At 34.0% G+C, this 127,502-nt stretch overlaps 2 protein-coding genes and 1 pseudogene across 3 annotated transcripts; 1 reads left to right on the forward strand and 2 right to left on the reverse strand.

Annotated features, from left to right (window-relative positions):
• Nucleotides 1-6,447: 6,447 nt before the first annotated feature.
• Nucleotides 6,448-65,528, reverse strand: WASF1 (WASP family member 1). The gene is made up of 10 exons (XM_081296184.1): nt 65,455-65,528; nt 65,012-65,163; nt 22,433-22,593; nt 17,571-17,705; nt 15,679-15,832; nt 14,547-14,664; nt 12,180-12,352; nt 10,256-10,435; nt 8,159-8,787; nt 6,448-7,228 (listed from the first exon to the last, which is right to left on the reverse strand). The coding sequence occupies exons 3-10, from the start codon at nt 22,563-22,565 to the stop codon at nt 7,071-7,073; spliced, it is 1,680 nt and encodes a 559-aa protein (XP_081152310.1). The 5' UTR covers nt 22,566-22,593; nt 65,012-65,163; nt 65,455-65,528; the 3' UTR covers nt 6,448-7,070.
• Nucleotides 65,529-65,678: 150 nt separating this feature from the next.
• On the forward strand, nt 65,679-112,770 carry CDC40 (cell division cycle 40). Its single transcript, XM_081294023.1, has 16 exons — nt 65,679-65,731; nt 65,932-66,181; nt 77,920-78,006; nt 85,728-85,857; nt 90,566-90,649; nt 93,137-93,276; nt 94,414-94,510; nt 95,805-95,944; nt 96,851-96,925; nt 99,057-99,102; nt 101,177-101,278; nt 102,818-102,933; nt 103,168-103,301; nt 108,259-108,335; nt 109,682-109,826; nt 110,901-112,770. Exons 2-16 carry the CDS (start codon nt 65,993-65,995, stop codon nt 111,076-111,078), a joined length of 1,740 nt encoding a protein of 579 aa, XP_081150149.1. The 5' UTR covers nt 65,679-65,731; nt 65,932-65,992; the 3' UTR covers nt 111,079-112,770.
• On the reverse strand, nt 91,921-92,778 carry LOC308650414 (ATP synthase F(0) complex subunit B1, mitochondrial-like; annotated as a pseudogene). Its single transcript has 2 exons — nt 92,749-92,778; nt 91,921-92,683 (listed from the first exon to the last, which is right to left on the reverse strand). The product of its transcript is annotated as an ATP synthase F(0) complex subunit B1, mitochondrial-like (transcript).
• Nucleotides 112,771-127,502: the final 14,732 nt, after the last annotated feature.

Raw genomic sequence — 127,502 nt, forward strand, 5'->3', positions numbered from 1 at the left:
CTTTATAAATAATGATAAGCAGTTTACATTGAATTATCCATATTCTTTTGCTGAGACCCTCTGCCAGACATTTCTGAGAAGGCTTGCTAAGGGTAAAGAGTTTACTGCCAAAGAACTGTGGAAAGTTAACCAATCCAAGAATTAAACTTTACAATTTGGGCTCATCTTAATATGCTCTAAAACCCAAAAGTAATTGACTATAGTATAAATATTTATTATTGGAGTTGAGGGATATATTGTCAAAAGAAAAAGGATTCCTGCTGATGGAGTACAATTAAGCAGATGAGATAACTCAGACATGAAAGAGAGAGGCAGGATATCAAAATTCCAAATAGCCTCTTTTTGCTTCTCCTTTGTTTCAAATTACATAATCTTCATTCACAGAAGAATATTTAGAAGATTTGTAAGATAACCGAATAAAGGGTAGTTATGCACTTTAAAATGAGAAGATATAAGTAATGCAGGTTTAACAGTGGGATAAAAAGGGGACTTCATAATGAACCTAAGTAGAAAGAAAACCAAGATGATGTTGAGTTTAAGGGAGGTAGAACAAAGTATTGCAAAGACAGAAAGATTATTTGCAGATTGACAATCCAGGAGAACCTGTAAATGTACTTGACAAGAAAAAGAGATCAAACTTGCATTACAGCTATTTAGATGAGAAAAACTTCAATATGGAAGTTCAATCATGGGATTGACACATTAAAATCAGTCAATGTTCCCTAGAGATCATCCTTGCATCCCACTCAAAATCCTAGCTTGATGAATTCTGTTGCCCGACCATTGTCTTCAGAGTGCTGAAAACAAAGTTCCACATGTTGTTTATTGGAGCCAATATAAATACATGGTCACCAACCTCAAAATTGGTTCAATAATTTCCTATGTCCCTAGAGAGCTTTCTCATTTTTCATAACTATTTCAGATCATCTCTATTTTTCTTAAAACCGTTGACACGCCTCCTGTTCCTCAATCATCCTGAGCAGTGTTGTCATCTACAGAGGAAACAGATGCCATTGTCTCAATTTTGGGGACCAGACCTTCAAACTTAACTATTCACAACTACCCTCTGTCCTGCAAAAGTTTCATTCCACAAATAAAAGTTTAATCATTTCAACCATGCCAGTGATCCTCTTCCTGTCTTAAGTCCCAACCTACATCACCCATCCTCATACACCTGCTCCTCCTCTAACATTCCTTGTATCATTAATTCAGGACCTAAGGCGTCATCTTTGACTCCCATTTCCAATGACCAAGTCTAATTTATTCTAATTATCACTTGGATCTCCTTATCTAACTCCTCTGCCATCACCCTAACTATCCCTATTATCTGTCACCTATTCTAACAGCTTGACTGGTCTCCAAGATGACTTCTAATTCATTTACCATTTCATAGCCATTCTAATATGTCACTTCTCCAATTTTATTGCCCGTGGAATAAAACAAAACTTTTTAACTTGATTCTGAAGAGCCTCTCATGATTTGCTCCTGCTTAACCTTCCTGATCTACTGGGCGTTCCACTCCCTGCATTCTCTGCACCAAGTCTTTTTAGACATCAACAGACTAGAAGAGACTCCTCAACATTTGTCTGTTTAAGTGAATCTCAAAACCACAATATCATTTCCCTTAGAAGGCCTTTCCTGACTTTGACTACACTTCCCTAACATAACACCCATTGTTTTTTGTTAACTTATCTGTATACTCAGAAAGGAGGGCTCTGTCTATTGACTGTTGTGGCCCCAATACACAGTGCCAGCAGTCTCAAGATTCTGTAGGCATCCAAAAATGTTCCTGAATATATGGAAAGAAATATAATAACATATAATAAAAATAAACCCTTAATAAGAGATGTTCCTTTATCAAAAATTGTCTAGACAAATTGTTGCTATATACTTTGAAGTTAAAAGTACACTTCATGGCTTTCCTAGATAGGAATGAAATAGATGCTTTAAGTAATATTGGAAGATGTTATAATAGAAGACATATTTTGACATAATGGCTTCTGTGTCTTTTAATACTGTTTCCAGGTCAGAGAGGTGATTGAGGAGTTTTATTACTCCTGAAGACATCTGTGTTTTTATTAAGAGTTGTATTGAAAAATCTAGCCTAAAGCCAGGATGGATAAATAAGGAATTTATCAAAAGGTCTTTTTGAATATAATATACAAATGGCCCACAAGGATCACATTTATATAGATATTCAAGATCATTACCAAATTTACAGAAAAGAAACTATAAATATCTTTAAAAAAAGATGACTTCAATACATGCTGTTGTTTTTTTTTTTTTTTTCTCTAAAGGAAAAAAAAAAAAGTCAGGCCAGCTGGCCTTACAATAATGAGAAAAAGGTATTGATAACTAGCCCTTAAAAAAAAGTGTCTGAAATGTTCATTCAAGGCTGGTATTCATTCTTTATTCAGAGCCTGTTTGTCAGGCTTGAAAAGCAACAGAGATTGAATTTTATAGCCAATTCAAACAGAACATAAATAAACTATTCTCAATACATCAATGAATAAAGGAAGGAAAAAACTTATTCTTTGTATTACAAGGCCCTATACATTTCATCCATTTATAGTTATAACTTTAACTAGTCAAATGAGAAAACCTAGAAATTCCTATTCCATTTCATTAATTCAATACAGAAAAGCTATCTTTAAATCCTGATTTTTACATGAGCATCTTGCATCAATTTAGTTGCATTTAAAATTTTAAATATATATCTTTTTAGTTGTAGATGGACATATGCCTTTATTTTATTTTTATGTGATGCTGAGGATGAAACTCAGTGCCTCAGATTTGCCAGGTGAATGCTCAACCACTGAGTCAATTCCAGCCCCGATTTACTTGTATTTTTATTGTGAATATTAAAGAGATAATGGATTCCAAAAGAAATTTCTTGAACTATTTAGAAGTTTTAAATAATTTATTTTACACTTGCTTCAGTTTAGGGAGTCGAAGTGTTATTTTTTTGTTTTGTTTTTAAAAGCTGGTATCAAGAAAACGAGAAAAATAAAGAGCAGTGGTTTGTTTACTAAGGGCAAAGTTAAAGTTGTGGATTGAAAGTAATTGATGAGAATTCCCATAAACTAAAACACAGTCAATTTTGACCTCTCCTTAAGAGATGCTTCAGAGATATAAATGGTTTTAACTTTTGGGCCAGAAGATTCATTCCTACACTTTCCACTTATTAAAATATATATTCAAATACACCCACATAGCTCTAATGAAATTGGGACTAATTTAACATCAACGGTGTTACTGAGTTTGGTGGAGAATGAAATTTAAAACAAGAGCAATGCCTAGGAAGGAAGCAGCAAGAAGGCCCTCCACCAGATGCTGAACAGATACTGGGATCATCTTCTGGAAATTCCCAGCCTCCAGAGGAGGAGTAAGCCACATAAACTTCTATTCTTTATAAATTAAAAAAAAAAAAAAAAGAGCCCACAGGAGAGAATGAAAAAGGGCATATTTCTGAGCTATTTATAAGAGATATTTTGGGTTGCCTATTTAAAACAACACTCCAGCTGTCTTGTGAGTAATCTATTTGGCAATTTCAAGTAGGTAATAACTATGATGAAAAATAGTATAAGAGTATCATCTGAGGAAAGATTACAATAAAATAATTAGAAAAATTCAAAAGGAATATGAATGTCAGTTATAGTTATCAGAGAAAACTTTGTGGAAATATGGATGTGAAGTAGGTTGGGTAGAGAAAGGGTAAGATTTTCTAAAAGTGGAAATAGAGTTGTTCCATAATTTACAAAGCAAAACCCAAAGGAAACTTATTCTTATTTAAATGTCTTTTAATAAATATTTATAATCTGAAAATGTTTTTGAAGTCATCTAATCTGCCCAAATTGATGTGTCACAAATCTGAAGCTTATGGGTATCCCTTACTTAGGAAAAGATGTAGAGACTTTCCCTCAACAATGACTACATTTCATCCCACACACCACAGCTGCTAGGTACTGCCCTCTCTCCCTTCTGTCTCTGTTATTGGGAAGGAGAAATGGAAGAAACAGTGTCACAAATGTCAAAGGACTGAAAGTCTCAAGGAGGTAGAATAAACACAAAATAAAGATTAAATAAGTTAAGAACTAAAATGTGTTCACTGGATTTAATAATATGGGCATAAATGGATAACCTCAATCAAAACAAGTGAGGCCAATTATTACCTCAGAGTATACAATTTATTTTTTTTCTAGGTTTATGTGTAACCTCCTGAATACTAAAATATTTCAATGATAAACAGCCACTATCCAGTAATGTTCTTTCTTCTTATAGTAATAAAACTGACTCTTAAATGATTTGTTCCAAAATTATTTCAGCAGGCTAAGTTGAAAATCTAGATGAAAAGGTTATTCTGATTTTAAAGTAAATACTACATGTGTGACCTCTTCAGCCTGCAAGCACTTTCTTATTTTCCAGAAATGTTCTAAAAACAACAAAAAAAATCTATCATGAACTATTTAGGATACATATTGCTAGGCTTTAGTGATTAATGCATCTACTTTTACTATTAGAAAATCTTTGGCAATTTCCTTTTTATTACCCTTAACTGCTCCAACACCAGTAACAATGTTTTGTTTATGTGGCCATGGTTGAGCTTTATTAAAAAAGCGTTAAGTTTTTAGTTTTTAACCATGGGAACACTTAGGAAGACAGACTTTAAATTGTGTCATATTTTCTATGGTTAAATTTGAACTGCATTTTTGTAAAGCCGGAAACAAACCTTGACTGACTATCTAGGCTCTTGGTGTAAGCTAAGCTACCCAAAAGAACAAGTCAAATCCTGTTTATTGAAGCCATCAAGACATGTTTTTTATATCCAAATTGAATTGCTACATTTGAATTTGGTTCATTATTTCTGTTCTATAAAGATTATAGGTCATTAGTTTTTTTTTTTTTCTCTAAATAACCAAGTGATAATGTTGACCATGTAACAAATATTTATTTATTTATTTATTTGGTACTAGGGACTGAACCCAGGGGTGCTTAATCACTGAGCCAAATCCCTCATCCTTTTATTAAATCTAATTTAAAAAAAAAAAGGTTTTGCTAAGTTGCTTGGGGCCTCAGTAAGTTGCTGAGGCTGGCTTGAACTTGTGATCTTCCTGCCTCAGCCTCCTGAGACATTGGGATTATAGGCATGCACCACTGTATCCAGCTCAACTATTTATTGTCACAATAATCTTACATGAAATAACTCACCTCAAAACTCAGGTGAAAGAAAATAAGCCTTTATTTTTGTACATGAGTTGATGGGTCAGTGGCTAGGCTAGGCTAGGCTTGTCTTGGCTGGGCTTGCTCACCTCTATAGTCAGTCAGCAGGAAAGCTTGGGCTTGGCTGGTTTTACCTGGTACAATTCTCTTCCATGAGGTTTCTGATATTCAGCAGGGGAGCCTGGGCTTATTCTCAGGGCAGACAAAGAGATCTGAGAAGAGAGTAAGTGAAGCTTGGAAGGTCTCTTCAGGCCCAGGTTTAGTATTGGCATAATATCAATTTTGCCACATGCTAATGCAAAATTTAGGAATACCTAGATTTAAGGGAGTGGGAACAATACTCAACTTTTTAAAAAAAATTTTTTTTTAGTTGCAAATAGACATGATATCTTATTTACTTATTTTTCTGTGGTGCTGAGGATCAAATCCAGTGCCTCACATGTGCTAGGCAAGTGCTCTACCACTGAGCTACAACCCCATCCTGTACTCACCTCTTGTTGGGAAGAATTAGATTCTGCAAAAGTGGTAGATACAGGCAAAGGTGGAATACTGAAGTCGCCTTTAAAATCAACTTACTCAAACCTCATTTAGTCTTTTCAAACTAGGTAATCTAATAATAATGCTGCTTCCCTTTGAACCCTAAATCTGCTTGTTTAAACATTAATAACTCATTATCATTGTAAATTATAACATCAAGAATGCAGTTAAAATGAAGACAAGATATGCTGAAATTAGATGGCAAATTCAGTTTTAATTTAAGATCTCAAGGAGTGGAAAATATAAATTTTTTAACCTTTGAAAAAAAAATGACATAAAAGCTACCATATTAAACAATATGAATACGTACAACTAAGAGAAAATTATATTGCTGAAATTGATTTTAAATTTTCATTTACTATTTATTTATTAATAAAGGGGATTGAATCCAGGGGCATTCTACCACTAACATAAATCCCTAGCTTTTTTAAAATTTTATTTTGAGGCAGGGTCTTGCTAATTTGCTAAGATTGGCCTCAAATTTCGCTTTGGTCTCCTCAACTGCTGGGATTTTAGGTATGTTGCCATCATGTCCAGCTTTGTAGTATTTAAAGCTACTTTGGAGTATTCGATAAGTGATCAGAAACAGTTTTATTCAAAGAGCAACACCCAGGAACCTTTAAAATGAACCATTTATTAAATCAGACTGTTATTTCTAACAGTTATGTAAGTTACATGTATGTTTAATTCAGAGTATTTCACATGGAAAATTTTTAAACTCCTATAGGCAAGCAAAATTGTATCACACAATATATAAGTGGGAAAGGAGTACTGCTAAACATTCAAATAAGGCAAGTATTTAAAACAATAAAATAATAATAAAAAATTTAAGCATTCCTTTAAGAGAATTCAACACTACAAGCTAAATGTACTTTCTGAGTGTATTCATATATCAAGGCAGTGTTTCTTCTTTTAAAACATCAGGAAGTAGAATAAGGCTCATTAATATTACAGCTGCCCTCAAGATTTCAATCTCATTCGCTTTCTTTAAATTAAAATTCACGAAGTGCACAATTAAGATATATCAAAAAACTGAATCTGCTACTCTAACAACAGCTGTCCATGCTTAATACTTAGTGGTTTGTTGGACCGAATTATGTCTTTTCAGGGAAAAAAAAATATAAGCCACTGTAAAACATTTAGTTTGAAATGTATGCTAATACTTTTCTTCAAAATCAAAAATTATGGAGGAAAAGGGTTATTTATTATAAGGAATAGAAAGCAAAACACTAGAATGACCAAACATTTTCAAAGAACAAGCACCACAAAGGACATTTGCATTCAGTTTTGTAATGTTTATCAATGCATTTTTCTTATTCCAACCAATCTACTTCATCAAATTCTGAATCATCTTCTGAATCACTATATTCCACAGCAATACGGCGAGACAGGATGGTGGCAACATCATTTTCAATGCGTTCATGCTTAGCTTCCTGTTCACGCTGCTCTTCTACTTTGCGTAGTTGAATACCTGATATAGTAAATCCAAACCATTCATTTTAAATCAAAATGCTAAACACTAGATAGTATTATTTCTAGCATAAGATCAAATAAATATGAGAAATACTAATAGGAAAATAAGCAAGACCGATTAAAAATAATTTGAAGTAATTATAATCAGAAGCATTAAATCTTTTATTACATCATCATTTATGAGTTAATTAGTAAAACCTACCCAATGGATATCTACAGTTTATATTTATCTATCATGGTCTACTGTACCTCCTGTTTACTATCCTTTAAAAAGTTAACCAGATAATACATTTCTTCTATTATCATTATAGTCAGATAAATTATACACAGTTGAATATATTTTCTGTCACTTTATTATCCTCTGTACTTGAAGGAAAATCACTATTATTCATTTTATACTTCTGATTCCTGGCATTTAATAGCTGCTTAAGAAACGCTAACTGGGGAAAAAAAAAAGAAATGCTAAATGAATAACCATCTTATCAAGAAGTCTTTCTTGGTAACTAAGGGAAGAACCTTAACCCTTACTTAGCTTTACAGGCATCTAGAAGAACAAATGTCAATGCTATCCCAAATGAAAAGCTTTGACACTGAAGAAAAAAAACATTTTAAAATTCTGTAATTTGTAAAACATTTTACATAAACACTAAACATAGAGAATTTAAATTTTCTATAATATTTACATCTGATGTTTTAAGTTTCTCATTAACTCAATAAACATTCTAAGAATCCCTAAGTATGAAAATAAAATGATTAAACGTTTTGTATTTTCTTAAGAATAATTTAAAATATAAGTTGGACATGCCTTTACTTTTGTACAAAAACAAAATCATCTAAAATTTTATAAATGAGGACTGCATTGTTGTCTTAAATTTTTAGAAAATTTTCAATGCTATCACAATGCTTTTCAAGGTCCTGAAAAAATTACCTTTTCGTATTGCTTCCAGTAGTACACTCCTTGCGTCACTGATTACAGGTAGGGTTGATGGATGACGCTTTGGCTCAGAAGCAGGTATAACTTGTGATGGAGGAGATGGAGGCATTAATGGAACATGGGGACCTGGGGCAGTAGATGGTGTTGGATGTAGCCCAGAGGGAGGATGAGCAAGAGCTGCAACTGTGACAGGTGATGATGGTCGAATGCCAGGTGGAGGCAGAGGAGGCGGTGGTGGGGGTGGAGGCAGCCCCTGGACTTCACCTTGTGGGAGTGGATGAACTGGTACAGTCTCACATACTGGGGCAGCTCTAGCTACTGGTGGAGAGGGTTGTACTAGAGGAGGTGCAATTGGAGGAGGAGCTGGGTGAAGAACTCCAGGGGCAATCTGAAGAGGAGCTGGAGGTGGTGGTACAGCTGGAGCTTGCAAAGCAGTGGTTGGAGGTGGAGGTGGGGGAGGTACTGGAGGGGGAGGAGTGGAAGTCATTGAAGCTCTTAATGAAGAAGTTGACAAGGCAGATGGAAGAGGTGGTGGAGGAGGTGGGGGAGTGGGGCTCACAAACACAGGTGTTCTGCCTGTGGCTGGTGACTGAGGGCGATTTTCTATCAAACCTGTGGCAGAACTGAAATGATAAAGAAATCCTAGCAAGTTATTAAAGCTGAAAAAAAAATCTATAGAAACTATAATTAAAATTAATTCTATAAAAATAGATACATAAACATGTTCCTATAGAAATTTTAAATTTTTTAACACTATTTCAGAAGAAGTAAGAATTAAAAGTACATCAATGAGAAAATTAGTGGGTGGTACTTTGGTTTGTAATATTCTATATCTATTTTTTTATAACGGGATTGTACCCTATGGGCAATTAACCACTGAATCACATTGCCAGTAGTTTTTTCCTTTTCTTTTTTGAGATAGGGTCCTATTAAGTTGCTGAGGTTGGCCTCAAAACTACAGTCCTACTGCCTCAGCCTTCTGAGTCGCTGGGATTACAGTCATGTGCCACCACGCCTTGCTTGGTCTGTAATATTCTTTTTTTTTAATATTTATTTTTTAGTTATAGTTGGACATAGTACTTTTATTTTATTTATTTATTTTTATGTGGTGCTGAAGATCGAACCCAAGGCCTCACACTTGCCAGGCAAGCACTCTACCGCTGAGCCACAACCCCAACCCTGGTTTGTAATATTCTAAACAGTCTCATCCTGTCATGCAAATTTCATATTCACTCAAGCATTTTATGCTAACTTTGTTGATAAATAAATGAAATTCTCAATTATACACTGATGAGTCTCTGTAATGATTTAATATTTATCATAATGCAATATTTGTAGCAATATCTGTGGCTAATACAATGCTGTATTTATATTGCACCTATTAAAAACTCATCATATGCTATTTCAGTGAAGTCAACGACAGCTAATTAAAACCACAAAAGCAAATTTACAGCCCTCTTTCTTCTTGAGGCTGGAACAACAAATGAACCAGTAATAAAAGGTTAGTTTAACAGAAAATTGTAAAGCTGATAGCTAAGTTTCTTTAATACCTATTAAAAACGTACACTTTAGATAACTGAAGAAGATTTAACTTCAGAATAGCTTTACTAAAAGAGTATTACAAGCAAAACTGCTAATTGTCTTTGATGTTCTGAAACTATTTAAGTATTCATAGCTATATTTCTTACAGCCTAATGACAGTCCAAAAAGTTCTTATTTTTTCTTAATACAACTGTACATGACATGCTTGATAACAAAGCTATAATAAAACAAAACATACTTTCTTTAAAGTAAATTGTTATTAAGTAAAATTTTCCTGGAGAATGTATCAGGTCTAATCAGAGAACGGCAAATTATATCCCATAGGCCAAATGTGACCAGTTCCTTGTTTCCATTAATGTAGTTTTACTGAGACACAGACACATTTATTTGGATATATACTGTGCATAGCTATTTTCTTACAATGAAAAAATTGATTACTTGTGACAGAAATCATATCCCCATTAATCCTAAAACATTTAGAATTTGTTCCTTTAAAGAAAAAGCTTACCAAACCTTAACATAAAACATCACATGCTTGTCCCAACATACCTGATACAGGTGGGTATGGGTTTTGCATCTCCTGTTCCATGCATGGGTGGAGGCGGAGGTGGTTCATGTGGTCTGACTAAGACCCTTTCCTCAGCTCTAGTCAGAAGCTCACTCATCTGACTAAATGGCAAGGCAGAAAGTGAATAAGATCCATCCATATGATCCACGTAAGTCTGAGGTCTAAAAGAAATACACAGTATCAGTGCACCTTCTTGAATTACTGGTGAAATAAAGTGTTCTAAATGAAATAATTTATCTTTGAATACCAGTAGTTTAGTTATTTTTAAAAAACTTCTTACAGAAATGTATTAATAAAACCTACTTTAAAAACAAAAAATGCTGTTCATAAAGCAATCTTTACTTACTAATTTAGTCTTATTATTGTGACCACCAGTTACTTTATTATTTTATAATGAAATATTAATTTAATTTTTAAAGATTAAAAACATTACATATATAATCCTGTAATTTATATATAATTTTTCTGTTTGTTTGTTTTGGTCCCAGGGATTGAACTCAGGGGTACTCAACCACTGAGCCACATCCCCAGCCCTTTTTCTGTATTTTCTTTAGAGACAGGGTCTCACTGAGTTGCTTAGTGCCTTGCTGTTGCTGAGGATGGCTTTGAACTGCAATCCTCCTGCCTGAGCCTCCCAAGCTGCTGAGATTACAGGTGTGCACCACTGTGCCCAACAACATGAAAATAATTAACTTTGGCAAATAGTGTTTAAAATTACCTGTCTATATTTCATTTTTTCTTCATAAGAAGCTTCCAATGACAGAATATGAAAACTGAAAATTTTTACCACACTCTTTTTATGAGAACTTGTTGTTCTCTTAAACTTACAGCTCTCAAAAGATCTCCCTGATTCTAGCACCACAGAGATGCCTAGCTCAATTCGTTGTGTCCTTTAAGTGTTCAAAAAGTGGGAAAGCACTCAGAAAATAGCTGAGTGACATAGCAACATGTGATCCAGATCAGATTTAAGCAAAATTTCAGCTTGAACATGTAAAGTTTTATATTTATAGATTGTAGTTCCATATGGGGACAAAGTTGGATTTAACAGATGTACACAGAGCAAGTCAGAAATATCTTATATAGTTGTAATAAAAATGTCTGTCAACAGATAATTATTATTTTAAAATCTCAATTCTTTCAGTTTCTTTCAATAATGCAGATAAATATTATCTCTCAGATGTATATTTCTCTTAAAATAGGCCAAAATATTTCACAGTAATGGCCCAATAATTTACCTGTGTTATTCAAAAGAAAACATTCATCTCTTTTCCATTAAAAGGTCAACATGACAACACACAAATTTCTTCAGAGGCATGCCAGTGTAATGTGTTTGCTATGGTAGCTTGTTACTTAGAAAGGGCCTCTGGCGACTGATAATGGAAAAGGACCAATTCTATATTTCTGCAAAAGAGGTTGAGTAAATTTGTTTGAAAGTCCTGATATGTCTGAGGTGAGGAATGTGGCACAGAAAGGAAGTCAGTTCAGTGGACAGAAAAAGGACAAAAAAGAACCCCTCTTCAACTCCCATTTTATATATATATATATATATATATATATATATAAAAATTCCAGACCCTACTCTACTGTGAAACTCTAGTAAACCTGAAATATTGAAGAGGTGAGACTTCAGATAAAAGTTAAAATAACAGTGAGAATCGTTTACTCCAATCACCTCTTTCCACAGATGACAAGAATAAAGTCCAAATATAAGAATGACCTTGCCCAAGGTCAGATCTCAGAAGGCTCAACGGTCAGGATTTTGATATAATCTTTATAATTACAACAGGGTCTTCCAGTTCAACAGTTTAGGACTCAAAATTTAGCAGTACAGATATTGCAAATAAAGCCAATGTTTTATGATTAATTTTAAAATAACAACAAATAAAAGAAACAAAGAAAAGAAACCTTGTTTCAAAATGAGAGGCTGGGCCATTAGCAACTTCAATATGCTTATGTAAGAGATTAGCATCATCTTCAGCCAGCTCTGGACCTTGGGCCAGCTTCTGCCATTCTCTCCTCCTGTCATGAGGTGCTCTTGGCACTTTTTCTGGTTCATGAGGACGATCTAGATTTTTCTGCTATAACAGATGTATTGAAACAAAGCCAAATGCTGAAATGCTAATTTTTAAAAAGAGGTTACAACTATCATAAAATTTGAAAAGTTGAAATATTGAAAGACAATACCATAATACGATAAAAGTAACACAGGGACAGTTCACTTATACATTCAGAGTTCAATTTTAGCTAGTCTGCAGTTATCCAAGTTTCTTGCCTTTTTTAAAACAATACAGGAATGAACCCAGGACCTCCCACACGCTAGGTAGGCAAGCACTCTATCACAGAGCTACATCCCCAACCCTTTCTGTTCTCTTATTTTCAGATGAGAGTCTCATTAAACTGCTAAAGCTGGTTTCAAACTTATCATCCTCCTGCTTTAACCACCTGAGTAGTGGGGATTATAGGTGTGGTGTTGTGCATGTGCCATATTTTGTAACCACAATTTTGAATTGATGTGCTGAACACATTGGAATATGCTATGGTGGGTTGAATATGAGGTATCCCCAAAAGCTCAGGAGACAATGTGGCAATGATTAGAGGTGAAACAATTCAGTTACGAGTGACATAGCAACATGTGATCCATCTATAAACTAATTGGTAGATTAATCCATTTATAAACTAATTGGTAGATTAATCTATTTGATGATTAATAATTTGAAAGGATTCCTGTATTGGGTCTAACTATAGATCTGGTGTGAATGGAGGAAGTAGACCAATGGGGGCGTGCCATTGAGGTTACATTTTGTCCCCAGCACCTTACTGTCTTTCTCTGCTTTGTGACTGTCAGGAAATGAGCAGTTTTCCTTTCTACACCCTCCTGTTATGATGTTCCACCATCACCTCAGGCCCAGAGCAATGGAGTGGGCCAACCATGGGCTAAGTCTCTGAAACCATGAGCTGAAAAATAAACTTTTCCTCCTCTAAGTTATTCTTGCCAGGTGTTTTAGTCACAGTGATGTAAAAGTGACTAACAAATATGTCTAAGTAATAAATGGGGAGGTCAGAAATTCCTTTCAGATGAAAATAAAAACAAAACATCCCCCCCCCAAAAAATCCCCAAACAAAAAACCCCTCTCTCTCTCCAAGATCTATTAGCTTGAAATTTCTGCCATAAATTATACATTGTTTGCTTCTAACCAATATGAAAATTTACCAAGATTATGCTAACTGGGAAGCGACCAATTAGCTGGCTGACACATGGGAAAAAGATTCTGTTATCCAACTAATCCATAATAATTGTTATCACTCAACAGAACACTGGGTTTTTAAACAATAGAATACAAAGTGATTCAAATTAGGGGAGAAAAGTCTAGAATAGGTATAACAAATATCGAATGCCTAAAGAAGCCAAGCAGATAACATACATGAATGAAGCTAGTCAGTATATGATGGGGTAGGCTGTGAACTAGACAGACATATCTCATCTAAGAAATTCCAGTTCAAAAACTTTAAGACCCCTCTTTTTGGCAAATGAAACCTGCCTAATGGCGTAATCTGGTTTGCCAGTCACCAGTGTGCAAACTGGTTAGAACACAGGGACACTGTCTAGCACAGAAGATGACAAAAGGGCATTACAGAGATTGGGAAAAGTAGAAATAGCTACAAGACAAACAAGAATGATAAAGACAGATTTTGCCTCCTTCATAAATGCCTAAATCCAAGTTACTTCTTCCATATTTTCTGTTATCATTAATATAAAAGAAAGCAGATCCAAGTGAACGCATTAAAGTAGAAATTGACAACACAAGAGACAGATAACAGGAGTTTAGTAAGAATCTAACTTCTTTAAAACATTTGGAAAACTTTAGGATGTGCTCTTTGGCAAGAAAATATTAGCTTAATTTACTTACTTTACCAATATCTGCATATAATATTCCTTTATTTCTCCATACTAGAATGCCCTTCTCTTCCACGGTCCAATTTATTTTCATTTGTTCTTCACGATTGTTTAATAAAAGCTTTGTCTGCTGGCTAAAGCATATGCTATTTTGTGTTGCCCAAACCTCTAAACAAACCTCATTATGGCACTACCATACCGTAATAATCTAATTGCTCATCTGCTTCCCTAGGAGACTCAGCTGTATAGATATAAAGACTTCAGTATGGATCCAAGTAAAATAAAACCATCAAAGTACAGGATTAATAAAGTTCCATAAATGCAATAAACATAAACATACAAAAAATAACTTCAATTTTTAAAATCTCTTTTAATACCTTCTGTTTCCTCTTTTCCTTCCTCTTATCCTCTGTATCTTGCAACATTTTTTCTTTCCATAGATCAAAGAAATATGAAGGATTAGTATAAAACTTCAAACCTTCTTTACCATCATCTCTGAAATACATAAATTGAAATGTATACTAGTAAGGCAAAGAGGCAATCAAATAGAAATAATTTTACTGAAATGTTTTTTCTTCTCACATTAGTAAAATATAACATGTTAAAATATTGCCAAAATAGAATATTGCAGCAATATAAAATTTCTTACAAATGAGTAAGGAAATAAAAAACCAGATACTTTCCAGAGTTAGTACTAAAAAATTAAAAGTATAGCTGGGCAACTCTCATCTCTAACTTCATTGAATGTCAAATTTTTCTGAAAGTCCTTTGAGAAATTTCAATAATTACAAAGAGTTCTGCCAAAAATAAAAGCCTGAAAAGATAATAACATTATTTAGAATAAAAAGTTTTTACTGTTACTTCCAGTAGTATAATTTATTTATGAATTTAATTTACTAAACTAAAAGATGTCACCCAATAGTCATTTTAATAGCAACATTTATATCCAATAGCTTACATATTGATTTACAGTTTTAAATAATTACTTTAATACCATTTTATGTGCTGTGCATCTTAAATTACCCATTTAATAATTCGTGAGAAAACTCCAAAGAAAGGCTGAATAATTCCAGATTTTAAGTGGTAAAAAAGCATTTTTAAAACAAATACTATATAGTCATTATGCAAAAAGTTAATGTATATATAGATATATATACTTAGAGTAAATAGAACAAGCAAAAATAAAATACTTATTTTGTTAGTATGGTGGAATTTTGGGATCTTTATTTTTCATTTGAGTAAAAATTAAGTTAAAAGGACAATAACATTTCCTTGACCTTCATATTAACAGGTTTGCCAGTGCTTTTTCTAGTAATATTTGTTTAAACAACCCCTTGAATATGTCTTTTTCTTTTGTATGTCAGAACCTTAGGAACTCATTTAGTGACAGAAAGAAAGGTTCTCTGTGTTGGCCAGAAGCACAATCAAATTAAGAATGTGTGGGGATTTCACATTTAAATCTGCAGTCTGATATAAATAACAAGGTTTCTTACTTATTAACCTACTGACCTATAAGGAGTAAGTATGTTGAGAGGTGGAGGTTGTTCACAAACATCATATGTCTCTTGTAATGGAATAGGCAAAGTCTTGCGGTCGAAAAGCTGCTGATCTTGAATTGTAGAACTTCGGAAGGCTTTTCTCATTGTTATGTCTTGCAAAGACACTAAAACAAACAAAATACCAAGAATTCATTTTTTTTTTTTTTAAAGAGAGAGTGAGAGAGAGAATTTTTTTTTAAAGGGCTTTTTTTTTTTTTTTTTTAAAGAGAGAGTGAGAGAGGAGAGAGAGATTTTTTAATATTTATTTATTTTTTTAGTTCTCGGCGGACACAACATCTTTGTTTGTATGTGGTGCTGAGGATCGAACCCGGGCCGTGCACATGCCAGGCGAGCGCACTACCACTTGAGCCACATCCCCAGCCCAAGAATTCATTTTATTTTCCTAAAATGATTTGACCATTGAACAAATTCATATTCTGTAATTGTTTAAAAGCCAGAATGACTCAAAAGGTTATGACCCTAGTGGCTTATCAATCATGAATAATTTTAAATGCTTTATCATTATATTTATCATTATTATTCTGTGCCTAGTTTTCCAAACAACATGGATTTTAACTCAACTCTTGATTTTAAGGCTCAGAAGGTCCTAATGATTCCTGAAGTGCACCTACACTTTCCATCAAAATATATCTTTTTTTAATCTTCCACTTTTAGTCTGCAACAACTTCTATCTTCCTCTATAATCTTCTTTCCTATCTCCCTTTATTCCTTCTTTTTTGCTGATAGCCAGAAATAACTGTGAAAGAAATACACTATTGACTTCTTACTAAAATTACTATAAATATTACAAATGTATCAATATTACAAAGGTAAAACAAACTTTACAATCATGAAAATTATTTTTAAGTATCAGGTGATCTACATTAGTCTTAGTCTCTATTTCTTTTATATGTACTATAAAGATTTCTATCTACTCAGCTACAGCTTCTTGAAGACTGAGACTATCTTGTTTAGCAGAATCCTCAGGAACAAGCACAAAGTCCCATCAATTGTGATAATTTAAAATAATTTCATTTACTCATTTTCTTTTGAATTAACATGTGTAGCATGGTAAAATAAAGAATATATTGAAATGCTACGTTATTAACACTCAGAGTGACTTCCTTATATTAAAAAAGTAGGTTATTTCATATATTTAATATGGCTTTAAGTATACAAATGCTTTATACCATAGCAGTAGATAAGTGAAAATTATATTCTTAGTAGTTCCATTTCTTTTTAAGAATAAAAAATACAGAGATATTCTGTCAAGGCATGAAATGTGCTTTTACCACTACAGTTTCTTCCATAATTTTATCCAGTAGTGTGTTTTTTTTTTTTTTTTCCAACCTGATATCCCTGATTTAATCTTGGCATAGAACACTTCCACCCTACATACTGGCAATTTGTTTTTGAAATGTTCATTTAAAGTGGTAGTAATATTTAATTAAAATAAGCAGACAAGACTAGCCATAAGCACACAAAAGCATATTAAAAGGCTCCACATTCTTACAGAATCAAACCTTAGGATTTCAGATACTTTTCAAATAAGACAAAAGTACACAAATAAATTATAAGGAAGGAAACAGAAAGAATGGAAGAAAAGGTCTGGTTAAAATGTCTTCTTCATGTCAAAAAGTTAAGAGCTAAGTAGTATACGAAATAAAGAGATTAAAACAAAAACATGTAGAAATAAAACGCCAGGAGATTCACATTGATGGCATTTATAGATAATATCCTGATTGACTATAAAATGTATTAAAACAGGTAAAAAGATTTATAATAAATTCATGTTTAATACCATTCTTAAATATACTCATCTAACTAAAATATACACATGGAAGAAGATATGAATAAACTTACATTCTTCTTCTTTAGGATCAAGCTGTGTAACACTAACAGATAAACGGTCCACACGTTCTTGCAGTGAGTTAACTCTGAAGGAAAAACTATGTGCTTCATTGAATAATTCTCCAAATATATCTTCAGCATATTTACCTAAGCAAAAAATGAAACATATTTCATAAGATTTAATGTGATCACGATCATGGAGATAAATACTGAACAAATAAAGTACCGTCCTGTTAAATTTGTCATTTATTTGGAAATATTTTAAACTTTAATCCTACCCTACAGGCACTAAGTCATGACAGAGTGGAAAAATAAACACACAAACTCTGGGAAATCTGATTTTAAATCCTGCTCTACCACCTTTTGCTCAATGACTTGTGCCTAAAGTGGAAATATTCAACTTACTTTACCGATATCTAGCTATCTAATGAGGGTCAGGGGAGATTATGATGTAAAAGTACATACAAACAATATTTCTTCTGTTTTAAAAATTTTGTTTGTAGTTGAAGATGGACAGAATGCCTTTATTTTGTTTATTTTTATGTGGTGCTGAGGATCGAACCCAATGCCTCATGCATGCTAGGCAAACGCTCTGCCACTTAGCTACAGCCCCAGCCCCAAACAATATTTCTTTTAATCCCAAATCAGCATTTATACATAGACTCCACACTAGTCTCAACTGAATTTCAGGCCAGGTGAAAAGCCATAGGAAGAACAGTAAAAACTTTCTGATATACAGTCCAAATGGTTAAGATAACAATAAAATGGGGAAGAGGAAATTTACATTAAGTGGATTTTAGGTTTTCAATAATCATCTGTTAAAAAGCAAAATTATGTTCTAATAGGAAAAATCTCATAAAATACTGGGATGTACACTTTTACGAAGTGACAAGAATATCTGGCTGAGAGTGTCTTGCCCTAAACCATATGAAAGCCTATAGTTTATTTTCATTACTGTATTCTGAAGAACTTTTGGTGCAAACAGTGGTACTGAAGTGAATACTTCAATTACTCACAATCATTTTAGATTGCTAATTTTTCTAAGTAATTCAGAGATTATTAAATTCATTAATTATTATAACTACTTTGGATTAAAATTGTTATGAAATGTATTGAGTTTCCTTGTTTTCTTAAATGGATACAAAATGAAATTTCCCCCTTTGTTGAGGACTCATGGCCATGAATTAATTATAAAAATCAATTATTTTTAATTATTTTTAAACCCAGGCCAGAAAACAGCCTTGAAATGAAGAAGAATATTTGCTTTTACATTAAGTGGCCTTTTTCCAGTTTTTATATTGCTTTTTTGGTCAATTCCTCCCTTGCTGTAAACTACCATTTTTGGTTGGCTTCTGTGATGCCTTATTCTATTATTATGTGCTGCTCCCTCTACCTCCTCTTTTAATTTTCTGAAGCATAAATATTTGGAAATAACATCATCAAATCTGTCTGAACTATCAAAGCAAAAGTAAACATACTCTGAGAGTGGGATCAATTAGTTATTTTTATCTTTACTGTGTGGGCTTATTTATTCTGGCTATATAGAGGCCTTTTAGATTTAATTCCAGGTTCTCAACTATGTCAAGTGGAAAAACTGCCAGAAAAATTAATTTCAGAGTAATAAAAAAAAATACTGTTACACCTTGCTACAATACCTTATAGGTTTATTTTGTTTTCGAATTTTTATAAACTGTTAGAAAACATCTATATGGCCTCTAATTACAAATATGAATATTCCCAAATGTAACTTATGTTTATTTTTACAATATGTTTATTTTTCCAGATTTGGTTAGCTTACTGACAGATGTTGCTTATATGGACTCCATTAGGCTTGAAAATTCCTTATGTTGTCTTGTCATCTTTAGATTATATGATAAATGTTAATTATTGCAAATTAACACACAGTCACATTAATTCTAGATTCTATATTAGGTATATACATAAAGCAAGATACCTACCTGTGTTGGACTGAAAATTCATTTCAATTTTGTTTAAAAAATGTTTTGTCTAAAGTTACTTAGGTTGTTTTTATGCTCTTAACATGTATCTAACAAGCTGATGCACTCACATACACATTAACACATATTTTATATAAAGTCACGTTATAGTTATATTATTAGATCAATCAATGCTAGGCCACAAAAAAGTCAGCAAAATATCTTTAAACAATATGGTTAATTATAATGTTAATGTAATATCTGAGTCAACAGAAGACTTTATTTTGATTAGTCTCAAAAGTAACAACCACATTATATGCATGTATAAATACACCCACAATGAAATCTATTATTTGTATAACTAAAATGTACTAGTCAAAAAAAAAAAAAAAAGAAAGAAAGAAAGAAAAAAGAAAAGAAAAAGAGGTATACTACATATTGGCTTTCCTGGTAAAGAAACACACAATACAATATCTTAGTGATTCACTGCCAATAACTAACCTGAAAAAATAACCACCAACAGGAACAAGGAATATAATTAAAACAAATTAAAAAAAATAGCCTGTTATTTATTCTTACAAGTATTTCACAGGCAATGCAAAAATTTGGTATTCTCACAAAAAACATTCAAATACAGAATTCTCCAGGTTATGATAGTTTAACTTAACAATTTTTCAACTTTACAAAGTGACATGTATTCAATAGAAATCGTAGTTGGAAATTTGAAGTGTGATCTTTTCTTGGGCTAGTGATATGTGGTACAATACTTTCTCGTACTTCTGGGCAGTGGCAGTGAGCCACAGCTCCCAGTCACATGCTGATGAGCCATGTGATGCTCTATAGTGTACTATGTTGCTAAGCTATAATGTTGGATAGGATAGGTAAGTTAAATATTTTTTTTTTGTTGTTGTTGTTCCAGGGATTGAACCCAAGGGTGCTTAACCACTGAGCCATATCCTCAGCCCTTTATATTTTATTTACACTTAGGGTCTTGCTGGGTTGCTCAGGACCTCACTAAGTTGCTGAGGCTGGGTCTAAACTCGAGATCCTCCTGCCTCAGCCTCCCAAGCTACTGGGATTATAGGCCTGCACCACCACAGATGGCAGTTAAATACATTTTTGTAAAGGCATTTTCAACTTATGATGGGTTTACTGGAACATAACCTCATCATAAGATGAGGAGTATTTTCATAATGTTTTATGATGTTTTAGCTACAAGGATATATGACCAAACTCTCTCACCTGAAACAAATTAGATTAACCATCTCTCTTTATCTTGTGCTAAGTACATTTGGCCCTGCAGATTCTGTGTTCAATTCGCAGATTCAACAAATTTTGGAAAGAAAATATTTGGGAAAAAACCTCCATCTGTATTGAACATTAGATCAATCAATGCTAGGCCAAAAAAAAGCCACATACAGACTTTTTTCTTTTCATTTTATTCTAAATAATACAGTATAACAAATATTTATTTAAATAAGCATTTACAGTCCTGTTAAGTAATCTAAAGATGATTTAAAGTGCAACATATAGGAGGATATGTGTAGGTTCCATGCAAACATAAAGGACTTGGGCATCTATGGATTTTGGTATCCGAGGGGGGTTCTGGAACCAATCTCCCAGAAATACCAAGGGATGACACTACTCAAGTTATATAAAGGGAAGACAAAAGTTAAAAGAAATAGAAAATACAGACCAACCCTTATTATTAGAAGAGTCTATGCTGATGGGTATGACAGACATGATAAATCTAGGACTCCTTGTAGAATGTTTAGGTCAAGAATATCTTGTTATGTATTTGAAATGAAGTATAGGTGTCTTATTAAAAAGCTAATTCTTTAATTAAAAAATAAATTTGTTTTAGCTTTAAATTTTTCTACCTGATTAAATTTAGAATGGGAAATAATCCCTTAAACTAGCTCTGTTCTATAATATTTTTCTCTTGCTCTTTGCTTTTTTTTTTTTTTTTTTTTGGTACTAGGGATTGAAACCAAGGGTGCTATACCACATTCCTAGTCCTTTTTATTTATTTATTTTATTTTTTTAATGATCTAACTCCTTATTTATTTATTTTTTATTTGTTTGTTTATTTATGTGGTGCTGGGGATCGAATCCAGGGCTTCGTATGTGCTAGGCGAACACTCTTCCACTACCCCAGCCCCAGTCCTTTTTATTTTTTGAGACAAGGTCTCACTAAGTTGCTCAGGAACTTGTTAAGTTGCTGAGGATGGCCTCAAACTTGGATTCTCCTGCTTCAACCTCCAGAGTTCCTAGGATTATAGGCTTGTGCCATCATGTCCAGTTTCTGTTCTATAATCTTAAAATGGGAACATACTGCATGTCTCCTTTTCCACTACCTACTCTTTGTATAGGCCTTTCTCTGGCTAATCGGTTTGCCTTCTATCTGCCAGCAGCCAAATTACTTGCTGTTTTCACATTTTTCTGTATATCAGATTCTTGACTCTCATTTTAATGTCCCTTAGACAAAACTCATTTGATTAGTCTAATCCTTTCACTTTAGATCTTTGATAATATGAAAACATTTTAGGAAAGAAAGAGATACTGGTGTCCCCAAACACAGACAGCTGAAACTTCTAAAACTAATATAGGTAACAATCAAGCAAGAGTACTACTCTGGTCTTACACTGAATCATATTTTTAAGAGATTTTAATAATTCTCATCCATCATGTGATTGTGTTCCAGAGATTCTGCCCTTATTTCCCTTTCTTGGGGGGCGGGATGGTGGGGGGACATGCAGGGGAAGAAGAAATGATTCTAAAGCTCATTAATTTTACTTAAAATGACTATGTTTTTCAGTATAACTATATACTCTATCAAATATCCTCCCCAAAATTAACTGCAAGCATATCTTCTTAATAGTCTAAAGCATAAAATTATGGTTTGCAAGTAATTTTTTTAATAGATATAAAACTTACTTAGGCTACTTAGCTGTCTAATTATATTTGCCAAAGAAATATTGGTTACACATTCCAGTTCATTCTTAATGCCTCTAGGCAGTGCTGTGTGGCACAAGTGCCTAGGATCGATGTTTCTTTTCACTAACGGCATCTTGAGATAAACCTCTGTGCTAGTTCACCTGTAGGAAATCAAAAAAAGAAATTAACATTATTCAACTTCAACCAACACAGAATAAGACTCTGTCATAATTAAGAATAAAGTTATATGCTTGTATGAAGACAATGAAAATAGTCATCTGATTAAAAGAATCTAACTTATTATTAGCTTTGGTTTATTTTCAATTATTAGAACATCAATATGACATAAAACATTTTTTAAAAACTTACTTTCAATATCAGATGCTACATCATGGTGAATTTACAATCGCCATCCCTATTATTCTACTAAAACCATTGTTTCTATTTACTATATATACTGGTTTTGTTTTACAAAGTTTGTTTCCAGAGAGCCTTTCTAAGAAATTACCTAAGAATCGTAAAAAGCTAGGAGAGTACTATCAAATTTATAATTTCATATAAAACACATTAGGTGTTCATCAAGTCAGAGATCAAATAGTTCAAGCAGCCTAGCACCAAAAATCTCATCAAACTTGCCAAAATTTTAACTGACCAAAAATCCATCTTCGAATTAGAGGTTGTCTTCACTTTGTATGCTTCTCATGCGCACCAATTTCAGCAACCAAAGTTAATTTAAACAGCAATCTCCCAGCAACATGGTTCAAATTTCACTATCACATCTATTAACTATAACTGCATAAATACAAACTTCATTGCTAACATTCTAGTCAACAAATCACTGTTAATATGAGATGTGCATCACAATCAGTAGTCATCTTTCCAAGTCAGTTGACTTGGTAAGACTCCATGTGTTGTTACTCAATTCCACAGACAGCAAAGCCAATACCTGTGTTGACTTCTTGCTTCCCACTGCTAAACCAATATGAAATTTTACAAAATGAATAGTAGAAAGTGGGAATTTGCTAATAGAGACAAAAGAGCAGCAAACAACCAAAAATTGATAACACTGGAAATGAAATTCAAATCCAATGTAAGTGGAAGAGCTGACTGTGGAAATGTTGCTACTACAACATACAACATTTAGTATGAAAATCCAGATACACAGCCATAGGAACTTAGGGAAGGCAAACTTACAAGTGAGGAATGTAGTTTTGACAAAAATAAGAAATATGTCCTAGGAAGGGATGCTGGGAAAAATTAAAGGGACTCTGAGAGTTATTTCACTGCACTGAAAGTACAAAAGATAAAATGCTGGAAGTGGATCCAAATTTAGTAGAAAGGGAGTGTTATAATTTGCCAAGGCACAGAAAAGATGTTTGAGCTCTGTTAGCTGTGGCTCTTTTAAGTTACACAAGACAAACACTGTTCAAAGTGTTCTTTTTTGTTTTTAAACAACAAAAACCCAATATTGTTTCTAAAGTTGTAAATTACATTGTACTAAATAATCATTTTATTTTTTTAACACTGTCCTTATACATCTTACCAAGAGTTTTTAATGTTTTGATAAAAAGATTTAAAGAGCATGAACAATCATAGTTTTCTCACAAATAAAGACAGTTTTCAGTCTTGCATGGTCATATTTACAGTCCAGCCTAACTGTTGAAAGTGAGGCTGACTGCCCAAAATTACCTACTGATAAATACTGGTTACTTTATAAAGGAAGAGATTTACTATTTCCTGAGCTTTAATGACTAACAAAGACGTTAGTCATTAAACACTCAAGTGTTACTTATACATACAATACTTTGCAAGTATGTCAATTAACATACTTTAAAAAAAACAAATGAAATTTGTCTCCTTTGACCTTTTTGCACAAAATTCTATGTACATTTTTAAATATTTTTAAAATTGTGTAATATTAAGCATACAGAAAAAAAAGGTATGCACAAAACTGTATAACTTAGTAATTTAAACAGTCATATAACTCCATAAAAGAAATAAAACATGCCTGCACCTCAGGACTCTTCCACTTTGGACTCTTGTCCTTGTTTACCTCCTCCTCAAAGATAAACTTTTCTTTAAAAAAAAAAATTAAAAATTAAATAAAGGCATGCTGTCCATCTACAACTACAATTTAAAAAAATATATATAATATTATATATTATATTGTGTGTATGTATATAAAATAAGCATTTCCTTGTTTTCTTTATATTTTCACCACTGAGGTAGGAAACTCTAAATATGAGTATTATGATGGCTTTTTGAAGTGAAGGGAATAATATATATTGTGAATATACATTACGAAGAGAACAGTCTGATTAATGACAGTTTCAGCTTTAGAAGATGATGCCAAACTGTTCCAAGTAACTATACCAATGTATGCTCTTTTTAGCAGTGTAAGAGGCTACTGCTACCCCATTCTTACAATACCTCATACTGTCAGTTTTTAAATTCTAGCTGTTTTGGAGAATATGTGGTAGCAACGTACTTTAGTGTTTTCTTAATTATTAATGAGTTTAGCATCTTCTCATATGTTCAATGAACTTTTGGATTTCTCTCAAGAAGTACATATTTTTTCTATAAGGGCTCATGGGATATGAGCCACTTAAAAATTATATATGAGAAAATATCTTCTGTCACTAGTTCTCTCTCTCAATGATATTTTTAAATAAACAGACATTTCTAGTCAGTATGGTGAAATTTATCATTCTTTTTCTTTTAGCTTTAGTATGAAAGCCTAATTTTTAAAATCTTTTTATACCAAGATCATAAATATGACCATCTACATTTTTTTCACTTAGTGTTGTTGCTCTTGTCTTGCACTTTAAATCAACAACTGATATGGAATTAATTTAAAAAAACTTTTTAGTTGTAGATGACATAATACCTTTATTTTATTTTTATGTGGTGCTTCACACATGGAAGGCGAGCACTCTACCACTGAGCCACAACCCCAGCCCCTGGAATTAATTTTTTGAGTGGCATAACATTGCAGTCAAGTTTCCTATAATTCTTTTATAACTTTTATCATAGAGCAAGTTTCTATATTATAATTTCTAAATTATATCTATCTAATTTTGGACTCTATACTAACTATTCCACTGATGTGTCTTACCTAGAGCTAATGATAATTAATTAATTAATGGGACTTTGTGTTGGGAAAACATATAACAGCAGCAGCACCCCAGAGAAAAACCCCAGCATGGCGTCTAACGACCCTCTTTCTCCTCTTTCTTTCATTGGCGTGAAACGTTCTGCCAGCGCCAATGTTCAAACCCTGCTGGTGGGAAGCCTTAGCCCCAATTAGAATTAACTTCTTGGGCTCCAGAACTGACATATGGGAGAGCTTGCCAATAAACGGGCGACCTGTTATCTACCTCAGCCCTGGACCTCTCCTTAGACCTATATAAACACACAGCCTTTTGTAATAAAGGGGAAAACCTCTTTGGTAATCTGTGTTGTGTGGTGCGGTGTGGTGCGGCGTTTCCCAGTCTTACACTTTGTATAAGTCTTGATATACAACAGGGCAAGCTCTACCTTGTCTTGTTTGATCTTGGTCCTTTATATTTCCCTGTAAATTTTTAGAGTAAGATTATTAACTCACATATACATACATACTGGGAATTGATTGGAACTATACTAAATCTATAGCTCACTTTGGGGAGTACTAATATTAATACATTTCTTCCTATGCATGAATATAACATAACCCTCCAATTATTTCAGGATTTTTAAATGTCTCTCAATGTTTTATAGTTTTCTGAAAAGATTACACATCCTTAGATTTGTATGTACATGATATTTTATTATACTGAAAATGGTATGTTTTTTCATTTTATTTTCTTTATTGTATATACAGAAAATAAATCTCTGAATAAAAATTGGTCCTATATCCAGGCCTTTCTAATATCTAATTATTCTGGATTTTAAAAGTATATGCAATCATATCATAAATAGTAACTGTTTATTCCTCCTTTTCAAGTATCTTACATCTTTTCTTTCTTTTTCCTGCCTTATCATACTAACTAGAACTTTTAATACAATGTGAAGTAACATCAAACAAACTTGTCTTTTTCCTGAACTCAAAGGAAAAGGCTTCAACATTCACAAGAGTAGGGTTTTTGTTAAATTGTGCTTTTTTTTTGGGGGGGGAGGGAGTACTGGGATTAACTTGGGGCGCTCGACCACTGAGCCACATCCCCAGCCCTATTTTATGTAGACACGGGGTCTCACTGAGTTGCTTAGCACCTCACCGTTGCTAAGGCTAGCTTTGAACTCTTGATTCTACTGCCTCAGCTTCCCAAGCCACTGGGATTACAGGCATGTATTGCCTGTTAAGTTGTTTTGTAGACACCATTTAATAGATTAAGGAAGTTCCTTTCTTAGCAAAGTTTAAAAGGTTTTTAAAATTATGAATGATGTTGATTTTACCAAATGTTTTTCCTACATTTATGATGATGATCATATGACTCTCTTATTCTGTTAATGTAATGAACTATATTGATGTTTTTCTTTTGTTGTTAAACAACTTTGCATTCTTGCAATACCAAACTTACGGAAGCCTTACTGAATTTTTGTCTACTGGTTCTATCAGAGAGATATGTTAAGATCGCCTATGATGACGGTAAATTTGTTAAATTCTTGGTATGATTTATTATTTTGAGACTATGGTATTAGGTACATTTAACATTATGAAGTTTTCTTATTATCACTAATAATATGGTCCTTTGCATAAAAGTCTACTCTGATATTAACATAGCTATACCAGTTTTCTTCTGGCTTGTTTTGAATCATATAGCTTTCCCAATCTTTTCCATTTTCCTTTATCTTTATGTTTTAGACCTATCTCTTTTTTTAATATTTTTTTTTTTTAGTTTTAGGTTGACATAATATCTTTATTTATATGTGGTGCTGAGAATCGAACCCAGTGCCTCACACATGCTAGGTGAGCGTGCTACCACTTGAGCCACATCCCCAGCCCCTAGACCTGTCTCTTGATAGACAGAGTTAGGTGTTTCTTTTTCATTTACTTTTAACTCAGATTAATAACTTTAAACACTTATTTGTATGATGCCAATAATATTCCTGCTGCCCAGGATACTCTTCGTCCACAGGCTGTTTTTTCCCTACTCCTACTTTTCTTAAATATTCAGCTAAGATGAGGGCATTCCTTGATCCTCTAGCCCTGACCAGATGTGGTCCCTCTTTTAAAATTCTCTCATAGCAATCTATCATTTTTCATTAAAACACTTGTCTCAGTTTGTAATTAAACATATCCATGATTGATTTGTCTCCTTTATTAATCAAAATGCAAGGTTTTTAAAAAAATGTTTTTTAGTTGTTATTGGTCATAGTACCCTTGTTTTATTTATTTATTTTTATGTGGTGCTGAGGATTGAACCCAGTGTCTCACACGTGCTAGGCAAGTGCTCTACCACTGAGCGACAACTCCAGCGCCCAAAGGCAGGTTTTGTGTAGTTTTTTTTCTCACAATATATTGGATACCTAGTACATTAAAAAAAAAAAAAAGTTCAACATGTATTTATTGAGTAACTAAAAAAGAAAAAAAACACTTAACTATAATTCAAACTTCTCTTACTAAGCTATAGATGTGCCTATGCAATTGCTTCCTGGACATTCATACTTTCTGGACATCCATATGTTCCATAAAACATATCAAATTCAGCATGTCCAAAATTAAACTCCCTATATTTCCTTTTCAAATCTAGGCATCACCTTTAATTCTGCCCTACCTGCTAGAGTCCCCATCTGTATCCAATAAGAGATCAGCCTTACTAATTCAGTCTCATTAACATATCTCACATTCTGACCTTCCTCTTCTATACTACTTATGACATCTTTAATTCAAACCCTCACTTGGTTGGACTTCACTAGCCTATAAGTTTCTCCTGCCATTCCATGTATATCACCATTCCCACCAATCCATCCTATACCTCATCTTAAGAATATTATCAAATTCTTAAGTTTGGTAATGTCCTTCTGCAAAAATAAACCCTTCCACGGTGTCTCTTTGTCATAACAAAGTCCAAACATGATATACAAGATTCTTCAGAATTGAGTTCCCACTTCTTCCTCTAGCCTCATTTCTCACTATACTCCTACGTTTAACCACTCTTTACAGTCCTGCCTTTTCTCATGCTTCTCTCTGCAGAGGTCTCTCCCTTTCTTATCCTCAACAAAGAGCACTTAATTGTTTCACACTAGACTCAAGCATCTGAAGCCTAACTGAATCCTCTAGGCAGATGTGGCAATCTACTTTTTGGTGCCCTCAACACAGATCCACATTTGCATCCACCTCAGTTCTCTCAATTACACTGTACTTATTTGTTTACATATCTATGCTTAAGTGATAGACCCTATAGGGCAAAACCTTGCCTTATTCAGCTTGTATATCCAAGATCTAAAAAACAGGAGATAATTGATAAGATAAATATGTAAGTAAAAGAGAAAACAAAACCATGAAGTATAAACAGACACACACACACAGAGGGGAAAAAAAAAACAAAAAAACCCCTTAGGTAACTGAGGAGCACACACATACACTTTTCTAAAGCAACTACTTAATCATGGTCTAAGGAATTACTTGCTTTATTTGTATAGAAAAGGAATATATTTGAGAAAATTGATACCTTACAATTGCATTGAAGAATCATAGGCTTGCTTATTTCACTCATAAGAGAAAGTTTGAACAATATCTTATTCATTTCTGCATCTTTAGGGTCTCAGAGCTAAACTACCATAGTCTAAAGTATTATTCCAATCTTAAAAGAAAAATGAATTTTGTTGGGACTAAAACAGTGTCTTTAGGCACAATGCAAAAGCTTTCTGGAGAGAGAAGTCTTTCCTTATCTTTTTCTTTTATTTCAGTTATAATACCATATTCATTTTCATATTTTTCTGTCCTAACTCAAAAACCTTAGTGGAAAAATGTTAAATAAAACAAAAAAAATTTAAATAAAATGTAACAACTTCATCTTCTAAATCCTGAAAAAACCTGATCATTTGTCACATTAAGAGTAAAAATTAAATCCAAAATTTAAAGGTTTTGTAAGGATCTGGCGAACGTCGGAGGAAGAGACCACCAAGAGACCGGCTCATGCAACAGCAAAAGGGGATTTATTGAGGATCCAATCCAGTGGGCTGGGGCTCCAGGCTCACTCAAGAAGGGAGAGCGGCCAAGAGCCCGGAGCAGGGGTTGAGCAGTGCTTAAGTACACTTTTTGGGGAGGGCGGGGGCTTTGCATACATCAGAGCAAATCATCATGAAGCGCGGAAAAATTGAACAACAACTCTCATTGGCAAGAACAGGTCGGGTGGGAGTGATAGGTCACTCCTAAAGAGGGGGATACATTTAAACTGATTGGTTTGGGCCCTGAATGCCTACGTGCCAAACTGCACAGGGTCCAGGTTATTTAACAACTAATGGTCAGTACCGGGCATTGTCTTAACTGCCTCAGGAATTTCAGGTTCTGTGTGCAGTTCAGAAACTTTACAATACTTAGTCCTTTACATTTTAACTCAGGCTTAAAAACTTTACCCTTTCGGTATAAATTAATTATCAAGTAAATATAAGATCAAATTTATTTTTTAATACTTTTTAATACTGCAGATAATACATTTTGTTTAAAAGCAATTTAAAAATTGCATAGAAAAAAAGTGCATCAATCACCTATAATTTAACATCTTTTAGTCTATCAATGCCTAACTTACTTACTCAGGAGAAATTTGTTTATCTATAAGAAAGCTAAAATATATCATGCTAATATATAAAATAATTTTTGAAATGATTAATCTGTTCCTTAAGGTGATGGTTAAAGATACTTACCACAGCAACCAAAAATTTCTCAATTAATTTATAACCCATTTGGTTCTAAAAGTAATTGAGTTCACTGGAGATGTAAAAAGCTAAACCAATTCTCAGGTTCTTTCATGTATTTTCAGCAACTAAACTGTCAATTACTAAAGCAAAAATCAAGAGATTGTTAGTATATTCAAAAAGAATATCTCATGTAAAAGAGATTTTTAGAATAAAAAATTTCAGCTATAATCTCTACATTTTTAATCAGAATAACTTTTCATGGGGAAAACTTTAATTCCTGATACAGATTTTAAAATTAAAAATAAATTGGCTACAATAGTGTTTAAGACTTCATGTTCATTAAATTAGTAAATTGAAAGTCCTCTTTTAGGAGAACAAGGAAAATGAAACTACTAAAATCTAACCACAGCATTCTAAATTAAAACTTTATTTTGGTGACTATTGCTAATAACAATTTGTTTTTTAAGTTATTTTACGAATGCCTTCTGTTGAGCCAAAATGAGGCATATATATGTATAAAAGTATACGGGCTGGGGTTGTGGCTCAGCAGTAGAGCGCTCCCCTCAAATGTGCAAGACCCTGGGTTCGATCCTCAGAACCACATAAAAATAAATAAAATAAAGGTATTGTGTCCAACTACAACTAAAAACTAACTAAATAAATAAAAGTATAAAGAAATACGTAAATGCTAAAAATATCTCAGGGTCAGACATTATAATGATGTTACAACTTTAGAAAAATCAGAAAAACAAGTTATCAAATTCTCATTTTCAGAACCCCCAAATATTACCTGTAAAATTTATTTTAAATTTTTAAAGGATTCCTTATAGTTACTAATGTTGACAAAAAATAAAATGCCAGAAAATTATTATAGTTAATCACTGCTTTATGGAGTATATAAGAAATTCATGTATAATTAAAAAGAAGTTTAAAAATTATTTTATTATGTCATTAATGAATGACAAGTGATGACAAGCGACTAATTCTTTAAACTAAAGTCAATGAAATAGTCTATGCTCATTTAAGGGTATTTCTGAATTTTAAAGGCGACAGTGATATTAAATTTAAAAATTTATGTGAAATCACAGAAATATAATATTCAATTTTCAAAATTCAAAATAAATGATTCAATTATATGATTGACAGAACCATTTAGTATAAAATAACTTTCAAATACAAACTAATTTCAATATTTTAAATACTTCTAAGAATTTTTGAGAGAGTAAATACATTTTAAAAAATGAATGATCTTCCCGCAATTAGAAGCTGCTTAATTATGCTAACAGACCAACTACATAATTTTGGGCATCTGAATATTTAAAAGAAATATTTAATATTTAAATGAATATTTAATATTTAAATGAAATAATTTCATTAATCTACAATCAAATGACAATGATGTATAATTCTGACAGACTACTAATTAAAGTAATATAAAAAGCTTTAAAAGAATACATGAAATAAGAAAGAACTCCATATTAACAAACAGACTAAATCTATTTTTAAAACAATAATATAAAATCATAGGTCTTTGAACAGTATTATAAAACATATTTTAAAAGATATTGTTCTAAAGTATATCAAAACAGAATTTTATAACTTAACTTCCCTCTAAATCTATAACGTACATGTTCCAAACTTTTATTATTGTGAATAAGTAACTGAACTTACCAGTGAAATAACAGAAGCTTATGTAATACAACCTCAGGAAAAATACAAATTTCCCCTTCACAGGAAGCAGTAAACTTCAAAATACTTAACTATTCATGATTCTTTAAAATTCTTTACACAGGAGATGACAAAGTCAACTGAAGTACTTGCAGGTCTAAAGAATTATCAATCATGCTGAATACCTCCAGTAACTTGATTGCTTTGATATGCTGGGGCCTTTGCTTAAAGAACCTGCCCTAAGAACAATACTATCATTACAAACAATAAATAGATAATTACATTTTGCATGGCAAGCCTTGAGAGCAAAATGTTAAATTTTGATAGGTTGAGGTTGAAAAGAACACACTGATATATAAACTTAAGTAAAAGAAAATGAAATAAGCTACATACTCAGCAATTCATGACACTGAAAATGCTGACAGATTTAAGAAAACTGGATGCTAATAAAATAATAAATAGTATTAGATACTTATAGAGTGGAAATGAGACTCAATATAAGGAAGTTGTAATAAGATCCACTAGGTTAGTAGTTTATTATATGATTCCATGTACTCGCAAAGAAAATACGTATTTCTTTCAAGTTAATGCACCCACTACTGAAACCTGACAAGTTCATTATGTAAGCATAATACTGCATCAAGATTATTTTAAGAGATGTTAATCTGAAATCTGAAATATCTACACCACAAATTCAGAATTAAATCATTTGAAAAACAAGATCAAGTGTTTTTTATATTAAAAGTAATATCTCTAAAAACAATATTTACCTATTAAATATTGTACTTTATATGAAAAATGGCAACACTGATACACTGCTATCCATCTATTGAATACTAGTGATTCAATTACTGTGCTAAGTGCTAAAAATAAAGGGGTGAGCAGAAACAAACAGCTCTACATGGATCGGCCAGAATCTAGTATCTAATTACATAAGACCTAGTTCCATGACATTTTGAAATTCAGACCACAAAATTATTAGGAATCAGTTATGTTGAGGGAACTATGTGTGTGTGTACGCGCATGTGTGTGTGCACACTTTCACTATAACTTAGAAGGTATATCATATGCTAAAAGGCTCCAAATTGAGAAAGGCTTTGTAAGTTTGAAGAACTGGCAGATAAAAGAGCAGGCCAATGTGTATGAAGTGTAGTGAGAAGACTGCAAGGCTAGTAAGGGGTCAGATTAAGTAGAATCTGGAAGGTCACGGGGCAGATTTTCAATGTTATCCTAATGGGCAGCCTTTGAAGGATTTTTAAAGCCAGGCAGTCCCAAGATCAGGAATGACAGTTCATTCTCTCTATGGAGACCTGGGTAGTGGGGGATGGCAGACTAAAAGGAGGTAGACTGGTTAGTAATCCAAGTAACAGTGATGGTAGTCACCAGGACTTGGTAATACAAAAGTATGTCAACTGAAGATAAATCCTATAAGTAGAAGGAAACAGGATGATGATTGATGAGATGTGAGTGAGGCCCAGTTCTTGGCATAAGAAACCTTCTACAGATAGCTAATTGAGATCATAGAAAAAGTGAGATGGTAATTAATGGTATTTGGAGCATGTGATAGTAGAATAATGATGAGTTTTAAAGCCAAAATCAATTGGGAAGGCATAACTATATTTAGTAGTTTTATTTCCTTTACTTCCCTTTCATTTTTTCCTTATATTTCATCATTCTAGGCCCATTTAACTCTTTTGTCTCTACATTGTTCCTATTTTCTATACCTTGTAACTTGAGTCCACTAGACTTCTAGACAACACAGCCAGGGTGAATACAATATTCCTAGAATTCACCTTCAATGCCACCTCAACCTATATGACATGTCTAGTAAGTCATCTTTCTGTAGGGAACAGCATGGCAGAATACTATTTGCATTACTAACAATTTCTCCATTGTTTAACTATATATAGCTTTCTCTTCACTTATATGTGAAGAAAATTCAATGAAATAGTGAAAACATAATAGATAGTGACCATGTCAACAGCAATACCTATACTATTCTGTGAAACTATTCATCCACAATAGCACAAAATTTCATTTATCTTTTGTTGAAATTTAGTATCCAAAGTAGAGAGTTCAAAGACTTCCCTGAATATCTACTAGTGCAGTGACACACAGTATAGGGAAACTTTTAATGTTTATATATTTATAAAAATCTTTCAAGATTTCTGTATTTACCTAAATTGTTTTTAACAGGTTAATTAAAATATACAAATATAAAACCAGTATAAAATCCTTGTAACCCTTATATAACCATAAAACCAAAATAAATACACCAAAACTACAAAACCAACAAAATTCAAAATAGTAGCATTTAGTTAATATGAGGAAATTCTTTTCCTCTAAACGACTGTTTGCTATATGAATCTTGTACTACTTCAAAAATCTGCTTTACTGTGTTTATAACTGTCCTGCTATATTTAATCATAGCTTTTTCTCTGCTTGAAGAAATTTTACTCCTACATTACCTGGCTGACACTAGTTAGGCTTACTATGTACAAATACAACTATTATATAGCAAAATGCTTGTACATAGTCAGTAGACTGAAACAATTCAAGTTATACTATTTGACACCAGAGCTATGCTAAACATAAACAAAAACAGATACAGAAACAAATATTAAGATCACTTGACAAACTTTTGAAAGAACAGAAATCCTTCAAAAATCAAATTTAAATTTTCACAGAAAACTCACAAACAGGAATGGGGCTGTAGCTCAGGTGGCAGAGCGCTTGCCTAGCATGCGTGAGGCACTAGGTTTGATCCTCAGTACCACATAAAAATAAATAAAATAAAAGCATTCTGTTCACCTACAATTACCAAAAACAAACAAACAAACAAACAAACAAAAACCCCTCCAAATATATGCTCAGGATGAGAACTACTCTAGGCCAAGCTAAAGACATTACTCAAAGGAGGAGAAATGTGTTGCTGAAGAGGTAGGGCTAGGAGTAGAACCTGTTTTTTTTCCTTATTCACATTCTATTGCTTCTTTCATATTAAGCTGAATTTTATACAATGTACACTTTATGAAAACATTTTAATAGCTAATTATTCAGGGAATGAGGAAAATTTCACTGAAGAGAAAAAACACAATTATTCTTTTCATCAACTAAAACAGAGGAACATGTATTTTTTAAAAGGTAGCAATGTACATCAGTATGCATCATAGATGAGAACAAGCCCGCCCACAGACTCCTTCTACACATGATTTTGGCCAAGAAATGGGAAAATTTATACCTCCTCCCATCCAATGGTCTTTTTCTCATCCTCAAGCAAGGCATCCACTTTTCAGTGGATATATATTTCCAAATATTGGCTGGTTGTCCCTTTCTCATACCTCTAATGGGGTGGGGGAACACCTCAAAAATCAACAAGCCCTAAAGTTATATTTTTCCCAGCAAAAAACTGGCTCTTTATTTCTTATATTAGCTAACAGTTCTATCAAACAATAGCCAAGTCAGAAATAATGTAATCCTTTTTTTCTTCCAACTTTCAATTGTACAAAAAGATCCATTAAATAAGTTCCTAGCAGAAGAACGGTAGGCATCAAACTATTGACATATGCCTTCACATTTTTTAAAATGGTTGACAAATACTCAAAATTGTTCTACAAATTTATATTTTCCATCCTCAGAAGAATGCAGGGAGGGGCTAGGATTGTGGCTCAGTGGTAGAGCGCTCGCCTAGCATGTTTGAGGCCCTGGGTTCGATCCTCAGCACCACATAAAAATAAATAAAATAAAGGTATTGTGTCCAACTATAATTAAAAAATAAATTTTAAAAAAAGCATGCAGGGAAACCACTTTTTAATCTCTGAATTATAGGTCTGTGAGATGTGCTATAATTTATTTAACATTTTCCTAATGCTGGACATTTTCTTGATTTTCAGAAATTTATTCTTTACTAGAATAAGCTTTCATTATATAAACCTGTGCTCAAGTTTCTGGTCACTCTTCTTAGAATATAAAAAACTCAAGGCTTCTGAAACATTTCCAAATTACTTCCCTAAGAGTACACAATTTTGATTCTCCCTGATTTCTCGGCTCTATGAAACTCTGGAAAATTAACTTCTCTGTGCGTCAATTTCCTCATCTTTGAAACAAGGATAATAATCACCACCTACTTTAAGTGGGTTGTGGGTTTTTTTTTTTGTTGTTTTTTTGGTACCTGGGATTGAACACGTGGGCACTCGGCTACGTCCCCATCCCTATTCTGTATTTTATTTAGAGACAGGGTCTGAGTTGCTTAGCGCTTTGCAGTTGCTGAGGCTGGGGCTAAATTCATGATCCGCCTGCCTCAGCTTCCCAAGCTGCTGGGATTATAGGCATGTGCCACCGCCCAGCTTCAAGTGGTTTAATGTGAAGATTAAAATGGTTAATACATGTACAGCTTTTAGAAAAATCCCAGATACACAGGAGGTACACAATAAATACTGCAGCTATTATAATTTATCACCAACACTGAACATTAGGAGATAAAACTGGTAGAACTCAGACTCACCTTAAAGTGGGAACAATGTTTGGAAGCAGCATTTGGGAACAAAGATCTTTTCCAAAATAAATATATGAGGGATGCAGATAACATATGTAATAATAATATATGTGGGCACAGTTAACACATAAGAGGGTATATATGAAACTGATTTTAGGTCAGGTTGTAGACAAGGAGATAGGAAGTTTAAGCTTGGAGAAAAGAATGAAAATAATTACATGTAGGGATGTTTGCAGGTTATAGAAGCAGAAACTCTCTGGAACACAGTGGAAGGAAGTAAAGAAATGAGTCAAATGAGGAGTGCTGAAAGCACTGTGAATTTGTGAGTTAGAAGATTAAAAAAAACAAAGGTAGATTATCCTGCCACTTGACTGAAATGAACTGATATGAGGCATAATAGAATTATTTCTAGGTCTTTTGAAAGCATATGAACACTCTCTTCAGTTTATTTTTTTTAACCCGTTTTATTTATTTATGTATTTTTAATGTGGTGCTGAGGATAGAACCCAGTGCCTCACATGTGCTAGGTAAGCATTCTACCACTGAGCCACAACCCCAGCCCCTCTTCAGTTTATTTTATAGTCTGAGAATGCATGCTATGGTACAAAGAAATAAGTATTCTTTGTACTTTACTGCATGTGAACAATACAACTAATTATTGGCCCTGTAGGAATTGTGATCTCAGTTGTGATCTCCAATTCAGCATTTCCTTCACTATAACTACTGACATTTACTCCTAAATCTTATTTCTGAATTTGCTAATTAATTACTTGGAATACACAATCATTTAAATTTGGTTTTATAATTCCTTAATTTTATTCACTGATTGCTACAAAGAAGCTCATTTGCTATTCTCCTGCCCACTCATAAGTCTTCTTAGATCACATAATTTGTCATCTTGGAATTTCCCTACACAGAAGAGTGTCTTGTCATTTCAAACCTGGGCATTTTAATGCGTACTTTTCCTTCCTGAACATTTCAAAATATAAAATAAAAGCAATGCCAATATTAATTTTTATTATTAATAGTTTTCAATTCAGAAAAGACTACCATTTTTAAGACTAGAGGAGACATTAAAAACTAAATGATTCCTCTCTTATTTTGTAGCTAAGCAAACTTACTTGATAAAGTTAAGAAACCTTTTTAAATTCACAAGATTAACAGCAGATCTGAGACCAGATTTTAGGTTTGCAGATTTAAATCTACTGCTTGATCAATTCTTTATTTGTTATTATTTTTAAATCCATTTTATATTCTTAACAAATCAGCCTACCAAATTTCACAATCTCCTAAAAGACTTTCCAAGGTATTCTGAAGCTACAAATAAGGTTTCCCAAATCCCAAATGACTACTTTGTTCAATAATAATTTGCAGATTATATGCTAGCCTTAAAACACAAACAATGAAGAAGATATAAAAGAAGTAAAATAGCTTCATCACCCAGAAGCTTACAAAATAATAAGCAAACATATGCACCAAAAATTTAGAAACAATGAAAATTTAGTATTTTAAGTCTAAAATAGAGTAATACTATTAAGTAAGCAGAGAAAATGAAATCAAAACAACCTAAAGAGATTACAGAGGAAAATACTAACACAGACCTGTGCTATCTAATACAGTAATTATTAGCTGTGTATGACTAAATTAAAACTTGAAAAGTCCCCTTTTCCTGCTGTTTGGCAGAATCACAGCCTTTGGATCAGAAGTCCCCTGAGTTTCTCCTTTGCTAGCAAAGGAATAAACCTTCTTTTTCCTTTTTCTCAAAAAACAAACAAACAAACAAACAAACAAAAAACCTTAAAAGTAATTTAAAAATTAGTTCCTTAGTCATATTAACCACACTTCAAGTTCTCAAAAACCACATGTGGCTTTTGGCCACCATAGTGAACAGGGTAGTTACAGAACACTATCATCACTGCATAAAGTTCTACTGGATAGCATGATTTTAAGATGACACCATGATCCTCAGTCCCTAATGCTACTCCTATAATGAATAAACTGTCAGGGATTGAGGATATTTTAAGAATGAGAGGAAACATGTGCCTAATGGCATACAACCAATCCCAGTGGTTTGAGAGGCTGAGGCAGAAGGATCAGGAGATCAAAGTCAGCCTCAGCAATTCAGTGGGGCCATGAGCATTCAGTGAGACCCTTTTCTTTAAATAAAATATAAAAAAGGGCTAAGGATGTGGCTCAGTGGTTAAGTCCCTCTGGGTTCAATACCCAGTATCTCCTCCATCACCAAAGGAAAAAATAGGTAGAGGAAAAATAAGAAAACTTGCTTGAAAGGAACTCAGAGGTAGGAATAAAAGATAAACAAAAAATGCAGACTGAAGACTGTGAACTTTGATGTTCAATGAAAAACAAATAATTCTCTTAAAAAAGAGTAAAAGATGACAAACATTTGATCTTAAAAAAGAGATTTAGTGCACATTATGAGGTAACTAAATCATAGGGTATATAAACACAAACATATGTACAAGTTTTGTAAATATTGCCAGTTTTTCTAAGCACTTATATCCTTACCAGCAACTTAGGAGAGTTTCATAATGAAAGTTACAGTTGTTTGATACCCTTGGTAACATGTGGCATTGTACATTAATAATCTTGTCATTCTCCTAAAGTTTTATCTAATCAATCAGAGCTTTTAAATTTCTAAAATCTTTGGCCATTAAATAATAATTATAATAAAATATTAAATATATAATTCTTGATTAATCATTTCTGGAAAATAAATAAGGAGTTGATAAAACTTTTAAAATGCCATAAACACAGTACTCCCTGCATTCTGTAAATTAAGAATTCTATAAAATTGGCTGGGCATGGTGGTCCACACCTATAATCTTAGCAATTTGGGAGGCTAAGACAGAAGAATCACAAATTCAAGGCCAGCCTCAGCAACTTAGCAAGACCCTATTTCAAAATAAAAAATAAAGGGACTGAGGTGTTAGTGGGTAAAGCACCCCTGGATTTGATCCCTAGCAAAAAGGAAAAAAATAAAAACCTTGAGAATTTCAAGATTGGTCTAAACAATAACAGGATCAACAAAATGCATACCTGCACTAGATCATCTATTGTAAAAGTTTAAAAAATAAATAGGGATTTTTAAATATTAAATTTATGTTCACAGATATACATTAACTCACAGTATGCATAATCACAATTTTGAGTCAAGAATTTAAAGAACAAAATCATCTCTGTTTGACTTTTAGATATATCCTCCTCACCTTTCTATTGTTCATTCTCATCACAGATAAAAGAAAATACAAACATAGAAAGGATACTAGGCATATTATTATCTTAAGTTTTATACCATGATCTGTCCACGGAAATGTGGTGCTGAATCAAATCGGAAAATGATCAACTTACATCTTGAGTCTCACAACCATCCCTCTGAAAACAAAGATTATCACATCTTTTTGTCCTGTTTTTTTTTTAAATATATACTTTATTGATATAACACTGAAGAACAATGTAAGTCATTTGGTAGGCAAAATTTTAAGATGTCCCTGTGATCTCTAGCCCCTAGTGCTACTCCTATGATTATGTTATATTACAAGTTAAGAGCAATTAATAGTTGTGAATCAGTTGGCCTTAAAATAGGGAGGTTATCTAATGGGGCTTAACAGAATCTATTACATACATGCTTTAAAAGCAGTGTTTTCTCTTGCTTGAAGTAGAAGAGGAAGTCAAAGATTTGAAGCATGAGGGAGATTCAGGATACAAGCTGCTGGCTGAACTATAATGGTTCCACTTGGAAAGGACCTCAAAGTGGATCTGGTTGCTAAAAGCAACCTTTGGCTAACACTTGAGGGAAGAAAAGGAACCTCAACCATAAGCCTATAAGCTGATTTCCCCCTTCTCAGTCAGTCTACAGAAATTAATGCAGCTCACTCAATGCTATGATTTTGGACTTGTGAGTTCCTAAGCAGAGAATCCAGCCAAGGGCATTGAGACTTCTGACCTATAAAACTGTGAGATAATTAAAAGGGGTGTTTTAAAACTATGGCTAAATTTGTGGTCATTCATTAAGCAGCACTAGAAAATTAGTACATTGCACATACTTGTGTACAGTTGATCATAATTAAAACAGTTTTGACAGAGTTTAATACTGTGAAATCACAAACATTCCCCAAATTTTATTTCCTTTTGAAAGATCTCCCTTTACTCATGTCCTCAAGTATCACCGTCGCCTTCCGTCATTATAGCTTCTCCAGAAATTTACTTTTGGAGCTTAGAAAAATTCCTCTCGTTTTTCACTCCAAGGTTACCCTCAATACTTCCCTTCCTACAAGCAATCTTAGTGTATATTTGCATATTTAAATTAGATAATTCATTTTATCAAAAATTTTAAATATTCCATTAGATTTAATGAAATATTTATAAATCAAGCTTATGAAATCAAGTCTTATAAAAAATTTTAGATACAATGAGATTCTACAAATTCTCTCAATGAAAGTAGCAAAGACAATCGACTGAGGAGAGACCTGTTTCTTTTCGTAAAGTTTATTTTTTTCTGACATATTTTTCAATGTGCTTTATAGTTGTCTATATTTCTAATAGAACATCAAACCGATCACATTGATGGGAATGAAAGGTCCTAAAAAATGAACACTCCATGTGTTAAAGTCCTTAATGTCTATATATATGAACACAGGACATAAAAACAGCTTTTAGTATTGAAGCGGAAGAAAATAATTAATCATTTTCTTTTAGAAAAGAATGCTAAAGACAATATCAAAAATATACTGATAGAATGTTCCCAGTGTAGTAACTATGCATTATAAAAAAATGCCTTTAAATAAATATATAAATAGAAAGTTCAAAAAAACTTCACTTAATTTTCATGTAGAAGCAATAAGGATAAAAATTAAAGAGTGTTTTGTTCCAAGTTATCCATTAGTCATTATTCAAATAACAAACACTTTCTTCTGATTCACTATTCAAATGCTACATATATCAATGGCAAATAAATATGACATCTTTATATATATTTGATATATACATTTATGATAAATGATAAATATCTAAACATATCTCCATCAAAGGTAGATGTAATTTACTGTAAACAGAGGCAATCAAGCATTTTATAAATTTATAAATGTTGCAAGGGATCCTCTTCTTCTATCTCAAAGATGTCAAAAGATTTTTCAGTTATTGCTTCTAACTTAGCTGAGCTAGGAAAAAACAAAAACAAAACACAGAATTTGGATAAAAATTTAAATGCAAAAAAAAACTAAAGAGACCCAAAGCTTGAATCTCATGTAAATTTGTCCTTGGTGAAAGTCAGGCATATGTAAAAAAATTCTGCTAAGAACATCCTAATATCTAATAAGGAATAAAAGGACATAATATGCTGTAATTACAAATGGGTAGTATAGTAGGTAGTATACTAGGTAGTACTGATGAAACAGATAGTTCTCACCTTCATGGTAGATGACTTCTTGCCAAGATACTCAAAAACTATCAACTGGGCAAAAGACTCTACAAATTCCCAATTAGATATAATTCTCAACTTCACCTTTAGTGAAATCAACATAATTGATTCAATCTAAAGCTCTTCTTCAATATTTGTATTCAATACATTATCAAAATGAATATTTAAATATTCTTTGTATCTGATATTAGGTCAAACTGGAACAAAAACTAAGAGGGCAAATTTGGTTAAACTCTTTTGTCATTACTGTTTCCTGATTTGGAATGAGGTTGAAAGTTCTAATAAAACAAATATAGACCAAAAGACTAAGTGATGAGGAGACATTTAAGCTGGATATAAGAAAAATTTTAATATTACACATGTCCAAAAAGAAACAGGTTGCTTCTGAAGGGGATGCTTTTAGAAGATGAGAAGTTGGACTACATTATTTCTAAGATGTCTTCTTGTTTAAAATCTCCTGTAATATAAAAGGGAAATTTTAGAGGATGAATAGAGAAACCCTCACCTGAATTTCACTGACTCCCAAGATAAAATAAGTGAACAATTCCCTCAGATGGGTTATTTGACTCACCTCAGCAAATTTTCTTAAAATGATCTAATTCATGTTGGAATTAGTCATGAAAATTATAACCAGTTATTTTTCTCTTGAGAAAGGATATCTTTCCTCCTCATGTAGCTCAAGCCAATTCATTCTTCAATGTCCTGAACAAATCCTTCCTGAACAAATCCTGAAAACTTTCTCAATATACCTAGTTCACGAGTTATTGTTTACTTAACCTAATTTATAGTTCTGTTCTCTATGCCACTTATTATTACTGCTAACCAAATAAAGACTTACTGCCTTATAACCTTTCTCAAATTGTTTCTTACATTATTTCAATTTTCCAAGCTTATGTTTTATCTATTCAGTTACAAAATAAGCTCCCTAAAGATAGTGATCATATCTAAGTATTTCTTTTATGTCCTACAGCAACTAATAGCATTTTGATTTTGACTATTTAGAATTGGTTCAATAAGAACAGGAAATTACAGATTACTTTAAAAACTAGAAAATAAAAATTTGGTAGAAGAAAGCACAGATAAAGAGAAAAGAGCATATAAGTAATAATTATGTACAGGTTAGAAGTAGAGTCAACATTGCTTTTAAAAGAGGGGTTGGGGAAGGAGGGAGGGAGAGAGGGAGAGGGAGGGAAAGAGGAAGACAGGAGGGAGAGGGGGGACTGTGTTATATTGTCTGTTGAGTTGAAGAAAGCAGAATTCTAACCAAGTTCCATGTGATCCTGTCACATCATTTGGTAAAGAACATAGTAAAACTGAGAACAACTGATGGGGGGTAACTATAAGATACTTCCAGATTCTGAGAAATGTTATTGGTGAATTGGAATGACATTACAAGATTCTTTCCATATCTTTATTCCATCTTTTGGCATTTAATAGGAGTCTTCAGGTATCAACTCCCACCAACACCAGAGGGTACCTGGTTAAGCCTAATATTGGGCCATGAACAGCAAATTGACTAAGTGGCATTACTCATAAAACCACAATCACTTTGGGGAAAACTTATTTCTCTAAATGGTTCTAAAATAACCATGGCTTCAGCAGTTTTTTACTTGTATTTAGTATTATAATGATAATCTTCAAGAATACCATCTTGAATATTTTATTTAGTTAGAATACTGTCTAATTTTCTAATATTTATGAGAAAATTGTATTTAAAATTAAATGTTATACTGGTTTAAAACAGTATAAATATAGTAATAAATAGTAACAGTAAAACTAGTAGTATAGTAAGAATAGTTGATTCAAAATCAAGTGTCTAGTGAAAATTATGAACATAGAAAGAATAAATGTTACCTAATTACAGGGCAAAGTAATCGAAAAACTGGATATAGGACCTTTCGGGGTGGGGCAATTATATTTTACAACTCATGAATTGATGAAAATTTGGACTTAAAACTGCTGCAAGTTGAAAAGAAGGGGGAAAAAAAACATTAGATACAGAAAAGGAAGACTTGAGCCTGAAAGACTAGTGCAACCTTTATAAGAAATGGAGAAAATGGAGAAATTAGTTTCAAATCTATTTTAAAAACCACTAACATTCTGTCACCACACACTTTATTTTTAAAAGCAGACGTTTTCAAGACTATTCTACTTTTATTAATACATAACTTCTGAAGTAGAAGTTTGAAGTAATTTTAAAATAACACCTGCTATCTGGAGTTGCTATTGAGATAGAGTACTTTTTAATTTATCTTAAAGATTCTGAATTTTTTTTCAGTCACAGCTATCATAAATAGCTGTTTTAACATGTTGATTTCTCCAATTTTGAATAAAAATGAGAATTAAAAGTCTAATATTATTTCTTTTTCCTCATACTCAACGAAGCTTTTTTAACTTTTAGTAATAAAATAGATGAGGCCTAAGGAGTAATTTATGCTTAATCAATTATTTTTAGTTACAATAGAAAACTGGAAGATCAATATAGTAAAATCATAATTAATAATATTCTACCAATTATGAATTTGAAACTATCTAGAGGAGAGAGATGGAATTTGTGCTTAACTGGAAGTTTAAAATATGTTTTGCTTGGAAAACCTTTAGCTATTACTATTAACGAATTATCCGACTAAAAACCATTAGCTCTGAAAATCAAAGCTCCAAAAAATCAAAGAATCCTTTCACTGAGTCTTTTGCCAGGTTCTAAGTTGAGAAGACAAACTGCAGTATTCTAAATCCGTTCATTTAACAAATACTTAAGTGTCTTTTATTTCTTGTTTATAAGTAGGTTTTTTTTTTAATTCATGACACGCTGTGGAATACAAGTAAATTGTGTATTGTATTTTCAACCCTCTAACCTCATTTTATCTATCAATGTCATCTTATTTATGAAAAATATATTTATCTAGAAGAAAGGTACTAGTTTAATGTTTCAGTTAACTGACAATCTAGAAATTTAGCCTAGAAACCCTACCAACAGTTGGATGAATTTGGGTGTCTTCCCTGTGTTGGTCCCTAGAATATGTTCATCATGCTCAAGTAAGTTTGTTAGATCATTAGAATTGTTCGAAGAGGATCATTCCCCTGTCAAGAGTACCTTAGCTTACTAGATTTTTTTTTACTTGCCCTGATATTTTTACATGCTCAAGATTTGAAAAATGTTCCTACTTATCTATAGCATTGCATTTATGTTTATCATGAAGAAAATCAAGATATTTTCCATATCTTCATTAATTTTGTTTAGTCAAGAAAAACTTTTAAAAACTCATACAAATGTATTCCCTTGCCATTTAGTAAAAAAATAAAAAAAACTAGGAAGCAATCATACCTTTTTGCATTATTATAATGATGTCTGCAGTCCAGATTTCTCACTTACTATGATGAACAATGCAATTTTGTCTTCTAAAAACTGGCTACATAACAGGAAGAACCATGTCTCAATTTGACCTCTATGAAACGACCACATTTCAGCTGAAATCTAATATGTGGGGAGTCTGCAATTATTATGCATTATACACATAAGCCAATAAAAACAAAATATAGTAAAATCATAATTAATAATATTCTACCAATTATGAATTTGAAACTATCTAGAGGAGAGAGATGGAATTTGTGCTTAACTGGACCTCAAACAAAATACACAATAGGGGAAACTATGTTATCACCAATGAGCTTAAAAAAATCTAAAAGGGCTGGGATTGTGGCTCAGCGATGGAGCGCTCGCCCAGCATGTGTGAGGCCCTGGGTTCGATCCTCAGCACCACAGAAAAATAAATAAATAAAATAAAGATATTGTGTCCAACTACAACTAAAAATAATATATTTTTTAAAAATCTAAAGCTTGTTACCAAACAAGTTTTTAAAGAGCTACAAGAATGGTACAATGCAGAATTCTATCTCATTGATATATTGGGTACTTCAGAGAATATATTTAAGAAAATACAGTCAATGTGTTTTGTTTTCAAAGAGTAAAAATAATATAAACATATCACATACTACTTATGAAAAAATTCTGGTTTATTAACAGGTCCTCAAACAATTTTCTGTGTGGGTTTACTCAGACTTGATCACAATTTAACTCCTTCATTGTTCAGAATTCTTAAAACAAGAAGACATAAAACAAGATATATCACACAAGCAGCATATCTCTTGCTTCAAAAGTCATAAAACAAAAGACAGAGGCAGAGGGAATGCTTCCTAACTCATTCTATAAGGCCAGCAGTACCCTAAAACTAAAACCAGACAAATACAAGAAAGTACATCTCTTTTTAACAGATGCAAAAATCCTCAACAAAATATTAACAAATTGATTCTAATAATGTATAAAAAGAATTATACACTAGAACCACCTGGGTACATTACAGGTATGCTAGGCTGGTTCTACATTTGATAATCAATTAACATATTTCATTTTATCAACACGTTATAGAAGAAAAACTACATGATCACAACAAGAGATACAGAAAAAAGTATTTTAATAAAACCAATGCCCATTCATTACAAAAACTCAGCAAACTAGGAATAGAAAACACCTACAACAAACCTACAACTAATCATACATAATGATGAGAAACTAGAAACTTTTCTGCCAAGGAACAAAAAGAATATGCCCTCTTACCACATTGTACCAGAAATCCTAGTATATGGATTGGGAAAGAAAAATAAATTATTTGTTCACAGATAACATGACTGTCTACCCCGCAAAAAAAAAAAAAAATCAACAAAAATATTCCTGTAACAAATAAGCAATTATATGGCAAGGTTGCAGATTACAAAGTTACTATACAAAAGTCAATTGCCTTCCTACATACTAACAATAATCAAGTGAATTTCTTTTTCACTTTTTAATTAAAATTGAAAACACAATACCATTCACATTGTACTCCCACCAAATTAAATACTTACACAGAAATCTAACAAAATATGTATAAGGTTTATATGGAGAAAACTAAAAAATTATAAAATAAATCAAAGAACTAAATAAATGGAAAGATCTTTCACGTTTGTGGATAGTGTCTTATTTTGGATACTATAACAAAGTATCATAGACTAGGTATCTTGCAACAACAGAAATTTATTTATTACAGTTCTAAGACTGGAAGCTAGAGATCAAGGTGCCACCATGTTTAGTATCTAAGGAGGGCCCTGTAGGTTGCAGACTGTTTAGTGAACACGTTATTGAAGCAAAAGAACAAAGTTGGAGGATTGACACTATTCAACTTCAATACAATATGGAGCTACAGAATTCAAGACAGTGTTGTATTGGATTCACATAAGTACAGTCAAGTGATCTTTGGCAAAACAGCAAAGGAAATACAATGGAGAAAAGACAGTCTTCAACACACAAAGGTGGAACTGGACATCCACACATAAAAAAAAAAAAAAAACTAATCTAGGCACAGACCTTCACAAAAATTAACATAAAATTTATTATAGCTCTAAATGTAAAATGCAAAACTATAAAACTCCTAGAAGGTAACAAAGGAGAAAAATCAAGAATACTTTGCACTTGGTGATGACTTTTTAGACAAAACACCAAAGGCACAATCTATGAAAAAATAACTGATAAGTTGGAATTCATTAAAATTTTTAAATTTCTGTTTTGTGAATAGATTAGAAAAATATTTGCAAAAGAATATTAATTGGCAGTACTAATTTAAAATGTGGTCCTTGTATCAGTCACTTCAGTATCACCTGGAAACTTTAAAGAACTGAAGAATTCTGGCCCTACCCCTGAACTTCTGAATCAAAATTTGCTTTTTAACAAGATTCCCAGGTAATTAGAATGCATGATAAAATCTGATAACAACTGACTAGAAGACTGAGATTTAGAAATAAAGCAAAATGCAACAAAAGTTAAATAGGTCAAATTTTTTAATAAATAGAGAAGAGGTAGGTATGCAAAATTAAATTTAAAAGGTTATGCAGGGGAGGGGAGAAAATCGAGGGTGGGAACGTTACTAAGGGTGTTGTTGGGAAAAGAGAAACGATCATGAGAAAATCACTGATAAACCAAATCTAAATGGAACAAGCCATGTATCCTACATTCCCTATGGAATAGGGAAAACAGGAAAGCAGATGAATACTTACAAAAAAGAAACATTCTAATGGATAAAGAAACTAGGGGCAAAGAAGACTGGGAAAATGGATTACTAACAAGAAGAGAAAAATGATGTTAGTTTCTCCTAATCTTGAGTTCTCATTTTGACCAGAATATTTCTGAACTCTTTTACTCTCTACAGATTATAATATTTTAAAAATATCAAGTGTTTTCACCAAACTATATTCACACAACAAAAGTATAGTCTTAATATGTCATCTTCAGACTACAGTGAAAACTGTGTTCTCTTTTTATGGAAAGCAGGACTCAAAAAATGACCAGACACACTAAAAAGATACCATGAAATGAAACCTCTTTCAGGTTTGGTGTCACTTGCATTGTTAAAATAATAAACTAATTTTACCACTTTATACTTGAGCAAAAATTAAAACATTTTAATTTACTTTGTTCTCTAGCAAAAATATGGTTAGTTGGGGCTGGAATTGTGGCTCGGCGGTAGAGGGCTTGCCTAGCACGGGCGGGATCCGGGTTCGATCCTCAGCACCACATAAAAATAAAGGCATTGTGTTATGTCCATCTACACCCAAAAAATAAATATTAAAAAAATTCTTAATTTATAAAATGTAAAAGGCAGTGCTCTATAGATGTCAGGAGTACAGAGTCTGAAACACAGGGTTTGAATCCTGGCTCCATTTACCACTTGAGTTAAGGACCTTAACTTCTTTATGCCTCCAGAGTCAATCCTACCTACTTCATCTGGTCACTTATGAGGATTAAATAAAATAAAGTGACTAGCATAAAGCCTGGCCCATAGCACATAAGGACTCAAATATATATATATATATATTTGGGGGGTAAAAAAGTGTCGAAAAGTTTTTGGATTTGGTACAGGTGATTGAACTCAGAGGTGCTTAATCACTGAGCTACATCCCCAGCCCTTTTTTATATTTTAGTTAGAGACAGAATCTTGCTGAATTGCTTAGGACCTCAGTAAGTTGCTGAGACTGGCTTTGAGCTTGTGATCGTCCTGCCTCAGCCTCCCAAACTGTTGAGATCACAGGCATGCGATACCACGCTGGGATGTTGAAAGTATTTCTTAAAGCTGACTCTTCCATGGATAAAGGCCTATTCTATCTTAATATAATTGGAATTATTTTAAAGGACAATATTTGAACCAAAGTTTGGATTTCTGCCATCTTCCCTTTTATGAACTATTATTTTGCATGACCACAAAATCCATTATGTAATAAGCTTGTAAAAAAAGTGCTTCATCAAATCTTCAGACAGATTGTTCTGATCTTTAACATAATCAATAACCAAATCTGAACACTGGTTTTTAAGACTCAGCAGAAGAGAAGCAATTTTGGAATTAAAATGCAAATATACCTTAGTCATTTATTCTTGTATCTATATTCTTAATAGTCCAAATGTTTATTTAACCAAATTGCCTTAGAAGTTATAAAATCAGGAGGTAGTGATAAATTTTCACTTCCTTCTTCTATCAAGTGACAACTAAGTATAGAAAAACAAAGAGATCCAGTTCTCAGAGTTCTAAAAGTCCATTTGCATTTAATCTGTCTTAAAACAAAACTATGAAATTGCTCTTTTGTGAGGATTCATTCCTTGCAAATAATATTCCTTTGGGCTATTCCATGTTATTTAAGCCATTTTGTCCCACTGTTTCACATGAAGAACACTATAAAAACTTAAATCTACACTTATGGCAACTCTGAATAATATTTGAAAATTTATTATGTTCAAAGAGTTGAAAAGTAAATGCCGCAGTCCCAATCCTTTTATCACCTCCCACACTGCCTCATGGCTATAGCCTTGTTTATTCTACCAAGTAACCCAAGTCATTTTTTCGTGCTAGTCTGTAAATAATTGTACATCTTTACTTATATGGTTTGCATATTACTTGAGAGTGCTCCACAACAGTTCATGTCATGTATTAAGAGGGCATAAACTTAATCCAACTACACTCTTTAGAAGTGGGGTCTTTTGGAGGTAATGAGGATTAGATAAGGTCATCAGGACTGGGCCTCCATAATTTAATATTGATAGCATAAAGGAGAAAGACATATACATATGTTCCCTGTCTCTTGCCATGCAATGCCCTGTGCTACTTTGAATCTCTGCCAACAGGAAGTCTATCACCAGATAAAGGCTCTCAGTCTTGGAACAGAACCATAAGCTAAAATAAACTCTCCTCTTTATAAGTTACCTAGCCTTAGGTATTTCATGATAGTAACAAAAATGAACTAATACATAAGTATCCAGCTTATAAAACCTTAAGTGCCTTAGAACCTATAATAAATTTAAAATGGCCACAAATTCTTTTCAACTCTAATAAATTATTTCCCATGTCTTGGAACACAAGTTAGTCTTATGGCTTGCTTTGACTATATCATGTGGTGAAAGTACCATTGTTCAACTTGCCAGCCTAGGCCTCAAGAGACCTTGAAGCTCCTATAATTGCTCTCCTGGAGTTTTTCCAGATAATCTGCTTGTCATCTCAGAGATACATGGCCTGATTAATAGCCAGAACCAACTACCAGACATATGAGTGAGGTCCTCCTAGACTATACAGCCTTAGTTAAGCCAACAGATAACTGCAGCTATGTAAGTAACCTTGATGAGATTAGGAAAGAAACTGCTCATCTGATCCCAGCCTAAATTGCTGACCTACAGAATCACAAACAAAACGGTTGTTTTAATCCATCCAGGTTTGGGGTGGTTTATTACCCTATGAAAGACAACAGATATAAATTTTAAACCCCCTACTAAAGAAATGAGATTATTTCTATACAGAGTAAAACTAGTGAGTTGTACTATTTTGCCTTCCATAAAATCAAACCTGCTAATACGATCATGCCACTGGACTGGTGTTTGATCTAAAAACAGACACATATGACAAAACACAGGCCAATAACACAGAAAGTGACATGGCATACAATTTTGCCTCCATGGAAGATTCAAATTCTATCAAATCTTTTATTAGGTAAAAATCAATGCAATATAAACATTTAAAAAATGGGTCACTGAAGCAGCTACTGTGTCCTAAACAACCTGATGTAAATCCTAATCCTGTAATCACCAGGACTCAGGGCCATATGTATGCTGAGCCTCCTTACTTCCCCAGGTCCACTTTAGAGTGAACTTACATTGCCTAAGGAAACCTGAGCATTTCTTTTCCTTATAGCTTGAATGGGCTTAGTACATCATATTTATTTCAAAGTGTAACACTCTATTTCTAAAAAATCTCATTTGAAAAAGAACATTACATGAAGCCTTAAGTTCAACCACACTAACTGCAGACTATTAAGAGTTAAGGATTAAAAAAACAGAGAAATAATAGACATATATTTTTTTCAAAATTATATGGCAAATAATAGTACCATTCAAAATTTTTTAAAATTATTTAATAGAATTTTTTAAGGACATTGATTTTATCAGTTGATTTTTGTTAGATAATAAACACCTGCTCAGATTTACAGTTTAAAACAACAATTGATTCCATGGGTCAGAAATTAAGGCTGGACTGAGCTGAGCAGTTCTGCTCATCATGCCTGGACTCATTCAAGTGTTTGTGGACAGCTGCCATGTAGACCATGGACTAGCTGGTCTAAGATGGCCCAGCTGGGATGGCTTGTCTCTATTCTATATGATCCCTCATCTTCAATTTGACTAGCCAAGGCTTGATATAACATGTGGAAATACGCAAAGTTTCTTAATGCCCAGGTTCAGAACTTAGAAAACATTACTTCCACCAAGTTCATTTGTCAAAGCACAAGGAAAAGGAAGATCAAGACTTAGAAGGGTAGATGAAAACAGATATGATGCTTGTAAGGATGAACAGTTTGTCCTTAATTCTGGAGAAAAAGAATGGAAAAGTATCTTTCAATTCAGTGATATACTTTGTTCCTACTATCACATTCCAGAATTCTGCTCATGCCATCGTCTCTTCATAGAATCAATCCAACCTCAAATGTAATCACCTTTACAACTGAGGGACATTTAACAACTCTGAGCATCAGTTTCATCACAAGATTTCTGTTGGATTTTAATAATGCACATCCACAGCCTAATACATTAGGTTCTATGTAACTAGCAGTCATTGTTACAATTAAAGTTACACTGATGGTGGAACTTTTGCAGATTACTTCTTGATTGTCACATTAAAATAACTCAACATGACCAATACATATTTTCTCTCCCTCACTAGTATTTACTATATATCACACAACTTTATACTACCCACAGTGTATATAGAAACTTAAAGTCAATTCAATAATATTTTTTCACAACTACTACATGTAGGTCATTGTGCTGGGAGACCCAGAAAAAACAGTAAGTTTCAAATTTCTTTCCTTAAGAAGCATAATCTTGTAGAAGCAAAGAGATGTTATTTAGTGTAAATGACCCAAGGCCACAATAAGAAAACAAATAAGCTTGCAATATGGGTGCATGCCTGTGGACCCAAGTGCTTGGGAGGCCCAGACAGGAAGATCAGCTAAACCTGAGTCTGAAACAAGCTTGGGCAACACAGTAAGACCCTGTCTTAAAAACAAAACAGCTTCCCCCACAAAAGAAAAGGAAGAAACAACCTAACAGATAAATGAGCAAAAAATTTAAACACACTACCAAAGAGCATACAAAAAGATAGTCAAAATCTTTAGTCATTAGGGAAATGCAAATTAAATGAAAATTAAAGCCATTACACACCTATTAAGATAGCTAAAATTAGAAATAGTAAGGATGTGAGCAACCAAACTCATACTTTCCTTTTGTGGTAATGTACTATTACACAACCACTGTGAAAATCAATTTAGCAGTTTCTTGCAGAATTAAACACGTGTCCAGCACATAACCCTTTCATTCTATTTCTAGGTGTTTATTCATGAGTCATGAAAGTATACATCTAAAAATATGACTTGTAATGAATGCTAAAAGCAACTGTCTTTATAGAAGTCAAAACCTGCAATCCATATGTCCATCAACAAATGAATTGGTAACAAACTGTAATCCATTGGAATAGTATTAATACAATGGAGTAGTATTAAACTAATGATGTAACAATACAGATGAATCTCAAAATCATTACACTAAATGAAAGAAGTCAAACAAAAAAAAAGATACATAGGGCTGGGACTGTAGCTCAGTGGCAGAGCACTTGCCTTGCACATGTGGGGCACTGGGTTCGATCCTCAGGACCACATAAAAATAAACAAATAAAGGCATGTTATCCATCTACAACTAGAAAAAAAATTTTAAAAAAAGATATATCCTACACGTGCCATGCATATAAAGCTTTTAAAAGTACAAATAACCTATAGTGGCAGAAAGCAGATTAGCAGTTGCTTAGGGAAGGAATTGGGAGTTGAGAACCATCCACTGGCTGTGTATGGACTACATCAGCATGGCAGCCAAGTGAATAGGATACTCTGGTGTCTGAGAACTTCCAGAGGAAATTTCCTCTGGTCAAGACTGCCCAGACACATGTGACCCTATTCAAGCTCTGATGCAGGTCTCACGCAGCACAGGAGATGCAGTCACACAACCTCTCAGAGATGGGTGTGACCTACAAGGATGCCAATCAACCTGCTGACTGCAAGACATCTGGAAGCAAGACTCCACCCCTGAAACCTTATCCTGCCTTTGATACACCCCTTTAAATAAACCACAGGAGCCAATATTTAATTGTCCAGCTTTAGCTCCTATGTGGGCTATCAGGTGCTCTCCTTTATAACTATTTTTCTGACTCTGTGTCTTTTTTTTTAAATTTTTTTTAATATTTATTTTTTAGTTATTGGCGGACACAACATCTTTGTATGTGGTGCTGAGGATCGAACCCGGGCCGCATGCACGCCAGACGAGCGCGCTACCGCTTGAGCCACATCCCCAGCCCCGACTCTGTGTCTTTTGTTCTTCACTACTCATTTCTGACTTCTTTTCTCTGTTGCCTTATGCCCTCCTGGGCAAGAAGAAGGACCCCCCCGGTGAGGCATTGGCAGTCTCCCCATAGTTGGGATTGATGGAAGAAGTAGGAAGAGGTTAGGAAACAGGGATTACCAAGGGGAAATAGGAAACCTTTGAGAGTTCATTATCTGGATAGGTGAGTGAATCCAAAAGTCAAAATTCATTCAATTGTACAATTTATTTCCTGAGTGAATTCTCTTCCTGAGAATTGATCAAATTGCAGTTTATTACAGGTCAATTATTTCAATAGAACTCTCAAAAATCTACTTCATCAAATAACATTAGCTACTTATTTCAACTATAGACAATATTCATGCTATAAAAATGCTTATTATTTTCTACCATCCATACACAAAAAATGAGTTGAACATATTACTACTAGACATCAACTTTAAATATTTAAGAGAATAAAATATATAGTATTTCAAATATCTTTTTGGAAAAACGCAAGCAGAAAATCTTGGATTCTACTGGACTAAAGCAAATTCACACAAGCTATCAGGTAGAAGCTATCAGGTAGACCTGATAGCTTTGTTATCTTCTACTTATAACCAATAGTTAATTCTCAGGCTTCTTCTCACTCAACCTACTAACATCAAGTGTCATAGTTGTTCCATCCTTTAAGCATTTTCTTAATTTGGCATTCTGAACACTTCCAGTCCATGGCTTTCCCTCTATCTCATTCTCAGTCTGCATTCCTGAAACATATACTACAATTTTAGACCCTGGATCTTTTCTTATTTTTATGTATACTCATTCCATGTCATTTCTTAAAAGTGAGACCCACCTTAAGACAACATCTCCAATTTAATGTAAATACTTCACTGTCATCCCCAAGTAAAGTTAATTACAGATAATAATAATATTATTTGCTGGGGCAGCTGCAAATGAAGAACAGATTCAAATAAACACACACAAATTAAAAATAATTAACTTAATTTTCAATAAATCTCACCACCTTTCTTTAAGTTCAACATGACTAGTATAGAGAGGTCATTTAAAAATTTAAAGTAATAAAACTAATTTGATGAAAACAAAAACAAATACTTATTATTTATTCTAATCATTAACCATATCAGAAATATTTAAATACCATGCTGGATATTTCATTAAATATGTAAACCATAACTTTGTCTATGATCCTAGTCTAAGGGCTTAAAATATATCAGCAGCACCCATGTTAATACACTTATTTCAAAAGCCCTTTTTAAGCATTATTTCTTTTCCCTCCAAAGATTTCATAAAGATAGTAAACACTATTTTAATCAACAGATTTTGGTCCTACCATGTCCTCTCCTATAACAGACTTTCAATGAGTGAATTTAATAAATTTAAAATTAGTTGAAGAATGGTCAGAGTGGCATATACAAATTAGTCCCAGCTACTAAGGAGAGTGAAGTGGGAGTATAACTTGAGCCGGGAATCCAGGAATTTGGGACTAATTTGGGCAATATAGCAAGATTCTGTCTCAAAAGAAAATAAACAAATATTAAATAAATAAAATGAAACTGGTTGGAGAATTTACCCCTACCTCAAGAAACATATATTAAAATTCATGTTCAACTGATGATAGGTCATCCTGTTATATTTCTGTACTTAATATGGGCTAATTTTTTTTTTTACTTAAATGTAGACTTAGATGAATTGTAAATTAACTCTAAAAACTCTAGGGCAACCACTAATTTTTTTTAAAACAATATATAACTGACATACAAAGAGTGGGGAGAAAATGAAACCTTACAAAATACCCAAAGTCAGAGAAGACTTAAAAAAAAAAGGAAGTTTTTTTTTTAAAAAAATGCAAAGAATACCAAACAGTTATAAATATGATAGATATTGATTCACTTATATCAATAACCATTTTAAATATGAATGGTCCAAATACAACAGCTAAAAGCAGAGACCATCAATGAATTAAAAGGGGGGAAAAAACAGACCTAACTATATATTGTCTGCAGAAACCAACTTTACATATAAAGTCAGGTAGATTAAAAATAAGGGATAAAGATATCTTTATATTTAAGATATCTCCTTCAAAAAATAGCAGTTCACAATGAACAAAAACTAAATGATAAAAAGAATTTGAACAGTTAAAAAAATATCTTTATATACCATACAAACATGAACCTAAAAAAAGTTTGAGGTATAGCAATATCAATTGTAGACAAAAGAGATTTCTGAAAAAGGGAAATATTATCAGGGATTAAAAAAATAGACGATATTATGATAAAGGGGATGAATTCTTCAAGACAACATAACAATCCGTAATACATACGCTCTTAACAATAGTATCAAAATATGTAAAGCAAAAACTAATATAACTGTAAGGAGAAATGGCTGAATCCACTATCACAGTTGGAGGCTTTGACATCTTCTACTACTAACTGACAGATCCACTTGGCAGAAAATCAGTAATGACATAGTTGAACTAAGTAACACCATCAATCAACTGGATCTAATTGACATGTATATAGTTCTTCATCCAACAATGGCTTGAGTTTCTTTTCAAGATCATATGGACCATTCACCAAGACAAACCAAATTTCAGATCATAAAACACACCTCAAAACCTTATTTTTAAAAGAAAAGAAACCACACAATGTATGGTTTCAGAAGAGCATGATAGAATTAAACCAGAGAGCAACAACAGAAAAATAGATGGAAAATCCCAAATATTTGGAGATTAAACACATACTTCTAAATAATGCATAGTTCAAAGTCTCAAGAGATGTTTCTAAATACTATGAATTAAATGAAAATATAATTTCTCAAAATCTGTGTGATTTATCAAAAGCTGTGATTAGAGGGATATTTATAGACTGAATGCCTATATTAGAAAGAACTATATAAAATCAACAATCTAATCTCCCACCCAAGGAAATCTGAAAAAGAAGAGTAATGTAAATATTAAAACAAGTAGAAGAAAAAAATAATAGCAAAAATTAGGACTGGAATCAAGGAAATTGAAAACAGAAAATCAATTAGACCAAATGAGGATTCTTTGAATATATCAATAAAAGTGACAAAAGTTCTAGCCACATATTATAATGTACTACACAGAGCTTTTATTTTGATTTTTTAAAAAACGGGTGTTAGTCTTTGATCTCCACTAAAATACAAAACATTCCACCTGTTCTTTTTGCTTAACCTTTCCACAATTCTCTGGCATAACCTCTAGTAGATGTCTGTTATACAAATTTACGAGAGAAAGAAGAAAACAGACATCCCTGTCAAAAAAAAACTACAAAAGCTTACTTTTGTAGTGAAATATGAAAAACAACAGACTTCATAATTTTTGTTAGAGAAGCCAAACAACTGAATGCTTGTCCAACACATAAGGTTTTGTTCTTCTTTCAAAATGACTTAGTCATTACAAAAAAAAACATTAACTTATTGGAGCAGACCTGAGCAATTGTTACTCGGGAGGAAAAGAATAGCAAGAAGCTGGAATACTGTCAAACATATCAAAATACAAAACAAAAAAAAATACACCACAAAACTTTGCTGCCATCATCATCCAATAGATATTGGCACACCCAAAATCTACTTCCTTTGAATTCCTTTAGAATCCTTAATTTTACAAAATGGTACTTTGGCAGTACAGGGGAGTAATAAAAAAAAAAAAAAACTTTTGAGATCTCAAGTCTATGTTCAAATTCCACCTCCCTTTTTATTAGTCATTTGACCTTGTACAAATTAAAACTATATGACAGGTTTGGGTTAGTTGACAAGTACCAGAAATAGAATTTCAACTAGTTCATGCAAAAATGAGGACTTATTACAAAGATACCAGGGTGTTTACTGGAATTCCTATCTCAGGACCATGGACAAAGGCACTTGAATAAAGTCAGGACTCTGTAATGTGCTTCTCTTCACATTATTTCTTTAGATGCCTGTTCTTACTTAGTCCATATGGCAAGAAACAGGCCAATTAAGAGTTTCAGAGTTTTATATCTTCATCAGTTAGAAATCAAATAAACTTATCTACCCCCTGGGCATTTAGGACTCAGGAAAAAAAACTTGAGTGACCCAACTCAGTGCAAATGTCTAAAACTATAGAAATATTGAATCAGTTTCCCTAACACCCACCCTCCCAAGCCAGAGTGCTCTTTATAAACCGTATAGGTATGATCCAATGATTAACCTTATTTAAAGTCTTCATTGGTTTCTTCTTTTTTTAAAACAATTTTTTTTAGTTATACATGACAGTAGAACACATTTATGCACTTTGATATATCATACATAGATGGGATATAATTTCTCATTTTTCTGAGTGTACATGTTGCGGAATCATATTCGTCATATAGTCACATATATACATTCAATAATAATGTCTGTTTCACTCTACTATCTTCCCTATCCCCACATCCCTTCCCCTTCCCTCCCATCACTTCCCTCTACCTAACCTAAGGTAACGCTATTCTTCCCTAGTCCCCCACCCCCACCCCACTTTATCATGAATTAGTGTCATCCGGCCTTTGTTTTTGTGGGATTGGCTTATTTCGCTTAGCATGATATTCTCCAACTCCAACCATTTACTGGCAAATGCTATAATTTCACTCTTCTTTAAAGCTGAGTAATATTCCATTGAGTATATGTACCACACTTACTTTTTCCATTCATCTGTTGAAGGGCATCTAGGTTGGTTCTATAGTTTAGCTATTATGAATTGAGCTGCTATAAACATTAATGTGGCTGTGCCACTGTATTATGCTGATTTTAAGTCCTTTGGATATAAACTGAGTACTGGGATAGCTGGGTGCAAATGGTGGATCCATTCTCAATTTTCTGAGGAATCTCCATACTGCTTTCCATAGTGGTTGCACCAATTTGTAATCCCACCAGCAATGTATGAGTGTACTTTTTTCACCACATCCTCGCCAACATTTATTATTGCCTGTCCTGTATTCATGATGACTGCCATTCTGACAGGAGTAAGATGAAATCTTAGAAATGCAAATCTTGGTTTGCATTTCTCTAATTGTTAGAGATGTTGAACACTTTTTCATATATTTGTTGATCGACTGTATTTCTTCTTCTGTGAAGTATCTGTGCAGTTCCTTAGCCCATTTATTGATTGGGTTATTGGGGTTTTTTTTGGTATTGTTTTTTGAGTTATTTACATATCCTAGAGATTAATGCTTTATCGGAGGCGCATGTGGTAAAGATTTTCTCCCCATCTAGAGGCTTTCTCTCCTCACTTTATTGTTTCCTTTGCTGAGAAGAAGCTTTTAAATTTGAATCCATCTCATTTATTAATTCTTGACTTTTACTTCTTGCACTTTAGGAGTCTTGTTAAGGAAGTCAGATCCTAGGCCAATGTGGTGAAGATTTGGGCCTATTTTTTCTTCTATTAGGGGCAGGGTCTCTGTTCTAGTGCTTCTTGAACAGACTTATAATAAAAATCCATAACCCCTTTAGAACCAGACTTTATGTAGGCCCTGTGTATTCTGGCTCCTGATTACCTCTGCTAGCTTCAATTAAATTAAAATCCTCTTACTAAGCTTCATCTATTCTAGACTTCTTTTTCCTTTTTTTGTTATTTAGTTCTTTGAACTACCAAGCTCTTCCCCACCATAAAATTGTCTCACATTTTCTTTGTAGCCTCTTCCCTCTCCACCTAGTTTTCACTAATCTGCTTCCAAAAAGCCTTCCCTGATTCTCAATGTAAATTAGTTTCCTTCTTTTTATTTATAGCATTCATCAATTTCTAATTGTGAATGTGTGTATTTATTCACTATGTGTCTCTTATTGCACTGTTAACTCTAAGAGACTAAAGACCTACCCTTTTGACACCCAGTTGGCTCTCAATAATTATGTGCTAAATGAATAACTGGTTTAGCATGACACTAGAGTAATCAATTGCAAATGAGGGGAGGGTAGCAGGTAGGTATAATTGTCATTATCTAGTCATTAAAATGAATTTTCCAACAGTAACTTATTGAGGAAAGGAGAAAGTAGTTCCCAAGAGAACTTGAAATACTTCTGGGCAGAACAAAAACCTGTTCAATTCAGTTACCCTCTTCCCTCAATTCCATAAAATCTTTATAGATCTATGATATCAATTAAATAAAATAAATTTAATAGTACCTATAAAGTGACTTGCATGCAATATTACTTCCTTTCCTCTTAGGAGATGATGCTACACATTAGCAGTGAATATCATTAATCTTCAAATAAGAAATTGTTTAAAATTCTACAAAATAATGTACACGACAAACAGCTGTTTCATGACCCCTTCTCTCACAGCACCCTGATCTTTCCTACCAGCTGTCCAAAAGAACTATTTGTCTGGTATTCTGTACTAATTCTGTTTACTCAAAATCCATTTAGCTTAAAGAATAGGCATGAAGAAAACAAAAATAAAATAAAGCAAAGCTAAACAATCAACCAAACCAAAACAACTCAAACTGTCTCCTTCTTTGAGGAGTCTTAGAACTATAATCTTTTTTCAGAAGTAGATCCAGAATAGATTCCCTGACAGGAAGTATGTAAGTAGTAATATTAAAAAGGGAACTCCCTGCCCCCGCCACCCCGAAAAAAAAAAAAAGAAGTTATCCAGATCTTTCAAGTGCCTTAGAATTTTAATTGTAGCTAAAAGGGACTCAGAAGTCAACTACTTCAACTTTCTGATTTTACAATTGACAAAACCAAAAAACCCTGAGAGGTAAAGTCATGTAGAAGACCCTACCTTCTTCCAATTTCTATCACACCCCAACTTCCTGCCCTAGATGATATAAAGCTAGACTACTCAGTGAATGGAAGGATATCCTCCTCTTCACATCCAGTGGGTGAAGGAGACTAAGTTCCTAATGTTGTTATACATACCAAGATAAAACTGTCGTGGTATTATAAATATTTTATAGTATTTATTATAAGTTAATTAGTCTAGTATTAATGGCATATCCTATAATTCAGGCTAAAAATATTTCAGTGGGCTCTCTGTGAATCTAACTACCAAGCATATTGTGTCTGAAAAAATAAATTCCAGATTCTAAACCACTTTATATTTATATTTTAAGGATATAATAAGTCCCATTCTAAGTTAGGACTACCAACTCACACACAGACTCAAAATTCTAAGCTGAATATGATAAACTAAAAACACAAGATTCTTAATTTTATAAAAAGTTCTACCTCTGGGATCATTTATTTTTAAAATTATGTACTCAAGACATTTTGCACAAGATTTAATTTATATCCATCTTTTTTATTAACATTTCACCAGAAAACTTAAGTCAGAATGAAAAACATTTTTATATCATTAACAAAAAGTTAATTAAATGAATTATAAGAGATAAGAAGAAAATTGTTAATATTTCATTAAGTAGCTAACATATACATTATTCAGTATCTAGTACTAGTTTAAAAAGCTGTGGTAAAAGGATTATAAAAAGAGATAAAATAATATATTTTTTTAAAAAAAGTAAAAGTTCTCAAAGAACCTCCAAAAACTATTTTCACTTTTCAAGATAAAACTGTTGCATTAATTAAAAGGTTTGATAAATCTTTTTTTTAACAATTTTCACTTAGTATATTAATTCAGTGGCTATTTCTCACTCATTCATTTTATTTGTTCAACAAAGAAAACTGAATCCTTGCTATCTGCTAAACACTATGCTGCCACTCATTTATGACAATAAGCTTCAGATTAGCTCTTTTAAGAAAAACCACTAGTTAACTGTATTTACCCAAGTGATAAAGACTACTAAATTTTTGCTCATCATTTTAAAAAATATATAAATTGTAATCAAATTAATTGTTTAAAAAACATATGTAACAGTAATTTACTTGTTTATCTATTTATTTGGTACCAGGGATTGAACCTAAGAATGCTTAAGCACTGAGCCACACCCCTCATCCCCATTTATTTATTTGTTTGTCTGTTTATGGCAGGGCCTCACTAAATTGCCCAGGCTGGCTTTATACTTGCAATCATCCTGCCTCAGCCTTCTCAGTTGCTGGGATTATAGGCATGTGTCACTGCACCCAGCCTATAACTGTAATTTTAAAGACACTTTAAAAAAGTCTTACCACAAAGTAACCAAAAACATTGTTTCAGCAAAAGTTCTAGTAATATAATCTTTCAGAAGTAGTTTTGCTATGAAAGTTGACTAAATTGACTCTCCAATAAGGAAATCAAAAGCTACTATCTACTACAATAATGAAAATCAAATACTTGGAAAAGACATCTTAAATTATTTCTAAAATTAAGCAAAATGTATACTTTCAGTATTATACAATATTCTTACATTATTTGTGAATATATGGATATGTACCAACCTGAAAAGTAAACAAAGTAGCTCCATACCTTACAAGTGATCACAATAATATATTTTGGATTGTGCCACTTGAAATTTTTTGTTTCTTTTTTGCATGCTCCGGATTGAATTCAAGGCCTCATGCATGGGTAAGCACTCTATCACTGAGCTATATCCCCAAGCTGATTCATGAAAAATTTTTAATGAAAAAGCCTTAACATTTTCTGGATATTTTATTTTCACAAACTTGACTGAATTTTCTACCAAGTCACATAATGTTTTCATCAGTATTAACTATTTATACCTATACTATAACTGTACACATGTATTAGCTATAGTAACTAGTAATTCTAGAGTTAAAAACGCTTGATAAGAAATTCTTCAATTTACAAAGCTCTTGACATATCATATTTCATACATTAGATTCAAGTGGGTTATGAACTCCCATTTTTACCCCAAATATAGATTGCAGAATCACATCAGTTACACATCCACATTTTTACATAATGCCCTATTAGTAACTGTTGTTATGTCAAGAGCTTTGTAATGTTTTGAACAACCAATAAAAAAAAAAGAACAAAAAAAAAAAAAAGAAATTCTTCAATTTAGAACCATATTTCTCCAAAGCAAACATCAATGTAAATCAGCCAATCTAAAGTGCCAGGGAAATCCTAAAAACATTTTTGGTGGTATTTTACACTGAAATGGTCATTATCACTAATTAAAACATTCACATTTTCTTTAAACCACCATAAAAACATCTTTACAGAATTTATATACACTACCTAGTGGAATAAGTATTATCTCCATTTACATTTAAGGAAACCAAGGCAAAACAGTGCCCATTTTGTAAATTGCAAGGTCATCTCCTAACCAAACAACTGATTCTACATCATCAACTTTTGTGTGCGCCTCTTCCAAGTTCCATTTAACAATTACTGTACCTTAAAACTCTATCTGCAATGTCTATGTGCAATTCCTTTTTCATGAAAAGGGTTAATGCAACAAGCTTAAAACAAGGAAAGATGAAAAAGGTAGATTACAAAAAGAAGAGAAAACATTTTTGGTAGTAAAACATTTATTTTTAAAGCATGAGACTCAAATGGTAACCTGCAACATTATAACCAACAATTGTTTTTTTTTTTTTTAAGTGAGAGAGGAGAGAGAGAGAGAGAGAGAGAGAGAGAGAGAGAGAGAGAGAGAGAGTTAGTTTTTTTTTTAATATTTATTTTTTAGTTCTCGGCAGACAACATCTTTGTTGGTATGTGGTGCTGAGGATCAAACCCGGGCCGCACGCATGCAAGGCGAGCGCTACCACTTGAGCCACATCCCCAGCCCCCCAACAATTGTTTCTTATGCTTTCAAAATAATACTTCATTTTTCAGGTAGATCGTGCAAAACTGACTTCTACTCATTCTTGTAGATAGAAGTTAGAAAAATTGGAAAATAATCCATATCAAGCAAATACATGCTATTGCAAAGAAAAGAAGTGAATAAAAATAAAACTCAGATAAACTAAAGAATGATCTATTAAGACCCCACCTTAAATGTTAAATCCTTCCTTTCATTCAACGTAAGGCTATGATTATAAAATATTCTGTTGCTAAAAAATAAATACAAAACTTTTCCTATTCAAACTTGGGAGATTTTATATCAAGTTCTTTATTCAAATATTCACTATAAATAAGTACTTTTTCTAACAGAAACTTAGATCTTAAAAGGCAAACTGTTCCTGGGAGTTAAAACTTAGATTGCATTGGTAATTATACAATGATATTAACAATTATCAAAATGAAAGTTATCTATTATACAAATTGAAGAGAATTAGACCAGTTGAATAGCCAATAAATCGATTACAATCAATTACTGAACTAAAAAATAAGACTCGGCTAACATGTAAATCTAACACTACCCGCCCCCCTCAATTTAAAAAAATAGAATCCAAGGCAGACCTTATATAAAAAGGGATAGTATTAGAATTAGTCGTATCAAAGTACCTACTTCAGTTAGGGATTAATTAATTAATCGGTTACAGGACAGGTCGTGAATGTTCAGGTCGAATATGCTTTCTTTTCATCATTATTCTAGTTCATCATCGGTTAAGTGCAAGAGGTGTCAGAGTACCGAAGCTAGGGGGCATGCTGTAGCAAGGGGAAAAGAAAAATGGGAAAGGTGCAATGGATGCTGCATAGTTGAATAATTATCTGGGTGGCACAATGGGCGAGTCCTGTCGACACCAGAGCTCAGTGAGCGGCTCCCTAACTCTGCCCGAGGCACCTCCCCATTAACAGGCAACAGAAGAGACCGCACCGCTTAGCCTCTTCAAACGAAAAAAGGATGCCCGCACTCGCTTTACCATTCTGTTTTTAGACAGATCCACAGCGCAAACACGCTAAGGCACAAGCTTGCTTTACAGAGCCTCGGGCACGTACAGCGAGCCGGGGTTTCTCCGTTATCCCGGACTGCAGCCTTTCCTAGTGCGAGGAGGCACGAGGGCGGCTCGTGGGTGCCGGTGGGCAGGGGATCCCAGACCACGGCACCTCAGGTGAGACCCGCAGTCTCTCCGCCCAGAACTGCCTCCAGCCAGTCGGTGCAACCAAGATCCAGACGCACCCGCCGCCGGCTTCCTCGGCACCCAGCCCGGGTGGCTGGTGGGCTGCGGGAGCTCGGGAAACCCGGAATGGGGGTGGGGGACATCGCGGGGGAGGCGCGCCCATCCATCCCCGCAACCTTTGCGGACCGGAGATCCATACATACCTGTCTTTGCTCGGGTCGGTACGAAGAGTTCCTTTCCCAGGATCCCCTCCCCCGAAAAAAAAATTCCTGAGAGACTCGCGCTCACCGTGAAATCGTGGGGGGCTCTAGCCTTACCCCTTCTTCATGCTTCAGCTCGGGGACTCCACCTGCAGCCCACAAGAGCGTCGGGCTCCGGGGCGGAACCCGCTTCGGGTAGCGGCTGAAGCGCCGGGCCACCAGGAATGCCGCCTAGGGCGCCTGCCGGTCGCCGGACCCACGATGTGTTCGATGCGCGAGCGAACAACACCGCGAGCCGCCGCTGCCCTCCACCCGCCCCCTCCCCGCGCGCGACGCTCCACAACCGGGCGCCAGAATCCGCTCTAGAAGCAGGGGGAACCGCAGCACTCACTCTATCTAATCTCCCATCCTTTCCCCCGGGAGGTACTACTGGACACCCATAGGTTTTAGAACCTAAGATTCTCACTTTCTCCCTCAGCCCCCAGTGCCCAGGTACAGCGGTGGTGGGAAACTCAGCCTCCGCCCACTCACCCATCATAGGGGGCGAAGATCGCTCTTCCCCCTTTCCTGAGGCTCTGTGGTATTACCCAATCCTTAGTTTGGGGGAGGGGGACGGAGAGAACCGTGCTTGGCCAGGGAATGAGCGAAGATGATAGCCAATTGAATGAACCATCCATTCAGGGGCGGGGTCTAAGGGAGGCTTTCCTGCACCGCCCCGCCCCCTCGATCCAAACTACACTTCCCATTGTGCCTCTTCGTACTTCCCGCCGCGCTGCAAGCCGGGAGTGCAGGACCTCGAGGCCTCAAGGTATTTCAGAACTCCTAGTCTCTATCTAACCAAATAGGTCCTGAAAGTTATGAACTATTATGATCATCTCTCCATTCCTATATGTTTCAAAATTACCGGTCCGATTTTAGTTATTGTAATGATTAATTTATTGTTTCAAAATGTTATGGATTATTTCTTAGTAAAGGAGGTAAATAATGTGTTCCGTGATAATCTGTCAGGACCTGGGAGCCGCTTCTTCTTCCGTCCGGGCCTGGTCTGTGCAGAGGATCTGTTGCCGCGATGTCGGCTGCGATTGCAGCTCTGGCCGCTTCTTATGGTTCGGGTTCAGGGTCCGAATCGGACTCGGACAGTGAGGGCAGTAGGTGTCCGCTGCCAGCCGCCGACTCTCTCATGCACTTGACTAAGTCGCCTTCGGCCAAGCCCTCTCTGACAGTGGCGGTGGACTCGGCTCCGGAGGTGGCAGTTAAGGTAAGTGTTTTGGCCACTGATGCGGTGCCAGAACTGGCTTCTGCTCCAAAATCCCCGCTCTCCTGTTAAGTCCTGAGTTACCTCTTAGTGCGGAGAGATAGTTGCTAACGCGTGGATCTCTCGATCCCTCCTGCATCTTCCTCCGGAGAAGCTGTGAACTGGAAGTTGGGGACAGTTCTCCATTACTCGCTGCCCTGGCTTCTCACCTTCAGAAAGCAAGTGGGGAAAGTGGGTAAAATTTGAGCTTGGGATATGACTTAAATAGGGCAGGTGTAATCCCATAGCATAAATAAAACTAGATCAAGATATCACAAACTAAGGTATGTGCCTTCGCTCGAAATGAGCAGTGGCCTGACTTTGTTTTGGTTTTGAAGAACTAGGTTTTAAACCCGGGCTTCACCACCTGTGTGAACTCGGGCAAGTTATACAACCTCCTGTTTCCTCACCTGTACAACTGTGATCATTTTTAAAGCACTTATCTATATGAGAGAACTATTGAGAAGAATAATTGAAATTGTACAAATAAAGCTTATAGCACAGAGCCAGCTATCTAGTGGGAGTGCAATAAATGTTAGCTGTTGTGACTGTATTTGTTAATACATTGAGGAAAGCTATTGGATTTAAAAATAATGCATGATCTAATGGAGGAAGGTGATAAAGGAAGAAATCGGGTCAGATAGTTCATTTAACAAACATTTACCAAGCACCTATTTTTCACCAGGAACTGTTCTAAGAACTGAAGCCACAGAGGCCGGAGGCATCTTACATTCTAGTGTTAGAGGCAGCCAATTAAATGTGATCAAATAAAGTAGTTAGAGGTTGAATGGAGTACTATCAAGGACAAAATAAGGTACCATAATGGAGAATAATTTTTTAAAATATTTTTTCTAGTTGTCAATGGATCTTTATTTTATTTATTTATATGTGGTTCTGAGAATCAAACCCAGTGCCTCACACTTGCTGGGCAAGTGCTCTACCACTGAGCTACAACCCCAGCCCTATAATGGAGAATAATTTTGATAGGAGTATAATTTTGGTAGGTTGATCAGGGACCTCCACCCTGAAAAGGGTGCTTCCAAGAACAAAAAGCTAACCCATGGAAGCAAAGAGTTTCTAGGCATAGGTAACTGGCAAACCTGAGAAAGTGGAGAGCTTAGTTTCAGGAAGTGAGGAGAAGTTGATATGTCTCTAGCTAGGTGAGAGTATCCACTTGTTGAGAGTAGAACTCCAAGTGGCTGATCAGAAGCTCAATGTGTGGAGAGGAGCCTGTACAAAAATTCCTTTGTAAGATGTCCCCAAGTCCACTGTTATGACTTAAGAAGTTTTTCATAGGTTTTTAATGAGCTATTTATGAATTTTTCTTTTTGCTAATGGACATGAAAGAATGCTTGGAATTCTGTCTTTTTAACAAAACTGTCCCAACTTAAAACCTTCCAGTAGCCTCCTAATCTTTATTCCTTTCACAGGCAGGTCTTTTGGAGCTCTCTTCACCTGTTTCCATTCTCCCTAACCCAAAGCAGTCTAGCCTTAGCCTCTTGGAAAACTAACCTCTCAGAATGATGTCCCAGGCCTTTCAGTTGTCAGGTTCTGCCATCTGACTTGAATCTTCATCAAGTGACAATATTACATATTTCCTCTTTCTCAAAATGCTGTCTCCCTTTGATGTCCACTTGTCTATCCTTAGCTTTCTGGTGCCCTGTTCTGCCTTCCTTAGTCCTCTTTACACTTCACATATTCTCCTGTACCTTCACCCTCTCTGCTTCTGATAGCTCTCAGGTGACCACTGTGGAGCGATTCGCACAGGTTTGTGTCAAGAATCAAAGGATTCAAATCCTGCCTCCAGTACTTACCACTTGGTGACCTTGGATGAGTTACTGAAGGGTTCTGTGCCAATTTTTCTCATTTTTAAAGTAGATTTAACATTAGCTTCCATCTCATGGAGTTACAAGAATTAACCTAATGCTTGTAAAGCAAATTTAACAGTACCAGGCACACAATAAACACTGAATATATGTCAGCTATTCATATTTCCAATTCTAAACTCCTTCCTAGCTCAAGATCTAATAAGTATGTCTTCCAGAATGATTGGATACCTCCAATTCAGTGTTTTCCCTTCAAAATTCACTTCTCTTTTTCTCATTTTGATTAATGACTCCACAACCTACAATGGTATATACAGACAACTATAGCCTTTTAACTGGTCTTTGTACTTTCTCCTTTTTTATCTCCCAGTATTCCATACCACAACTCCATTCTTTCTTCCATGATGCCTCTAGAACATTCTTTCTAAATTCTAGTTTCATCATATCACTCCCCTGCCCAAAGACACTATGTTGCCTATTAGATAATTTGTAAGTTCTTTATGTAGCATGTGAAGCCTGCTGTTATCCCATGCTGAAATCTTTATAAAAAAAAGTTCCATAAGCCCAGTTTTCTTTTTTCCTCTCAAGATTTTGCCCACATTAGTCTCTGCCTGAAAATCCCTTGCCTCATGCCACTTCCACACCCCAAACTCTGCTGCTCCTCAGCCTCAGTGCACTTATCTCCTCTTGTGTCTACCAGAGCCCCTTATCTCAGCTGTAGCACTTGCTACATGGCTGGATTTAACTTTTCACTCTTTTCTGGTCTGTGAGGCTCTTGATCCCAGAGATTATTGTGTCTATTCCTTTATGTTTCCAATGCCTAGTGCACTAAAGGAAATATATTTGATAGGAAAATGGGAGAAGAAAGGTCTTAGTAAAATATGTACATAAAGAAACTGAGTTTTAGAGCTGGGTGGACAGTGGCAAGATTGAAGAGGGTCTTTAGAGCTTACTTAGTTCACTAAGGAGTTAGTTCAATAAAAAAGGAAATCCAGAAGGAAAGGTTACATAAGATACCATTAGAAGCAGAGCTGGGGCTAGTCTCCCCAGCAGTTTGGGCTGCATGATGAGAGATTAGTAGTGTTCTTATTGCTGGTTTGAGAACCAACACCAACACTTCCTTATATGAAGTGGTGGTGGGTAGGGGGTTGTGGCTGAAGGGAGATTGGAGTCTTATTTGTCCAGTCATTACAGTAAAAGTAATGATTGCAAAAGATTGGAAAATTATCAAGGAAGGAGGGAAGGAGATATGAAGCATGCAGATAATTTCATCTGAAACTAACAAATTGTGTTGTGACTAATAGCAAGTATTTTGGCAGGAAATAAATTATCCAGTGGTTTTAATCTATCTTTTCCTGAACACTAATGAGATTGAGCATCTTTTCATTTTTGTGTTAGTGACTTGATTTTCTTTTTCCTCTGCAAAATGACTCTTGGGTTGTCATTTTGATTTGTTAGGGATATTATCCTTTGTCAGTTTGTTGAAAAAAACTTTTCCAGTTTGTAACTTGTCTTCTCTCTCTCTCTCTCTCTCTCTCTCTCTCTAATTGTCTTTCATTAAACAAAATTGTTTATTTGGTTTTATTAAATTATTCCCTTATGGATTGTGGTTCTGTTTCTCGTTTGAGAAATCCTTAACCCGAAGTCATGAAAATATTCTTTCTTTTGAAAATGCTACATGTTTGCTTCTCACATCTAATTAATTCATCCACATAAAATTAATTTTTGTATATAGTGCAAACATTCCTTCATTCCTTTCCCCTCCCCCTTTTATTTTTTATTGGAGTATGTGTGTGTGTGTGTGTGTGTGTGTGTGTGTGTTACTGAGGATAGTGTATACTAGATAAGCACTGTACCATTGAGCTACACGCCAGCCTGGTATGAATATTCTTAAATCTATGACTTGATTTATGGTAGGATAATTTCCTCCCCCCACCACCTTTCTGTTGTTGATTTTTAAAAATGTTTTGGCCCTTCTTGGCCCTCAAAATTCTACATACTGTTTGGAATTAACCTGTAAAGTTCTGCTAACACCCAGGTGGGATTTTGTTTGAGATTACATTGAGTCATAGATCATTTTTGGAATCTATTCATTAATTTAAGTCTTTGATTTTTTAATTTCTTCAAACTTTATAGTCTTATCCATCAAGATTTTACATGGTTTTGTTGCAAGTATTTCTAAGGGCCTATTATTTCTATGCTATGATGTTAATAATAACATTATTTTTTCCAAGTATTTAACTTTCAGTGTTACTACTTACAAAATTGTACCACTTGTAAACATGGCATTATTTTTTCTTTCTTTCCTTCTTTATTTGTCCAGAAAGATAAAAAACAAAAAGATAGAAAAATGATATACCAAATTCTAACCAAAAGAAAGTTGTTACTGGTTGTATTAAGATCAATAAAATAGACTTTAAGAAAATATTAATAGAGACAAAAAAGGGTTATTTCATAATAAAAGTTTTAATTAACAAAGGTATATAACAATGTAAGCTTAAAATATTTAGGCAAAAATTGACAGAACTACTAGGAGAAATCGACAGATGTATAAATCACAGTGGGAGATTTTAATACACCTCTTAATCATTGATAGAACAAGCAGAAAGTATCAATAATGACAGGAAATTTGAACAATATCTAAAGATACAGTTTACTAATCTGTATCTGTATTAGTAAACTGTTTCACATAACCATACTTAATATAGAGTATTGTTTTTCTAGCACCAATGAAACATTTTTAAAGAACTGACCATATACAAGACCAGGGATTGGTGAATTTAGGTAAAAGACCAGATAATAAATATTTTAAATTGTATTGACCACATATAATTTTGTCACTTCCTTCTTTCTTTGTCTTTTTTTGAGCAATGCTTTAAGAATGTAAGTGCCATTCTTAGCTTGTTAGCATGAAAACAGACTGTGGGCTAGATTTGTTTATGAGTCTCAGTAAATTTTAAATCACATATGATGACATTCTCTGACCACAGTGAATTTATACTAGAAACAAGTCACAAAACAGTAATTCTAAAATTCTCATATTTGAAATTTGTGAAATTGCACTTACCAAAAGTTACCAAAGTCCCTCATAGGCCAAAGGAAAAAAAAGCATAACAAAATATTTTGAGCTGAACAATAAGAAAACAATATTCAATAAAACTTGTGAAATGCAACTATAGCAATAACTTTTTTTAAAAGTTAGTTTTATGTACATTTAGCAGAAAAGAAGAAAGGCAGAAAGTACAGTATGGTAGACATCCATTCTTTTGGATTTTTTTTCCTGTTCTTTCCTTGTCATCATTTATAAATTATGAATTCAGTTTCTGTTAAGTAATTACTCCTATAAATTACCCTGTGTCTGAATTAATCCATACCTTCACCTTCTTAAAATCCAAGAATGAAATTCTCTCACCCCTATTTTAGTTATTTTTGTCTGGTGTGTGTGTGTGTGTGTGTGTGTGTGTGTGTGTGCGCGCGCGCGCGCGCGCGTGCGCACGCTCACACACATGTGCATATTTTTGTACACATACATAACAAACATCTTACACAAGATGATGGTGAATGATATGTCAGATTTTGTACATTAATAGTCATCACCTTAACTAGAAATAGAACCACCATATGACCATCAGCTGTACCACTCCTTGGTATTTATCTGAAAGAATTAAAATCAGCATACTATAGTGATACATACATACCCATGTTTATAACAACACAACTCACAGTAATCAAATTATGACCAGCCTCGGTGTCTGTCAACAGATGAATGGATAAAGAAAACATGGTATATAAACACAGTGGAGTTTTACTTAGCCATAAAGAAGTACAAAATTATGTCATTTGCAGGAAAATGGATCAAATTTAAGAACATTATGTTCTATGAAATAAGCCAGACTCAGAAAGTCAAGGGTAGTATGTTTTCTCTCTTGTGGAAGCTAGAGAGAAAAGCAGTGAGAGGCAGTGGGTATGTTATGAAAATAAAAGATCAGTAGAGTAGAGGAAAGGGATCAAGGGGAGGGAGAAGAGGAGGGAAAGGTGAGGTCCTGGAGAATGAAATTGACTAAATTATGTTATGTGCAAGTACAAATGTATAACAACGAAGCCCCACTGTTATGTACAATTAAAATGCACTAAAAATGATCAAAGGAAATAAATCATCACTTTAGAAACATGATAAGCCCTATTGGGTTACCAGAACTGCTTATTAACTTGCTTTAAAGTTAAAAAAAATAATAAGTAAATAAAAACAACCTGGCTTTATCTCATTTCAGTCAATCACTATGTTACTTTCCCCAAGGGGCTTCCCTGCTTCATTTAGCATAGCCAACTTGAATAAAATGAAAATTATGCCTCTCAGTTTGAAGCACAGATTTTAATTTCTTCTTGGATGATATTTCTTGTTATTTGTGAATTCCCAATTGAATCACCTTTTTTCCTCTACATCTGTTAAGGCCCAAACTCAAAGGATATCCAGATTTCTGTTTTCTTATTTCATCATCTAAACTCCTGTTTTAAGAAACTCATTGGGCTGGGGTTGTGACTCAGAGGTAGAGCACTCACCTAGCATGCATGAGGCACTGGGTTCGATCCTCAGCACCACATCATAATAAAATAAAGATATTGTGTTCACCTAAAACTAAAAAAAAAATAAATAAATATTAAAAAAAGGACTGCTATATATAACAAATTAGAATAAATTTTTAAAAAAGAATCTCTTTAAAAAAAAAAAAGAAGCCTTATCATTTCCAGTTTCTGGGGGGATAAACCTATGCCATAAATTGAGAAATACTTTATGATAATGATTAATAGTTGTCATCTGCTTTGCAGTGTACATGGTGTTTTCATGTTTCCTTATTTGTACACAGGAAGAAATGCGAAAAAGACTAAAAAGGAATATTGTTTAGTTTTATTCTCAAATTAATTTGAGTCAACAAAAGATAAACTGTTTAAACTTATTAGACCCATAGAGTGCCCTTCAGTTATACTGCACTTTAATTTTTGTGGATAATTGAAACTAAATAGAAATCTTTTGTAATTCTGTAGCAATTCCAAATGCAAGCCTAATTGGTGTTGTACTCTTCATGAGTATTAAAACAAGGTTGTGGTATTGTCCAAGTTCTTCTAATTAAATGTAAAATTAACAGCCCATTTTCTGGAGAGTTGTTCAATTTGTTCTATAATTTTAGTAGGAGCCAGACTGGGATCTATTTTGTATTGTTTATTAGTTGCCATTATTGCTTATATAAAGGGTAATTTTTTAAAATTGTACTTTGCATTTAAAAATTGGTATCTCGTGATACTCTGCTCAATATAATTAAAATTTAGGATATTTTAGATACTCTTAGTTGGAAAGATCTGGTAACCCATATGATAAAGTGGTTCTAGCAGCTATACTCTATAATCCATCAGGGAGATTTGAAGGTGGCTAAACTTCTTGTTTGTTAAGAAGGAAAAGCATTTAATTCAGTTTTCATGCAGTTTAAGCAATTTGTATGTAACCTTTTAATTTTATAGTAATAAGTTTGATATTGGGCTTAAGGCAAGATGCTGTCTGTAATCAGGGAAGACTCTGGAGTGCATTCTAGGGTGATAAGTAATTGTCATCTTTTAGGTGGCCTAGCATTTGCACCTCCTCATAGGGAGTCCAGCTCTCTTTCAACTCAGACTCAGAGCTGTACTTGAGCTTAGCCAAACAGATGTACCCACCTAAACTTTCTAGTCTGAAACTAATCTGCAAAGAAACAAGGGGTCAGGATTTTAAGTGACAGTGTTGGCCAACATTTTCCAGTTTCTCACACCAGTAGTTTCAGCAACCACTGGCAGCAGTAGCAACTTAGCATTGATTTTGAAAAATAATAAACTGTCATCTTCACTGAATTGGTTCTGTGATATAATTGATTGAATTGTGATTCCATCTGCAGACTCACCTTTTATTTCTGCCTGCTTCTTAAAGCTGATTCTTTGTCCCTCCTGGCAATTTTAAGAAAAATGCATAAGGATTCAATAGCATTTAATCAGCCTATAAGAATTTCTGTTGCTTGCAACTAAGAACCTTGTCTGATAATACCTAGTTCCTATGCCAATAATTTTTCTTCCTTTTGTTGCTAGTTGAGTCTCTTTATTGTGATTACTTTAAACTCTCTTATCTTTATCATTAATTCTTTAGTACCTTGGGCTAAATGACTTAATCTTGGCAGTACTTCACAAAAGTGTTATAAAGATTATGTGAAATAATGCGTCTGTTCTGACACCAGCACTTCTGTGTTTTCTTTTATCAGTACTTACCCTCTTCTTGCAAAATGTATAGTTCATTTGTTTATTAAATGAGTTGTGGTTTGTCTACTCTATAAACTACAAAGACAAATATCTTTTTTCATTTCTATGGGCCTAGAATAGTGCCTGACACATATTAGGCATACTGTTAATATTTGTTGAATGAATAAATGAATCTGAAGGTATGTACTTGCTTTATTAAGGTGCACAAAGAAAATTAAATTATCAATTATAACTCCAAGCATCTCCCAGCACTTTTAAATATCTATCACCCACCATCTCAAAGAGAGCCTTCTTTTCACAGGTTAATCTTCATACTATGTCCTGGATTCTATCATCTCTTCTTCTAAGATACCTTTCATTATCTCCTCATTCTTTTTTTTTTTTTTTTTTTTTTGTGTGTGTGTGTGTGTGTGTTTTCTGCTGTCTCCTTTCCTCTAGCAGTATGATTGACTATGTCTCAGACTTAATCTTTTCTTATCTAAATCCTCACATATACCAATACTCCTTGCTGCTGACTTTCTGTGGTCCATCTCAGTGGCCAAATCACTGCAGCAAAGGTTTTTTGTAATGTAATTGCCAAATGATCTTTAGTTATCCTTATCCTACTTAATTTCTCTATGGATTTGTTTTCTTTCTTCCCTGTATTTTAACAAGTGTTTATTGAACATGTGCTGAATGCCCTGCATTCTACTAGGTAGTAAGGATTTAAAATGTAAGTAATTGCTGTGCAACCAATAACATATCACAAGTACTATCAAGAATGCAACATTCTTTAGGACTGTAGACAACAAAGCAGTTTTCCTAAGGCCAGAAGATGGGAAGAAATCAGGGAAAATAAGATAATTTATTTTCAGATAACAAAGTGAATGCCTGTGATACAAGGCAGTAACATGCTGCTGGCACAAAAAGCATCAGAGTGCTTGTTATTTAAAAAAAAAAAAATTAGTCATCAGTGTAATGTGTTAAAAGTGGGGGTATATTAAACCAGATAAGGAGTACTATAATAAACTAGGCAAGATGTGCCGAAGCTCTGAACGAGGACAGTGGTAGCTAGAATTTGGACAGGGAAGATAGAAATGGGATTGCTGGAGAAATATTCACAGGTAGAATGAGAAAGACTCAGTGCCTGGTTTGTTTATGAAGATGGAGTAATGGGGGAATGATATGTTCTCTAGGGTGGTGTTTCATGCTGTCACATCCATATATAATGAAATTCAGTAGGTAGTTGGATTTGAACATCCAAAAGCCAGGAGTGGAGTCAGGGCTGAAAAAAAAAAAATGTTGGGGGGAATTAATGAAGTCATGAGAAAGATAAGAAAAAGCCAAGAAATGGAGAGTTTTAAAACTAAACAGGAGAGAAATTTCAGGATAATAGCTGATAGACTATATCTTTGAAAATAAATAGCCTGCTTTGGTAAAGTAGTTTTTGTAAGATGTTTTAAGAGTGGTAAGATTTTGGAACAATAACTGTGTGCCTGTGATATTATTTCTCTTATTGGTTTTTCTTTACTCCTTGGCTAGCCTAACTACCAGACATTCATTTGTGGTATTGTCTATATCACTGTCAACTTTATGAAGTTCCACCTATTTTGCAAACTTTGCAGTGTCCCTTCCAATGTATGGTGTTTACGGGTGTATTCTACCATCAATGAGAGGCCAACAGTAAAGATGATAACATGATTGCAGTAGTCCTATGGATTGATTGTGCATATAAAACCTACCTTGTGTACCTTACATTTTCAGTGGAGGAAGATTGATAATAATATATCAGGTGATGGTAAATGAATAAAAATAAAGTAAGGTAAGGGTAAAGCAGGAAAAAAAAACTGAGCAAGAGATTTAAAAAGAGAGAAAAGTCTTGTGGATATTTAGGCGAAAATATTTCAAAAAGAGAGAACAGATGCAGAGCCCCTGAAGCAGGATTGTCCTTTGGTATATTCCAGAAATAACACATGAGCCAGTGAGGCTGGGGTAAGGTGAGCATAGGCCTAGTGCTAGATGAAGACAGAAGTTGCTGGGGCAGGGCAGATCATGGAGGGTGGATTTTCAACATATTACACTAAGGATCCTTATTTTATAATAGCAATTTTATAAGCTGGCATTACTGAAATATAATTCATAGGTGTTTAATTTTCTTAAAATTCTCAATACAGCTTGAATACCCTAACTAAAGGAAAAATATGTTTTTGATATATGAATGGTCAGGCATTACAAAACAGGATGACAAAAAAAAAAAAATGCCCTGTAAAACTCTCCTGGGAAATCATGACCTCTTTCTGAGAATAACTATAATGGTCCTTATAGATTTTTATCAGGCTTTTACTCTGAATGGGGAAGATACAGGGGTTGGGTACAGCAATAACATAATCTAATATTTGGAAAGAATTGCCTTGATTTCCTATGTGGATTGAGGCTGTGCATAGGCAAAGGCAGAAAGCAGTTAATTAACTATTATAATGATTCAGATACAAGATGCTAAGTTGAATTGAGGTGATGAGCAGTGGTTGCATTCTGGACATAGAGGGAAGGCACATTTGCTGATGGATTGAATATAGAGTGTGAAGAAAGAATAGTCAGAGATAACTTGAGGTTTTCACCTGAACAACTATAATGATGTAATCATGATTAACTTAGAGAAGACTAGAAGGCTTTGTTGGGGCCGGGAGACCAGGCATAATTTGAGATGTTTGTTAGATACCGGGCATGGGAGAAAAGATGCCAGGTCCAGTGGTTTGAATATATAAGGCTGTAGGGTTCAAGAGAGAGGTTCAGGCTGGAGAAGCCAATTTGGGAATTGATGTATACTTGTTAAGTGGTAGGGTTAAAAAGATAGACTGCCAGTGATTCTGCAGTGAAAATGAGACTTTTATTATGTTCATTAACCTGGGAAATTAATTTAAGAAGGTTGAAACATTGACATGGATTGTAAGACTTCAGATTTAGAAGACTGAGAATCTGCTGTTTCCTTTTGTTTCTTCTGCCATATCTAAGAGAGTGCCATCTGTTTACACATCTAAAAAGTTTGCTAAATAAAAAAGAAGTGCCTGTTTTGAATTTGGAACTAGAGGATCAAGCTTTGTTTGTTTGTTTGTTTGTTTTTGAGTGCCAGGGATTGAACTCAGGCACTCCACTACTGAGCCACTTCCCCAGCCCTATTTTGTATTTTATTTAGAGACAGAGCCTTACTGAATTGATCAATGCCTCGCTTTTGCTGAGGGTGGCTTTGAACTCTCCATCCTCCTGTCTCAACCTCCCAAGCTGCTGGGATTACAGGCGTGTGCCACTGCAACCAGCGGAGGATCAGGGTTTTTTGAGTTAATAAAAAAGAAGAGTTAGAAACTGTAAGACTTTTGGTAGTGTTAACTTCTTTAGAAATTTTTAATTTTTACTTAATAAATTTGGTATTTTGAAAAGAAAATGATTGTTATATTATACTTATATATATATTATTAATCTTTGATTATTAGAATTATTAACCATATGGTACTAAGGTAATAATCATAAAGTTGGTGTTAAAAAATACGGGTGTGAGTTTGATGTAGTATCTGAAATAAAATAATTGCTTATCCAGTCTTTAATATTCATTTGGTTTTCTTTTAGGAAGATTTAGAAACTGGAGTTCACCTTGACCCTGCTGTCAAAGAAGTTCAATATAATCCTACCTATGAGACTATGTTTGCTCCTGAGGTAAGAAAACATATTCAAGGTTCTGCTTCTTGCTAAAGGATTTAAATTATATATAAGAAGACAAACAGTTGGTGAATTTTAAAGTTTTCTCACGAAAGTATACTATTTAAACCTTTGGAAAATATATCTTTGTATTCTCCAAAGATATAAATAGTATGTTTTTGTGAAAATATTTTTTAAAATTAGCTGCTTCTCCATCTGCATAGAAATATATGATACTATGGATTTATGTCTTTTGTAAAAGGTAATCTGAAAATATTTGATGAGAACGTAACTGTTCCTTTGCCATTGACAAGGAAGTATTGTAATTAACCACAAAGAAAAAAATTTTGTTTTATTAGCATCAGTACATAGTATAGTAGGAAACATTTGGTTAAAAATGCCTCTGAAATGTCATACTAACATACTTTGATACTGAGTGAAACAAAGTATGATAGTGGATTTTTTTTCCCTTGGTATAAATGGTAATAGAAGCTCTAATAAAACAGAGGGGAGGAAAAAAGTAGAAATAATTCCTTTTGTTCATTTAAGGAGGTCTTGGAGTATTATCCATATAGGACAGTATGTGGAAGAAGTTAACATTTTTAAATATTAAATGGAAAAAAGTGCTTGATTGACCCAAAGGCCAGAAAAGTATAAAATTATAAAATATTAGATTTGAATAGCAGAATATTTAAGAAGCATGTTAAAGGTAAATGTAAGAAACTATATTATATGGTATCTTGGTAGAAAGTGAGGTACTTTTAAAATAATTTTTATTTATGGTATATACTTTCTGATATATCAGAATCCTACAGTTATTTCATATACTTTACCCACTTCAGTTTCCATAGTCACTTAAAAGAAAGCCACTGAATATGTAGCACAGCCAGATATGTAATGTTCCAGCTGTTCTCTGAGCATTCAGTAAGCAAAACCTATAGTACATTTTAAGTTTTATTCCATTATTTCTTAAATCCTTCTAGCTCGTTAAACTGGAGGCTGTGTCAAATCCCTATGTATTGTCTCAGCTGGCCCATTGAAGAGAGGTTGTACATTATATATATGCTTCATGATTTTTAAAATAAAAAGTACTTCAATAAAATCGAGCTACTAAATTGAGAAAATTGGGAATTAGTGTGGTGTATGACATTTGGATGTCAACTTATTTTCTATGAAGTCTGCTTTTGAATTTTGAAATCTTATGCATAACTAAATTGTTGTGTAATGATAAGTTTCCATAACTTTGAAGAAAAATTTAAAAGGTCAGTTAAAAGTTTTTGTGGTGATATTCATAAGGCAATAGGCCTATCATTCTCTGTGGGATTATCAACGCTTTAATGTTCAGCTCTTTTTTTTTCATATTTGGGAGCCCCATCTTAAATATATAAACTAGTTTACATTTGGAACACTTCCACACTTGTTAACAATTTAAGGAAGAAGTGATGGGATCTAAAATGGAAGCCAAATTATCATTTTCCTTATTGCCAAATGAGTCAGTCATCTGTGCTATGACAAATTATGAACTCTGCTTTATGACTAGGATCTGAATCACTTGGCAGAAGGTGCCAGTAGCAACTCTGCTAGATTAAATTCAAGTTTCTGTATTTTGAGGATACATATTAAAAGCAAGGTATAGTCCCTCTTCTTAAGCTAGTATTTTGTCAAAGAGTGTGTGCTAAGTGTGTTTTTTGAAAAGGTAGATACCATACTATTTCCTGTAATGCCTCCAGGGTACTATTCAAGTTTAAGGAGAGATTGCTTCCAGTTTTTCTTTTTAAAGTTCCATGAAAGAAGTAGTATTTGAAATGGGAAATACAATCCAAGTGAAGAGCATGAGATTTTGAGCTCAGTAGACTACCTGGTATCTCTTACATGACCTTGAATGTTCTTGGTTTACTTACAGATAAAATTAAGATAATTTCTACTGTCCTGAGATCATGTTTGATGTGGTTAGGAAATGCTCTAGCACAGGGCAGGCATTTAACAAGTAGTAGTTAATATTGTTATTTATATTAATAGTATTGGTATTGATGATTGGGTAGGCTTTTATGAGGAAAGATTATAAGCAGTAAGGAATATCGGGAGCCAAATCAAAAAAGATCTAAAGAGGAGGAATGCCTTAGTCATTATCAGTGGGAGTGAGTAGAGAGAAAAGATTAGAATGGTGCTTTGTATAATTTTGCACTGGGCTTTGGGAGCCAAGGTGAAGGTTTGTTCTTGATTTAATAGATGATAGATTTCTGAAGGTCTTAAGCGGGGAAGTAGCATAATCAAAACAGAATTTTTAGAAAAGTTTATTTGATAAGAGTTTTATGACAAAAAAGAACAGAGATAGAGACTAACAAGATAAAACTACCATGCTTATTGTCATATTTATTAATGTGTGCTAGGTATCATACTAAGGAATTAACATACCTTTTCTCCTTTTGCCTTCCCTATAACCTTATGAAATCTTTATCCCTATTTTATAGCAAATAAGTCATCAGCAAGTGACATTTTTGAGGATTCTGGTCAGTTCACTCTTAATACTCTCTATATATTTGGAAGACTAGTTTAAAGAATGTTGTGGAGTTTGTAGGGTATATATCTCTATTCCTTTGACTTTGCTAGTTTTGAAAAATAAACAGATTACTAATTCTATAAAATATTATTCCTTCCTCCCAACCAAGGACTTTTCCTAAATGGAAAAGTTTAAACAGATAAGTTTTGTCAAATAATGGATAGAATTTGAAGAGATAATAGCCATTGTTTCAGTCTAGTGATTTTCTTCATTTTACTCAATTCTTTTTGAATCTGCTTAGAAAAAAAGCTGTATTTATTAGCTTCTCTAACTCATAAAACCCATAGGTCTCAGGAAGAATTCCAGACTCATTAAAATAATGCTATTTAAGAAAAAAATATAAAAGTTAAGAGGGGGGAAAAAGCCAATTTTGTTAAAAATCTGGCTGTAAGGGCTGCTATAAATATTAAAGCTAGAATAAACTTTTTAGAAATCATATCTTATCTCTTATTTTATAAGGAAATTGAGGCTCAAGGTCATGGAACCAGCACTAATGAAATTTTCTTATTCAAGTAATAAACTTTGCATACATCTTACAAAATTATTCTGTCAGCAAATTGAATTGTGGTCTTTTCCTAATTTGTAGAAAACAGTTCAGTTAATGGCCCTTTGCTATAAATATTAATGAAAAATTTAACAATAATAATCTTAGTTTAATAATTTTTTTCTTATATGTGAACTTAGTATTATGATTTCATGTTGTCCATTTTGACTAGTATAAATTTTCTGAATTCCTATGATATAATGATATACTACTAAGATATTGACTGTCAAGTACTCTGCCTACTGAAGACTTATGAGAACCACTTCTTTATACTAAATCTCTGGGAGTTATCTACCAGTATCTTCACAAATTAAAAATGTTTTTCACCCAATTATATAAGTAAATCATTACACAGTTGAAAGATGTAAGAATGCTTACCTCTTTTGGGAACATCATACATTCTTTGGATATAGTGATCTAAGTTAGTACTTAAAAATGTGTTTGTTTGTTTGTTTGTTTTTTGGTGGTGGTGGAGAGGGGTTATCCGGGATTGAACTCAGTGGCACTTAACCACTGAACCACATCCCCAACTCTGTTTTGTATTTTTACTTAGAGACAGAGTCTCACTAAGTAGATTAGCAACTTGCCATTGCTAAGGCTGGCTTTGAACTTTCGACCCTCCTACCTCAGCCTCCTAAGCCACTGGGATTATAGGCATGCACCACTGCACCAGGTTTAAATGTGTATTTTTAAAATTAATTTATTTCTGAAATTGACAATAGCATATTTATTTACTGCAAAAACATGAAGTTTTGAAAAATATATATATACACACACACACTATAAAATGGCTAAGTCAAGCTACTTAACATAAGCAAACATCACATACTTACCTTTTTTTTGTGGTGAGAACACTTCAAATCTACTCTCTTCGAGATTTTTAAGAATACAATACATTGGCCACGCATGGTGGTACATGCCTGTAATCCCAGTATCCCAGGAGGCTAAGACAGTAGGATGACAAGTTCAAGGCCAAGGCCAGCCTCAGCAACTTAGCAAGGCCCTAGGTAACTAAGCTCAAAATAAAAAATAAATAGGGCTGGAGATGTGGTTCAGTATTGGTATTTGGTATTTCAATCCTAAATACCAAAAAAAAAAAAAAAAAAAAAAACAATGCAATACATTGCTATTAACTAAATCACCATGTTGTACAAAATAAGATTTCTTGAATTTATTACTTCTAACTGAAATTTGTATCCTTTGACAACACTACCCATCACCTCCTCACCCCCTCACTCCTAGTAACCATTCTGCTTTCTGCCTATATATCCAACTTTTTTTCAGTTCCACCTGTAAGTGAGGTCACAGAGTATTTGTCTTTCTGTACTTGGCTTAGTTAATTCAGCATAATGTCTTCCAGGTTTATCTGTGTTGCCACAAATGACAGGATTTCCTTCTTTTTTTAAAAACTGAATAGCAAGGCAGTTCATTATGTATGCGTGTGCATGTACATATACAAATATCTATATATATGTATACACACACACCACATGGTCTTTACCCACTCATCATTTGGAGGACTCTTAGTTTGATGCCTTATGTTGTCTATTGTAAATAATGCCGCAGTGAATATGGGAGTAAACGTTTCTTTGACATACTGATTTCATTTCCTTCTTGAATATACATCCAGTAATAAGATTGCTAGATCAGTTTCCATTTTTAATTTTTTGAGCACCCTCCATACTGTGTTGCCTAGTGTCTGTACTAATTTACATTCTCATCAACAATAAGCAAGGGTTCCTTTTCTCCAACACTTGTTAACATATGTCTTTTTCTGTTTTGTTTTGTTATCCCCTGTCAGTGCTGGGGATCAAACCTAGGGCTTCATCCACACTAGGCAAGCACTCTACCGATGAATCACATCTCTATCCCTCAACATTTATCTTTTTGATAATAACTGCTCTAACAGGTATAAGGCAATATTGTGATATTTAACTTGCATTTCTCTGATTAGTGATGTCAACACTTTTTTATATACCTATTGCCATGACTTCTTTTGAGAAATGTCTATTCTGGTACTTTGCCTATTTTTAATCAGTTGTTTGTTTTCTTGCTACTGAATTGCTTGAGTTCCTTATATATTTTGGATATTAACTCCTTATTAGATATATGGCTTAAAATATTTTCTCCCCTACATGTATATATTGTAATTAACACTAGTGTACTTGGATATCATTTTAGCTAAAATCTGTTAAGTACCCATATCTTACTAACTTAAATCTGCTTATAAACCCAAATTTGTGCGAATGTTATAAATTTACATACAGATCTTATATATTCATTTATATATTGGTAAAAATTATTATAAATCACTTGAGCACAAATTAACTCAAACTTGGTTAGCTACCAAAACGGAAAAAGAAATACTTGGAAATGAATTTCGTATACTTTTTATGTACTTTGTTTTGTTTTTTAATGTCTACCCCAGAATTAAAAGAGTTGCATGTTCACAGAGACCATGAACATCTGGGAGACATATTTTTGAGTAATTGGGAAGAGCTGAGTCCTGCTGCATAGTGTTCTCAGCTTCCCTCTGTTGTCATTTAATGTCTTTGAGTTCAGCTCCAATAACTGCCAGGAATCAGGCAATTAAGGTGAGCCTCAAATAGATGGAAAATCCTCCCACCCAGCTTTCCCACCCAGCTTCCCCCGTCACTAGATTTTGTTGTTGTTATTGTCTCAGCTAAAGCATCTACAAGACATAAGCACATTTTAAGATTGCTTTTAGTATAGCACCATATGTAAAATACACTTAGCTTTAATATACGGATCTGTATTTGTTTAGAAATCATAGTACTTTAAGCATTTTTCTTTAAAAAGTAGAATGAGTTTGATATGTATGGCCTATAGAAGAATTTTTTTTTGTAAAATCTTAATAAAGTAAGACTGGAAATTATAATCTCCTTTTTTAAATGGCAGATTATACATAAGCACAGCGATTGATAATTTATTATGTTATATGAGTAACAATAAGGGCACTGGGGATTTTTATCATTTTAGATCTCCCCATCCCAGAAATATCAGATGTTGCTTTGTGGATAATGACTATGGCAGGTAGTGCATCTTTGGAAACTTTTAAATCATTTTATTAGCTTTAGTTTCATGACTTCTGTTTCTGTAATAAATTTCATGATGGAATGACACTGATAACAATTTCCAGCATTCATCAATATAGATTTTTCCCCCTTATGTTTCCATCCATTGGCAGATGCAGGAAGAACTAATATGGGCTGCAAAGTCTTGCACTATCCTTATACTTAGAATGGTAATAAAAGCTTTGTATGTAAATCAGGTATTTTAAAATTGAGTTATTTAAAACAGAAATGGAAGCAAATAAAGCAAAAAAAATGTAAGGCAAATAATCTAACATCATTTAAATTCATTTTTTATGTAGTATAATATTGATGTCTGGAGAAAACAGCATACTGATTAAGGGAAGATCAGTAATTTGTATTTGTGGCTCTGTAAACACATCATTAAAAAGACAGTTTCTAATGATAGTGACCTAAAATATTCTAATGTCAAAATACTTCATCAGGACAGTGGATCTTTCAAGTTCAAATAAATATTCTGTTACACTCTTTCCAGAGAGGAAAGCTCATTTGTTTCTTCATTTAAAAACAAAACAAAAAGAGTTGGGTTTTCCCCAATACTTTTTATAATAGCATTAAATTAATAGGACTTAATATATTCTGGTACTTTTTAACAAGTTAGACCCTATGTTTGTACTTTTAAGTAATGTTGTGATGCAATAAGATGCTTAACTAGGATTTGTTCTAGCCTTGGTTCTACCAGTTAATAAACTTTTGACCCTAGGACAAGTAAAATATATCGTCTTCAGCTTTTTTCTTCTTTTGTGAGATGAGAAGGAAACTACCTCTCTAAGTTTTCAGGGTTTTTATACAAATCAGATTAAATAACTTGGAAAATTATTCTTGAAATTCAAAGCATTAACAAATAGATAATAAGAACATTAGTTTGTGTAGGAATAAGGTAACTTTTCAAAGTGGAGAAATTTTATTTATATTTGTGATATCTTTTCCTAGGAACTTTTTCAGGCACTTAATTTTTATTGTCTGTTTTCCTATTCTTTGCCCCCACTGGGATTCTGATTATCTTTCCTTCATAAATACTTTCTATATACCAGGCACTGTGGTAAGTATAGAAGATTCTGAATATCTACTTTTGAGGAACTCAAAATCTAATAGAAAAGCAATACGGCTTTCAAAAACTTATATCATAGTGCCATTATTAGCACAATGTCATCCAAAATTCCTCAAATCATGGTTTAGAAAAAACTGTAGTCATTCTCAATTATCCACAGCAATATGACCAAATAGGACTTTGTGCAGAATGGGAATGCAGCAGCTAGTAACCATGTGTGACTACTGAACTCTTGAAATAAATAGCTGGGCTCTTCTATTTCAGTCCCAGGAACTGACAAACTGCTAACCAACCATTGCCCATTTGCACTAAACCATGTGAGACTACCATTTTCCCAAACAGGTTAATCAGCCCCTGATTTAAAATTGAAAATGTATAAGCTTTAGTAATTCTAGCTTTCATATAGTCAGAACTTATGTTTTTCTTCCCTCCTCCCCGCCCCCTTTTTTTTTCTTTCTGATAATATTGCAGTTTGGACCAGAAAATCCCTTTAGAACACAGCAAATGGCTGCTCCTAGAAATATGCTTTCTGGCTATGCTGAACCAGCTCATATCAATGATTTCATGTTTGAACAGCAAAGAAGAACTTTTGCCACGTATGGTAAGGTTATATGACTTAAACAGTTTTAAATTTGGCCTTATTGGAAGTATGAGTTGTGTGTCCAGTAATCTATTATAGCTTCTGGCTTTTAAAGTGTATTAATCTAGAGTCTTTCAGATGGACTTCTAATCTGTATCTATAAATATTTTACATAAATTAAAAGGTGAGCTAATATTTTTAACTGTCATTTTTAAATCCAGTATGATTTCTGTATACTGGATATATTCTGGGATCTTAAAAATAATACTTTTTTTTGTTGTTCTTGGTAATGAACACTTGCTATTGAATGTCCACTATATGCAGATTGCAGTTAAAGTTGATAAAAAGTGTTAAGAAGTTACTTTTTTTTTAATCATATACCCTAGTTAACTTTACTCTGTTCTCAAATCTTATCTCTGAAATGTTTTCTCTTGATCACTAAGGGATGTCAGAAAATAGGATAGTCATAAATTAATTGTGTAAAATAACATGCATGGAAACATTATGAAAGGGATTATTATATATTAGATCATGTTTCATCATGGCAAGGTTTTAATTGGCCAAAAGTCGTCCTTAAGATTGAATACCACTAAAATCAACAAAAGATTTCAGTGACACTCCCAATTGCTAGACCATCATTGCATTATACCCATTACTTATGTAAGGGTAAATCTAAAGTAACGTGCCACATATAAAAATCAACTCTGTTGAATCACGATTTATTGTATTTTAATACTAAAACAGAGTTTTAAAGAATAGCTTGTTTTCTTGGGTTTTATAAGGGCCTTAAGTAATAATTTAGATAGCTTAAGTGTCTTCAAAACAAAACAAGGGGTGGGATCTTACCTCAATTTATACCGATACCTACTTTTCCTTTTAAGTTACCTTATAGCAAGAATAAGCATTTAAAACTACTCAATTGGCTTTAGACTTGGGTTAGAAATGGGCTTATTTAAAAAAAAAAAAAAAAAAGCCAGTGATATTTTTTTTTTTCCCCTCTCCTGCTAGAAGGTAGTCGGCTGGGACAGAGGTTGAACTAGTGAGTTCAATTTAAGACTATAGTATATTAGTCAGAGGGAATGGCCAGTGGCAAAACTAAGAATTTCATGGTCTGTCTCTCTTATGATAGATCTTAGAACTGAGAGCAATTTGTTTGAACTTAATAAGTTAACCAACCTCAGGTTTAGCACTGTCTCTTTTTTTCCTTACACTCAAGCACTGATCAAGTATAGCTTCTGTTAGTATAAGTCTTACATAGAAAGTTCTTACCTGACCAGATAGTGATTTCTAGGCCAGCTTCCTATGTACTTGTTTGTTTTATCACTCTTACACCTTGGGGTTTCTGATACAGTCCCTCATTTACAAAATACAATGGAGCACACCTTCCTTATATCTTGTACTACTGTTATCTATAAGACATATTAAGGAGGTGGCACATAAATTCAGTTTTACCTAAGTCTCATATTTGTAACTCTGGGATATCACTGCTTGGATGCAGAATAAAAATTGATCTTATTTTTCTTCCTATTTTAAATGTTGTAACATTGTTATAATCTCAGTAAATAACTTCTGGAAGATGTATATTCTACAATACATTTAGTTTATCATAGAACCAGCCTGTAGAGTCCTTATCATTGAAGATAGTCTCATTTCCTATTATCACCTCATTTATTTGCAGTGTAGTTGGTTTTTAGCTCCTGTTTATTGTGTTTCTCCTGCCATCTCAATCCTTCAGTGGATATGTGAATTTTTTTGTCCTATTTTCTTCTCTTTTCTCCTGAGTTCTGGACTGTTCCTTTGTTGGTCTTGTTTGGGGCTTCTCAATGAAGTTTTTTTTTTTTTTTCCTGTTGTTCAGAGTTCACTCAAAATGTTCACTACTATTTTCCACTATGGAAGTGGAAAATAGAATTTTAAATAAATAGTGTAGTCTCACCATAGTCGTTTTTAACATTGTTTTATCTTCAACATTAGAAATTCTTTTTTAATACTTCAAATAATTTTTTAAAATTGTCCACTACCATAGTTTAAGAATCTCTGGTATCATTAGATTTCAAGTTGGTCCCAGTTTTCATTATTAAAAAGGTACTGTATATATTATATTGCAGTAAAATGCCCTCTTTTTGTGAGAGGAGTGGTTACAGGGGATTGAATTCAGGGCCTCTTGACCACTCAGCCACATTCCCCAGTACTATTTTGTATTTTATTTAAAGACAGGGTCTCACTGAGTTGCTTTAGTGCCTTACTGTTGCTAAGGCTGGCTTTGATGAGATCCTCCTGCCTCAGCCTCCCGAGCCACTAGAATTACAGGCATGTGCCACCACACCCGGCTAGTAAAATGCCTTTTTATGTGACAGTGTATATTATTGAGCATAAAACTTTGCAGGTTTTTTCACTGTTGTTTTTGTAAATGAATTCCTAAAAGTAGGTCAAGTAGTTCTCTCAATTCTACCACCACCTAGAATGAAAGTTCTGTTTCTCCTTATCTAAGATCCATATATGTGATTGTTTTTTCCTGTGTTTGATAATCAAAATACTGTTTGTTTATTTTGACTTGATTTTTCTGGACCATTGATTTTAAAGGATTTTTCGTTTATTCACAACCATTTCTTTGCAAATTGTTTATAGTGTCTACACTGTTTATAGTGTAAATATCTGTCAGAATATTAGTATTGATAGTTTTAAGGATATAGTAATAAAATTAGTATTATTATAGCCATTTCAGATGCTACTTCCTAAAGAAAGTAGACATGAACTCCATTAAAGAAGTAAAATAGAAAATAGGCTTCCGAAAGATAGACAAGAATCTTTAAGAATTATACTGCAGATACATTCATTTATTTGAGACGTAGAGTAATAGAAAACCATTTGGACTGAAATTCCATGTATTAGTTAGAGCTTGTTCTATCACTGGCTGATTTGTAGTAGTGTATATGGATAAATATTTAATGTCTCTTACTTGTAACAGGAGACTAATTTTATTCACTAATCACCAGGAGTAGGAGGGAATGGGGCAGGGGATACAAGTGGCAATAAAAGATCTTTACCACAAAGAAAAACGGGAGGGAAGCGTAAGTTCCTTTAATTGAAACAAGACTGTGTATGGCCAGAAGAGTTGGGGATTGGTGCTTACATAGAGATAAGGAGGACCAGGGACACCCTTCTCTCAACCTCCACCTCTCCAAACACATCACACAATGCCATTTATATAGACATAAAACTCCTTCCATGGTAGAATTTATATTCTAAATAAGGTTTTAGGGCATTATGTAAAATTGTGGATGTGTAACCGACGTGATTCTGCAGTCGGCCTTTGGGGTAAAATTGGGGGTTCATAACCCACTTGAATCTAATGTATGAAATATGATATGTCAAGAGCTTTGTAATGTTGTGAACAACCAATAAAAAAAATTTTAAAAAAATTTAAATAAATAAATAAATAAGGTTTTATGGCTGAGATGGGAATTTTTAATTCAGGGTATGATGGTCTGAATTTTATATGAGTCTTATAAAAGTCTCATTGTCTAAAAAATCACACATAGAACACTGTTTGGTACAAAAAGGTAAAAGCTAAAATAACTCATGGGATTTGAACCTGTGATTTCAGAGATTCAACTCCAAAGCTGCTTTTCTGCCATCAAGCTCTCTTCTCTGGCTAAGAACATATTTTAATGCTGAAAAAAACTATATCCAAATGAACTAATAGCCAGGTGGTTGGTTCTATTCTAGCATATCACGAGGGTGAGTTGAGCACCTACATCCTTAGCTTGTTTTAAAAGTATGTTTCATGACAAATCTTTTTCCATTCCCCAAAATTAGTTCCCTTTAATCTTTAGCTGCAAAATAAAAATGTTAGATATGTCCATTAGGATGTGGCCCTTTAAAAAAATGAGTTAGTACTTTTTATGCATTTTGTGATTGTTCACATGGGTGTAGGCCATAGACTAATGAATGATCAGCTCTCTTTTGTGAATATACCAGATTTTTGTGAAACAGATTAAACCAAATGTTTATTATCCTAGCACACCCACTGGAGGAAAGAAAAAAAAATGATTTGAGTTAATTTAGGTAGGCTTTGTTTCCCTTCATTCTCTTAGACCACTGGAGACCACATTCAAATGTAGGTACACACTCGAACTAGTTGAAGGAATATATCTATACACCAGCTATCCTTATTATCTTCTCTTACCAAAGAAATATAAATAATGATTTTGAAGTAGAAATAGATTAAGATTAGAGGAAAGACAGTCCTTTTGAGAATAGCATTTTCAAAATAATAGCTAGACATTATGTGATTAACTTCTACCCTATTTCTTTTTTAATTTAATAGTTTATATATTATAAACTATAATATCCATTACCAAAAAGAAAAAGGAAATAGTTTCTAAACTTCCAAACATATAATGCACATGTATTTTTAAGCTCTTCAAATGTTTGAAACTAAAGTTGATTTCATAGCCAGAAAGGCTTTTAGTATATAATAGCTAGATGTTAAATTCATCCTCTAAGATACATTTTATTCTGCTGAAGTCATTCAGGGTCCAGCCTAGAATATGGATTAATTGTGGTAAAGAGAAATGGAGCTCAGAAAAGAAGACTTGGTCCATAGTTAAAGAGATCATTTTTAATATCTGGGAAAGAAAATGTGAAATGGGTATATTTGAATGGTAGTAATAAAATGAATTATAAGTGGCAAAATTGAGTCAGTAGTTTGCACTTTTTTCCTTTCAGGTTATGCATTGGACCCTTCATTGGATAATCATCAAGTGTCTACTAAATACATTGGTTCTGTAGAAGAAGCTGAAAAAAATCAAGGTAATTTATTTAAAATAGTTAATATCGTGTGTGTGTGTATGCGCGCGCGCGTGCGTGCGTATACACATTTATAATTAGTGCCTTACAGTAATTAGATAGTAGGAAAGAACCCATATTTAGCTCTTGATTTTTTTAAGTTGAAATAATAGAGTGATAGGGTTTAGAGCAATATAGTTTAGAACTATTATGGTTTAGAGCTTGTTTTTACTACTTACTAGCTGTGTAACCTTGTAAGGAAGATGGTGGTTATGTATCATTTGGGGTTATTTTGAGTACTTGGTACATGCCAACCCTATAGAAATCATTCAATAAATTATAATTAATGTATAGATAATTTTGGCTGTTGGCATCTCCACAGTAAGTCAAGCTAAAGTAAGTTTCATTTTGTGAGTCTGTGAGGATTGTCTTTGAAGGATTTCTTTAATGGCTTGAGTCTGAATATATGTTTTAAATATGCTTGTGTTCATATTCATCTTTTATAACAAGGCAAGGCATCATGCTTGCTAAATGCTAACTTGTCACAAAGCTCATCATACCACTGAATCTCATCTATAAAATGCCATTTAAAAAAAAAAAGTTCAAGTTACACAGGGACACTTCTACTTAAATAAAAATAGACCCTGTATGATCAAACTGCCTTCTGTGCTTGATGATTATTAAAATAGACTTTACCATGCTTTTGTTGTAACATAGCCTAAAGGAAATTAATTTGAATTAATATGAACTATTTTTCCCTGTTCTTATGTATACGGAGCTAGATTCTTAGTTAACCTGTCACTATGACTCCTGTAAAACTTTCTTTTTGCAATCTAATAAATAGTATGCCATCTCCTACTGATCAATTAAAAAATCTCAGAAACATCTTTCTTCCTCCATTTCTTTTTACTAAAGTTGATATTAGAGATCGGTTTTAGAATGAGATCATATGAAAGAAATACCAAAATTTTGAGAAACCTTGTTTAATTTATATTGTTCTATTACATGCATAGTAAAAATACATTACTAAGTACTTAATATGGTTTTAATTCAGCCCTGTTTTGTTTTTGGTTTTGGTTTTTTGTTTTGTTTTAATCATTACTTAATTGCAAGATGATGGAATTAATCATAAATTTAAATTGTAAGTTGGTAATCTCCCAAGGAAACTTGAACTTTTCTTTTTTAGGAAACAAACGGTAATTTCAGTAGATAGCAATAGAGGAAGATTTTGTCACGTAGACTAGTTTTCATTTACTCAGTCAACTGTATAGCTGTCTCAACTGGGACAGATACATTTACATAACTGGCTGCGCTTGAGGCTTCTTTGGGAGCAGCTTGAGATCTGCAATGCACTTGGCAATCGTCTCATTTTCCTGCTGTGCAGAAATACTCTGTACCACGTGTTTCTCCACCCAGTTTATCTTGTACAGTTTATCCTGTTCCTTTCAATGCATAATATTCTGCAGAGATATGATAATCCAGGCAATTCTTTACCTCCTTGTATACTTTATGTCGCCCTTCCTGGTAAGAAACCTCAAGGCCATAGCAATGTTATTCCTCTGGACATCAAAAAGATAATGGCACTTCTGAACCAGCACCTGCTGTGACTTCTACAACTCAGTTGCATGTTGGATTTGTTGGATGGAAGCCTGTTTCACCTCTTCTAGTTGGGCAATTTTATGCTCATTTAGATTTTCAATAAATTCTCCAATAGAGGCACCATATTTTTTAATCACATAGACAATTAATGCTACTATTGATGTGGTAGAAAAGGTCTCTGGAGTAATCACATAAATTTCTTTGGATAGAAAATACAGTTTCATGCATGTAGGGTCCTGTTACACACGTTTTAGGATAAAGAAACTGGAAGAATTCCTCAGGGATCAGCCCAAGAAGAACTTTTCCTCCATATGCAGAAGTAGGTGGTAGAGGGGCAAGATGTGGCTGCCCTGTGTGAAAGGTACTTTTTTCCTGGTCCTAGGAAGGCTGCATTCTGAGATAGGGGGTCATTGTTGTGGCGGCAGAAAGTATCACCTGAGAGAGTGTGGCCAGCAATGTCTAGGCAGCAACCTTAATGTCCCTCTGATCCCAACCCTCAGCCCTGTTTTTAAGCAGTAAATTACAATTCTTGCTTTCAAAAGTAGCTTTATCATTATTTAGCAACATCAGTTGTTGAGTTTCTTTCAGAATTAGTAAAAGTCTACAGATACAGGTTTTTGATTCATTAAAAAGGCTGTGTACCATTATAGGATTGGATATCTTTTTTTTTTCTTTTAATATAGCAAAATTTGCAAAACACAACAGGGTTAGAAGATTCTCTCCTCACAAGGTTCAATCCCTTTTCATGTAACTTGAGCTAATTAATATATGTTGCAGGTTCATTTGCCTTTTAATTTTGTTTTTGGTCTCTTGAACAATCACCTTTCTTTAACTATATAAAATCATATGTATGCTGATGTTTTTGAAGAAAATGCATATATTTATAATTTCTTTTTGTTGTGGTTAACGTAGGTTTAACTGTATTTGAAACTGGTCAAAAGAAAACAGAAAAGAGGAAAAAGTTCAAAGAAAACGATGCATCTAATATTGATGGTTTCTTGGGACCGTGGGCAAAATATGTGGACGAAAAAGATGTAGCCAAACCTTCAGAAGTAAGCTTTGATCTTTTTCATTTCCAGTTCAAGTGTATGCTATGTCTTTACAAATCATATCTCTATTAATAAACTTTTCAGATTCTCTTAGAGAACCAAGTGACTCCTCAGAATTTCTCTGCCTTTGTTAAGAAAATACAATAAATTTTTTTGTACTATTTTTGTTTACTTTTTTATTCTGCTTTACTTTCTTTGGTACTTTCTTATAAAAATAGAATATTGAACAATTTTTTTTAAAAAAATTGCCTTAATAAAGCTTTTAAACTGCCATGATAGCTGTTTGTCTGGTACCAGGCATTCAGATAGTAACTACAAAATCAGGGTATTTTTTTTTTTCATATTGGAATTGATGGTGGTTTTACTTATTAATTTATTCAAAAATCTTAAATTTTATCTGTATTATTTTTTAAAATTTTTTACTATGAAGTCAGTAAAGTGAAAATACAGAACTCCACCCTTCCTTTCCCCACCTGCATAATCCCATTTGTCTCTATGAGCCAGGCACCAATCTAGGTCCTGGGATATAGCTGTGGACAAGATCAAGAAAATTCTGGCCTCATGCAGCTTATCTTCTAGCTGTTTTTTATTGTACATTATTAGCTTAATAATGTACATGTGCTGCTATTTCTTTATTTATTTTAGATTGTTATTATAGATACAGATTTACTGCTCTCCCACTTCCCTCCCCAGCTCATGCCAAAATGGTCACAAATCTATAGTAATTGCTTATACCCTCATGACTATGTAAAAGCTATTTATTGAAGAACAACATTATGTACTAAAATTCAGTTTCCTTTCCTTTCTGGTACCAGATTTTCTAATTGCCTTGTCTTTTCACTTGAACAATTAGCATAACATGTTCAATTTATTTCTAGATGTTCCAGAAGGATGAGCTTGTATAAAATTGGTTTAAAAATATTATCTAGTATCCATTATAGGTTTATTTCCATTTTGTAATCTGTGGAAGAGATAATCAATCTCTGCTTATGGAAGAATTGAAATTATTCTTTGGGGAAGTATATTTATAGCGATTACTTCACAAAAATGAAGACCTCATTATAAAGAATTTATAACCAACTTTGGACATAGTGGGATTCTCAAACATTTGTTTTAAAATTCACTCCTTCATTTTCTTAGGAAGAACAAAAAGAATTGGATGAAATCACAGCAAAGAGGCAGAAGAAAGGCAAACAGGAAGAAGAGAAACCTGGGGAGGAGAAGACAATCTTACATGGTAATGTATTTTCATACTTCTTCATTTCATGAAAAAGCTCACATATGTAGTCTGTTCTCTGTTCATGTAATACCAATTGCCCTTACTGTCAGCTGCCATACAATCATAATATTAAGAATAATTATAATTTTACAGTTTGTATCCCCAAAAAAATCACAGCAGACTTTTGCTTGTGCTAATAAAGGAGAAAAAGAAAGTAGTAGCATGACTAATGATAGCCACATACAATTTTTGTTGAAGTGTTAGTGAATTAAAAAAAAAAATAAAAATAAAGAAGAAACTTGTATGGTTCTTAATATGCCGTTTCTTAAGATAAAGTTGACTCTTTTCATTTATTAATGATGCCTGAATCATTAAACTGTTTATTTTTAACACAATCCAAATATTAATATATCTTCACAGTTTATGAATTACATTAAATATAAGTAAACTGGAGATTAAGACTCATATTTGCCTTGACTTGTGGAAGAAAATGCATATTCACCAAAATAAATTACAAATATTCTAGAATGTACCTATGCATTAATGATTAGTTACATTTAGGAAATTACATAGTGATTACTGATTTTTTTGCACAAATAGTGTGTTGCTTTTTCTGATGTTTTATCACATCAGATTTTTAGGTATAATGAGGCCATATTTGGTTTATCAGGCTCCAGTTTTGTATTTAAGGAATCTGTTTAGTATTGTGGCGTGTACAATCGTAACAGCAATACCATTCAACATTTATTGAATACCCACTCTGTGCCAGGCATAGTACTAACTGCTTTCTGTACACTATGCCATCTAAGTCACCCATATGACTATTATAAAATTTTGAGGTGAAAATCAGGGAAAGGGGAATAGAAAGGAACCAGAAAGGCATAAAAGCAGAAAGTGGGAGGAAGGATAGTCGATATTTTTTTGTTTTAATTTTGTTCTTAGCCTGTTTTGCTTCTGATTCTTTACCAGTGCTCATGAGGCCCAAGTATTATTTATTTTTTTACTCACTCTTATTATACTGCAGTGAAGTCTTTATTATATATCACTAAAGTATATGACTGAGTGAAAGAAGTATAGATCTTAAAGGTGTAATACTCTCTAGGAATTTAGGAATTCCAAAGTACTGCTTCTAATTGGAAATGATAGCAAGGATTTCAGGCAGCTAATTTTAACTAACCTACAATCTTAACATCACCAGAGTGTTATTACCTAAGTCTTGATAAAGGCAATAGCCCTAAGAATGAAATGTTTATCATTTTAAGAATATAGATTTTGTGACTGTGAACTATTTGGTTATTGCCTTTTGTTTCAGTTAAAGAAATGTATGACTATCAAGGCAGATCCTATCTTCACATACCTCAGGATGTTGGTGTCAATCTACGGTCAACTGTGCCACCTGAAAAGTGTTATCTTCCCAAAAAACAAATTCATGTGTGGTCTGGACATACAAAGGTAAGCAAGTTGGCTGTTTCTATCTGGTTTATAACTCTGATACCTTTTTACAGGGTGTCAGTGCAGTCAGATTGTTTCCCCTCTCTGGTTATTCATTGCTGTCTTGTTCCATGGATTGTAAAATGTTATAATAGTGAAGCCAATGTAAAGTTTCAATCATGGATGTGGATCATTCAGTATTTCTAGTGAGTATATAGGAAAGTAAAGATAGGACAGGGGAGTCATATTGAAGATCAAGTTGGATTAGACTTTGGAGACGCTCACATGTATCAGTCATGAAAACCTTCTTTGCGTGGCCATGACACCTGTGTTTGTGGTTGGGTGTCCTGACCCCAGCACAGCCCTTTCTCTGCAAGTTCCAGTCACAGTCTGCTTCTTCTTGGACACCAAGTCAGTTGAGTAACAACCTGGTCCTAGCATCAAGTCTCCTGCTTAGCCTGTAATGTTGCCTTGGTTTTGGGGGGTTATCCCATTGCAGAGATGAGATGCTCTGTGGTTTATAAGCCAAGGTAATAACACAAAGACAAGATACATGAGAATTTTCCATGTTGATATTCTTTGTCATCTGCACAATTCCAGCTGTTAATTTCCAGCTCTTTGCAAAGAGCAAAGGAACTACATAAAAGAAAGAAACGAAGTGGGGGCATTAGCAATTTGATGTACTCAGGATTCCCTTGAGTGAGAAAGTCAATATTAAAGGTTTAAAAAAAAAAATACCTTCAAAAGCTTAGTGTCAGTAAGGCCTGCTCTTGGAATACTAATGATGATTATTCTGGGGCATGATGATTGGAATGAAGAAAAATAGAAAAGGTTGCTTTTAGGTTGCTTAAAGTTTACCGTCTTTGTCTTGTGTTCTAGCCAATATTCAAAATGCTTCTGGTTTATAACTCTGATACCTTTTTACAGGGTGTCAGTGCAGTCAGATTGTTTCCCCTCTCTGGTCATTTATTGCTGTCTTGTTCCATGGATTGTAAAATTAAGGTGAGTTTTTTATAACACTGGCAGCTTTGTTACTAGTTAAATCTGGTTAATTGTAAATAAATTTGAGTGTTAGGCAATTGGAGGCTTATAATTTTCTCTTAGGTCCTGTGAATTCAGCTATTTATGAACAGCTTCCAAACTTGTAGGTTCAAATATAGCCATGTGGTCCAGTTGGCTAGGTTCTTTTTAAAGCTTAGAACACTGATTAGAATGTAATCCAATCAGTTTGGCATTAGACACAGAAATATTTAATCACTAGTTTTTGCATTTTTATAGAGGTTTTAGATATGTAATAGTGTTCATTTTTCCTCAAAACCAAATGAGGTAGAGAGGACACATTATAGAAATCCCATTTTCAGAATAAACAATGTGATTTATCCTTTTTCTTTGAATACTTTTAGATAACAAGTAGCAGAAGTGCTCTCAGTCTCTTCTCCCATTGTAGTCTTAGGAAGTTCCACCTTTACCTTCTGCTCAACTCTGTAGTATGTGGTACAGAAGACTTGGTTGTCACAAGTATAGCATTTTGATACTGAAAGACTTTAGTTTTGAACTTTCCTGAAGCGAAAGATATTATAGAAGCTGTACAAAAATAATGATCTAGACTAAAACAATAAGCTCATAGTTCTCATATCTAAAGTTTCATGTCAACTTAGATATGGGGAAAGCCTTGAAATAAATCTTAAATCTAAAAGGATAGTTTTTGTGTTTTTTGATCTTCACTGTGTCTATTATCTTTACAGTGGTTTGATAAATACTAACCCTATAATGGTCTTGTGGCTTAGAAAGTTGAATCATTAAAGCTTTTTCCTTCTAAATAATGCAAGAATATTAAGAATATATAAAGACAGCTTCTTTGGATGAGAGCAACCATTTAGACATTTGTCTCTAATAGAGATAATTTGTCTCGATTTGTCACTAATTGAGTCAGTTATAGTAAAAACCCTTACTTCTTTAACCTTTACTTTATACGAACTATGTAAATTGAGGTTATGATCTTCTTTTTGACCAACTAAAAAAAAATACAGAATTTAGTTAGATTCACATATGTAAACACTCATTAGGTAGCCATTATGTGAAGGGGGTGAGGTTAAAAAAATGTTAAGGCACTATCTCTACCCATAAGATGATCATTGTATGATGAGGTAAATGATCGTTATAGAGGCAGGCACAAGGTGCATGTATTCTGGCTTCCTCAGTAGGAAGGTTAAGTTAAAGGGAAGGAATAGAGTACGTTTGAGAAGAGCAAATAGAATGGAACAGCATGGTGTGTGCCGAAAACTACAAGTTTTGTGGTTGGCCAAGCATAAAATCTAAGAGATAAAGAATGATAATAGTCATAGGAAAGGGACCAGGTCCCAGAAATCCTCTTGTGACATGCTGCGGGAACTGAGACTTTATCCTCCTGGCACTGGGTGGCCAGGAAATGCTTTCTATTTTAGAGCACTAGCAGTATTGTCAAGGATTGGATTTGAGGCAGGCAAGAATAAAGCTAGTTTTGAAGCTTTTGTATTCATGCACTTTGGATATGATGAGAATTATGAGACTGTTATTTTAGTCTAGATCATTATTTTCCCACTGCTTCTATTATACTTGTTACATTAGAAAAGTATTTAAAAGCTTTTTAGTATCAAAATGTTATATGCATGGCAGTTGTAATAAAGTTTGTAGTATTACAAAAGTAGAAACTTTTTATCATAGAAAATAACTACAGTATAAAAAAAGAGCAATGATAAATGGAACCACCTGGATTAACTCCTTCTGTAGTCAAGGTCTCTTGGTATTTTGATGCAGGTGTTTTATATCACCTTGGATGAAAAGATCTTTAAAAAATTCTAGTTATATAAGAACGTGTATGTGTATATATGTGTATGTGCTCCAAGTAATATAACACAAACTGGTGGTGCTAAGTAAAATTTAATAATTAAATCCTCTATACACACACAGATATGCACATACATAGCTGGAATATGACATTATTACTGATTTAAAATTTTTATTAAATTTAATATCTCCAGGGCTGGGGCGGAGCACAGTGGCAAAGCACATATTTAGCATATATGGGGCCCTGAGTCCAGTCCCCAGCACCAAAAAAAACCTAACATGTCTATGTATTTTGTTTTTTCTCCAGCTCTGGGAGGTTTATGGTGACCGGCGATGTCTGAGAACATTTATTGGTAATACTTCTTTTGTCCCTGGCTATAAATCTGTTTGGGGGGAAGACTTTTTAAAGTGAGATAACATCAACACCAGTAATTTTAGTACAGTGATGTAAAGGAAAGTGTTCATAACTTGAACTGAGCCTATTAGAAGGAGCCAATCCCCCCAGGTAGACAGAACTGGGAAGTGCAGAAGCAAATGTGGTATAAGAAAGCACACTGCTTTGGGGGAACCATATAGGTAGCAGAATTCCCAGGGTGTAAGTGAGAGCAAAAGCACAGAGAAAAGTAGTCAAAGGGGAACTAGAGTACAGAGGACTGTGTGTGCCATTAATAGAGTTTAGACTATTGTAAGGGCATCAGAGAGCCATTGAACAGCTCTTGTAGGGAAGTTGTACCATGATTGGAAGTTTGCAGAAAATCACATAGCAATCTGGAGGATGCTTTGATTAGAAGAAAGGAAATTAATTATTTTATTAGTCTGGATCAGAGATGGTGAGAGTTTGAATCAAAGCAAGAGAGAGAAGAAAGGACCTGTTAAGTATTGAAATTGATGGAATCTGGTAATGGGATATAATAAATCTAGGTAGAAATCTAGGGTGATTCCTAGGTGGCTGGAAGAATGGTGGTGCTGTTCACCAAAGGAGGGAATGCGAGGATGATGAGGGTTTAGACTTGTTGAATCTGAGCTGCCTTTGGGATATCAAAGTTAAAATACCCAGTAAGCAATGCCAGATGTCGAACTTGAAAGAGAGGTTAGGAATTGGCAGCTGAGGCATAAAAAGGACAAGATTGAGAGAACTTGAAGTAAAGAAGAGGACCAAAGGGAGGACAGCTGTGTGACAGACTAGCCTTCCTGGTAGAGAAAGGTTTATTGTCTTTGTCATTTCATATGAAAGCTCATTACTCTTTCCAAATTTAACCAAACCACATTGAAACTCTGTTTGTGTAAGTTGTGGTGGCTCTGTTTTTAGATTAAAGTGGGAGTCTGTTCTGCTGTGCTTTGTTAAGATTTTAGGAACTCTGCAAATAAATACCATCCAAGGTACCATGCATGCAGCCTAAAGGAAGACTTATGGAAAGCTGTTAGCTGTGTCAGGGAACAAAATGTCTCTGTCAGATATAGTGAGTTTGGTCTCCATCTGCCTCCCCTGTACTGGCAGACCATTTTTCAGTAAAAAACTGAAATTCTCTTATGTAGGAAGATTACAGCAGCTCTGACTGGGACTCTTGCTGTAGAAAAGAATTTCTAATTGCTGTGGTGCATACTGCCTGACTAGAGTTCAGTGGTAGTCCAGGCTCAGGGTTGCTACATGTGGTTGACAATTTGTGCCATACACATTATGTACAACTGTACATGTCTTGGTCATGGTAGGTGTGGTGAGAAACAGGAAAGTTTCTGCTTTTGTTTAGCTACCTTTTGTTTGTTAACTTTCAAAAGAGTTGATTCTGGCAAGATTGATTTCCAACTAAAACATAATCAGCGCCTTAAAATTAATTTATTCTTAAAAAGCTATCTTAAAATAAGAACTGTTTCATATTTAAATTGTTCATTCATCTGTGAGAGTCTGAATCATTTTCTATAAAATTTGGTAATATGATCATAATTATCCAAACATACATTTATTAAACAAGGGCTACAGTTTCATAAACTTTAGGTTTAAGTCATTTTATTTTCACTTCCAGCCTGGTGAGCAACCTGATAGTGAACCCCCAAATTTCATCATCATTTGTTTTCATTGGCAATAATCAGTCAATTATGTTTCCATAAATTCTTGGCTAGTTAGTTATCAGTTGTCTGTACTGTATATTAAGAGATTCTCATTACAAATTTTTAAAAAAGAAGAAGAACTTAACACTTGTTCTCTTGGTTCTTACCCAAACATTATGTATCAGAATCACCTGAGGAGCATCTGTAAGGGAGAAAAATTCCCACTCTTCATTGCACACCCATATTGGATTGTAAGTCAGTAAATCAGAAGATGAGTTCAATGATCTTGACTAACTTCCTTCCTTGGGAACCACTGTTTAATGCTGTTTCTGAAGATACAAATCTTGATCTCACTGCCATTTCTGTTGCCTCTGCCTTTAGGTCACAGTAAAGCTGTTAGGGACATCTGCTTCAATACTGCAGGAACACAATTCCTTAGTGCAGCCTATGACAGATATCTTAAACTCTGGGATACTGAAACAGGTAAGAATGCACTAAAACTAAGAAACCTTTATCTTCTAAGTTAGCATTTATATGAAGCGGTATGAGCTGACTCCAACAAAATGGCACCTCCTCTCACTGCTGATTGTCCCACCATTGACTATCAGTTAACAAAATATGTTTGAGTTAAAACTCATTTATAAAAGCAGCTCTTTCACTATGAAACTGTTCCTACTACATACAGTTTATAAAGTAAACATGTTGATGGACAAGCAAATTTGAAATATTCCCTAGACCATCTAATTGATCTTTTTGTCCTCATATGTTTCCTAGCGTGGTACATTATAAATAAAGAAACTACATAAATGTCTATGAGTATAATTAAATTTAATTACTCAGATTGATTAAAATGTAGGTTTAAATTCCTGTTGACCAGTTGGTTTTACATATTTGTAACCATATTAATTGCGTCAGTATTTTGTGGCCGTTATAATTTTACACTATTAGAAAATTATCTTTTATCTTAATGAGTTTAAAGATTATTGATAATAACTAATATTTACCAATTACGCTAAGCATTGATATGCAGTATGTCATGTAATCTTAATATATCTCTGTGAGGTGTGTACTAGTATTACATTATAAATGTAAAACTGAGGCTTAAAGATAACTTTCTAGGGTTACACAGCTAGTCAGTGATACAACTGGGTTCAAACCAAGGTCTCTGATGCCAAAGTCCATGTTCTTTACCTCATTAGCAGTGATTCTCAATTCTGGCTGTACATTGTAGTCATCTGAAGAGCTTCAAAATTATTGATACCTGGGTCCAACCTTCAGAGGTCCTTATATAATTGGTCCAGGCTATGGACTAGGTAATTCTACTGTATAGCCAGGGCTGAGAGCTTCCCACTCTAAGGTCTTTTCTAAAGTCAAGGAATAATATACATGAAATTTATAAAATGCATAAATGTTCAGTGGTTTTCATTTTGCTTTTTGGTAACTGTATCTATGAACTTGTATAAACTAATTTCTCTTTTGTATCTATTTTCACACAAAATAGTATCTGAGATTTACCCATAAGGCTTGTGCCAATTACTTATTCTTTTTTGTTGCTCAAAATATTCCATTAAATGGATGAAATTATATTCATCTATTCAACAATTGATGGCACAGACATAGTTTTGAAAAATTATTTTTAATTATTAGAAATCCATGGAAAGGGTCTGGGGATATAGCTTAGTGGCAGAACACTTGCCTAGCATGCATGAGGCCCTGAGTTCAATCCCCAGGACTGGAAACTATGAAAGGGAACAATGTAGTTTATAACAAAGAATAAGCATGGGTTGGGGTTGTAGCTCACTGGTAGAGTGCTTGCCTCACACATGTGAGGCACTGGGTTTGATCTTCAGCACCACATAAAAATAAATTTAAAAAGTAAAGATATTGTGTCCATCTTAAAAAAAGAAGAAGCAAGCTGCCTTTCCTCAAAATTTATTAAGCAAATGACCATAGATCTTAATGCCACTGTCATCCTTAAGGGGTCAAATTTATTTTTTATTTAATTTGAGTTTTTGGTTTTAGGACAGTGTATATCAAGATTTACAAACAGGAAAGTACCCTATTGCGTCAAATTCAATCCTGATGAAGATAAACAAAATCTCTTTGTGGCTGGGATGTCTGATAAAAAGATCGTGCAAGTAAGTCTTTTCCTTCAGTATTTTTATTAAGCTTTCTAAGCTTTATGTTGTATCAGGGAGTGGATTACAGAATGTTAGCACATTTAATATTTGCTACTTATAGAGATTACTGATACTCTGTTAGTATCTATTAGTAGAAAACAGTCAATTTATAAAAAATCTTAGAGATCTTTTTCCTTTCCACTGTCCAAAATTATATCTCTGTTTTTACCTTTGCTCTTGTTTGCTATCCAGTGGGACATTCGAAGTGGAGAAATTGTGCAGGAATATGATCGGCATTTGGGAGCTGTCAACACCATTGTTTTTGTTGATGAGAATAGGAGATTCGTGAGCACATCTGATGATAAGAGCCTAAGAGTTTGGGAATGGTGAGTTTCCATCAGTAAAATATCTACTGCTTTGGCTAAGACACAGTGGCACACACTTATAATCCCAGATACTTGGGAGACTGAGGCAGAAGGATAGCAAGTTTTAGGCCAGCCTGGGTGATTCAGTGAGACCCGGTCTCAAAATAAAAATTTTAACAGGTCTGGGGATGTAACTTAGTGCTTACCTAACACACACTGCTCTAGTTTCAACCTCCAGTACCAGAAAAGGAAAAAAAAAAGAAAGAAAGAAAGAAAGAAAATTTACTACTTTATACAAAACAAGCAATTTTTTAAATGTGTAGCCAAAGACAAAGCCTGATAATATGCAGTTATTTAAATATTTTCACAGCTGTGATCCTGGCTTGCCAATCAGTGTGTTAACTATTTAAGTGCCCACAATTCGGACATAAACTCTAAACAGGCTGTCTTCACAGTTTTTGGATAATCTTTCCAAAGAATACTCAACTGTAATAAATATCCAAAGAATATTTACTTGAGTGCTTGTCATATAGTGATGATAGACATTAAATTGTGCTATCTTACATTGTTTATTATTTATTTTATTCATCTTTGCAAAATAACTGGCTGATAAGAAGTAGGAGCCACAAATATATAGGCTATATTGGTTATGTAGGGATTATGCCTCAGAAGAAACTCAAAGAAAATACTCATTTCTCTGTTCCTTAAATGTCTATTTTATGATTATTCAATATTGAAAGTTGTCCCATATCATCATCCTTTTACAGATGTTTTAATTATAGAATATAATCAGACTATATTGGTTACTTTTGCATTCCTACGGGGGAAAAAATCATTTTTCTAAAGTCCAAAATACTGAAGCTAGTTTCATTGACTGTCATAGATCATGTTTTATAATTTAAGTATAAATATTATATTATAATTATAATTATAAATATTTTATATTTTATAACTTAATATAATTAAGTTGTAAAGAAATACATGATAATCTTTTGGTTAAAATGAATGTGTAGATGGAACCCAGCTTGTTTTTGTAGCCATTTATGAAGCATAATTCAACTATGATTATAGCCTTGCAAGGACTAGAAAGTGCATCTTTCTACCCTCAGAAGTTGTTACACTTAAGGAAAGTGGGAGTTTTGAATTTGATTTCCTTCTCAGTGTACATCCTTTTGGAGAGCTGAGCAGGCCCTAATCATTGTCAGGACAGTTTTAATAATTGAAGAATTAACAGTCCTCACCACTATCACATTTATCCAAGTTATTCCCAACTAGTAGAGTTGATTGTACTTTGTAGTTGCATATAGCATCACTCTTAAGGTCCATGGTATAAGACTGCCTCATAACTAAAGCTTTCTTACTTCAGAAATGATGTTTCTTATAGAGAATCTGGATATGAACACTAAGTTTTTTGCTTTTGTTTTCTTGAGAAAAAGGAAAAGAAGTTTTATTGCTTTGCTAGCAAAGAAGAAACACAGGGAATTCCTGTCCCAGAGGCTGTGATTCTGCCCATCAGGGGGGATAGGAGGTTATTAAAGAGGTGATTCAAAAGGAATCCTGTTTGGAGAGATTAGGTAGGCAAAATTAGGGAGGGGAAGATTAGGGAGGAGGAGATCAGGGGGAAGAAGATCAGAAAGAAGAGATCACATCAAGAAGAGATTTATTTTAAAAATAAGTCTCAGTGGCAGAATAGCAAGGGCTATATCTTCAAAGCATAAAGTGGACGACTGTCATATTTTCCCATTGTGAATTTCTTCATTCCATGTCTTTGGAAAAATGGGCAATGACATCTCCAAGCTGCAAAATTGAGGGAAGTGACCCAAAGTCTTTATTCTCTATTCTGTCCGGTGGGACATGGGCACTTAGGGTATTTAGCATCAGGGCAGTTCAGATATCCATGGTAGCCATTAGTGGGTGGCCGGAAAAGGCATACATAGAGCAGGGATCATACAATGACAACAGTAAATAAGATAGCAAAGCATTACTTTTTTTGTAAGCAATTAGCACAAAAGCAATTAGTATTTCAGACTCTGAAAACCATGAAGACAGTAACTCATTAAAGTGTAAGAGAAGATCTGACATGCCATTTGGACACCAAGTTTTACAGAAGTCATCTTAAATCATTTGCACAGTACTCTTTCTTTTTTTTAATATTTATTTTTTTAAATTATAGATGGACACAATATATTTTATTTTTATTTGGTGCTGAGGATCAAATCCAGTACCTCACGTATACTAGGCCAGTGCTCTACCTCTGAGCCACAACCCCAGCCCCAGTTCTCTTTCTTAAACATACATGTTTTATTTTATGTATGTTAACAGTTTGTTTATACTTAAACATTTAGATGTTTCTACCTTCAGATAACATTTCATTTCCCTTTTTAAATGTAGAGTGGTGTAAAACAAATTGGTAAATATTTAAATGTTAGTGTTTTATCCCTCTCTCTTAATACTGCTAAAAGTCATGATACTGTTTTGTTACAAATGATGATATCCTTGAGATTTTCAGTTAACCCTGACTTAATATAGTAGTCGTTGTTGTAATCATTAGTGCTGTTACATTTATGGAACCCTTTTTATATGCCAGTCACTATGCTAAGTGTTTTATTTGAACTCTGACTTAATGTACAATCTTATGAGATAGGTACGTTTTTTATTCCCATTTTCTGTAAAAGAAAACTGAAACAGTTTAATTGATTTGCCCAAGGTTATATAGGACAGGAAAAGGCCAGAATTCAAACTTGGGTTAAACTGATTCCAAAACTTGAGATCTTAGTTATATTATATTCCAAAACTCGAGTTCTTAATTATGTGGCTGAGCAGTTAGATGAATGAAGGAACTGATAGTGAATGTGAGGATCAGTCTTGTTACAAAGGCAAATAGAAAGCTGAGGATCCCCAGAAGTCTTATAGCCACCACCAAGAGTAATTACTAGTGATACTGGTGGCTTGCGTAGAAGGGAGGTCGTCATCTCCTCAAAGTGAGAGCTGACCCCAGGAAAATTAACCACACCAGGGCCTTTAGACAAGTGGTGCTTACCAAGCTTATCTTCCCTCTTCCTGCTTAGAGTAGCATAATGAGAAAAGAAAACAAATCAAAGGAACCTTGGCTTTCTTAAACAGCATAATCAGAAACTAAGACTATTATGTAGTTCTGAAGGAGAATTGGAGTTTATATTCAATATTCAGCAAATATGGCATTTTAACTCGATAAATGCATGAAATGTCATTGTCATGTTTTCTCCCAAAGGTATTTATTTCTGTAAAATACTTTTAAAAAGAAATTTTACAGAGGTTGATAAACACTGTTTATCTTTTATTTTTAAAATTTTGTAAACTTGTTACTTTTTTTTTATGAATACATTTCCAAACTGAAGATTATTTGAAGATGAGTTACTAGCTTATTATACTGCATTGCAGTATCTAATTAGAAAAGTGTTGTGTTTATTAAATTTAACTATGCCTAGCAGACATTTCTACTAGAAGTAATAAAGTCCACAGAGGAGTTCAGATTCAATTGTTGTTCTAAACTTTGTTGTACCAAGATTCCTTAAAATAAAGGTCCATTTTATTTTTTTGTTTATGTATAGTAAAACATTGATTAATATGAATCTGAAATACGGTCAATTTAACTTAGAAAATGCCCTCATTTTTCAATCCATGACATAAAATTTTTAGCAACTAATAATAAATATGAGGAGGGAAAATACGAATTCTTTTTTGACCAAGGCTTTTTTTTTTTAATTTTATTTATCTTTTTTTTAGTAGCTGTCAGATCTCACTGCTGCCTTAGAGGTCTGAGGATTAGTGATCTGACAGTGTTATTCCCCTTTTTATGCCTGGTATTTTTTTTTTCCCTCTAACCAAGAGACCTGAAGAGAAGTTTTCTCTAATCATTTGTTTCTTCTTTCAGATGGCTGTATAAATGGATAGAGAAAATTCTTACATGAAACAAAGTATCATTCTTCTTGTTATCAGTATCATTATTATTTTCTAGTTAATCAAAGTATTAGAACTTGAATTGTAACTTGGAATTGAAATTGCTATTTTGTGTTTGTTTTATTCATCAAATTACATTTCCTAGATATTACTCTGTAAAAAAAAAAATTCTTATTCTCATGAGAAACAACAGGATCAAAACTCCTTTTAGAATTATGATATATTTTTTTAATATTTTTTTAGACCTTGATGGACCTTTATTTTATTCATTTATTTATATGTGGTGCTGAGAATCAAACCCAGTGCCTTATGCATGCTAGGCAAGCACTTTGCCACTGAGCCACAACCCCAGCCGTGACATAATTTTTTATGAAGAATAGTAAAAATGAAAAAGTTAGAATTTTCAGTGGTTTTAAATTTAGGTGACTGGTTTTGCAAATTTGTTGGTTTTGTTTTATCCTTTGTATCACTCACATGAAATTTTTTGGTTTTGTTTTTAATGCTTTTTTTTTCCTACCATACCCTTTTGAAATGCTTAGCATATATTTTGAAAATAGTCTAGGTACCAAGCACTTAATCTCCCTAGACTTAGTCATTATTTCTAGATGGAATAGACCAGCACACGGATCCATATAGCTCTATCTGCTGTCTTTTTGCATTGCTGAGTTAAAAGAACATTCCTTGTAGGCTTGCACAGACATCTTGTTTTGACTTACCATAGTACATTTTATGATAAGTTATTAAATATCTTATAACAATTTTTTTTAAAAAAATATTAAGGTCAAAGTTGAATTTTCAGAGTTTGAAAATAAAATATTTCATGGAAAATCATTTATAAAGTAAAAAGCTTTAATAAGCAAAACAGTATCATTTTGTGATTTTCCTTCCTCCAGAAAGTTTAATGAAAAGATTTAATAAATATAACATTTCAAGAGTTTGCTTTTACTTTAATACTATATCTCCATTTCAGAGATAATTTTCCTGCTAAAGGTTTTATTGTCTTAACTACTTGTTCTGATATGCTATTTTAAAATTTTAGGGATATCCCTGTGGATTTCAAGTATATAGCAGAACCCAGTATGCATTCAATGCCTGCAGTGACTTTGTCTCCAAATGGTAAGTTCATACATAGAATGTGATCTTAAATGAGCTCCTAAAACAGGATAGTCTAATTGCTATATTCATAGGAACTTTGTCCATTCCCTCCTGGGGAAAATTTGTCTCAGTGTCATATAAGGAAATCTTTTCAATATTAGAAATAATTACTGGTTTTCATGTGTGAATCACCTCAGCCACTCTCATTTTGAAAAAATAAACAGTTTTCAGGTAACATTGAGCATCTAAGAATTCTATATGACTAGGGTTTTGTTGTTGTTGTTTTAATCTCCCAATAGAATCAGGTTCTTTAAATTATTTAATAAGCTCTTTGCTTTCAAGAGGATAGGGAATTTTGGTCTGAGTTACTCTAATGAGAATATCTTAGCAATTTATTAGGATTTTCTCAAGTAAAAATATAAAAAAGATCAATTATTTAGTACTGTTTCCTATTCAATAATCCATTGTCTTTTAAGTGAAATATAATTTGTGCTTCAGACATACTGAAAATATATTGATATGATTATAGCTCTACATGAGGATATTAAAGTAAAGGGTCTGAGATTTGGGGAACATCATCTTTGAAGCCACTGTTAACTCACATAACTACTGTAAGTGTAGAACAAGGTCATAGAGACAAAGAGTCTATTCCTCCATTGGTACATCTGCCACAGGCGGAGTGAAAATAGTTATTAAGTGCCCTATCATTCTTATGAGAAGAGCAACCTTAACTGGATCCTACTTTGGTAATCACAATATTATGTACTTTTCTTATCATGTTCGTAACCATCTTGAACAAGGTCAGGGTTAGAAACTTTTCTTAGTAATGTATATAAATGTATAAGACACAAGTAAATATTGTAGTTTAGGATTTAAGGGCTTTGAATCCTGGGTACAGAAAAGCACTTTTAAAAATAATTACTGTAATTTTGTTAATCGTATTTTTTGGAGCTGTTTATTTGATAATCAGGGATTTTCTTACCAGTGTGATCTTTCTTTATTTCATACTTGTCAGAAATAGGTTACATTTTTTCCTTGGTTCTGTTATCTGTAGCAACTACAAATTAATTTAACGTTATAAATTTAATTTGTTTCTATTAAAACTAAGCTTGGAACTTCTGTTTCCTTTTATTTAAAGAGTACTCAATGATAATAGGATCATAGGAGCAGAATTCATTACTTAACATATAAATAACTCTTAACAGTGACATATTTTTCACACTTAATGGATAACATGGTAAGTTTTTTTCTAGTATAATAAAGTATTTGGGAACAAAAAATAATAATGACAGCAAACATTTAAAATAAAGTTTTTATTTTAATTTTTTTAGTCTTTCTCTAAAATGTGTCATTTATTGACTTTACAGGGAAATGGCTAGCATGTCAATCAATGGACAACCAAATCTTAATTTTTGGAGCACAGAACAGATTCAGATTAAATAAGAAAAAAATTTTTAAGGGACATATGGTAGCAGGCTATGCTTGTCAAGTGGACTTTTCACCAGACATGAGGTAAGTTTAAATCTTCTGATTTATTCTCATGTTCAGATATATGAAACCTAAACTGTCATGTACAAGTAACAATACTTTAGAAATCATTTTCACATATTTAATTTTATGAGAATGTGTAATCTATCAAAATACCAGATAAAAAGGCAATAACAAGTTATGAAAATTATATTTTGCTTTACTTTAGGTTTTACTATAGGTTTTATCCTTATATTCCTTAGACTTGGTGCTGGGGATATAGCTCAGTTGTGCCTGTCTCTCATGCACAAAGCCCTGTGCTCAATCCCCACACTATTACTTAGGCCTGTGCCCTTTAACCACCTATAAATCCCTGTCTGTATCAACAATGCTTTATTTTCTCTTTGCTTTTCTAAGCTGGCTAGTCATACAATTACTGTATGACTATGATTGAGTGAATACCAGAAAATTAATTCTATATGATAATGTTGAAGGGAACAACTTTATTGTAGCTTATTTGCACTAAAAACTGAAATCCAGCTTTTGGATATTTCTAGATCACACTTGATTCTTGAAGCCTACGGTCTTGTTAAGAGTGAAATTCCACATTCCTTTCCCCATTCTTCATTAAAATATATAAAAAAGGTAGAGATAATTCAGAAATCCCTATAATTGTGCCTTAGATTTCTACCTGTGACTCAATCTTAGATTTATTCAAAGGATTTTGAAGATAGAAAGTAATTATGAAGATAGTAAAGTTCTCTGTGATAGAATGTGTCTAGTATGTTCACTGACTGTATGTGGAATTGGTTCTTCTACACTATTTTGACTGTTCAGAGACTGTTATGTGTCATTTATTATGGCCCCTGGGATTCCCAGTGTTCCCAGCTAAAAATAATTTTCTACTCTTTGATTGGTAGCTCATTAGGGAGGTATTTTTGTAGAAGTTCAAATTATAGACTGTGTCATGCTCTACCTTATTATTCTGAGTTTTGTATATTTACCATGATATTTTTATGTTAAATTTAAAAAAAATGAGATCTGCCTGTGTTCTTCATCCACTTTACCAGTTGAAGGTATTTGAAAAACAATAATTTTGAATTTTTCTTCCTGTTGCAGCTATGTGATCTCAGGAGATGGAAATGGAAAATTAAACATTTGGGACTGGAAGACCACAAAACTCTATAGCCGGTTTAAAGCTCATGATAAAGTGTGTATAGGTGCAGTGTGGCATCCTCATGAGACATCTAAGGTCATTACATGTGGCTGGGATGGTCTCATTAAATTGTGGGATTAATGGGATTAGTCCTGAAACTATCTAGGATCATTTTTGATCCAATGTCATATTTAACTATATTTAATTATTAAATGTGTTGGATGACAACTTGATTTATACATAATGTTTTCCTTATGAAGTTGACCCATTGTTTAAAAAAAGCTTTATAAATTTGCTTCATTTAATTTCATTGGCAACTTCATTTTGTTCTTTATAGATGTTATTTATACAAAGAATGACCGTTGACCATTCAATGAGTAGTTGTTGTTGGCAGGCAGTTGGGGTTTGTCCCCGTGGCATTACTGAAAAGATCTCTTTGAGGTCAAGAAAGAATCCCTAGTGGTTTGGGGATTCTAGGGGAAATAATGTAATTAATGACTCCAAAAGGTACCATATAATTACCTATTCAAAAGGGCAGTAAAGACCAGGGATGATATAATTTAATATGTGTCTGAAAGAAGAATAAAACCACCCACAATTACTGTTCCCATTATTTTCAGTGCGTCAAGTTCTAATCCTTTGGCTTCATGGGTTCCACTATTTTTTATGACATATGTTGCATATTTTTAGTTGTAGGTCACTAACCTTCTTTGACTGCAGCATTCCTCTAATTTTTAACAGTGTAAAATTAAAATCAGCTCAGAATTCTTTTCTGTACTTTCTAACTGATCAGTACAGACAGAGCTATTGTAAGCAAAGAGTTATATTATTTCTGAAGATAGAACTCAACAGAATGCACCAAGGCTTTGAATTTCATTACTATTCACTCTCAGTAAGGACCTGGCTACACTTCCAGAAATCAGGATCTCCTAAGGTCATTGTTTCACCAATGTTACTGCTAAAATCCTCCTTCTAGAATTTAAGGTATGAGGGCATATTCCAAAATGTCAATTTGTAATTTCTTTGAAGTCATGTTTTGTCTTTAAAATTATTCTGATTTTACATACAACCCAACTTTTTAAGATTGAAAAATACTAAACTTCTTTCAAAATCTTTGAAAAAAAATAATAATGCTACAAGGTGGCTAGACTTTACCAGTTTGAGAATAAGAATTTCAGATTATGAAATCAAGGTAGCCTCTGAAGTATAGTAGCTAATAGTACTTAAGTTTTTCAAGACTTTCTCCTGTTTTAAGTCTATATCAGAGATTGGTTATAGCTATGCAGAGTACTGACTTGGAGAGCAAAATCATGTTGAATGTTGATAACCTAGGAGCATTAAGCTAGGAGTCATGTGCATGCTCCTTTCCCTTAGAGAGCTTCCATTTTTAAATTTAAAAATATGACCAGGCTCTGTAGCCACATACAAATAAATTTCAAAGAAGAAAATAGTAAAAGAGGATAAAGATGAAGAAGGTATAGTTTTTGATATATATGCAGGCACACAAAGAGATAGAAGCACACTGCCTAGATCTTGCCGTTTTTGTATCTGCCCAGGAAGGGTGGCAAATAAGAGGAAAGAATTCAGACAAGACCTTCCCTTAGTCCCAATCACTGGTAAAACAAATGTGAATTATTGAAATGTGACGGGACAAAAAGAATTCATACATTTAAACTGTTATTCAGCACCAGTATCGTATATGTTACAAATCATAATTTCTTAATCTGGATTTATTCTATTGTTTTTTGACTGTTTCTAAACTAAGTAACTGTATATAAAAGTTTTCTCTTTTTTGAAAAGATCCTATTTTTGAATAAAACATTTTTTTGTAGACAGTGTGGTTGAAATGTTCTTTGTTAGTGTCCTTTTAAGTCTGAAGTCTGTTGAGACACCAGAGTAAACCATTTGAAGATTTAAATGCATAGTATAGAAAAAATATGATGCTTTAGTTGTGGGTGCAGTATACTTAGTAATATATTTATTCTAATTAAATGATAAAAATATAAGGCAGTAAGTACCCTTAGTGGTATGCTAGGTCATGGTTACACCCAATTTTAGTGTACACAAACAAATGGGGTTCTTTTCTAGCTTTAAAAACAAAAAAGTCTCAAGATTATTTTTTCACACCAGGATAGATTTCCTTCCCAAAAGTTAGAATAAAAGTGATGGTTTAGCAAAAGATGTAATTGAATGACATTCAAATATTGAAGCACAAGCTGGGGATATTTTGTCTTAAGGAGACAAATTTAAGATAAAGAACTGTGAGTACCATCAAACAGGCTTATTTCTGAGTAGAAACATGTAGTTTCTACTACATGTGGTTCTTGAGGACACATTGTAGGCCTGGCTGGTATCCTTAGCATGTTTATAAATTAAAACCTAAAAGAAAACAGTGAAGTCTTAAACCCTTGAATGGCAGCCATAAAGATCACACACCAGCAAGAAATTACAGAGGCTATCCTAGTGTGAACTGAGTCATCTGCATCGGAATCACCTGGGGATTGTGTTGCTACCCAGATTTAAAATTCAGAAGAAAGCAATAGATAGTTACAGGAGCCATGATGAATTCAGGTATGGGATAAAGTGGCATCCACGGCACAATATCACATCAGTAGTCTTAAATGTGGGTCTCAAGGTGAAACCTGGGTAACACTGATGCCATATTTCATCAGAGACACGTATTTTTAAATTTTTACATATTTGAATAGGACTACAGTTAAAATCAAGGCCAGCATTCCTAGTGAATCGTAAAATAATTAATTAAATACAGTATAAACAAAGCAAGTACTAAGGGTCCTGAGAGGAAGAGAAGATCCAATAGTAGGAAGCTGTATATCACAGCACTTGGTTCAGAATTTATGTTATAAAATGTTGGTTTAATCTGTGGGTAAATAAACTGAATGAGCTAACGAGATAACAGTAAAAAATTAGATGATTGATACATAGATAAATAGATATAGACAAACACACACATTATGAAATCCCTGGGAAGCTTTTCTAAAATGCACAATTCTTGTTTCCAAGACAGACCTCCCAAATCAAAGTTAAAACTTTTGGCAAAATTCCCAAATGATCATTTAGCAAGATTGCACTAAGGATGAGAACCACCTGAAATAGAGACCCAAATTTATCTTGTACATTTAAAAATCTAGACTATTTGAAATACACAAAGCCATAGAGAAATTTAGCTGGTCAAAAAAATATATGTGCGTGTTTATGTTTATACCTTCTACTTTTCTAAACCTAGAAACTACAATTTTGTCTGGAACTTAAGGGAATAGAAATAGAATAGAATAGATTTATAGCTAAAACCCCTGGAATGGCTTCATATTTAATGGCAATAAGTTAAAGAGATAATTCTCTGATTCTATAGCTTCCTATAACTGCAAGAGCTGTCTTCACATGAATTTTTAAATTCCCCACTTGCCTCTCTCCAATATCCAGCATTTTAGATTTTTAGATGTGGAGGACTATCAAACATTTTATGTTTTATGAATTTATGTTCTAGTACAGTGCTGGCCAATGGAAATATGTGGGTCATATATATAATTTTAACTTTCCTAATAGTAGTTTTTTTAATGGGGAATTAATCTTATTAATATGTCTGACTTAATATCCAAAGTTTTATTTCAGCATATGTCCAATTATTTTAAAAATTAGTAATTTACCTATTTTTTATACTAAGTCTTTGAAATAAAGTATATATTTATTCTGACATTCATCTCAATTCAGACACTAAATTTTTATCAAAAAAAAATATTTTTCATACACATATTTACCTCCCAAGTTTTATAATTTTTTTCTAATAACTAAATCAAATATAAAATTTTTAATTTAAAGTAATCAAAGGAATATTTAAAATGAGTGGAGTTCAGTGGTAAACCACATGCTTTGCAAATGTGAGATCCTGAATTCAGATCCCAACACTAACAAAGTAAAATTCAGTTCCTCAGTCAGCCACATTTTAAGTGCTCAATAGCAAAGGTGTCTACTGGCTACCATATTTCATGGTATTATCCTAGTGCCACTTTTTTACAGAAGAGCTCAGATATTCAATTTACTGCCTCATCTTCTGCAAGATATTCTAAGATTAAAACAGCTCATAAAATAGCTTTTTATAGGAAATATAAATGTTCACATTTTTCTGTGCTATATTTTGAGTAGTTTCCTCAAATCTATCATCCAGTTCACTTTAAGGTCTCTTCAGCTGTATCTAATCTGCTCTATAATCCATTTGGTTTCTCATTTCAGCAACTATTTTCCTTTTTGGAAGGTCTATTTGTACTTGTTTATTTCTACGTATTCTTTTTCATAGTGTCTTATTTTCTTAATGTTTCTATGTAGTCTTTTGGGAAAAATCATGTTAAACTGTTTATAATCTCAAGTACGAGGCTGAAAGTTCCCATATTCCTTATGTTTGTAAGCTCTACCTCATGAGGGATCATTTTCTTTCCTTACCACTTGTAATGTTTTGTTATGAGCTCATCTTAGCTGAGTCTTAACTATTCTGAGTAAATCCCTGTAACCTGGATTGGTGAAATGTCCCTTCAGAGTGGTTTTACATCTGCTCCTATCATGTACCCTTGATACAGGTTTTTATCATAATTTATCAGCTTATGGTTTTGCTCACCATATGATTTAAGACAAATTCAATTATTGAACTTGAACAGATCTGAGGTTTTGGTTTCTCAAGAGAAACGTTTATTTGGACTCAGAGCTAAAGTGGAGATTAAGCATCTCTGTGCTATTATGGAATTTTAAAAAATTTTTTATTCTAATTATACATGATAGTAGAATGTATTTTGACTTATGGAGAATAACTTCTCATTCTTCTGGTTGTACATGATGTAGAATTACATTGGTTGTGTAATGATTTATGCACATAGGGTAGTAATGTCCAATTCATTCTCTATCTTTTCTATTCTCATTCCTTCTCCCTTACTTTCATTCCTCTTTGTCTAATCCAGAGTACTTATATTCCTCCAAACCACCCCCACTCTACCCCCACCCCCCACCTGCAACTATTGTGAATTAGCATACACATAACAGAGCAAAGGCCTTTGGTTTGGGGGGATTGGCATATACATTGGAGAAAAGATCAACAAAATGGTGCTGGGAAAACTGGAAATCCATAGGTAGCAAAATGATATTAAAACCCTATCTCTCACCCTGCACAAAACTCAAAATGGATCAAGGACTTAGGCATTAGAACAGAGACACTACACCTAATGGAAGAAAAAGTAGGCCCAAATTTTCAACATGTGGGCTTAGGAACTGATTTCATTAACGAGACTCCTAAAGTACAAGAAGTAAAATAGGTATGGAATTTTTAGTTCATTTTTTCATTGAGGTGATATCCCTCCAAAGGTCTCAATCCCCCCTCACCACCCCACCACCAGGCCTTATCTCTAGCACTCTAGGCCTCTAACCATTTCTGTTCAACTAAAGCCCTAGGGAGGCTGTCATGTGGATTCCTGCTATACCCCCTGCTCTAGGCTCCCTCTGGGATTTTTGTATCTGAAGATTTTTCTTTCTTGGACATTTAAGCACACTTGGCGCACACACACATACACACACACACACACACACACACACACACACACACATTCATACATGTTGGGGGCTGCCCTGAACAAGAGCTTTTTTCTTTTTTTTGGTGGTGCTGGGGATTGAACCCATGGCCTTGTGCATGTGAGGCAAGCACTGTACCAACTGAGCACACCTCTTTAAGTCTGGAGTAAAGGGGTACTGGACAGGCATTGCACCCTTTGCAATGCATCTGGACTTGCTCGTGCTGGGCAAGAGAGGTGCAGCTCTGGGAGTGTGCATTACTCAATGAGATAGGCGTGGCCTTCCAAGATGTCAGTCAATCTACTGACCCCAAGACATCAAGAAGCTGGAGTCAACCCCTTGAAACCTGACCCCTTGCCTCATTTGGGGTGGAACTTTCTCGAATGTCTTCCCCCCAATAAAAGGGCTCCAGAATGTGCTCCTCTCTTTCTTGCCTGCCTTGCCCGCCTTGTGGGATGTGTGGCTGAGGACCCGTCACTGAACCCAAAGAAAAAGGGATTTTGTCTGTGTGATTATTTCATGCCAGCCCAGTTCACCTGGAGTGAGCTTGACTAATTTAGTCACGTGTCACATCACATACACATTGGAAGAATCTTTGGGAGGATACATTTAGATGCAGTCATGTTGTGGGGACAGTTTAAAACCAGTATAAAATTAGTGCAGCCTGTGAAACCTCCATTTTGGTTTTAAGAACCATAAGTTTAAGTACATAATCCAAAAAAGTACTTCTACCAAAGGCACTTCACTCAATAACTGAAGAACTATCCATCCTGGATTTCCTTTCTATCTGGGCTCTGGGATTTTTCTTATGCATAAGCACACCATTTGGATTCCTCTGAATTTATCTGAAGACTTCTCTTTATAGACTTCTTGGTCCTTTGGGGCTGCTAAAAATTCTGAAGACTGAGTAATTTATAAATAACAAATGTACAGTTCTGGAGGCTAGATGTCCGAGATGAAGGTGTCAGCAGATCTGGTGTTTGATGAGGGCTTCCCCTCTGCTTCAAAGATGGTAACTTCTTGCTGCATCCCCACATGGTAAAAGGGGGAAACACACTCCCTCAGACCTCTTCCTAAGGTTCTAACCATGAAGGCTCCAATCTCATAACCTAATCTCTTCACAAAGGACTCACCTCTTAATACTAACATTGGGAATTAGATTTCAAGATATGTATTTTAAAGGGACAAGCATTCAGACCCTAGCAGCACACAAATTGAGAAATAATCCTATTGTCTAAGTCTCATCTGATCACAAAACCAAAATTATGAGATGTTCAAGCCAGAAGGAACTTTAGAAATTAAATATTATAAGAAAGTAATCCTAGAAAGGCTAGGACTTGCTTAATATAATGCAGCTGCTTAGCAGCTCTGTCAAGATCTCCTTTTTCTTTCAACTTACTGTCCTACTTGGACATATGCCATTTAATTGTGTATTCTTACAACTCAGTTTGTGTCATAATCTTTGCAGCTTCCAGCTTGCTATCTCTGTTAGGTAGTTTTTTAAAAAAAACAGCTACTTAGGTAATGTTTCATTCTTTAGTAAAACAGAGTCTGTACCTGAAGACATTCTCATGGTTCCTTCCTTTAGAATAGGACCCCCATCATTTTCTCAGTACCCAAAAGGAAATTTTCTTGATTCATACTTCAGTCTTGAGAATCTACCTTTTCTCACCTTGACTTTTACTCTTTCAACTACTGTCTTTATTATCCATTTTGTCCTATAAAAACAATGTGACTTGAATAACCATATTTATAAAAATACCAGTCCCTATCCTTGGTAGAAATAGCCTTCCATCATCACACATTCCTTGTCTCATTAAACAAAAAATATGCTCTATGCTACTGTGAATTGTATATACTATATTGTATTTTATACTGATTCTTTAAAAAAGGTTGTTTGCTGGAGATTGGTACAAAGAAAGGACAATGAGAAATAAGAAAGGAAGATTGAGATTTAATATCATAGGACATAGATCTATCTTCAAATAATAACTGAGCCTTCAATTATATTTAATCTATTCAGTTCAGTCATTATATAGCTCTCAATTCCCCAAGGTCAAGAACATCTCCGTTAACATGTTTTAATCAGGAACAGGGACTACCACATGCAGTACAGTTATGTCAAGAAAAAGAAAAGAACAAAATGTGTCCAAATTTAAGTTAACAAAATGAGAGACACTGATCCATTTAATTTCCAAACATTTTTAATGCTAGAGGAAAAAAACAATAGAAAACGATGATGAAATAATTTCATAGGAAAATTCTATATGAAAGAGGTCTTAAAATTTATATTCAACAAATATTTATTGAGCACCTTTTAACTAGCAGGTTCCATAATAGGCATTGGGGCTACAGACATGGCCCTTACCTTCAAGGAGCTTACAGTCTGCTGGGCAAGACAACATAATACAAGCAGATACATAAAGTAACAACAAGAGTAAAAATAGAAAGAATAGAGGTCCCTGGGGACACATAGTTGAAGATCTTAAGGAGGGGGGTCCCTGAGCAAATGATGTTTGATCTGACATCAATCCTTGAGAAATAATAATACAAGTAATTAATATTTTATTCATACATAATTGTAGTTTCTCATCAATGTTGCAGAACTCATTTGAACTTTTTTCTTATACATCTTTCTAATTTCCATCCAGGAGTAGATATTGATATGCCCTATATCCAATAACAAGTAAGAAGACAAACCAGTTAGAATAGACCCTAGCCACAGTGTGAGTCAGGGTCCTATAGGCTGCCTGTGCATTAACCTCTATTTGCGTCATTAACTTGCATTAACCTTTAATTGCTCTACTATGGAGAGGTCAGGCATCCTGAGAGAGACCTACAGTGGAAGGACCACTGTAGAACTAGGACCACAGCCTTTTAACCAACCTCTATAGCTCTACTGGTGGTTTTGTTTCATTTTGCATGAATAATATATCCAAAGTATTTCATGGGACATACTTGTTTAATTAACAGGTAAAAATTATGTACATTTATAGTGTACAAGATATTTTTTTGTATACATAAACATTGAAGAATGACTCAATCATGCCAACAACATCTTATCATTTTGGGGGGCTGAGAACATTAAAATCTGCTCTTAGCAATGTTCAAGTATACAATACATCATTATTTACTGTAATCACCATGTTGTTCAATAGATCTTTTCTGCTTACATATAGATTCAATATCAGTCTTGGCTTCTCTATTGAAATAGTCTAGATTAGAATTTGAAGTTGCCACCCACAAAAAAAGTCCCTTATCAAAGCTTACTGTACAAAATCAATCACTAAGACAGTTATAGTATTTTTAAATTTTTTTATAGTTGTAGATGGACAGAAGGCCTTTATTTGATTTGATTATTTTTATGTGGTGCTAAAGATCAAACCCAGGGCTTCACATATGCTAGGCAAGAGCAATGACATTAAGTCTGCTTGATTTATTTTTCTAAGGACAGGAATTTAACAAAATTATTTTTTTTTTCTAATAAATTTTATTTATTTTTTTTATTGGTAGTTCACAACATTACAAAGCTCTTGACATATCATATTTCATACATTAGAATCAAGTGGGTTATGAACTCCCATTTTTACCCCAAATACAGATTGCAGAATCACATCAGTTACACATCCACATTTTTACATACTGCCATATTAGTGACTATTGTATTCTGCTACCTTTCCTATCCTCTACTATCCCCCCTCCCCTCCCCTCCCATCTTCTCTCTCTACCCCATCTACTGTAATTCATTTCCCTCCATGTTTATTATCCCGTTCCCCTCACAACCTCTTATATGTAATTTTGTATAACAATGAGGGTCTCCCTCCATTTCCATGCAATTTCCCTTTTTTCTCCCTTTCCCTTCCACCTCATGTCTCTGTTTAATGTTAATCTTTTCTTCCTGCTCTTCCTCCCTGCTCTGTTCTTAGTTGCTCTCATTATATCAAAGAAGACATTTGATATTTGTTTTTTAGGGATTGGCTAGCTTCACTAAGCATAATCTGCTCTAGTGCCATCCATTTCCCTGCAAATTCCATGATTTTGTCATTTTTTAGTGCTGCGTAATACTCCATGGTGTATAAATGCCACATTTTTTTTATCCATTCATCTATTGAAGGGCATCTGGGTTGATTCCACAGTCTAGCAATTGTGAATTGTGCTGCTATGAACATCGATGTGGCAGTATCCCTGTAGTATGCTCTTTTAAGGTCTTCAGGGAATAGTCCGAGAAGGGCAATAGCTGGGTCAAATGGTGGTTCCATTTCCAGCTTTCCCAGGAAGCTCCATACTGCTTTCCAAATTGGCCGCACCCGTTTGCAGTCCCACCAGCAATGTACAAGAGTACCCTTTTCCCCACATCCTCACCAGCACTCGTTGTTGTTTGACTTCATAATGGCTGCCAATCTTACTGGGGTGAGATGGTATCTTAGGGTGGTTTTGATTTGCATTTACTTGACTGCTAGAGATGGTGAGCATTTTTTCATGTACTTGTTGATTGATTGTATGTCCTCCTCTGTGAAGTGTTTGTTCATGTCCTTGGCCCATTTGTTGATTGGGTTATTTGTTTTCTTATTGTCTAATTTTTTGAGTTCTTTGTATACTCTGGATATTAGGGCTCTATCTGAAGTGTGAGGAGTAAAAATTTGTTCCCATGATGTAGGCTCCCTATTTACCTCTCTTATTGTTTCTCTTGCTGAGAAAAAACTTTTCATTTTAAGAAAATCCCATTTCTTGATTCTTGTTATTAACTCTTGTGCTATGGGTGTCCTGTTAAGGAATTTGGAGCCCGACCCCACAATATGTAGATCGGAGCCAACTTTTTCTTCTATCAGACGCAGAGTCTCTGATTTGATATCTAGCTCCTTGATCCACTTTGAGTTGACTTTTGTGCATGGCGAGAGGAGGGGATTCAGTTTCATTTTGTTACATATGGATTTCCAGTTTTCCCAACACCATTTGTTGAAGATGCTATCCTTCCTCCATTGCATGCTTTTAGCTCCTTTATCAAATATAAGATAGTTGTAGCTTTGTGGATTAGTCTCTGTGTCCTCTATTCTATACCATTGGTCCACCCGCCTGTTTTGGTACCAGTACCATGCTGTTTTTGTTACTATTGCTCTGTAATATAGTTTGAAATCTGGTATCACTATACCACCTGATTCACACTTCCTGCTTAGAATTGTTTTTGCTATTCTGGGTCTTTTATTTTTCCATATGAATTTCATGATTGCTTTGTCAATTTCTACAAGATATGCCGTTGGGATTTTGATTGGCAATGCATTAAACCTATAGAGAACTTTTGGTAATATCGCCATTTTGATAATGTTAGTTCTGCCTATCCATGAACAGGGTATATTTTTCCATCTTCTAAGATCCTCTTCTATTTCTCTCTTTAGGGTTCTGTAGTTTTCATTGTATAAGTCTTTCACCTCTTTTGTTAGGTTGATTCCCAAGTATTTTACTTTTTTTGAGTATATTGTGAATGGAGTGTTTTTCCTCATTTCCATTTCAGAAGTTTTTGTCGCTGCTATACAGAAATGCCTTTGATTTATGTGTGTTGATTTTATATCCTGCCACTTTGCTGAATTCATTTATTAGTTCTAGTAGTTTTTTTGTAGACCCTTTTGGGTCTTCTAGGTATAGAATCATGTCATCCGCAAATAGTGATAATTTAAGTTCTTCTTTTCCTATTTTTATGCCTTTAATTTCTTTTGTCTGTCTAATTGCTCTGGCCAGTGTTTCGAGAACTATATTGAATAGAAGTGGTGATAGGGGGCATCCCTGTATTGTTCCAGATTTTAGAGGGAATGCCATCAATTTTTCTCCATTCAGAATGATGCTAGCCTGAGGCTTAGCATAGATAGTTTTTACAATGTCAAGGTAAGTTCCTGTTATCCCTAGTTTTTCTAATGTTTTGAACATAAAGGGATGCTGTACTTTTTCTGCATCTATCGAGATGATCATATGGTTCTTATCTTTAAGTCTATTGATGTGGTGAATAACATTTATTGATTTCCGTATATTGAACCAGGCTTGCATCCCAGGGATGAATCCTACTTGATCATGGTGCACAATTTTTTTGATGTGTTTTTGTATTCTATTCGCCAGAATTTTATTGAGGATTTTTGCATCTAGGTTCATAAGAGATATTGGTCTGTAGTTTTCTTTCTTTGAGGTGTCTTTGTCTGGTTTCGGAATCAGGGTGATGTTGGCCTCATAGAATGAATTTGGTAGAGCTCCCTCTTTTTCTATTTCCTGAAATAACTTGAAAAGTATTGGTATTAATTCTTCTTTAAAGGTTTTGTAAAACTCCGCTGTGCACCCATCCGGTCCTGGGCTTTTCTTGGTTGGTAGTCTTTTGATTGCTTCTTCTATTTCATCCATTGATATTGGTCTGTTTAAGTTGTGTGTATCCTCCTGACTCAGTCTGGGCAAATCATATGACCTAAGAAATTTATCAATGTCTTCAATATCTTCTATTTTATTGGAATATAGGTTTTCAAAATAATTTCTAATTGTCTTCTGTATTTCTGTAGCATCTGTTGTGATATTGCCTTTTTCATCTCGTATGTTAGTAATTTGAGTTCTCTCTCTTCTTCTCTTCATTAGCATGGCTAAGGGTCTGTCGATCTTATTTATTTTTTCAAAGAACCAACTTTTAGTTTTGTTAATTTTTTCAATAGTTTCTTTTGTTTCAATTTCGTTGATTTCTGCTCTGATTTTAATTATTTCTTGCCTTCTGCTACATTTGCTGTTGTTTTGCTCTTCCTTTTCTAGGGCTTTGAGATGAAGTGTGAGCTCATTTATTTGTTGGTTTTTCCTTTTTTTGAGGAATGACCTCCAGGCGATGAGTTTCCCTCTTAAAACTGCTTTCATTGTGTCCCATAGACTCCGATATGTTGTGTCTGTATTTTCATTTATCTCTAAGAATTTTTTGATTTCCTCCTTTATGTCTTCTGTAACCCACTGATCATTCAGTAACATATTGTTCATTTTCCATGTGATGTAGGATTTTTCCTTCCTTCTTTTATCATTGATTTCCAGTTTCATTCCATTATGATCTGATAAAATGCATGGTATTATCTCCACCCCTTTATATTTACTGAGGGCTGCCCTATGGCATAATATATGGTCTGTTTTTGAGAAGGATCCATGTGCTGCTGAGAAAAAAAGTATATCCACTTGATGATGGTTGATATATTCTATATATGTCAGTTAAGTCTAGGTTATTGATTGTGATATTGAGGTCAATAGTTTCTTTATTCAACTTTTGTTTGGAGGATCTGTCCAATGGTGAGAGAGGTGTGTTGAAGTCACCCGTAATTATTGTGTTGTGGTCTATTTGATTCTTGAACCTGAGGAGAGTTTATTTTATGAACGTCGCAGCGCCATTATTTGGTGCATAAATATTGATAATTGTTATGTCTTGTTGGTGAATGGTTCCCTTTAACAGTATATAATGTCCTTCCTTATCCCTTTTGATTAACTTAGTCTTGAAGTCGATTTTATTCAATATGAGAATGGCCACCCCTCCTTGCTTACGAGGACCGTGTGCGTGGTATATTTTTTCCCAACCTTTCACCTTGATCCTTTGTATGTCTTTTCCAATCAGATGTGTCTCCTGGAGGCAGCATATTGTTGGATTTGTTTTTTTAATCCATGTTACCAGCCTATGTCGCTTTATTGGAGAGTTTAAGCCATTAACGTTTAGAGTTACTATTGATATATGGTTTGTACTTCCTGTCATGTTTGATTATTTATCTCTTTTTTTTTCTAATTTAGTTTGTTTCTCCATGATTAGCTTTCCCCCCGTCCTCTGTCTTTACCGAGACACTTCCCACTGATGGTTTTGGTTATTGTTTTTCATTTCTTCCTTGTGTAGTGTTTTGCTCAAGACGCTTTGCAATGCTGGTTTTCTGGCTACAAATTCTTTTAGCTTTTGTTTATCATGAAAGATTTTTATTTCATTATCGTACCTGAAGCTTAATTTTGCTGGATACAGAATTCTTGGTTGTCATCCATTGTCTTTCAGTGTTTGAAATACTTGTTCCAGGATCTTCTCGCTTTCAGCATCTGTGATGAAAAATCCGTTGTTAACCTTATTGGTTTACCCCTAAATGTGATCTGCCTCCTTTCTCTTGTAGCTTTTAATATTTTCTCTTTGTTCTGTATATTGGATATCTTCATAACAATGTGTCTTGGCGTTGGTCTACTGTGATTTTTTGTGCTCGGTGTCCTGTATGCATCTACAATTTGTGTATCTGTTTCCTTTTTTATTTCTGGAAAGTTTTCTGTAATTATTTCATTCAGCAGGTTACTCATTCCCTTGGTTTGAATCTCTGTACCTTCCTCTATCCCGATGACTCGTAAGTTTGGTTTTTTTATGCTATCCCAAATCTCTTGGATGTTTTTCTTGTGATTTTTTACCAGTCTATCTGAGTTGGCTAGACTCTTTTCAAGATGATACATTTTGTCTTCATTATCTGACATTCTGGCTTCTACTTGTTCCACTCTGTTTTTGATACTCTCGATTGAGTTTTTAATTCGGTTTATCGTTTCCTTCATTTCTATAATTATTGTTTGATTTTTCTTATAATCTCTATCTCCTGATAAAGATGCTTAACTTCTTCTTTTATCTGTTTATGTAATTCATTTTCAATGTGATCTTTAAGGTTCCTTTCTATCTGTCTAAGGTATTCCTTGAATTCTTTATATGGCCATTTTTCTGATGACTCTAGGTCCTCCTGAATATTTAGGCTGTCCTTCATTGTTTGTACTCCTTTTCTTCCTTGCTTTTTAATGCTTATTTACTTCTTGTTCTGTTTGACTGCTGAGTTACTGTTTACTCTTATAAATTTATTTGATGCTTGGGAGGAGAGATATTAGAAGGGAAGGGAAGAAGTCACTAAAGAGAATGAGTGTAGGCAGGTAGAATTCAAGGAAGGGAGAATAAGGAAATTGAAAAGAAATGAAAAGACAAAAGAAAAAAGTGAAAAGAAAGAAAGAAAAAAACAAAAATTTAAAACCAAAAAAAAAAAATTATAATGATAATAAAAAAATGGAAATTAAAGTTTAAAAAATAGTAGTAATAATAATAAAATAAAAAGAATTTAAAAAAATTGAAACCATTAATAAAAAAGTTAAAGAACAACATCAACAACAAAAAATGAAAATAAAATATAAAAAATACTAATAATAATCATAAAAAAATTAATAATAATAAATGCAGTCATAGAGTTTGATTAACTTCTCTTCCAGTAGGTGGAGCTATGCCCACTGGACCAACCTTCTCTTCTTGATAGGTGGGATCCAATCAGTGTGCATCAGCTCTTCCTCCCAGACTGTGCGGGTTTCCAATCCTGAATGCCTAGGGCCTTCTCTTGTGTTTCCTCAAGCCAGGCCCCGCTCACCTGTGCCGCTTACCACAATACTGGCTACACACCGGGTCTGCTGCTCCTGGGATCCTTGTTTTCATGGATGCCTGGGCACACCCTTTCTGTTTGCCTCCCTCAGACCCTAAGTTTGTAGAGCTTGGGGCTGAGGACCCCCAGCGAATTTGTTTGCCCTCAGGTAGCAACTCCCCTGGTAGCTGGTGCAAGGGACCTCTGTTGTCAGCACTGGTGGGAGCGGTAGCCAGGAGTTCTGCGCCGCTAGTCCCACGTCACTCCAGATTCCCTCGGTCTGGCTATCGTGCTCAGTTGGCCTTTACCTCTGTGAGTTCAGGTGGGCTGACTAGTTATTTCAGCAGGATCATTAGTGCTGAGTCACGAGAAGCAGGCAAACCGGAGCTAGAATGTAGCCGATCTGGGCTCTGTGTGTTCTGAGAAGGCCAGACTATTCGTCCCGGATCTACTTCAGCTCAACATTGCCTAGTGGTCCTGAGCAAACAGCATTTTGATAGTTTACTTCTCCCTATGCCCGTGCAGCTGAAGGGGTTAGAGACTTGATCTCTCCGCGTCCGCCACCATTTTGGATCACTTAGATTTTAAATTGTCACTCATCAGCTGTTCCATTTTACTCAGCGGGTCGGTGGCTTACTCGCACGGTGAAGAGTCTGCTCTAAGGTGCTCCTCAGGAAGTGGCGGCGGCAGCTGCGGCCCAGGTGCGGCCGTCGGAACGCCTGGGGAGGGGGTGCGGGCTGGGGGAGGGGAGGCAGCCCCGTGGGGCCCACGCGGGGTGTCTGAGCACGCGAGAGAGCGGGTGGGGCGGGGGAAAGAAATTGAGAACAAAATTATTTTTTAAAAATTTAATAATCTCTAAATTTAGATAGGTTTAAAAAAATAGATGAATCTTTGGGTTATGATTTCATATAAATAAAATTAAAACACCTCTTTCAAGATAAGTAAAAGGAAAATTTTTGAGCATAAAGCAATTATTGAATTCCCAAAGTGCCAGCAATTGGCTAGCATGAAAATAATTATTGCATGAAAAGCAAACATAAATTTATTACCAGCAGAAAAGAACAATTACATTAATTGAGCTTTGGAGGTATTGTGGTATTGTCAAGTAAAATCATCTGTTCATATAAGGCCTTGGTTTTTCAACTGGCAAAATATTATGAGCCTGACTTCCTAGTTTAATCCAAGCTTTGCAAAATCCAAACATTTAATACTTAAGAAATTCAAATCTTGGACTGTATTTATTAAACGATCTTATAACTAATGCAGAAATGCTTAAATGAATAACAGATTTGGACTAAACACTGTAAATTCATGCATTTACTTTTGTTCTGCCCTTGTGTAAATATTAGTCGATTCTAATAGAAGTTCATTCACTTTTCCATGGCTTTCTTCATGTGAACATGTCAAACAGTTACAAATATTTATATGATAACCTATTATAACTACATCCAATGCAATCACAATAAGAAAAGAGGAAGGGGAAATTGTTTTTTTTTTTACTTTCAGCTCAAATCATGACACAGTTTGTGCTAAAAGGTGACTTCAGAATCTCTTACATCCTCATATGTCTCACCCCTAAAAAAGTGCAAATTTAAA

This window comes from Spermophilus citellus (assembly GCF_964194105.1).
Source record: "Spermophilus citellus genome assembly, chromosome: 5".
NCBI lineage: Eukaryota > Metazoa > Chordata > Mammalia > Rodentia > Sciuridae > Spermophilus > Spermophilus citellus.

What these genes read in the sequence shown, in the direction of transcription:
- WASF1 (XM_081296184.1), bottom strand. Translation starts at nt 22,565, where the DNA reads ATGCCGTTAGTGAAAAGAAACATCGATCCTAGGCACTTGTGCCACACA. An exon ending in TGATCCTAAAGAAGAAGAAT is followed by an intron (nt 15,833 to 17,570) that starts GTAAGTTTATTC and finishes TGTTTGTTTTAG; the next exon opens with TGTCTTTGCAAGACATAACA. An exon ending in AGGAAAAGAGGAAACAGAAG is followed by an intron (nt 12,353 to 14,546) that starts GTATTAAAAGAG and finishes CATCTGTTATAG; the next exon opens with CAGAAAAATCTAGATCGTCC.
- CDC40 (XM_081294023.1), top strand. Translation starts at nt 65,993, where the DNA reads ATGTCGGCTGCGATTGCAGCTCTGGCCGCTTCTTATGGTTCGGGTTCA. An exon ending in TGTGGTCTGGACATACAAAG is followed by an intron (nt 95,945 to 96,850) that starts GTAAGCAAGTTG and finishes ACCTTTTTACAG; the next exon opens with GGTGTCAGTGCAGTCAGATT. An exon ending in AGCCTAAGAGTTTGGGAATG is followed by an intron (nt 103,302 to 108,258) that starts GTGAGTTTCCAT and finishes TTAAAATTTTAG; the next exon opens with GGATATCCCTGTGGATTTCA.